The sequence below is a fragment of the Cnephaeus nilssonii genome (assembly GCF_951640355.1).
Source record: "Cnephaeus nilssonii genome assembly, chromosome: 2".
NCBI classification, from domain to species: Eukaryota; Metazoa; Chordata; class Mammalia; order Chiroptera; family Vespertilionidae; genus Cnephaeus; species Cnephaeus nilssonii.
In genome coordinates this window covers 28,609,249-28,720,162 of record NC_137073.1, presented here as the reverse complement: position 1 = coordinate 28,720,162, position 110,914 = coordinate 28,609,249, and the positions used below count along the sequence as shown (strand labels likewise).

The 110,914-nt window shown below is 41.3% G+C and overlaps 2 protein-coding genes and 2 pseudogenes across 6 annotated transcripts; 1 reads left to right on the top strand and 3 right to left on the bottom strand.

The window, feature by feature from the left end:
- Positions 1-10,720: 10,720 nt before the first annotated feature.
- On the bottom strand, positions 10,721-33,084 carry TMEM248 (transmembrane protein 248). Of its 2 annotated transcripts, none has more exons than XM_079788468.1 (7): positions 32,951-33,084; positions 22,799-22,973; positions 19,527-19,812; positions 17,191-17,341; positions 15,982-16,165; positions 14,452-14,595; positions 10,721-13,701 (listed from the first exon to the last, which is right to left on the bottom strand). In XM_079788468.1, the coding sequence occupies exons 2-7, from the start codon at positions 22,955-22,957 to the stop codon at positions 13,681-13,683; spliced, it is 945 nt and encodes a 314-aa protein (XP_079644594.1). In that variant the 5' UTR covers positions 22,958-22,973; positions 32,951-33,084; the 3' UTR covers positions 10,721-13,680. The 2 variants fall into 2 exon arrangements, with proteins under 2 accessions (XP_079644594.1, XP_079644593.1); XM_079788467.1 differs by lacking the exon at positions 32,951-33,084 and adding an exon at positions 23,397-23,414.
- On the bottom strand, positions 23,692-24,574 carry LOC307110478 (large ribosomal subunit protein uL6-like; annotated as a pseudogene). Its single transcript has 2 exons — positions 24,523-24,574; positions 23,692-24,305 (listed from the first exon to the last, which is right to left on the bottom strand). The product of its transcript is annotated as a large ribosomal subunit protein uL6-like (transcript).
- Positions 28,260-28,848, top strand: LOC307106870 (large ribosomal subunit protein eL42-like; annotated as a pseudogene). Its single transcript has one exon. The product of its transcript is annotated as a large ribosomal subunit protein eL42-like (transcript).
- A 10,020-nt stretch (positions 33,085-43,104) lies between the features above and the next one.
- RABGEF1 (RAB guanine nucleotide exchange factor 1) lies at positions 43,105-108,684 on the bottom strand. 2 transcript variants are annotated; one of them, XM_079799761.1, is made up of 9 exons: positions 108,567-108,684; positions 80,343-80,528; positions 77,088-77,254; positions 69,864-70,033; positions 59,233-59,314; positions 58,222-58,354; positions 55,472-55,563; positions 49,847-50,103; positions 43,105-45,800 (listed from the first exon to the last, which is right to left on the bottom strand). In XM_079799761.1, exons 2-9 carry the CDS (start codon positions 80,519-80,521, stop codon positions 45,402-45,404), a joined length of 1,479 nt encoding a protein of 492 aa, XP_079655887.1. In that variant the 5' UTR covers positions 80,522-80,528; positions 108,567-108,684; the 3' UTR covers positions 43,105-45,401. The 2 variants fall into 2 exon arrangements, with proteins under 2 accessions (XP_079655887.1, XP_079655888.1); XM_079799762.1 differs by having other exon boundaries at positions 69,864-70,030.
- Positions 108,685-110,914: the final 2,230 nt, after the last annotated feature.

Here is a 110,914-nt window from a genome sequence, read left to right as displayed (position 1 = left end):
CAATGTGCATTTTTAAATCTACTTGTCCTCAAAAGAGATATTCTAGAATGTAAATTTATGTTTCACTCAAAATAAACATACAGATGTGTTTTGTGGACAGAAATTTTCAACTGAAAAAGAGTTCTTGACTTGAACATGACGCGGAAGCATGTAGAATCACTGCTAATCCAAATTCCCAGAAATGTCCCATCCTATATAATAAAAGGCTAATATGCAAATTGTCCCTTCAGGAGTTCAACCAACTGGGAGTTCGACCGCTCGCTTTGACGTGTGCTGACCACCAGAGGGTGGTGCAGAATGGAGGAAGGCCCCAGCCGGCAGCCGGAAGGCCCCGATCAGCCCTGATCACCGGCCAGGCCTAGGGACCCTACCCGTGCACAAATTTCCAAATTTCGTGCACCAGGCCTCTAGTTTCAAAATAACTGCCCAGTCCCCTCCCTGCACCCTCTCCATGGTAACCATCACTTTGTATCTAAGAGTTTGTTTCTGTTTCATTTTGTTTTCATATATAAATGAAATCATATGGTATTTGTCTTTGACTTATTTCACTTAACATAATACTTACTCTAGGTCCATTCAAGTTGTCACTAATTGCAAGATTTCATTTTTTATGGCCAAGTAATATTTCATTGTATATATGTACCACATCATCTTTACCCATTCATCTTTCAAAGGACATCTAAGTTGCCTCCATATCTTGGCTATTATAAACAATGCTGCAATGAATATAAGAGTGCATAAATCTTTTTGAATTACTGTGTCAGTTTTCTTCAAATAAATAACCAGAAGTGGAACTGTTGGGTCATACTTCTATTTATTTTTTTAGTTTTCCATAGTGGCTACACTAATTTGCAATCCCAGCAGTACACAAGGGTTCCCTTTTCTCCATATTCTTGCTAACAATTGTTATTTTTTGTCTTATTGATAATAGCCATTCTGACAGGTGTGAGCTGACATTTTGTTGCAGTTTTGAATTGCATTTCCCTGGTTGAAAATACTAATTTTAAATTGTGTCTTGAATACTAGTGTACTCAAGTTTTAAGTAAATTAAATAATCAAAAATTTCAACTCATAAAATGCAAATAAATTGGGGGTGGATAACTTCACAGAATAAAATGATTCACCACAAGACATTTTTTAAAGCTCTTTGGTAAACTTAAAGCGACATTCAATCCTTTTTCTCAAGGTTCATTTTCAAGGATCTCTTCTGCCTTGCCCTTAGGAAATTGTGAGAAACTTCCCTGGTTCTGGGAACTTGAACTGCCCCATAGCAGGTGGCCCTGGCCCTAAGAAGGTGTGAGAGCAGGAAGCCCAGCAAGGAGCTGTAGATGAGCTGTTTCAAGTTGAGGTCGGTCTTGCACTGGACCATGGGAGCTGCACCTTTTACACCCTTTTTAGGGATACCTTTTTGTGCATGGCTAAGCTATAAAGAGGTTTATTGGTTTAAAGCCATATTTGGAATTGGAATAGGTATACATTTGAAGGTCCTCTGGGAAAAACAAAGACTTGAATACAGCCAGAAGAATTTGCTGTTTGTCTTGGCCTGGTGTCTGATAAGACATTTGCAAGGGTTTTTTTTAAAGGGCTCTCACCCTAAAACAAATGCCCCATTGGTACCTATGTGAAGATCAAATTAAAAGACAAAGTAGTATCATGGCTAGCCTAGGATACAGTCTCTTAACAAAACTAAAAACAGAAATCAGACTTGGAACAAAAATTAAAATCTATTTACACTATCAACCCACCTACTATATTACACTGCAGTCATGCAATCTTCCAGACAGGCCCACAGGGGAAAATCCTCACCATCACAAATGGCCAGACCCTTTGCCAGGTCCTTCTGCTAATGGTCGGAACTCGGCTCCGTTGGAGGCTGATATTCAGGACCTGATAAGAGCTATTTTAAGGCCTCTTCTAAGACTAACTGGACCAAAATGAAACTAAGTACTGCAAGGGAAAGAAAACATGTATAAACATTTGTGGGAGGATCCCACATTCCACATCCAAAGGTACACAGCTCTAAATCCAGGCATAGGAACGTTTTCATTTCCACTTTAGTTGTAATTCTCCTTGATAGAAAGAAACAAATTCAAGATGATGTAGTTGGATGGGCAGGTGAGATCTTGATGTTATCAGAGGATGAGATGCAATTCTTTCAAGAACTAAAAATAACCATTCTTGTTTTACTAATTAATTCACCTGATAAGTGCAATTAACACTCCATCCAACAAATTCCCAATGTCCTTTTCCTTTTTTAATTTTGAAGTATTTTTATTTTATTATTTTTATTTCATTCATCACCTCCTCCCCATTGGCAACCATCATCAGTTTCTCTACATCTCTGAGTCAGTTTCTGTTTTGTTTTGTTTATTCATTTGTTACGTGTTTTTCTGTACTTTGTAGAATGAGTTTGGAAGCATTTCTTCCTCTTCAGTTTTTTGAGACCGTTTAAGGATAGGAATTCATTCTTGGAATGTTTGGTAAGAATTCACCTGTGAAGTCGTCTGATCCTTTTATTTGTTGAAATCTTTTTGATTGCTGTTTTTATTTCATTTCTAGTAATTGGTCTCTTCAGATATTCTATTTCTTCCTGGTTCAGTCTTGAAAGGTTATATTCTTCTAAAAAGTTATCCTTTTCTTCTAGAAGGTTGAATATGTTGGCATGTAATTGTTTGTAGTATTCTTTAATGATTCTTGTATTTCTGTTGTGTTGACTATAACTTTACGATCTTATTTAAACTCTTTTTTTTTATGTGTTTAGCTAAAGTTTTTGTCAGTTTTGTTTCTTTTCAGAGAACCAGCTGTTAGTTTAGTTGATCTTTTCTATTTTTAAATTTCTATTTTATTTATTTCCACTCTGGTCTTAATTCCTTTTTTTTCTGTTTATTTTGCATTTTGTTTGTTCTTTTTCTTGTTCCTTTAGGTATAGAGTTAGACTGTTTGACATTTTTCATGTTTCTTGTGTGCTGGTTCTAGGGCCATGAGAGGGACAGGCCTGGGGCCACCTGGTATGAGCTACAAAGTGATCTGCAGATTGCGCTGGGCTAGGAGGTGCCTGGGCTACGCTGTGAATTGAGTCTGACTGCCATTAGTGCCAAGCTTGTGGCCACTTAGCAACAGGTATGGGGCATGCCAGATATGCTTGTTAGGAGTTGGTGAAGCAATGCAAACTCTCAAGCTTTGTTAACTGGGAATGTCTTTATTTCAGTTTCACTTTTAAAGGATAATCTTTCTGCATATAGGATTCTTAGTTGGCAAGCAGGGTTTGTGTTTAGGATTTTGACGATGCCACTCCACTGTATTCTTCCTCCATTGCTCTGAGAAGTTAATTGCATTGTTGTTTCCCTGAATCATTTTTCTCTTGCTGCTTTCAAGATTTTTCTCTTTATCAGTCAGTTTTACTATAATGTGTTTAGGTGTGACCTCTTTGAATTTATCCTACTTGGGATTCATTGAGATTCTTGGATCTGTGGATTAATGATATCAAATTTGTGAAAGTTTGGGGCCATTATTTCTTCAAATATTCCTTTGGTCCCTTTCTTTCCCTCCTCTTCTTCTATGACAACCATTTATTTTCCTATGTTAGTTAGTATGCTTGATGTTGCACACAGATCCTACAGCTCTATATTGATTTTTCTTCATTTGGTTTTTTCTCTCTAATAGTCAGGATTGGGTAATTTTTATGACATACATTCAAGTTCGCTCATTCTTCCTTCTATCTCAAATCTACTGGTAAGACCATCTAGTAAATATTTTATTCAACTTATTGCAGTTTTCAACGTGAGAATTTCCATTTGGTTCTTTTTTTTTTTTCATGGTTTTCATTGAGATTCCCTTCTTTTTTAGTTATAATTATATTTTGCTTCCATCTTCAATCATAATTTGCTTTAATTCTCTGAGGATATCTGCTTTGAAACCTCTGTCTGCTAAATCTAACATCTGAATTCATTTAGAGACAGCTTCTACTGACTGTTTTTCCCTAAATATAAATTATATTTTCTTGTTTGTATATACGCCTCATACTTTTTTGTTTTAAAAAATGGACATTTTAGATAATATATTGTAGCAACTTTGTATTCTGATTTCTCCCCAGAATTGCTATTGTTTTATTTTTAGTAACTTGCCTAAACTCCATAGTGTGAGGAAAATTGATTTCTGCTTAGTTTTTCAATTGATATTTTTAGATAACTTTTTAGATAATTGTAGACTCACGTGCCATTTTAAGAAATAATACAGAGAGGTGCCACAAACTTTACCCAGTTTTCCTCAATGGTAACATCTTGTAAAACTGTACTACAGTATCACAACCTGGATATTGACATTGATAGTCAAAACACAGAGCGGTTCAATCACCAAACTGATCCCTCCTGTTGTTTTTTAATAGCCACACCTACCCCTACCCCCATCTCCAACTCCTGGAGACTATTAAGAACTGTTCTCCAATTCTATAACTGTCATTTCCAAACAGTTAAATGATGAACATAGACTGATGAACAAGAACAGACCCGGAGACAAGGAAGCATAGATCAGACTGTCGGACCTCAGGGGGAAGGTAGGGGAGGGTGGGGATAAGGGGGAGAGATCAACCAAAGGACTTGTGTGCATCCATATGAGCCTAACCAGTAGTTATGGACAACAGGGGGGTGGGAGCATGTGTGGGGAGGGGTTTGGGATGGGAATGGGGGGATGAGGACAAATATGTGATACCTTAATAAAGAAATTTTTTTAAAAAAAAGTTTAAAAAGTGGAATTATCTAGTATGTGACCATTTAATTCTGGCTTCTTTTACTTAGCACAATGCCTCTGAGATTCATCCTGGTCATTGTATATATAATAGTTCATTTATTTTTATTATTGAGTAGTGTTTCATGGTATGCACTTACCACAATGCCATAGACTGAATTTTTCTGCTGCCTCAAAATATATATGCTAAGCCCAGCCGGTGTGACTCAGTGGTTCAATTCCCAGTTGGGGCACATGCCTGGGTTGCTCGATCCCAATTAGGGAGCATGCAGGAGGCAGCCGATCAATGTTTCTCTCTCCTTGATGTTTCGTTCTCTCTACCCCTCTCCTTTCCTCTCTCTAAAATCCATTAAAAATATATTAAAATGTGTGTGTGTGTGTGTGTGTGTGTGTGTGTGTGTGTGTGTGTGTTAAAACCTAATCCTCAATATGACGGTATTCAGAGGTGGGGTCTTTGGGAAGTGATTTGGTTTTGAGGGTGGGACCCTTATAAAGGAGACTCCAAAAGCTCCTTTGTCCTTTCTGCCATGTGAGGTCACAGCAAGATGACCATCTATGAACAGAAACCAGGCCCTCACCAGACAGTGAATCTGTTAGAATGTATATCTTGGACTTCCCAGTCTCCAAAACTGTGAGAAATAAATCTCTGTGGTTTATAAGTTACTCAGTCTATGGTACTTTGTTAGAGCAACCCAAAATGACTAAGACACACAATTTGTTTAACCATTCACCAACTGAAGAACATCTAGGGTTATTTCCAGTTTTTTGTTTTTATGAATAAAGCTATGAGCATTCATGCGGAGCTTTGTTTTTTTTAATATTTTTTAAACTGATTTCAGAGAGGAAGGGAAAGGGAGAGATAGAAACATCAATGATGAGAGAGAATTATATAGTAGGTATGCCTCCCGCACACCCCACACTGGGGATCAAGCCCATAACCCAGGCATATGCCCTTGACCGAAATTGAACCTGGGACCCTTCAGTCTGCAGGCCGACGTTCTATCCACTAAGCCAAACCAGCTAGGGCAGGTTTTTTTATTTTATAAAAATACATTTTTATTTCTCTGGGATAAATGCCCAGAAGTACAAATCTGGGTAGTATGGTAGTTACATGTTTAGTTTTATAAGAAACTTCAGTTTTCCAGAGTGGGTTTGCTACTTTACATTCCCATCAGCAAAGTATGAATAATTCAGTTTCTCTGTGTTCGCACCAGCATTTGATGTTACCACTACTTTTTATTTTAGCAACTCTGATGTGTAGTAATAACTTACTGTGGTTTTAATCTGCATTACTCTAAAAAACCACCCACATCCACACATGTGCATATTACTTCTATTTGTTGCCTATACTTTCAGATTCTGGGCAGAGCACCTCGAGGTATTTTTGATTTGTTTTGTTTTGTTTTGTTTTGTTTTGTTTTGCTTGCCTTGCTTAAGCTTTTAACATCTCTCATTTATTCCGAGTCCAATCCAGGCCAAAATCTCTAACATCACTATTGCCAACAGTTGCATAGCCCACATTCTTCAAATACTGCACACTTCTGGCCAAACTCTTGGTTTTCCACTGTGTGTTTTTGGCTTCTTTCCAGTTCATACTACTTCTACCCCATGAATCATCCAACACAAGCCACCCACCCAGTCCAACTCACAGCATGTTTCTATAATAGCTACAGGCTATTATTATTTTTGTATCTGGGTATGGTGAAAATGTACAGGACTGTGGGTAAGATCAGTTACTCCCTTTTCTAGCTCCCATGGCATTCTGTGCATTGGGGTGGAAGGTGGACAGAAAATGCACCACTTGTATCCCTATCCCAATGCCTGCCTAGTGGTACCTGGGCTTCCATGAATACCAAATGGACATCTTTGGGACAGTAGGCTAATCAAGGACTGTCCTCTGGGACCAACCCCTCTTCCTCCTGCAGTGCTAGGGGCAAGGCCCCCACATCAGCTTGAAGTTGGGCCATAGTCAGGCAAACCGGAGAGGAAGAGGCATAGATCACAGGCTGGTGGACTTGCCCTGTAGGGGCTGGGGGATGACAGCTGCTCTAAGCACCCAGAGTTGCTTAAAAGCCAAAAGCTGAGGCATCGGGAATCTTTCAGTCTAGGGTGAATATGCTGGAGCCTGGGTTTTCAACAAGGTGATACCACCCCTAGGGGACACTTTGGAAATTTAGGGAATGCTTTTGGTCATCATAATAACAGGGGAACACTCCCTGGATGCGGAGGCCAAACAGCCATAGACTTGTCACATTGCACATGGCTTCCAGTGTCTTATCCAACATTCATGTAGAGGTGGGAAATCTTCATTATCACTTGGGCCTGGAACCTTATGTTATTTTGCACAAATATTTATTTCACATACACAGTATTCTCTAGAAATGCAACTCAACTGAGGGAAGAGTGCACTTTGTTTTGTTGGGAAACAACAAAAATCAGTCTCCAGCAGCCCCATCGCAGGACTCTGAGCGGCCCATTCAACACCTCGCCTGTCACACTGCATGTAGAGCTGTTCCATTCACAGCAATGCCCTAGCAGGTACAAGCACCTAATCCAGTCGTCATCACTTCCAAGAGCAGTCGTGCCCAGGCCATTACTTCCTGAAATACATGAGTTCATTAGGTACCTTTCCTTTTATTCTTTATTTTTCAGTTAGTCCTGTATTTTTCTTAAATTACATGTTGGTAGATGATGTTATCTCTTTCCAGGATAGTAAAATTTATAAAAGGAGGGTGAGACTGATAAGGTTGAGCTCAAGGAGCTAAAAAAGGCCAAAGGGTCCCTGATGCCCTAAGTGTGACTTTGAGTCTGCTCTTCTTTATGCTCACTGGTGGCCTGCAGCTGCCCAGCACTAGTGGCCCTTGGCAGTCCTAGAGCAGGAAAGCAGCCAGAGGAAAAAGGAGGACCCCATTCCAGGTAACAGACCACTGCAGTGCCATCACAGGTGCCCAAGTGTGAACCCCCGGGCCGAGGAGAGGTGGATTACCCAGCTTCTCCACAGATGTGGCATGTGAACCAGTCACATGGTCATGGATTTGGTATGAGGTAGACGCCAAGATTTGGTTGAAGGATAAGGACAAAAGGATCAAGAGTCAGACACCTCTGAGAGGGATTTCCAGATCCAGGCTGATGATGAAGGGGCAGGAGAGTAATGAACTGTTGAATGGAGAAAGCATTTAAAGACACAGAGGTTTTAATTAGGAGTATCCTTTGTTTGTTTTTGATTAATGGCTTCTTCATCTTTAAAATGAAGGTCTGGTCAATGTGATTTCAAGATGTCAGGCTCCAAAATTCTGAGACTAGAGAGATTGTAACTTGCTCAAAATGACAAAATTAGTTCTTGATAACTAGCATCTTGGAGTTTAGACTCAGAAATCTCTCAGCTGTAAGAGCTCTCATAAATCATCTATATCAGTGTTTTTAAAATCACAGGCTGCCTGCCAGTAGTTGGCCGAGCAATCAATTTAGAGGTCCAGGCCAGTTTTTTAATTAAATAGAAAAGACTAAAATTAGAGTATCAGTGTGTATCACATGCAGGGCAATGATCATTTTATAAACTTTATATAAACATCCTTTCAGGCATCAATTCTCATGCACTCAATGAACGCTATGAATCCATGGCATAGGCAGCACCACTGTTAACGGAAGACTAAAGCCGGGGGAGATTATCTTTGCTTTCTTAGTTCTCATCTACCAAAAGGTGACCACAGGTGACCCACCAGCCTCACTTGTGGACACCTCCCCTCACTCATTATAATGTTCTATTATAATAAACACTAGGGGCCCAGTGCACGAATTCGTGCACCTTGAAAGAAACTGTGGGCCACGAGGCTGTGGTGGGCACAGGGGTGGGTCTCGGCCCATCCTCCAAGGGCCCCCCTTCCCCGTGGCCCTGGTCCCATCTGCCACCAGCCCTGCTCACACCCGCTGACTGCGCAGAGCAATTGGGGCCAGTGCCAGTGACGGCTGCTGCCCCGATCACCCCTCAGGAGCAGAAGGAGGTGGAGAAGCCCTCAGGGGCGATCAGGACCAGGCATCGGCAGTGGGTGTGAGAGGTGGCTGCTGGCCCTGATCATCCCAGCGGGCCTAAACCAGCAGTCGGACATCCCTCTCACAATCCGGGATCACTGGCTCCTAACCACTCACCTGCCTGCCTGCCTGCCTGATGACCCCCAACCCCTTCTGCCTGCCAGCCTGATTGCCCCCTAACCACTCCCCTGCCAGCCTGATTGATGCCTAGCTGCTCCCCTGCCAACCTGATCGCCACCAACTGCCCTCCCCTGCTGGCCTGATCACCCACAACTGCCTTCCCCTGCCGCGACCCGCCTCCTCTGCCGGGACCCACCTCCTCCATATATGGCAGCAGGGATGCCAGGACCGGCCTCCTCTGCACCACGCAGAGCTGTGGGACCCCCAGGCCTCACCTCGCAGAGTGGCCACTGGGCCCCACCTCCACTGTGTGTGCGGCCATCTTGTGACAGTCATCTTGTGATGGCCATCTTGTGACAACGTGAGGGTGTGACACCACCTAGGCTATTATTAGTATAGATTACAGAGTGCCAGACACTGTTCCATACACTCTGTGGTAACTGACCTGCTGAATCCTCATCACATTCAAGTAGGTACTATTATCCTTTTTTCTATAGATGAGGAAACTGGGGCACAGAGAGGTTCAGCCACTCGGCCAAAGTTACATGGCCTGCAGGAGTTGGAGCAGGGCTTGTACCTGCCATGCTGAACTTCAGTTCAGAGAACTCCCTTCCTGGACCAGATGGTGGCAGAGCATCTCCCTGCACAGCCCCCTGCAGGCCACCCCAAATGGGGCCACTCTGCCAGCAACCTGGGGCATCTTGTCCTCAGGTGGGGAATCAAGTTCTTACATAACTCCTATTCTCCACCTAGCACTAAGCCAAGGCCCCTAGAGTTTAGCCGCTGCACCAGGGCCAAGCCATGTCCTCTGCATGGAATGCCCAGTCCAAAATCCCTTCTTTTGCATGTGCCTTCATATTGTACCTCTTCCAAGCCTTCTGCAATCACCCCAACAAAAGCATCATAGCCATCATCCTCTATCTTTACCTCGTCACTATCTGCCAACAGATTATATACTGAGTGAGCAAGAGGAAAGGGGCAAAATAATATCAAAGGCAAAACTCAATCCCTTTTCTCCCCTTAGACGTAATAATTGACCAGCCATCTATCCTTGCAATGGTCAAACAACTCTATTTCCCCATCAACAACTAAGTGTAGAGGATGCAATGCCCTGGCAAAGAAAGTCTAGCAGATGCAGGAGCTCTGTAACAGAAGGCAGAGCCAGCGAGGAGTCTGCTTCTGGTAACTAAGGCCAGACACACACGAAGGGTTTATGTAACTGAGAAGGATGTCTTTGCACTCCCACACCTATTCCATGTTCCCTACTGGCCTGTATCACTTCTTTTGGAGAGGATCTGGGTCAGGTCTGCAAACACTAGCTGGTCCAACACTACAAGAGGTTTTGTGCTCTTAGGAAGACCTGTGTGCTTGATGAGACCAGCTTAGTAATAAACACTGCCCACTCCTCATTCTGATGATAGGTGACACTTTGAAAGAACTACTTCAAAAACCCTCAATTAATTATCACATACTAGAGGCCTGATATACAAAATTCGTGCAAGAGTAGCCTTCCTTCCCCTGGCTGCCGGCACCAGCTTCCCTCCAGCACTTGGGAGCCGCCGGCAGGCACGCGGGACCCAGGCTGCTTCCCTCCTCCGGCCGCCATCAGGCACCAGGGACCTGGGCTGCTTCTATCCTCCGGCTGCCCACAGGCACCCGGGACCCGGGCTGGCTTTCCTCCAGCCCCAGCTTCGTTAGGAAGGAAGTCCAAAATGACGTCGGGTCTAATTAGCATATTACCCTTTTATTATTACAGATGTTCTTGCCTTAGAAAATACCATCAGACAGGAGGAAACAGAGACACAGCAAATAAATTCAGAAACAGGGACACAGCAAATAAATTCTTTTATTCGGTAAAGCACATATGCACACATTTCAAACATGGAAAATTAATCTGGGAGTGAATGCCATAACATCAGCTACTGACCATCATGCAACAAGAGAAGTGAAATGGATCCGCTGGCCCTTGTGACCCCACAGTGCCTGCAGGAGGGTTGAAAAACCAGGATGCTGAATCCCTACAGACTGCCAAAGAAAACGCAACAGAAATGGCAGGTTCCTAATGATGAGAAAAACTTACAAATAGAATCAAAACTGATTCAAGTCATACAGTGAAAGGACAAAAGGAAAAAGAAAAGAGATCAATATGATCTGAAACAACCACTTTAATAGTAAGTTGCTGACCTTTCATTGGACCTCCAGTCCAAGATGCCTGAGGACGAGCCAGTGCTCCTGGGTGAGGTCACCCTGAATGGCAAACGGGCCCTGCCTGTGACACTCTTGTAATCCTGGAGCCCCCAACAAGACACTGCAGAGGCCTTGTCTGCAAGTGCCCCACAGCAACAGGTCCCCTGGACTTCCTAGATCCAGTGGAAGTCTCTTCAGTTACGAGGCCTCTTCACCCAGCAGGTACACAGTCTCCCTCCTCCACCCCAGCCTTTCTTTATATAACTGACTGACTCTGGGTTTCCACAAGATCTTTGAGATGTGCCTTCTAGGGTAAAGGCCGGATTTTAAAGTGTGTGTCCAAGCCTCACGACAAATCATACTGTCCAGGCATTTTTGGCACTTCCTTTCCTCACACCTAACAGTGTTTTTCCTCCCCTGGCTACAGATTCCAGCCATTCCCTGTAATTAAAATAAGGGCAATTAATATTAGCAACAAGTTGTATTGAATAAACCAGTGAAATTGACTTTTTCCACCTGTCTGTCTCCTTTTATATTACTCTGCCAGTTATAAATCTATCCTTAGAACTCCATTCACTGGGATTTTATTAATTCAGTAGCAGCTTAACCTAAAATCTGTTGGTCTTAAAGATAGTGATGTTTCTAAAGGCCAAGCCCAAAGGCTTTCACAATCTTATTTCTTAAGATCCTCAAAGTCTCCAAACAGAAAACTAAACTAACAAGTTAGCCATGCATCATGGAAGCAACTCATGTCATACAAATAACTGGATAGGCAAGTCTGATTATTGTGCTTAAAATGTACTAAAAGGAAAAAATATATATTAACATATTTTAATAATTATTTTAACAATCTTTAGTAAAAGCCCACAATTGTTTTCCATTCAAGAATGCCTGGTTTAAAATGTTCCAGGCCAATCTATATTCCAGACTGCAGGGCTGAGTCTAACTGAGAACAGACTATGCGAGCCTGGAATTAAGGGAAGAAGTACTGACAGTCATGCCCAAGGTTTTACTTGCCCTTCTGCTACAGCACTGCTTGCAAGAACACAGAAGTCATTAATGACAATGAGGCAAAGAGCTATAAAAAAAAACACAACAAACAGAATACAAGTAACAAAAGAGGACTAGAAAAGATAACACATAATTTTTTTAATGAAGATGGATTAGAAGGAAAAAGGGGTAAAGGAACCAGATCATCAAAATATTATAGCAAAGAAAAATGCTTTGGGTTTTCCTGATAAATGGCAAATCAAAATTGCTTTCATTCAAATTTCACAGGCATCATTTTTGTAATGTTAGTAATCTAATAGTTGCCATTTTCCTTCTGAAGATATGTTAACTGCATAGAAATAAATGTAAAAAATAAATAAATAAATAAATAAATGAAGAAAGAAAAACCACTCCCTTTTCAAAGAAAACAAGAAATCCTTTCAATACTATTAGACCAAATCATCATTCTCTTTCCATAGTATCATCTGCATTCCAGAAAATAGAACAGCTAATTTTTACTCTACTCTAGCAACATTTACTTAATTTTTACGCCCTTTTTTTAAAAAATCCTCACCCAAGGTTATTTTTTTCCATTGATTTCCAAAGAGAGTGGAAGAAAGGATGAGAGAGGGAGGGAGAGAGGGAGTGAGAGAAACATAGATGTGAGAGAGACAAATCGTTTGGTTGCCTCCTGCACATGCCCCAACCAGGGCCAGGGATCAAACCTGCAATCCAGGTATGTGCCCTTAACTGGAAATTGAAGCTGCAACCCTTCTGTGGGCGGATCAATGCTCTAACCACTGAGAAACCCGGCCAGGGTTTTTTAAGCCCTTTTGAGTGAGGAAGCTGCTTTAACTTTTATAATGAAGGAAAGGGACAACAGAGGAGAAAAAGACAGTGGAACTTTCTGTGCCAACTAAACTCCACAAGACCAGGTTCCTCACAACTCCTGTGGGAAATGAAACTTAGATCTTTACCATGTTAGGTGACTTTTAAATATTGAACCTTTTACTCAAGATTTTGAAAGAAACAAGTCTGTCTTACCTCGAGTAGTATTAAAATGTGACTATTTTTTTAAAAAAAAGAAAAAAAGAAAATTTAGAAAGATATGTGTTTCCTTGCAAGCAAAACAGAGAAAAGGGTATTATTGTTGGTACTATGATTATTAAGCCACAGACACATAAAATCCACAAAATGGATTGGTGGCTTGGGAAATGCAGTATCATGTCAAAGGTGCAGACTGTTTCAAATCAAAGCAAACCTCAACCCCTCCAGCAATGAACTGCCCCTGAGATCTTGGTAAAGACAGCATGGCCTGCTCTGAGGCAGGGAGATCGCTGCTGGCGCTACGTGGATCATCCCACCAAGTCCACAGGGGAGGCTGCGGGGTTCGGACTGCACCAAGTGTGAAGCACGTGCATCATTGGACCAATTTCTGAATAGATTTTTATAAATATATACAAATCAGTTACAGGCACTTGAAATGTCTTTGGCTGGAATAACCCAACATTGCAAGAGAATGTATTCACAGAGTGTCCAGGCCCAGGCTGACGTCAGCAGGCAATGCTTACAGTTTGCTCAGTCTCTCTCAGAAAACGGGCAGTTGTGGGATTAGGCATCAGCCAAAGCAACCTAGAAGAGAGCAAGACAAGCAACCCAGTCACACAACAGAGTCCAGGGAGCCGCACCACATGCATCTGTCCAGGAGGGGAACTATTAAAGCCCTAAGGGGGGAAAAAAAAAAACTCATCTAGGTGGGAGTGAATAGAAATTTAAGTCTCCTGCCAGAAGCAGCTGATCTAGTGGAACCACTGTGCTGAGCCCAAGGGTTAACTGTTTCCAAACCTTGATCAGCACTGTGTGAGATGATTTATCAAGCCGATGAAGTGGAGGGGGGCAGCTGCTCTCCAGTGGGGATTTGAGAGCAATTCACATAGACCAGTGATGGTGAACCTATGACACGCGTGTCAGCACTGACACGCGTAGCCATTTCTGATGACATGCGGCCGCTGAGGTTTATTAAATACAATTATATATAACAATTATACATTTATGTTATTTAAACTATAAATATCGCGAAATAATGTTTTTTCCTCAAAGTGACACACTACCCGAGTTATGCTCAGTTTTTTGGCGAAGTTTGACACACCAAGCTCAAAAGGTTGCCCATCACTGGCATAGACAGTACTTTTTACAGCTAAGGTTTGGGTTGAAAACCCAATACCATAATTTAGACTGAGGGTAGACTACTTCTGATAAAAAGACAGAAGCTAATTTCTCTGCAGGAAAACTGCCACTCACAATCAGCACAATAAGGACTGAGAAATTCTGTCCACAGACACCTCTAGCCAAATGCTGGGCCAGACCCCATCCGATGCTCACCTTCTCAGGACAAAATTCAGGACTGCTCTGACGCAATTTGCTAGGTCTGCCCTTGATAACCGCATAGCAAAACATTGTTATCACCATCACGAAGAGGAAGTAACTGGTGTGCATGAGATGCAAATTTATTAATGAACGGTCATCCTAGAGGGAATAAACCAGAAACATCAGCACTGAGTTACTGAAAGTTTTATGCTGGATTTCTGGAGATATGCTTCATCACCTCCAGATATGCTTTAAGTTTAATTCTTAAACTGGAACAGAAGTTTCTCCTTCTAAACTATTAGAGCTGGCTCTCATTCAGTGAAGACGTAATGTTCCTGAGACCACCTCACCTCCCTTCCTAAAGCAGTCCTCTGCCCTGGCTTCTGCACCCCACACTGCCTGAGCACCCTCCCCTTTCCCCCACTTGGTCTCCTCCCCTGAGAAGGCTCCTGCACCTGTAATCCCCACTCTTTCTTATGTCCTCTTCCTCTGACTACCTTCAGGGTGCATGGCTGACATCCCAAGCCTGTGTTCCTAACCCCTCATAACTACCCCACTGTATCCTAACCCCTCATAACTACCCCAGGAAGGCCTCTGTATCACTTCTCCCCAGAGGCAGCTTCCTTCCTTCTGCCTTTTCCCCACTTTTACAAGTCTCTGCCTGAAAACATCTTTTGACCTCCCACATACAATCAATCACCCTGCCAGCTGTTGCGAGATCCTGGCCATGCTTCCGTTCCTTTTCCTTCCCAAATCTCTAGGCCCCATGACATTTACACTAATCAGGTGGGCAGACCAGTCTTGCTAACACACTGCTTTACAAATCCCCCTACAGCCCAACACAGGTGGGGATTGCCTCCTCTGAGGGAAAAGTCTAAATGCCTCAAGTGAGGCACAAAGGACTTTCTGGAACCTGACCTCCACTGATCACTCCGGCAGGCTCCTGGCCTATCAACTTCTACAACTTGATAAAAGTGCCAGGCAAAAAGGCAAGAAATCCATCTAACATATACTGACAGGAAGAGGGCATTTATAAAAATAATCAGTGTAGTCTGTAAAAGCAGGCTCAAGTGTACTAGTAAGCCAGAAGCTAAACTAGCATGTTAACCACTAGTCTAGATTACAGTGTTTTCCTCCCTTTTTCTCCTCCTTAACATCCTATTCAGCTCTATCTATCCAAAGATTTACTTTTACCCTTAGGAATTCTGAACCACTCCCTGCTCATACTAACACTAACCAAATATTCTCCTGAGTGGCTGTATGCATAAGACTACAAGCATTTCTTGTAACCCCCATGGGTTAGGCACACAACAGCTGCTCAATAAGCAACTGCTGCTGAGCAAAGCAGAAAATGAAGATCAGAAACAGTTTTCTTAACCAAAAAAGTGGCATGTTTTTCCAAGTGTCCACCACTCCTCCTAGCCTTTTATTAACTCAGCTGGGAATCTGGAATGGCAGGGGCTAAGCTAACCCAAGCATGTAAACACCACCTACTCTAACAGTTCCTGGACGCACACGCATACACACATAATTTTTCTCACTTACATCTGGAACAATAACTGTAAGCTTGGGATTTAAAGTGTGATAGACTTTTCCAATGGCCCCCTTATAACACCAGAAAGGATTGTAATCTTGAGCATATTTTGTGTTGGCATCTCTAGCAGTCATGAAGATCTTGTACCAGAGCGTGGCATTGCTGTATGTGTCCGGAACACAGTGCGGTGGCTGTCTGCAGGGGGAGACGGGGAAAGACATGCTCAGTGGCCTGAGACATTTACTGTGTCTTCCCCACAGCCCCTAGCCCAACACTGACCACAGCCTAACATGTGGAAGAAATAGAAGACATAAATATTTCAGATAAATACCTTGTTTTTCATTCAGGGACCTTTTATTATTTATTTAATAAGCATATAAGAAATAGGCATTTGGCATTTGAGAGTTTACATGTTAGATTTTTGCCTTTGTAGTCCTCTCGCATATGATGTGGCCAAAGAAGAACCTGCTCCTTTTAAGCCCATTTTCCCAAACTGTCCCAATTCTCAATTACAACAGGAAGTTTGACATACAAACTTCTCCAGCAGATGTACAACCAACAGCAAATAATGTTTAACTTATCTGATATTGTCCTACAAACCTCCAAATGTCTAAATTAGACAAATACTGACTAATTATTCTTACTGAAAAAGGATTCACCATAGGATTTTTAAAATAGGCTACATCTTGCGTATTTCATGTATTTATAGATCATTATCTCCTTCGCAGAAAAAGGAGGCAAAAAAAATGTAAAGGCAAAACAGTAATACTGACAGTTTTACAACTGCTCAAAATATAGGAAGCAAAAGTTCCAGAAATAGTAACCGTTTCATAGAAAATAAGATTTTATTTATGCTCTCAATTTTAAAAATAACTCTTTCTGGATAATGGACATGAACAAAACCTTTATCTTTTGGGAGCCTTAACTCTGGGTCATTCTAGTCATGGGATCCATTCTTCCTATCTTTTCTGTGACGTGCTTCTTCTACCAGCAGGAGAGGCAGCCTTAGAACAAGCGACAACCAACCTTGCTGAGGAACTAACTCTGCTATTTACTCGAGAAGTTCTACCTCAGAATTCCAAACTAAACTGAAAGAACTCGTTAGGTCCAGGGAAAGGGATGCAGTGTGAGCCCCCTGACAACTTGCTGCCAAAGCACCCCAGTCACATTCATGGTCAGCGGAGCTTCTCATACACCTGTGGGCGCAGGAAACCACTTACACTGTGACGGGGAACACACCAGGGTTGGCTGTGAGCGTCATGCAGGCTGTGAACACCACCTGCTCACAGTGACTGTGAAGGGCACAGTCATCCGAGCTCCAAGCTGCTGGCAGGGTAAAGGTAATGTTTATCTCTTCATGGGCTTCCCTGCCTATGGAAGAGAAATCAGGGTGGATTTATTTTTCTTTTGATAAAGGCAAGAATCCATATTTATTATTCTCTTGGATTTGAATGAATCCTGACATCAAACCCACCCAGGAATCACCTTTCAACCCACCAAAGCAGGACTCCTGCCTCTGTGGGATTTCAGAAACAACACCAGTTCTGAGCTGGACTCTGAAGCCTGCTCACCTGGCAGAGCTACCAAAAGGCAAGCAGAGAGGGGCCACTTTCAGCCAGGCCTAGGGGTGCTAAGCAAGAACCAAGGCAGTGCCCCAGCTGGAAAGCTGGGGGCTGGGTGGGTTATTATCACCACTGTGTTAGCATTTGCACAGCACCTTTCCATTTTCAAACCGCTTTTATATTTATTACTTCACTTAAAATGTACCACTACCCTATGACATGACCAAGGAAGTGTTACTGCTCCGCTTTTACATATGAGCAAACTGAGGATCGGAGGATCTAATAGACTTAAGTAAGGTCATGGACCAGTAAGTGATGAAGCTTAAATGAAAACCAAGGTATACAACACCACAGCAAAGAGAAAGGGCTACTTGTAACATAGAAAACCCAGAAGTTGCCCTTACCTTATTTCCACGGGAACAGCTCTCACCTATAACAACCAATAGGAGGCTGGCAGGCACTCCCAAGTCTTCCGGGACTTGAAAAGGCTCTTGGTAACCCAAGATTATTCTTTCAAGGCCCAGCATGCAGCCTTTCCTGATTAGTCCCTCTTCCACTACTCTCTCACCTTGTCCTGAATCACTTACAGTCGATCATGGGTTTGGTTCTGGTGAAAGGGTAGTGCTCAATGTTTTATAGGTGTTTCTTTTTATTATTATTTAACAAGCACTTACAGTCAAACCTCAGTTCTCCAACGTCTCCCATCTCAAACAATTCGGTTCTTGACCAAGTTGTTCACGGAAAAATGTCAGTTGTCGAACCAAACTTCGGTTTTTAACCTGACAACCCTTTCATGCTGACACCTCAGCATGACAGAAAGTGTCTCTCGGGCAACAAAGAAAGGAGAGAATGCTTTTGCTGCTGGAGAAATCTATGGTTAGCACAATTTTAAAACATAAAGAGGCCATCAAGAGTATTAATGTTGCCGAAACTGGTTTGGCTCAGTGGATAGAGCGTCAGCCTGCGGACTGAAGGGTCCCGGGTTCGGTTCCGGTCAAGGGCATGTACCTTGGTTGCGGGCACATCCCCAGTGGGGGGTGTGCAGGAAGCAGCTGATCGATGTTTCTCTCTCATCGATGTTTCCAACTCTCTCTCTCCCTTCCTCTCTGTAAAAAATCAATAAAATATATTTTTTTAAAAAAGAGTATTAATGTTGCTAAGGGTGTGAAAGAAACAATGATCACAGGCAAATGAAGAGGTAGAAGAATTGTTGTTGATTTGGGTAAATGAATTAGTCAGTGACAGCATTTCGGAGGCAGCCATATATAAAAAAGCAAAGATGCCACATGCTTCCTGAAAGATATCCCTAGAACATGTGCTAAAAGTGATTCGTCTAAGGCTAGTAAGGAGGGTGGCTCGATACATTTAAGAAAAGAAGTGTTTGTTTATAGATTGAACAGTACATTAGACATATACTGTATATAAGAAAGGTTAAAACAGGGAATCAATCTGTGGGTTGGGAACAGATTAATTCAATTTACATTATTTCTAATGGGAAAAATGATTCTGTTTTCGAACAAATAGCTTCTCCGACAGCCTTCCAGAACCAATTAAGTTCAAGAACCAAGGTTCCACTGTATATAGAGCATTTGCTTTGTGCCAAGAACTACTGTAAGCACTTGATAAATATTAATTCATGTTATCCTTGTCTCTTCCATAATCCCAAAATGCCAACGGGAAGAGACCAGATCTTAGGCTTATGCTAGTTCATTCTATAAGCTGAGCTAATGGTGGACGTTCAAGTTTGTAAACTAACAGCAATATTTCTAGTATGTATTGCCATCTCCAACATGATAGCATTGTGTTTGTAAACCAGAAATAGACCTTATAGTTTCTTCCCAGTTTCTCATTTTCATAGGCTTTTTACTGAGAGCCTACTGCGTGCCGAGCACTTTATTAAGGGCAGACACATGCAAAAATCAAAAACAGTCTAAAACCATGTGACAGTTGTTGCTTGAGAAAGTCTGAAAGGAAACTGGTGAACACACACATACCTGAAAGTCCAATCTGATGCCCTAAGATGGTCGAGTACAGATGGGTGACATTGCGAGAGTACCCTCCAAAGGGTTTGAGCGGGTCCAGGGTGAGGGTGATTGCAACTGAGATATTAACCGGGCCTGAATCCTCCAGTGCCTGTGGGGACTGGGTGGACACTCTGGCCTGCCCACTGGTCATTGTGCTTTCTGGAGTTGTAGTGTCATTTGTGAGATGCTTTAATGTTTCATTCTCTGATACACACAAGTCCAAATCATTAAACCGCAGCAGAAAAGTATTCCAATCCTTCCGTAAAATGAAACAGAGAGAAAAAAAGTGTGAGGAGTCTGAAAGTGCTGCCATGGCCCTCGAGGTCACATCACAAGGTGGGGACAGCAGCTTCAGAGTCAATCATTTATAATAACAGAGACAATAAAGCCATCAGCCTCTTGCATTGCCATAATAGTGTGGTTTTCCAAACCACTCTCATATTCATAACCAAAAATATGAACTCTTCATTGGTATGAGATATTAAATAAGCTGTGGGATTAAATAAACTTACACAAGAAAATATGTAAGAAAACAAAACAGTGTATTATACTTACAGAAAATGATTTAGCCTCAAAAACATGAAAAGAAAGCTTGAACAAAAGTAGTAAAACATTAAAAGCATTAATCTAAATTCATTTAGCAGTTGCAATTAGGTTTTTTTTTTTGGTTTTTTTTTTAAATAAGGCTGCCTCAAAATAATTCCTCAAAAGGTCAATTCTAGCCTCAGCTGGTTTGGCTCAGTGGATAGAGCCTTGGCCCACAGACTGAAAGGTTATCGGGCTTGATTCCGGTCACGGGCATATACCTTGGTTGCAGGTTGAGGCAACCAATCTAAGTTTCTCTCTGTCTCTCCCCTCCATTCTCTCTAAAAATCAAGGGAAAAATAAAAATTATTTTTTTTTAAAAAAAGGTCAATTCTATACACCTTGCCTTCTCTCTCGAGAATGTGAAACCAAGTAAATATCAATATGTGGGATTTTTCCTCCGTCGTCATGGACTTTGGATGCTACTTTAGAACAGAAACAATTTCCAAAGGGAGAAAAAAAGAAAAAGATGTTTTCAGGCTTCTCTTAATATCTACACCCTGTATTAGTGGCTTACATCATAAGTAGTTTTAAAAACACAGACAGCTTATTATGTCATGGTTAAACTGATATCAACATAGTAAAGTACCCATCAGGATTTATTTTAATTTTAGCAGAAACAGCAATAACAAACCTAACCTAGGTTGCAACATTCTCCCAGGCAACATTGGTCTACAAAAAGTTGCCAAATGTGAAGACAAACGAAGTGACACTTCCAATTACACTTATACTAGCATGAATTAAATGCCATTTGAGCAATCCCCAAGCAGTCAAGCGAGTCTACCTCTATAGCATCAGTAAATCAGTATATGGCATTTAGTAAGATTATACAAGTTATATAACTGGATGTATCAAATTACATTTTCCCTAACACCTACAAACATTCTAGTGTCATCCCTTCATACTCCAGACATGAGGAAACTGAAGTCCAGTGCAAATTACGGACTCTCTAATTCCATAGTTGAAGGCAGAATCAGAATTAAGTTTCCTAACTCACAGACCCAAACTCTTCCCATATACACCTAGGATCCTCACTTGAAAATAAAATCACTAAATTAATCATAGCCAAAGTTCTGTAGCACCTGGCAATGCTTTCCTGTAGAGCTCCATTCCATTTTGAACAGTCTACCAAAGCCAATGTCAGGCCCCACTTTGATTTAAGGGCTAATTTTCCAGGCGACATCTTAACCACTGGCCTTGGCTGAGTGTTCAACATACACTCCAGCTCTGAGGAGAAGCAATGCCAGTATACAGCAGAGCTGGGGTTATGACTAGAATGTTCATTTCAGCACAGTCGGTGTAGCTCCATGGTTGAGCGTCGACCTATGAACCAGGAGATCACAGTTTGATTCCTGGTCAGGGCACGTGCCTGGGTTGTGAGCTCAATCCCCAGTGTGGGGCATGCAGGAGGCAGCCAATCAATGATTCTCTCTCATCTCTGATGTTTCTATCTCTCTCTCCCTCTCCCTTCCTCTCTGAAATCAATAAAAATATATATTTTTTAAAAGAGAATGTTCGTTTCATAGGTATTGTGGATATATCCTGTTTGCACAACCTTTAAAAATTCAGGCAGGGTCAGAGAAGAGGGAAAATTAGCCAGTGAGTATGTCTCTTGTAAGAAACTCTTTGAAAGGAATTCATGGTGGAAATAGTTTAAACATGTTACTTTAACTGTTAGGGAGCTCACATGTGAAGGTGGTCCTTCCACCTGAAAGGAATTAATCACTATGATCTAGAATGCCACAGAGCACAAGACAAAACAATGACTCCTGTACACTGAGTAGAACTCTCCTCTCCTTCACAAGGCACACCCAGTACAGCAACAACGCAATTCCAGTGTCTACTCCCATCCCACTCCCAACAACAAACATACACAAGGAAGTGTAAGAGGAGGCACTCAGGGAATCTACTAAGAGAAGAACAATTCTATCCTAAAAGAAAACTTATCCACCAATAAATTCACCTTTTCATTAATTGAACATAATTTCTAACATGTAAACAAATTTACTGATAGGTAATATTGCCATTCACCTCTATTAAACAAGAATTATTAACTTTTTGTTTTTTGATATGCAAAAATACACATCATTGTAAATCTGTGTTATGAGTGTTCACACCATTATGTGCTTAGATTAAGGATTAAAAGGCACAGTCCTAATAATTTAAATTGCCCAAAATGTAAAATCTAGAAGGCAAGTTTGTAGACAACAGAAGTTTTCCTGGATAAAAAAAGACAAATGTATTTGAAAATAAGATGCCACTTTCTAATTTCTTGAAGATCCCTTCTTATCTATATACTCCATGGTGATGATGTGGGCTTTAAAATAACAAATGTTTACAGTTGTTAAAAACTGCAATGAGCTAATTTCATAGGAATGTAAGAAGCTATTCTCGAGCTTCTTTACATAAACATTTTGCAAATATACTTTCCACATCTGAATCAGTAACTATCTGAAAGGGAGAGAAAGACAAAAATTCTGTATACTGACCTTTCTCACTGGGATAAAAAGTCACAACCAAAGAAAAGGGTGTGAAGAGCCCAAAGGGGTTATTCCCTTGTATAAGGTCCAGCCAGCCTGAAAGAACTTAGAATGTACCATACCTCCATATGTAATACTTTCAACAATAAAGATTAAAAAAAAAAAAAAAGAATATACCTCTGCCATTCCCGGTGACTTAATCTCCTTGATTTTGAAGAAATAGCCCAAGGTCAGGAAAGCTATTGCCATGGCGCTTACACTGATCATAAAGACCACCAGGGGAGGCCGACTGCTGATGTACAGCTTCAGGTTCTCCAGGGGGTTGATGTTGAACATTATTCTGATCGTCCACCTGAAAGGAATTAATCAGGAGATACTGACTTGTCAAAAGAAAACCCAGGATTCTCACTTTTTCCTTTCATGATGTTGGAGGGCAGTGAGGGGGGGTCACTGATTACTGAACTTGAGAAATATTTGATCAGAAATCTTCAAAAGACTAGCAAGAAAAAACACATTAACTGTCATCATTTCCAAATGGTAATCTCTTGAAAGATAGGCATTCCCTTTCAGTTTAATCTTCTAATTATTCTATAAAGAATATTTGTTACTTCCATGTTACTTAAGGAAATATTTAAGTAGGTTAGTAACATGACACAAATACATGCCAACACATTACAAAACTAAATTGAGGCCCTAACCGGTTTGGCTCAGTAGATAAGAGCGTCGGCCTGCGGACTGAGGGGTCCCAGATTTGATTCCAGTCAAGGGCATGTACCTTGATTGTGGGCACATCCCCAGTGGGAGGTGTGCAGGAGGCAGCTGATCGATGTTTCTATCTTATCGATGTTTCTAACTCTCTATCCTTCTCCCTTCCTCTCTGTAAAAAATCAATAAAATATATATTTTAAAAAAACACAACAAAAACTAAATTGAGGATGCTCTCATTTCCTACCACCGAAAGCTGAATACCATCTACTCCATCTACTCAACACTGCCCTGTTCACTGCCATACTCTTGTCCATTCCAGCACCAGGCATAGAGAGGCACCCAATAAATATTTCACCCTTATTTTAAATTGCATCTACTTGAAACCAAACTTTAATACGCCCCCCCCCCCCGATATATGAAACTTTTATTCCATCTGTAAAATATTGCAAATAAGTATGACAATTCATTTGGTGTCTTGCTGTTTCTATAGCTGGACAACTTAGATATTCATCAGCCTGTTGAACTGTTCCTTTTTCAGAAACATAGATACCATCCAAAAATTTTCTGATATCCTGTTGTGACTTGCTGAATCAAAGCAGGTGATTTTGATACAAGTTCAATGTCATTTCCTTCAAGAATTAACTCATCTTTCTGAGCTTGATACTGAACAAGCAATGCCTTACCTCATCCAAATTCTGCGGATATATTTTTTCACCCAAGAAATTTCTGATTTCAACAAGAGAATCATTCTCCTGAATAATGACACTGATGGGAAAGTGAGCGTACACAGACCTTATCTTGTAACGGAAGCCCAGTGGAACACCCTTGATCATGTTCTGTACATGGCTGCAGATAGTGCAAACTGTGGCCAGCTCCTTTCTATTTCCCCACCATTTGTCAACCTAGAGCCTCTTCTTTTTCTTTCCCAGGAGACAGAGTTCTACATTGATGTGATTGAAGTCCCTCTGAAGGGTGCCTGTGGAGCATTCAGAGTGATGTCCAAATATTCTGGGATGTTAACAGTCTGCTGAGAATGGTCTTCATCCTCGCAGTATATAAGAGCAAACCAAACTTCTTTATCACCATTTAGATGTCTTTCTAGGTGAACTGCCTGAATCTTTACTATAAGATATCTGTCAATTTCTTGTTAATGTTTAGGAGTTCCTTTTATATTCTGGAAACTGAGTCTTTACGAACTTTATATGTTATACTACTCATCTGTGGATTTTCTTTAAAATGATTCATGGTATCTTTTGCCATATGAAAGGGTCTTGATTTTTTTAAACAGCTTATAAGATCTAATTCACCTACCATACAATTCACACATTTAAAGTATACAATTTAATTAACAGAATTGAGCAAACCATCACTATAATAAATTTTTACACATTTTCATCATTTCATAAAAAAAAACCATACCTTATAGCAAATAACACCTTATTTCTCTTAGCTCTCAAGCAACCACTAATGTACTTTCTGTCTCTATAGATTTGCCTATTCTGAATGTTTCAAGTAAATGAAATCATATAATGTGATCTTTTGTGTCTGACCTCTTTCACTTAGCATTATGTTTTCAAGATTCATCCATGTAGCATATATCAGTACTTCATTCTTATCTATTGCCAAAACTATTTCATGGTATGAAGTATTTTATTTATTCATACACATTTTATTTATCCATATCAAAAGTTGGGGGATACAAGTAGCAAAAGTAGTAATAAGAGGGGAGCTTAAAGCATTACAGGCCTATCTCAAGAAACAAAAACAACAAATAAATAACTTAGCATTTCACCTTAAAGAACTAGAAAAAGAACAAATGAAGCCCAATGTCAGTAGAAAAAAAAATTACAGCAGAATTAAACTACATAGAGCACAAGACAATAGAAAAATTACTGCAACGAAGAGCTAGTTCTTTAAAAGGGTTAGTAAAATTAACAAACCTCCTCTGACTAGACTCACTAAAGAAAAAAAAAAGACACAAAATCAGAAATGAAAGAGAACTTACAACAGACTCCACAGAAATAAAAAGGACTACACAAGATACTATGAAGGCTATGCACCACCAAATTTGATAACCTAGAAGAAATGGACAAGTTCTTGGAAATATATAACCTTCCTAGACTGAACCATGAAGAACTGGAAAATCTAAATAGACCAATCAACAATAAAGAAATTGAAACATTCACTAAAGCATGTCAAAAAGTAAAAGTCCAGGACCATGTGGCTTCACTAGTGAATCCCACCAAGCATTCAAAGAAAATTTAATACCTATCCTTCTAAAACTCTTCCAAATAATTGAAGAAGAGGCAATACTTCCTAACCCATTTTATGAGGCCAGTATTACCCTGATACCAAAACCTGGCAAGGATCACACACACATATACACACACACAAACACACACACACTACAGACCCATACCTCTGATGAATGTAGATGCAAAGTCCTAAATAAAACACTATCAAATGGAATACAACAATACATTAAATAGATAGCACATCATGATCAACCACATTAACAAAACAAAGGATAAAAATCACATGATCATTGCCCTAACCCAGTGGTCGGCAAACTCATTAGTCAACAGAGCCAAATATCAACAGTACAACAATTGAAATTTCTTTTGAGAGCCAAATTTTTTAAACTTAAACTTCTTCTAACGCCACTTCTTCAAAATAGACTCGCCCAGGCCGTGGTATTTTGTGGAAGAGCCACACTCAAGGGGCCAAAGAGCAGCATGTGGCTCGCAAGCCGCAGTTTGCCGACCACGGCCCTAACCGGTTTGGCTCAGTTGATAGAGCGTCAGCCTGCGGACTGAAAGGTCCCAGGTTCAATTCCAGTCAAGGGCATGTATCTTGGTTGCAGGCACATCCCCAGTAGGGAGTGTGCAGGAGGCAGCTGATCGATGTTTCTAACTCTCTATCCTTCTTCCCTCCTCTCTGTAAAAAATCAATAAAATACATTAAAAAAAAATAACATGATCATATCAAAAGATGCAGAAAAAGCATCTGACAAGATATAACATCCATTTATAATTAAAACACTCAATAAACTGGGTATAGGAGGAAGGTACCTAACATAATAAAAGCCACATATCATATTCAATGACAAAAAAAAATATGAAAGCTTTTCCTCTAAGATCAGGAACAAAATGAGATTGCATACTCTCATCACTGTTATTCAACATACAGTACTGAAAGTCCTAGCCAAAGTAATCAAGCAAGAGAAAGAAATTTTTTAAAAGGCATCTAAATTGGGAATGAATAAGTAAAACTGTCACTTTTTGCAGCTGACATGATTCTTTATATAGAAAACCCCAAAATCTTCACCAAAAAAACTACTAGAAACAATAAACAAATACAGTAAACTTGCAAGATACAAAATCAATGTACAAAAACCCATTGCTTTCCTATAGACTAGACTCACAATAAAATTTCAGAAAAATAAATGAAAAAATAATTCTATTTACAACTGCAACAACAACAACAAAAGAATAAAATACCTAGGAATAAACAAAGGATGTAAAGGACCGATACATTGAAAACTACAAAACATTGTTGAGAGAAACTGTTGAAACATTGTTGAAGAAGACACAAAGAAATGGAAAGATACTAGGTGTACCAGTTAATAATGTGGATTTTTTTCAATAGATGGAGTTACACATATGTTGATATATATGCGATTTGATATGTATGCTATTTTGTTGTATTGACAACAAGCTTCAAAACTTCACATGCCATATTTGCTGAAGGTGTTACCATCATAGATATTTTTATGCTTAAAAATGTCGAATTTCATGCCAAAAAAAGAGCATTTGCGGGAAGTTTTAATTCATTATTTTGAAGAAAAAGTTATCGTATACTTCAGGAAGCTTATGGTGAACATGCTCCATCTCAAGATACTTGTGAACATTGGTTTAAATGCTTTAACAGTGATTTCGATGTGAAAGACAAAGAATGTCCAGGTCAACGGAAAAAGTTTGAAGACCAACAATTACAAGCATTATTGGATGAAGATGCATGTCAAACTCAAAAACAATTTATAGAAAGATTAAACGTTGCTCAGCAAACACTATTTGACACCATACACAAAAATTAACTCAAAATGGATCAAAGTCATAAACATAAGATCTGAAACAATAACAGTCATATAAAAAATCACTAAACTTATGAATCTTTGTCTCAGAGGATTTTAAGAATTTGACACCAAAGGCAAGGAAAGTAAAAGCAAAAATAAATGGCTGGAGCTATAACAAACTAAAAAGCTTCTATACAGCAAAATAAACTAGCAACAAAACAAAAAGGAAACTAACTGAACAGAAGAAGGTATTTGCAAACATTACTTCTAATAAGCGCCTACTATCCAAAATCTATATATAGAAAAGGCTAAGCAACCAGCCAACTGGCCGACCAGCCGGTAGGTATAATGCATACTGACCACCAGGGGGCAGACGCTCAATGCAGGAGTTGCTGAGCTGCGGTGACTTGGCAGTGGCGGTTCTCAGGTGACACATCCCGGAACCAGAGAGGAGGGAGCCCGATTCCAGAGTGCGTCACCTGAGAACCGCCCTCTCGCAATCCAGTACCCCTCGGAGGATGTCGGAGAGCCAGTTTTGGCCCAATCCCCACAGGCCAGATCGAGGGACCCCACCTGCTGGAGGGACCCCGCTCACTTCACAGAAGCCCTTAGAGCCACGGCACTGCCCCAGGTGCAAGTGGCCGGGGAGGGACCACAAGAGGTTGGTTCCAGGGCGTATCCGGCCTGTCTCGCCTAGTCCCACCCCGCCAGCCACCTTCTAATTAATTTTTTCAATGTGCATGAATCCATGCACTGGGGCACTAGTATATAAATAATATCCATAAAGAACTCATACAACTAAACAATAAAACAAACAATCCAATTTGAAAGTGGGCAGAGGGCTTTTCTGTTCCAATAAGGCTCTTGCAAACATGGTGAACATTCCTAAAACACACTAGACTTTCTGTAAGAGGTGTGGCAAGCATCAAGCTTACAAAGTAACACAGTACAAGAAGGGCAAGGATTCTCTGTATGCTCAGAGAAAACAGAGTTATGACAGGAAGCAGAGTGGCTCTGGTGGGCAGACTAAGCCAATTTTCAGCAACAGGCTAAAACTGCTGAGGGTTGAACGCATTAAGCCCAACTGCAGATTTAAGAGAATGCTGGCTATTAAGAGTAGCAAACATTTTGAACTGGGAGGAGATAGGAAGAGAAAGTATCAAGTGGTCTAGTTCTAAGCTTCATATTTTGTTTTATTATATGACAACAAAATCTTGAGGATATGTGCACTTAAAAAAAAGGGGGGGGGGGGGCTGAGGACCTAGAAGACATACAACAGATATATGAAAGGTTGCTCAACTTCACTTGCTATAAGGGAAATCCAAATTTTTAAAAAATGAGATATCACCTCACAACTGTTAGAATGCCTACTATCAATAAGACAAGAAATAACAAGTGTTGGAAAGGCTATGGAGAAAAAAGAAACCCTCTTACACTGTTGTTCCTAAAAAATGAGGACTAGAGTTACCATATCCCCCAACAATCCCTCTTCTGGGTCTCTACCTGAAAATTTTGAAAACACTTATTTGTAAAGATGTATGTACTCCACGTTCACTGTAGCATTATTCATGGTAACTAAAACATGAAAAAACCTAAGTATTCTTTGATGGATAATAGCATAAAGATGTGATACATATATACAATGGAATACTACTCAGCCATTAGAAAGGATGAAATAATGCCATTTGCGACAATATGGCTGGGTCTTGAGAGTATCATGCTAAGCAATGTAAGACAGAAAAGAACAAGAACCATATAATTTCATTTATATGTGGGATATAAAACAGAAAGCAACAAATTCATAGTCACAGACAACTAACAGTATGGTGGTTACAAGAGGAGAGGAGTGTGGGAAGATTGAAGAGGGTAAAAGGGGTTAAATATATGGTGATGGAAGGAGACTAGGCTTGAAGTGGTAAGCATACAATGCAATAAACAGATGATTTATTACAGAATTGTATACTTGAAACTTATATAATGTTATTAACCAATAAACTTTTTAAAAGAAAAATAATTATAACTACATGTGATGATGGATGTTAATTAGACTCCCTGTGATGATCATTTTTCAATATATACAAATATCAAATCATTATTTGTACACCTGAAATTAGATTTGTCAATTATAGCTCAATTAAAAGATATTTAAGAAAACAATCACAAAAAAGGAAAACAAATCATGAGCAATGACAAGATTAAGTGAACACTAAAAGTTCATTATGAAATCATATTATAACAAACTCAGTTTAAAGACTGAGAGATGTTTCAAAAAACAGGACCTCTAACCAAATAGCAAAGTTCAACTGGCAAATGACAGCACTTTGCACACTATCATCACCAAAGGTTGTAATGTAGTCCCCAGGACTACAGTGAGGTATGTAATTATACACAGTGAATGAGCTACAGACTTCTTGTCAAATTTATTCAATATGTATCTGGGAAAGAACATTTAAGGATTTCTATGTTTATCAAAATAAATCCTTAGTGGAAATTCAATTTGCTAAAAACTCTATCTTTCCTCCATTTTCTTTTTTTTTTTTTTTTCATTTTAATTGGAATGTCATAGTAAAAAATAAATAAATAAAAAATTAAAAACCCTCTGACATGGCAATGGAATTCTGTGGCATGTGAACATTGACAAAAACATCCCAAAGATCTAGCATCCCTGGATTGTCATGCTGTCAGGAGATAAAGAAGTGGGTTAGGAGTAAACAGTCAAAAAGAAGCATTAACAAGTTAAGATGGGCCCTAACCCATCTTAACTTGTTAAAGCGTCGGCCTGTGGACTCAAGGATCCCAGGTTCAATTCCAGTCAAGGGCATATACTTTGGTTGTGAGCACATCCCCAGTAGGGGGTATGCAGGAGGCAGCTGATTGATGTTTCTCTCTCATCGATGTTTCTAACTATCTATCCCTCTCCCTTCCTTTCTATAAAAAATCAATAAAATATATATTTTAAAAATAAAAATAAAAAATAAAAGTTAAGATGGTGCAGTGTGGAACTTGTTTAAAGAAAGGCTAAGGTGTATATATACACAATTCAGCCATAAAAAAGAATGAAATCTTGTAATTTGCAACAACAAAAATGGCCCTTGATGGGATTATTCCAATAGAAAAAAAGCCAGACAATGACAAATACCATATCTAACTTATATGTGGAATCTAAAACAAAATTCCTCCCCCAAAGCAAAACAAGCTCTTAGATACAGAAAATATATTGGTGGTAGCCAGAGGTAGGGGGCAGGGGTGCCAAAATGGGTGAAAGGAATTAAAAGGTACCAACTTCCAGTTATAAAATAAGTCATAGGGACATAATGTACAGCATGATGAATATAGTTGATAATATTATACTGCATATTTGAAAGTTGCTAAGCGAGTTTGCTTTACCAGAAAAAATTCTGTAACTATGTATGGTGACAGTTGTTAATTGTGGTGATCATTGTGCAATATATAAAATATTGAGCCATTATGATGTACCCCTGAAACTAATATAATGTTGTATGTCAATTCTATCTCATGAAAACAAACGGCTAAGGTTGAAGCCAGTGAGGTCCTGAGACAAGTCATGATGTTCCAGAGCAATTGCAAGGCATCCTGTTTCAATGGCTTCAAAGGTTTCTTCAACAATGTTGGTAAGAGAAACAAATAGCAACTCTGTGAATTAGATGGCATTAAAAACACTCAGAAAATGGCTAAAGAGCTTGTCATATTGCACTTGGCTGTAGCCACAGTGGCAGAGCTGTGCTCCTTAAAACTAAACACTGGCACTGAAATACCCCACAGACAGCAAATTTAATTTCCTGATTGTTAATACCAAACAGCAATTACAATCAACATCTTTTTTATTGTCCTTAAAATAAGTTAGGCAGTGATTTATGTAACTGGCTGGCTAAAAGAACAAGAGAAACTCATCAAATGAAAACAATTCCTTAGAACCCAGAAATCTACCAAAAGCCAGACTGCGTAGCCCATGCTTTTCCATCTTAGAAAAGCATTTAACCCTTAAACGGTTGCCTCTGTCAGTATTTCCAGACACCTACTGCCCCGCTAACTAATCTGAGTGCTGTTGCACCAACTAGCCCTACCGTTTTCATTTTCCAGCTAATTCTGAATGAACCAAATCCACTGATCCTTTAAGGTCCACCTCAAAAGTCACTTCCTTTATGAGGCCTTTTCGGATCATAATCATAACAAAATCCCTAATAGGTGGTAACTCCATATGCAATTAATTCCTGCCACATTCTGTAGTCTAATTCTTTCTCTAAGTTCTTTGCCGGCAGAAGCTACACTTGTACTTAGGTCTGTTTCTCTCCCCTGCAGCTGCAGGTAGAGCCCACATAGAGAAGGTGTGCTCAGTGGGCAGTTGGTGATCTCAGTACCCAGAAGTGGGTGGCAGCAGCCCTGATTCCAGTCCACCTCAATTGGGCCACAGAAATTCTTCCCATACCTTTACTAGGAAATCAACACACTGCCTCCTTACTCCTAGACAGTCAATAGGCTTGGAGTCATGACGTATAACTTAGTTGCACAACAGGTCTATTTCCTTTCAAAACCCTGAGATGAGATGAGGAAGCAGGAAGGTGCTCTTATCCTTCAAGCACTGAGGGAGCATTCATCTACAGATGGGATACAAATGCACAGACCCCCAAGCCGACCAAAGAAAGTGCTACAGGGACAACTAATTGATCAAATATTCATCACCAACCTTGTAGTTTTTCCTCCACTGCCTCCCATAGCGGCTCACCTCTGAGTCAGGAAAGTAGCAGTTCAGGAAGAGCCACAATCTTTCCAGCCAAAGCAGGCTGCAAAGAAGCCCATCATTCACCACCCAAGTGAGGGCTGTAATCGCTAGTTGAGAGCTAAACTACAGACATCTGATTCTTCAGCAAAAGCCTCCTCACCAGCTGTCCACCGGTTATGGTTATTCACACGATTCAAAACAGCACAACAGGCCTCGTCTTATTCCTGATGGTGCCTATCCAGGGAACTGGGTCTAAATGCCTCTAGATTACCTTGAAGCCGTTCCGTAATTTACTTTATGAAAATATAAGTGAAGGTAATAATCCACCCATCTCTGAACAGTTACCAAGCTTGACACATAAAATGCCACGATTTCACTTTAAGTTTCTGCGTGTGCCTGGATCTCTACCTCCCATCTTCTGTCTGACATGTGTATATAATGTGCAAACGTAGAATAACGGAAACACGACCCAAAGTCAAAACATGGCAAACCACCAAAATGCTCCCTAGGCCAAATCCAAATCATCCCAGCCTCAGCTCCGTACGTGGGAAATCCAGCCATCTCGAGGGCAGGGAGGGAACTGTGCTCCCGGGATGCGGTGGGCAAACCCTGGTGCCGGTGCCCAGGCCAAGGCCACCAGCGCCGGCTAAGGCGGGACGACCCCCGCCGGCAGCTGGGGCGGGAGCTGCACCCCGACAGGCGAGGAACAAACCCGACCCGAAGCGCCGCCCCAACCAGCGCGGCCTCTCCCGGGCCCGCGGTCAGCCCCGCCGAACCCAGACCCGGGCCGCGCGCCCCGGCTCACCTCGCGCCGGCGGAGAGCGGCGCGCCCCGGGCCCAGCCCGGCCAGCTGCTCGGCGGACGCTCCAACCTCACTCGCGGCGGCGAGCGGCGGGCCTGGGGCCGCTCGGCACCATCCTCCCCGCCGCTCCGGGAGCAGTGTCCGGCTCCGCGGGGCCCACGCGAGGACCAGAGGCCGGCCCGGCGCACGCAACCACCACACGGGTTACTCGGGTCCGGCAGCCGTGCTTTCCGGTAGGAAAAAAAAAAAAATGCCACCGCCAACGATGCCGTGACCTCTGACCCCTGGCGTCCGACGGCAGCGCGACCGGGACAAGATTCCTCCGTTGCGGGCGGCGGAGACCGCGCCTCCTGATTGGATCCTCTGAGGGGCTGCGTGGGCTCTGCGCATGCACGCGTGGAGTGTGACGTACGTTTGTGTAGCTGAGTGTGTGTGTGTGGTGTCGTGCTGTTGTACGTGTGTGGTGCACGGACGTGGATCTTTTTATGGGTCTGTGCACGTGTTTAGTGTGTTGCGCGCGAAGGGTGGGAGTATAGGGCTGTGTGTCTGTGCTCGTGTACTAATCACTGCTGATGATAGTATAATTGGGCACTATCACTTTGTAGAATAATTTGAAGTGGAAGATACACACCCTCCCTGAAGAATATATTACCATGGAGAAACACTTGTATCTGGCCTCTAGTCTATAATAATCTATAATAATAAAAGCATAGTATGCTAATTAGACTGGACGACCTTCCTGACGAAGCTGCGCAGGCGGGGGCAGAGGCTGTCACCACAGCAGGGGGGCTGAGCCCCTTGCACAAATTTCTTTCTTCGAGTCTCTAGTTTATTTATAATCACTAAGAATTGAGGGGGCAAATGCCTATACAGTAAAATGTAAAAATAAATTTTGGTATATTCATATGTAATCGAATACCAAAGAGCAGTGAAAATGATTGAAAACAGCTGACACAACAGTGGGGCTCAACCTCAGGATGGAATATGCTGGGGAAGCAAATCACAAAAAGATATACTGCAGCATAATCCCATCACACAAAAATCCCAAAACATGCTAATCTAATCATACTCTTGGAGATACATACATAAGTGGTAGGGCTGTAACAAAATAAAAATAAAAAAAAGCACAAACTTCACGTCACAGCTTAGAATTAATATGCATTTAAAGGAAGAACATTTGGTCCTGACAAGTAGCTCAGTTGGTTGGAGCATTGTCCTTATAGAACCCGGATAGGGCACATTCAAGAATCAACCACTGAATGCATAAATAAGTGGAACAACAAATTGATGTGTTTCTCTCTCTCTCTCAAATCAATAAATAAAAAAATGTAAAAGAAAGAACATTCAACAGACCACCTACCCCAGCTCCCACTTGATTGGTTGATCCAAACACATAGACTGGGCTTTCAGAATGAGACCCTACTATTGACAAAGTGATAAGAGAAATATTCCACTTCAAATAGTAATCCCGTCCACCCACCCGTCTTACTTTTCAAACCAGGAGAAAATGATCAGACACCTCCCACATCCCACCTGTTAACCCCAAAGTAGGTGCCCCCAGAACTTCAGGTTAAATCTTAATGCTTAGGTGAAATTCCTTCAGATTTAGGAATGCTTACCAGTCTTCTGGCTGCCACCCAGATCCAAAAAAATTAGATACCTTTCAGCTTCATTGACTTTTTATTAAGAGGGCACATGTTCAGCAGGCGTGTACTTCTGTAGAGGAAATTTAAACCAGACACCCAGCCCTGCAGACAACTCATTATTTTTTTAAAGAGAAGCAGGCCTCAGAACTTTCCAAGGGGGCGACCCTATCCCTAAGGTCACATTCTGCATTGGCAAGCAGAGAGGTTGCCCAGGAAATTCTGCTCAGAGACAGCTGTGTCACTTTTCTTAATTTAGCAATTATTTATATATTTTAATTTTTATTAAAGTATATTAGTTTCAGCCAAAACCGGTTTGGCTCAGTGGATAGAGCGTCGGCCTGCAGACTCAAGGGTCCCAGGTTCGATTCCGGTCAAGGGCATGTACCTTGGTTGCGGGCACATCCCCAGTGGGGGGTGTGCAGGAGGCAGCTGATCGATGTTTCTCTCTCATCGATGTTTCTAACTCTCTATCCCTCTCTCTTCCTCTTTGTAAAAAATCAATAAAATATATTTTTTAAAAAAAGTATATTAGTTTCAGGAGTACAACATAGTGATTCAACACTTACATACCTTACAAGGTGATCACCACACTAAGTCTAGTAACCATCTGTCACCATGCAAAGTTATCAAACTATTATTGACTGTATTCCCCTTCTCCTTTTTACCCATTCTTCCACCCTCTGCCCTCTGGTAGCCATCAGTTTGTTCTTTGTTTCTAGGGCTCTGTTTTAGTTTTCTTTGGTTTGTTCATTTGTTTTATTTTTAAAATTTCACATGTTAAGTGAAACCATACCGTATTGTCTTTCTCTGACTTATTTCACCTAGCATAATGCCCTCTAGGTCCATCCACATTGTCACAAATGGCAAGATTTCATTATTTTTTATTGCTGAGTAATATTCTAATTCTGTGTTGTACAGTAATTTGGATAGCTTTCGTTTTATCGTCTTAAAATATTTTTTCTGATTTTCTAGTTATAAAACAACCATAATATTAGATTAAGTTTAAAATTTTAGAAAATATTGAAAAGGAAAATTAAAACCACCTGCAATTCTCAAATCCAATGGTAACTACTGGTAAGATTTTGCTACATTTATTTCTCTCTCTCTTTTTTTTTTTTTTTTTTTTTGCTGCATTTATTTCCCTCTCCCCCGCCCCCCGGCTTTTTTTCCCCTAAGCATTGAATGGGATTTTAAAACAAATTTGGAACTATGCTTAATATTATCCTAGGATAGTTTTTTGCATAATTATCCTTCAATTTAAACATTCCCCTCTACAACAATTTACACTGAAAATTTTCAACTTTGGTAGTCAATATTTTTACATAAAATTTTATTGCGTTTACTACTTTTCTTAGCATTGCTTTCTAGAAATGAGATTACTGTGCCAAAAAGTAAAAAACATTTGTTGTTGTTGTTGTTCCTCACTCAAGAATATTTTTCCACTGATTTTTAGGGAGAGTGGAAGAGAGAGGGAAAGAGAAACATCAATGTGAGAGAGACCCATCGATTGGTTGCCTCCTGCATAAGCCCTGACCAGGGCCTGGGCCAGGGAGGAGCCTGCAACCAAGATACATGCCCCTTGCCAGGGGGTAGGGGAAGCTGGGGGATCATCAATGGGGAAAAAAAGGAGACATATGTACTACTATTTGTAATACTTTAAACAATAAAATAAAAATAAAGAAAAAGAAAAAGAAAGAATATTTCCCCACTTAAAAAACAAAAAATACATGCCCTTCATCAGAATCGAACCTAGAACCCTTTGATCCGCAGGCCTACCCTCTAACCACTGAGTAGCCAGCTAGGGCCTTTAAATTTTATGCATTTTTAAACGATTAAAATGTTTTCTAATTTTTTATTTGAAAAAGTACTTTTATATTTGTACCCTGATAACATTTTTTTTTTTGGTAAATGTTTATTCCTACAAATATCTTAGCAAAATCACCTGGGGAACTTTTAAGAAAACAAAAGGAAAGCTGCTAAAATCATGTACAGTGTATTGTCCTTAAAGCACATCTACTTTACATAATAGTAACCTTAAGAAAAGACCAGTCTTAGAGTCAATGCCATAATTCAGCCTGGAGAAGTGGTTTGAAAAATTTTACATGCGACCAATGAGCTATTTTGATATTTTATTGCTTTATAGAGATATAACTCATCATAAAATTCATTCTTTTTTTTTTTTCTTTATTGATTTCAGAGAGGAAGGGAGAGGAAAAGAGAGATAGAAACATCAGTGATGGAAGAGAATCATTGATTGGTTGCCTCCTGCACAAAACCCAGGCATGTGCCCTTGACCGGAATTGAACCTGGGACCCTTCAGGCCGACGCTCTATCCACTGAGCCAAACCAGTTAGGGCAAAATTCATTCTTTAAAGTGTGCAATTCAGGGACTCTTTCTCCCTCCCCACGTGAGAGTCTGTTCTGTGGGACTTTTTCCGCATCCCCATGTGCGAGTCTGTGCTGTGAGATTCTTTGCCCTTCCCCACGTGGGAGTCTGTACTTGTTCTTCAGTAAAATTTCCACCTTTGCTATACCAAAAAATAATAATAAAAATAAAGTGTACAATTCAGCGTTTTGTGTATATTCGCAATGTTGTAAAACCATTATCACTATTTAATTCCAGAACATTTTTATCATCCTGTACTCACTAGCAGTCACTCCCCTTGCTCTCCTCCACCCAGTCCCTGGCACACTAATCTACTTTCTGTCTCTATAGATTTGCCTATTTTGTACATTTATATATATAAAAAGCCAGCGACCGTAACAGCCATAATGACCGTAACGACCTGTTGCTATGACACCAACTGTGGCCAGCAAACTAGCCGATCAGGGGGTGGGGCCGGCCAGCCTACCTTGCAGCCCCTCACCCCTGCTAGCCTGCCCCTGATCGGACTCTCCCACCCCCATCAAGAGCTCCCTCCGCCCCCCTGGCCAGCCCCGCCCCTGATCAGCCTGCCCCATTACAATAGGCTCGCAGCCTCTCCCCCTGGCCACCCACCCCTGATTGCAGCCCCCACCCCAATAGGGGGCAGGGCTGGCCCACCAACCTCCTGAAGCCTCACCCCCAACCCGGCCCCACCCCAGATCAGCCGCCCCAACCCCAATCGGGGGCAGGGCCTGCCAGCCAATCACCCACAGCTCCTTCCCCCAGCTAGCCTAGCCCTGATCGGGCCCCATTCGGGGTGGGCCGGTGGGCTGGCTGGCCGGCCAACCTCCCACCATCTTCTCCTCCTGACAGGCCCAGCCCCAATCCACCCCAATTGGGGCTGGGCCAGCCGGACCCCACCCATGCACGAATTCATGCACTGGGCCTCTAGTTTTATATAAATGGAATCATACATTACATGATTCTATTTATATAAGTGGTATTTTGTTTTACTTCTTTATCACTTAGTGTAATGTCATCCTTGTTATAGAGCAGGGGTCCTCAAACTTTTTAAACAGGGGGCCAGTTCACTGTCCCTCAGACGGTTGGAGGGCCGGACTATAGTTTAAAAAAAACCACTATGAACAAATTCCTATGCACACTGCTAAGTTGGCTGCTAAGCAGGACAGGCAGCAGCGGTGGCAAAAACACCCAGTGGGCCGGATAAATGTCCTCGGCGGGCCGCATGTGGCCCGTGGGCCGTAGTTTGAGGACCCCTGTTATAGAGTATATCAGTATTTCCTTCTTTGTATGGCTGATTAATTTTCCATTGTTTGAGGGAATACCACTCAGCCATAAGAAAAGATGAAATACTGCCATTTGCAACAACATGGATGGACCTTGAGAATATTATGCTAAGTGACATAAGCCAGGCAGAAAAATCTAAGAACCATATGACTTCATCATATGTGGGATATAACACTGAAACTCGTGGACACAAACAGTAGTGTGTTGGTTGCCAGAGGGAAGGGGGTAGGGAGGGTGAAGGGGGTTCAATATATGGTGATGGAAGGTGATTTGACTTTGGGTGGTAGGCACAGTGCAATACACAGATCTTGTATCATAGAAATCCGTATCTGAAACCTATATGATTTTATTAACCAATGTTACTCCAATAAATTTAATAAAGATTTGGACATCACCCATATGATCATGGGCAATCTTTTTCTTCAATCTAATGATAATAAGGTATGGGGGAGAGATCAACCAAAGGACTTATATGCATGCACATAAGCCTAACCAATGGACACAGACACCAGGGGGGTGAGGGCATGAGGGAGGGGGTGAAGGGGCAATGGGGCGATAAGGACACATATGTAATACCTTAATCAATAAAGAAAAAAATTTTTTTAAAGAGCAAAAAAATAAATAAATAAGGTTAATTCACACCCCAAAATTTCATTTTTTGTTTTTCTATTCATTCATTACTTGACGGGCTCGGGGTTGTTTCCATATGATTTAATAGATTTTAAAAATCCAACTTTTTATTTCAAGATAAACGCCAATTCACATGCAGGAGTAAGAAATAATAGGTAGAGATCCATGTACTTTTCTCCCAGGTCCCCCCAATGGTAACATCTTACATTGTACAATACCACAACCAGGAAATTTACACTGATTTTATACAGATTTCACCAGTTTTACATAATGTCATTTATGGTTTAACATTTGTGGTTTACATGTGTAAACTTGTATAATCACCATGATAGTCAAGATGCAGAACAATTTCACATGAGTAGGAACCGTTGTGCTGCCCTTTTATAACAACATTCAGCTCCCTCCTCAACCCTTTCTGAATCCCTGTAAGCCACTAATTTGTTCTCCATCTCTATAACTGTTTTATATAGATATCTACACTAATAAAAGAGAAACATGCAAATTGACTGTACCTTCATGATGCCCACCAGCCAATCAGGAGTGCGTATGCAAATTAACCCAACAAAGATGGTGGGTTGATTTGCATACATAGTTGCCGAGCAGCTGGGGGCAGGGCAGGACACTTGTGTCGTCGCCATGGTGATGACGCAGGCCTTCCATACCGCCCCAGCAGCTCCAGGCCACTGGGCAGTGTGGGAAGGCAGAAAGGCAGCTCTGGGCTGGAGTGAAGGTGGTGCCAGCAGCCAGGGGAAGGAAGGCCCATTCTTGCAAGAATCTTTGTGCATCGGGCCTCTAAAATATATATATATATATGGTCATACAATATGTAACCTTTTGGGATTGAAGATTTTTACTTAGTGCTTATCCTTTAAGATACATCCAAGACATTGTACCAATAGCTTATTCCTTCTTATTGAGTAGTATTCTGTTGTATAACTGTCCCACAGTTTAACTATTCACCTGCTGCAGGATATCTGGATTGTTTCCACTGTGGGGCTATCATAAATAAAGGTGCTGTGAACATTTGTATACATGCTTTTGTGTAAAACATACATTTTTAATTTCTCTGTGATAAATGAAATAAATGTTCAACAATGCAATTGGTGGGATTTGTATGATAATTACATGTTTAGTTTTATAAGAAGTAGCCAAACTATTTCCCAGAGTAGCTATACCACATTAGATTCCCATCAGGACTGTACGAGTGATCTACTTTCTCCACATCCTTGTCAGCATTTCCTTCTGGCCTCCATGGTTTCTAATTAGAAATCCAATGTCATTTAAATCATTGCTCTAGGCAACGTGTCCTTGCTTACTACTTTCAAGATTTTTTGTTTGTCTTTAATTTTGAGAAATTTGTGACATGTCTTTGAATAGTTTTATTGGGTTCCTTCTGTTTGGGGTTCATGCAGCTTTTTGAATCTATAGATTTATGCTGTTGGCCAAATTTGGTCAACTTTCAGCCACTATTTATTTAAAATTTTTTTTAGCCATAGTACTTTCCTTCTCTTTCTGGGACTCCAATGACAAGAATGCTAGAACTTTCATTATTGTTCCAGCGATCCCTCCTAAGGCTACATTCAGTTTTTAATTTCAGTCTATTTTCTCCCTGCTGATCAGATTTATTTCTATCTTTAGTTCACAAATTCATTCCTTTGTCATTTCCATTCTGATATGGAGCCCAATAGTGAGGTGTTTTTTTAAAAAAAATTCAGTTATTATAATTTTCAGTTCTAACATTCCCTTTTGGTTCTTTTTTTAAAAGTATATATTTTATTGATTTTTTACAGAGAGGGAGAGGGATAGAGTTAGAAACATCGATGAGAGAGAAACATTGATCAGCTGCCTCCTGCACACCCCCTTACTGGGGATGTGCCCGCAACCAAGGTACATGCCCTTTACCGGAATCGAACCTGGGACCCTTCCATCTGCAGGCCATAGCTCTATCCACCGAGCCAAACCAACTAGGGCTTGCTTCTTTTTTATATCTTTGATTATTTTGCTGGGGGTTTCTGCTTTTTTTTCAAGCACATTCATCTTTCTCCTTAATGTTTTTTGTTTTTTTTTAATGATAGTGTCTTTAAAATTCTTGCCAGATAATCCCAACTTGTGTCATCTTGAATAGAAGTGGTGAAAACAGGCAACCTTGTCTTCTTCCTAGTCTTAGAGGAAAAGTTTTGTCTTTCACCATGTAGTGTTAGCTTTGGGATTTTTTTTATATACACTTTACCCTTTAATATGTTGTGGTAGTTTCCTTCAATTTTGTTATTTAACAAAATGTCCTATATCAATTGAGAATCATATTGTTTCCCTTTCATTCTGTTAATGTGATATTGCATTATCAAATGTTGAATTTCTTGCATTCCAGGAATATAATCCTTTTAGTGTGTGGTTGAATTATATTTGCTAATACTTTGTTGAGAATTTTTTTGCATCTATATTCATCAGGGAAATTGGTCTCTAGTTTTCTTTTCTTGGTGTCCCTATATAGGTTTAGTGTCAGGGCAATTCAGGCCTCATAAGAATTAGGAAATTTTTTTCTCTTCAGCTGTTTAGAAAAGTTTGAGAAGGACTGATGTTAATTCTTCACCAATAAAGTTATCCTGACCTGGCTAAAGCAATGATTTTTTAAATTCTATTATTTTTTCTACATTTACTAAGCATTTTTCTGTGAAGAAGGCTTTTCCTCCATCAATTAGGTGTCAACTATAGTCCTTCCCAAATGGGTTGGTATAAAGGTAACCTCCAATATGTGAAGGTTGTTTTGTGTGTGTTTTTTCATTAAGAAAAAACCCCAACAGTATTTACTTAATGTTTTTCACAATTAAATGCTGTTTATTTTGTTCAAACTGTCCCAGATTTGGCCAGTGGGAACCCTTTCAAGCTGATTCAGGTCCTATTGAGATATTCCTATTAGTCTTAAATTACTTTCTTACTTCCTGACCATAAAAAATATTTCTCACACCATTTTTCCCCCATCCCCAGCCCTAGGTTCAGCCTTTTCTCCAAAGAGCACACGAGATCAAGGGTGAGCAGGAGATGTGTCCCTGCCCCCCACTGACCAAGATGCAGCTCCCAGCCAGCTATCCACATGTGCCATCAAGCTTTGCCCCAAGACACCACAGGTATGCACGCTCAGCCCCAACTAAATCTGAGTGTCCAGGCCCTGGTTAGACTGGCCACAGGGTGGGAGTGGGGAGACCAAGAAGCCATCCTGTGGGGTGATAGGAGGAGGTTTCCAGCCCTTATCCCATCACCCTGCCACCATGCTTCATTGTCCCATCACACTTCACTTAAAAGCACAAATTCAAGTATAAAATAAAGAATTTCAAGATGGCAGACAAAACATAAAGCCCTAGCACAGGGAACTTCTGAGCACAGGACCCTATGCAACCACAGAGGCCCTGTGTATTTCTCTCTATTCTTTTGTTTCTTACTCAATTTTGTAATTTCTTTTCATATAAATCCCAAAAGCTCTTGTTACTTCCAGGTGATTTATATGTGTATCTATTATGAATAAATTTTTCCCATTATATTTGCTAAGTGACTAGTAAGGAGATAAGAAAAGTCATTTTGTACAGTTACTTTTAATGGCTATTTTAACATTTCATGTCTCATAACTTCAGTGAAATTTAATAATAGTTTCAATATCAATTAATTCTCTTAGGTTTTCTACATAGAAAAATCACCTACAAATAATAGCTATCACTTGAGCACTTAGCATTGCTATGTAGTGTTCTGAGTCATTTAATCCTTACAATAACCCCTTGAAGCTTGTACTATTATTATACCACTTCACAGATGAAGTGTATGAAACACAAGAGACTTGCCCAAGGTCAAAGAGCTGTAAGGTAAGTGGCAGAGTCAAAATTCAAAACCAAATTCAAGCCTTCTAGCTCAAGTTCATGTCCTCAACCACCAGGTTATAACAGCTCTATATTAGACTAACTCCTTTCCCCTCTATCTTTATTTCTGCTTGAAGACTGAGTATCTTGGATGAAACTTTCAGAACAGCATTAAATGTAGTGATAACAAACATCCTTCTCTTGCTATTTTCCCCCCCACTGGATGTCTCTAATTTTTCAAAGTATGACAATGATGTCTGTGGCTTAAAAGGAAAACCTTTTTAATGTGAAAAACATTAATAGTGTATATTTTCCTAAGATGAAGAACCAAAAATCAGTTTGGAAAAGGAATGGATCATGAAATTTTATTGATAAGGACTTCTGTTCCCAAGGTTTATTCCAATCACATTTGTAGTACATGAAATAGCAATACTTTCTGGTTGAGAAAACAGAAACTCTGGCCATAGTATTGATGCTTAAGAGAAATATAAGCCTCTACCTAAGGCAAGAGTCCACATCTGAAGAATTCAACCAATATGATATATACAAACAAGTCAATTCAACACATTGCTTTAAGATACGTAAGAAATCAAAAGACTGCTTTAGTGGGAGGCTGATATACACATTTCATTTAACAGACATAATGTACAATGACTAAAAGAACTATATATTCCCAGGAGAATTAAGAGTGTGCATATCTGGGTTAGCACCTAGAAAGTACATAGAAAATAAAACAGTAAAACAGAGAAAAGCTTTGTGTGAAAATCGTTTGGACCCACGTTTCTAAGAGCAAGTTCTCATTCATATTTGACAGCAACTCATTTCATTCCATAGGAACTTGGTGATCAGCTGACTCATGTCTTCAATGCTTTATGACAATAGACTTGTCAACTTGACGGATTTTATATGTAAATTTAAGGGTAAAATGTTTTATACGCACCCTAGTTTTATTTCAAAATTTGTAATTGACTACAAATTTGTGGTACATTATTAGCAAGATATTGGGAAAACAAAGGACATTTTCTTTACTGCTTGTGTGATGTGATCTTGTTCAAGAATGGTGCCCTGGGATTTACTCACAATTTCACAGGTACACTGATAATTTGTAGAAATGACTGCTGACTGTAAAGCCTCCCTGGGAGAGAGGTCAGTTAACAGTATGGTGTGCACTCATGCAATATTCTTTGGTTACAGCATATTAACCACCAGGAGAACTAACTTGCTTACAATATAGACCAGTGGTTCTTAATTGGGGGCAATTTTGCTCCCCGCCCCCGGTAACATTTGGCAATGTCTACGATGATTTTTCACAACTTTGGAGGCGGGGGGGGGGGGGGGCGGGACGGGGAGAGGGGTGCTACTAGCAACTAGTGGGTATAGAGGCTAGGGATGTTGCAGCCTCACAACAAAAACTCCTCAGGCCCCAAATGTCAATAGTGCTGAAGTTGAGAACCCCAAAAAGAGGTTTACATGACATGTGCCTGGGTTGTCCACAAAGTCAAAAGTACACTATGAAGGCAAAAGGTACCACCTGCACTTTATAGCTCTAAGAGCTCCCCGTCAGCTCTCATCAGCAGAGTCCTGGACCCTGCTGTCCTTTGACGCAGAGCAAGGTCTCCTTTACATCAATAAACTCGATAAATATTTGCTGAATGGATAGAGGAAAGAGGTGAGAGAAGCATGGCTCAAAGCCTTCAACTGAGTATACTGAACAGTGAATTTATAAACTTAAAATTATCCTGAACCTCAGTGGTGTCATAGTCTCTGACTATACAGGATCTTAAAATCAGGGTTACCATGCCCTAACTGGTTTGGCTCGGTGGACAGAGCGTCGGCCTGCAGACTCAAGGGTCCCAGGTTCGATTTCGGTCAAGGGCATGTACCTTGGTTGCAGTAGGGGGTGTGCAGGAGGCAGCTGATTGATGTTTCTCTCTCATCGATGTTTCTAACTCTCTCTCCCTCTCCCTTCCTCTCTGTGAAAAATCAATAAAATATATTTTAAAAAAATCAAGGTTACCATAGTGTCAAAAATTGAGCCAACATTTTAAGAGAAGTATGTCTAAAAACTTTTACATTCAGTTTAGTGGCACAAACCAAGTAAAATGGTGTTAAAGGCAAACATTCAATACAACACTTTAAACCCAAAAAATGAACATATGAAATGCCATGCACAGCACACACCATTCCTTTTTTTTACATATTTACAATTTTATATACTTACTTATCAATATATCTTCTATCTTTACAATTATAAAATTATTTTAAATTATAGAATAGTGGTACCATTGAATTCCCTTAAACATACATTTTGTAGCATTCATTTGTTTTACCCTTTACGAGGCAATTATTTACCCAAATCTAAACCACATTGAATACCACGTGGAAGCACATAGGAAAATCGTGGAGAAAAAATAGATTTAGACAAAAATTTCACACAAGCCTTAAATGAATCTATTTCAGTAACTCAAATAAATAGTACTTTATTATTTACTAAACTTCCCCTGTCAGGAAAACAAAACAAAAACAATCCCCACAAACTGTACCTTGAAAAATGTTCTGACACTTAGAAGCAATTAAGTTATATTCTAATCTCAGTCAGTGGACTGTAGTAAGGACTAGCTACAATTTAGGCTCAAATAAATACTATCTGTACATTTTCATCATCCTGCATAAACTTGAGGTTGCAATGGTGGAGGAAGTTTATCATTTTCAACATTTTCAGAGTCAATAGCTGCTAAAGACTGATTTGGGGGCTTAATTTCAAGTGGACATTTCTCAACAATGTCTTGAACCTTTTTTGCAATTCCATCTGTCCAATCTATTAGGTCTTTTTCAAGTTTCTTGGCTTCATTCATAATCCTTTCCTGTCGTTCATTCAATTGAGACAGGAGATCCAAGTTCTTATACATTTGCTTAACACCTAAACAAGCATCAGGAGACCAATTCTCAGATTCTTGCTTTCTGGGAGAAGTCTGGCCAGACATGTATCGATCAAAGTCTTCCTGACTTAAATTCAAAGACTGAGCGTCTAACTTCTCAATGAAAGTCACAGCACAGCACTACGAAAAGAAGAGAATGTTATTATAATCATATGAGCAAAGCCACAGATATTAAAATAAATTTTTAAAAATCCTTTCATTATGGAGAATTTAAAACTGAAGCAAAAGTAGACAAAACAGTCTAATGAACCTCCATGGACTTCAGCTTCAAAAACTATCAACACATAGCCGATCATGTTTCCTTTATGCTCTCATCTGAAACAATACATTACTTCTTTAAAAAAGCAAAAAACAATTAAATCGAATTGCCAACTCCCATTGAGCCTGTCAGAAATTCAGTTCTCTATTTAGGTTTTTCAAAGGTGCTAAAGTCTTGAACAGAGTGAAGTACTGAGGAGGCACCTGCAATGTTGGTTCCACCGTGGCTGCTACAGAGCTTCCTACACACAAACACTGAATGATTCCTTGGAGTCGGGGGCTTTCTGCTTCTCTGCCGTTGCAGGGCAGAGGAATCCTTGTTGAGGACGGGAGCTCCAGGGCCAAGTACCTGGGGGGCACACCCCATAAAACCATTTTGTTTTAGGGTCTTGCCAGCCCCACAAGGCCTACTTGGACATGGCCAGACATTGGGAGTGTCCTCAGGGACCCCTGTGGCACACAGACCACCAGTTCCCAAAGAGGTATTTTAAATCACATGGTTAAAAAGACAAGTTTTTTGTTTTGTTTTTTGGTTAATCCTCACCAGAGGATATTTTTCTATTGATTTTTAGAGAGAGTGGGAGGGGGAGAGACAGAGAAAGAAACATTGACCGGTTGCCTCCCGCACACTTGCGGAGGGGTCTAGGGGGAGCAAACCCACAACTTAGGTATATGTCCTTGACCAGAATCGAACCCAAGGCCCTTCAATGTGTGGGCTGACGCTCTATCCACTGAGCCAAACCGGCCAGGTCAAAAGTACAAGTTTTAAAACCAGACAACCTGAGTTGTCACCTCTGTTACCTGACAGTCAAGAGTTGTGTGATCCTAGGAAAATTACCTAGGCTCTGTGAGGTTTCCACATGAGTAAAATGGGGGAAATATCAGATTTACTGTGAGAATTAAACACCATAACACATGTAATGTGCTTAGCTCATAGATCTGTAGTAAGCAATGAATAAATGGCAACAATTATTAGTATAGAAATGCTAGGACAAACACTCAGTGAAACAGACTTCTATCAGTTACACATTCTTATATTGATTAAATTTTTCTACAATGAGCACGCACCGTTTTTGCATTTTAAAAAAGCTATTTTTACAAAAATCCTCATCCGAATCTGTAAAAAAAAATAAAATTCTCACCCAAGGATATATTTTTACTTATTTTTAGAGAGAGAGGAAGGGGGAGAGATATATATATTGGTCGGCTGCCTTTTGTATACTCCTCAAGCAGGGATTGAACCCAATATAACTTTTGACTCTCCCAAAAGTTAACTACTAATAGCCTACTGTTGACTGGATGCCTTACTCATAATATAAACAGTTGATTGATAAATATTTTTTATGTTATATGTACTGAATACTGTATTATTATAATACAGTAAATCACAGAAAAATATTATTAAGAAAATAATAAGAAAGCCCAGCTGGTGAGGCTCAGTGGTTGAGCATTGACGTATGCACCAAGAAGTGACTGGATCTATTCCCAGTCAGGGCACATGCCTGGGTTGTAGGCTTGATCCCCAGTAGGAGACATGCAGAGGTAGCCGACCAATGATGCTTCTCTTTCAACGCTGTTTCTATCTTTCTATTCCTCTCCCTTCCTCTCTTTCTAAAAAAGAATCAATGAAAACACAATTAAAAAAAAATTTAAAAAACAAAATCAGCCCTAGCTGGTTTGGCTTAGTGGATAGAGCATTGACCTGCAGACTGAAGGGCCCTAGGTTCGATTCTGGTCAAGGGCACGTGCCCGGTTGCGGGCTTGATCCCCAGTATGAGGTGGGCAGGAGGCAGCCAATTAATGGTTCTCTCTCATCATTGATGTTTCTATCTCTTTCTTCCTCGCCCTTCCTCTCTGAAATCAATTAAAAAATATATATTTTTTTTTTAAAAAGAAAACTATCAGGAAAAGAAAATACAGTTACAGTATTTATTGAAAAAATCTGCATATAAGTGGACCTGTGCAGTTCAAACCCATATTGTTTAAGGATCAACTGTATACAGAAAAGAGAAAAGACATCTGATTGGGAAGCAGTTTCGGTTTTGAACAAATTATATCTGAGGAACAACAAATAGCTGGAAGTGGAGTTCAGCATGAGGTCAAAACAGGTGACACAAACCTGTAGGTCATCGCTGTACAGGTGACCAGCAGAGCTGTGACCAGAGGAGACAGCCTAGGGAGAGAGATGCACAGAGGAAAGAACCCAGGGAGTGACACAAATCAAGAGGAAGTAGAGGACACAAAGCCTACAGAGAGACAAGAAGGGGTGGAATTGTAGAAGCCAAGAGATATAAGTTCCAGAACAAAGGATCTATCAAGAATGTTAAAGAAGTAAGATGAAGACTGAGAGTTCCCCATGGGATTTGCCAACTGGCAGATTTTTGACTTTTGCCAGAGCATTTTTATTGGAAAAGTGAGCATAGAAGCTGACTCTGAGTCCAGCAAGAACATGATGAAGAAAGAAGGTGCAAACATAGTTAAGGTTGTAGGTCAAGGCACCGGGAAGCTGCAGAGTATAGGTGAACCAGCAGCCTCCAGTTTCAACAATGAAGGCCCCTCAAATACTTCCTGGTCTTGCTTCATTTCTCCTACTACCATATCTCTCCATCTCTAGTCTTCTCAGGATTTTCAGATCATCTAATCCTCTCTAGATAACAACTGACTCCAAAAGGCTCTTTCTTCTCTAGTAGTTAAGTGCATGCTTCCTTTATGTTAAGAAATAGTGCTCCAAATAAGGGAGCAAGCATCATTTTGAAAAAGTAGACCCAAATCCCTCCACTTGCAAACCACACTTCCCAGATGCTGGCACTACAGTGACAGGTGGGGGAACACAGTGGCTGAGGGTGATGTGTAACAAGGGCAATCCAGGTTTTGAGGGACCTGAAGCTTATACGCTTTTGGGAACTCATTTAAAGGAAAATAAATAAAAGACGAACATAAAATTAGGTACAAAAGTGAATGCATATCTATATATCTAAAAGCCTAATGTGCAAATTGTCCATGCAGGAGTTCAATAGGGAGACTGATCGCTTGCTATGACGTGCGCTGACCACCAGGTGGTAGCGCCGGAAAGAAGGAATGCCCCGGTTGCCAGCCGGAAGGCCCTGATCAGCCCTGATCTGCCGGCCAGGCCTAGGGACCCTACCCTTGCACGAATTTCGTGCACCGGGCCTCTAGTGTAAAAATAAATCTCATCAAATTTTGGGAGGCTTGGAGATTCCTTACCCTGGCTTCTTCTCCCTACCTATTACCCTGTACAACTTCCAAAACAGGAAACAAAGCACTTAAGGTGCTGAGGTTCAAATTCATTGTTTGACAGTATATCTTGTCTAAGCAAACAAGCAGAAGTTTAGTGGTCAGTAAAAGGAATTATTATGCCTTATAACTTAGATATATATACTTCAATCTTGTCCTGCCTAGAATTAATTAGCACTGTAGCAAAACAATAGTTGAAAATCATTTCACATTCTCTAAACTGACCCTTTCTTAAAATATCTTAGTATTCAGTTCTAAGCGGTAACTTGTAGAAATACAACAAAAAATAAATCTTTTAATAAAGGAATCAAAGTCTAGGATCTGACTTATTCATGGTTGAAACAAGCCACCTAAGTGAATGGCTCTTATATCCAGGGCCCTGGCGAGTGATGGCCAAAAGCAGCAGACTCCTCAATGTGGTTATCATGTTTCCCATACAAGCACTATAATCTCTGGTCAAGTATTGGGAGGTGGGGTATTTGCATGGCCTGGTCACCTGTGCTCTGTGGCACCAAGCAAACATCTGCAGTTAAGTTGACTCCTCAACTCAGGAGCAATTAACATGTCACAGGCCTATGAGTGACTGGTCATAGCCCTAAACTCAACACCTTCATGGTTCTTCTCCATAACACCAAGAAATGACAAATACTCACCAGATTGGTGAAATAGTAGCCATCCTCTCCAGACATTAATCGGCTTGGGTTGCAGAAGCGGGTGATATACTGAATATTAGACTGAAGGCGTGGGGGATTACCCTTCAAAACAATGTAGATGAGAGTGGGTAAGAAGTCATCAGCTGAAGCTGGCTCATCCTTGGTGACCTTGATGGCATTGAAGATATGCTTGCTGCACTTGGTGATGCAAGCCAACTTATCTCTAGGTACACGCTTTGAATCCATTTCAATAATATCTGTAAAACAGAAAACACAGTGCTTCCAATGAGAAAATAATTACATAAAAGAAGCATTAGGATAGTCACTTTATCCTATTAAGTTGGCGAGGTAACCTCGCTAACCCCATCTCCACCAGTTACCTTAGTGTATATTGTTTTGTTTTGTTTTTAAATATATTTTATTGATTTTTTACAGAGAGGAAGGGAGAGGGATAGAGAGTTAGAAACATGAAGAGTTAGAAACATCGATGAGAGAGAAACATCAATCAGCTGCCTCCTGCACACCCCCTACCGGGGATGTGCCCGCAACCATGGTACATACCCTTGACTGGAATCGAACCTGGGACCCTTCAGTCCGCAGGCCGACGCTCTATCCACTGAGCCAAACCAGTCAGGGCACCTTAGTGTATATTGTTATGGGGCGACCCGCAAGAGACGACCACCAGAGACAGAGATCAAAATTTATGAGCCTTTATTAAACTGGCCAGTGACTGCAGCTGCAGCACTCTACTGCAGTAAAGACCACAGGCGTTATAGCAAATTTATACTCAGAAACCACAAGAGGGAGTTAGGACAGTTACAATGACAACCCAAAGGTTACAAAAGTTATTTCAGCCAAGAAACTCAGGGCACAGGTGCAACGCCTGGGCACGCTTGGCCGGAGCTTGAACCTCCACCTCCCTCTAAACTCCAACCAACCCATTGTTCAGTGACCTACTCTACCTCCCTCTGTCCCAAGGCATCCTGACTCCAGGCAACGGGGGAGCTGTGCAATGTTTGCAGTCCAGAACATATATAAAACTTAAATCAGGGTGTGGGGAGAAGGGGGTGATAAACAAATAAAACTTAAACCGGTTGTAGCTGGTTTGGCTCAGTGGTTAGAGTGTTTGCCCGAGGACTGAAAGGTCTTGAATTTGATTCTGGTCAAGGGCACGTACCTTGGTTGCAGGCTGGATCCCTGGCCCTGGTTGGGGCGTTGTAGGAGGCAACCAATTGATGTGTCTGTCTCACATTGACATTTCTCTCTCTCTGTCTTTCCCCCTCCCTTTTACTCTCCTTAAAAATCAATGGGAAAAATATTATTGGGCAAGGATTAACAAAAATAAATAAATAAAAACTTAGATTGCACAAACAGTAAATACCAGCTCATACTTACTAGTATAGAACACGTGACCATGACCTAGCACTACACATAATGCTCTACAAATTTCTTTTCATCCTCAGATGATGCAAGTGATACTTTTTAAAAAATATTTTTAATTGATTTTGAGAGAGAAGAAGGAGGAAGAGGGAGACAGAGATATAAACACCGATGTGAGAGCAACATCGATCAGCTGCCTCCTGCATGCCCCCTACTGGGAATCAAGCCCAAAACCTGGTCATGTGCCCTGACCAGGAATCGAACTGGTAACCTTTCAGTGCATGGGTTGACGCTCAACCAACTGAGTCACACTGGCTAGGGCAGGGATAATATTATTATTAAGAGAATTGAGGTTCAGAGAAGTTTAATGACCTGCCCAAGATCATACACATTGCAAGTAACAGAGGGGATTTGAAACCAAGTCTGACTCTAATGCCCAGTCTTTTAATCCTGATGTAAAACTACTTATGAGTTCCATGGAGAAATAAGTCTCTTAACTGCTTCTTAATGTATTGTAAAACTCAATTTAGAAATCCTCAATTTGCATACTGCTTTTTAGCAATGTGGCTATTATACAAAGCATATTTCTCAGAAAAAAATTGCTTCACTGCCCTTCACTACCACCAAGTCCAACTGGTGGGCTCTTTTTAAAAAAAATATATTTTTATTGATTTCAGAGAGGAAGGAAAAGGGAAAGAGAGAGAGAGAAAAACATCAATGATGAGAGAGAATCATTGATTGGCTGCCTCCTGCACGCCCCACATTGGGGATCGAGCCCACAACCTAGGCAAGTGCCCTTGACTGGAATCAAACCTGGGACCCTTCAGTCCACAGGAGGTCGGCACTCTATCCACTGAGCCAAACCAGCTAGGGCCAACTGGTGGACTCTTATATGCACACACCCATTTGTCAGAGGACTAGGAGATGGTGAGGGAAAGTTGGGTACAAACTCAGTGCCAGAACAATGCAAGCCAGGGGAGGAAGTGTGCCTTTGGATGCACATACATGCTTGCCATCTGGAATATCATCAAAGTAAACAGCTGAGGCAGCTGAATTTGATACCAGTTCTTGCCACGAGCAGGAATAAAAGTTTCAGATTTAGGTGACATGGTGGTACGGGCCAGAGAGTCCTTTTTGCTCAACTCCTATCCGTGAAGTAAGGTACTTGAGGGACCCTCACAGGACCATTAACCATGTGTCGGAGACAGAAACACTGGACAGTGCAGAGGCCTTATTTTAACTTACTAATGCTTTTATTCTCTTTACTTATGCACCTATATTGTGAAGTATATAATCTTCACTTTTTTTATAATTAGTTCCTTTACTTTTTTATTTCTGGATTATAATATATGTGTCAGTCTATTTTTCTTTTCGTATTTAAATAGAACTTATTACAAAAGACACTGGGGAAGATTTTTTTATACTTTCAAAGCCTTTTATTGTTGATTTTTATTCTCTATTTTAAACATTTAACCATTTTCTTATTAATTTTTATTGTTTATGTTTTAAAGTAAATAAAAAATGAATTATTTTTTTATCTGGATGCATGTGTAACTGCCACTGCCAAGGGACAGGGCCAAGAGTGTAAAGAAGAGAATATAATGGGGGGGATTTCTCCCACTCTCTTCATCCTGGGGGATTCCAAGTGATTTTTCCCACTCTCTCCATCCTGCAGCAACCCCTCCATCTCTTCCCTGAGTATCATCAGCTTAAAAGAAGTTTCTCTGTTGGACTCTTTTGGACCCCCACACCCCAACATGCAGTTCCATGATTTACACTGTCCTGAAGTTTAAACTAGGAGATGCAGGAGGAAAACAAACAAAACAGGAAACTCGCCATTGTATTAGCTGTTCTTCTAGTAATGATTTCCCTCCCCAATCTGCCTGCTATTTACTTTTCAGAGTTCTTGCTTGGGTCTCCTGTCCCCGGCTTTTACTTCTAATCAGTAGGAAAGGTAGGGTTGAGTGTGCCTACCCTATCTTAGCAGATGTCTAGACTTATCTTTAACGGAGTTTTGAAACAAAGTAGTCTGTACTTCTAGGTTATGTTTGACATTTGGGCTGGAAAATTCCATGTTGCAGGATTGTCCCGTGCACTGCAGGATGTTTAGTAGCATCCCTGGCCTCCACCCACTAGATGCCAGATGTCAACTAAAATGGAAAAGGCCCCATGCAGTGTAGTTATAAACAAAAATGATAGTGCTGATTAGTAGCACATGGGATGACTTGGAGAAACTGAACTGATATCTCTATATTTAAGAACTGTATTATTTTAAAAAAGGATGAGTATTATAGACTGTCCTATAAATACTCCTGTACTTACACTGACAATTTTAAAGATTAGGAAGAAAGTGATTATATAATCTTTGGTTCTCAAAGAGGCAGAATATTGCACTTGGATTGGCAAGATATCAGGGCTAAATGAGAAAGAGTAAGAAGGTGTTTACAATTTTGTGGCTGAATTTTTACTATCAAAAGACCTCTTGAAACATCATCTTAGGTGCCTTGAAAGAAAATTTTTACCTCTCAAATTCTATTAACAAATGGTTGATGTATTGAAATCCTCTTTCTTAGTTCTATTTTTAAGTAAACAACAGTTGGGTACTTGCAGTTTCTGGTTTTGCAAGGTCTGTCCTGTGACTTTTCAGAAAAGAGTTCTCAACATAAATTCCTACGGAGTACTTTAAACATAAACCAGTTGGTCTTGAACTTGGTAAAAGTCTAAAAGGTGCACATTCAGGCTTTTGAGAGGCTGTCACCTTCAATCTCTTATAATGTTCCCTGAGCAAAAAGTAGGCCTTGACCCAAAGAACTCAATTCACTGGACCTATGACATAGCCTAGCAGAAAGGCTTTGAACAAAGATAACAGCATTTAGCTACGTCATTTAGACTCTTAATGGGGAATTAAAAACAACAATTCATGTAACAACAGGAATTGAAATGCAAAGATAAGCAGAACCTGAGAAAGTGGGAAAGAATCATGTTAACAGGAGATAACCCAGTCTCTAGAGCGGCCTTGGAGCTGTTTCTAACTCCTGCCTCCCTTCCAACCCTCATAATATCTTAAGCAAACCCCCATTTCTTCTTGTTACTCCTTGAGGAAGTCTCTGGTTCTTATAACCAAAGGAGCCAGCCTACTTCATAGCCTGCCTCCAACACCGCTACCGGCAACTGGCCTACTTTCCTTCCCGGCAGAATTTCATTAACAATCTCTAAATGAGCAAATTTTTCCAACTCTTCTTAATTAAGGAGAAGTTGTCCAAGGTTGGATGTCTTTTCCTTTAGAAGTTTTTTTGTTTCTTGTTTGTTTTTTAAATGTTTGTGTTGCACTTCTACTCGGTTATTCCTATGACTAAGAAACAGAAACCTATTAGGTGCCTATACCTGTCCAGAAATGGCAGAACCACATCAATATGGGGCACTTCATAGACTTTCTGAACAAACCAGAAAAGTAATTCAAAGCACATCTCTGATTAACAACCAATTAGAAGCATCATTTTAATATGTAACTCTAGTTTGGGTATGACCTTGCCTCACCAATTCCCTCCCTCTCTCCAAACTTACTTTGAGTATACAAATGCAAATGAGCCCAGCTCAGTGGTTGAGCGTTGACCTCTGAACCAGGAGGTCTTGGTTCAATTCCTGGTCAGGGCACATGCCCCGGTTGCAGGCTCAATCCCCAGTAGGGGGCATGCAGGAGGCAGCCGATCAGTGATTCTCATCATTAATGTTTCTCTCTCTCTCTCTCTCTCTCTCTCTCTCTCTCTCTCTCTCTCTATCCTTCTCCCTTCTTCTCTGAAATCAATAAAAATATTTTAAAAAAGAATTAATGCAACTGAGTTTTAGGAAATTTATTCTATCTGTATTTGATCTTAGTTTAGTTCAATACCCAAGAAATAAGAATCCTGGGTCCTGGAAAGTGAAGGGGAAAAGTAGTTTACCTGCTAATCAGAATGCTTTCAATTCATAAAACTAACACTCCTGAAAATCATTTTTACCACATTCCAATATATCTTTGCAGTCTGAATTTTAGAAATACTTTACTATCTTTTTGCTCACCAAAATAAGTATGGGTTTCTAAAACATAGTGTTAACTTCAAGGGAAAAATATCCAAATATAAAATACACACACACACACACACACACACACACACACACACACACACACACATATATATATATATATATATATATATATATATATATATATATATATATAAATAAATAAATAAAAGTTTCACTGACCTGTAATTGCTTTCACCACCATATCAGACACTTCGGGAATTTCTTCATTAACAGGGACACAAAGCATCTGAGGTGTAACCCAGTGCAGGGCTCTACAAGAAAGAAAGACAGTAAAAAACGTTTAAAGAATAGACTTTTTAGCCTGGCCTGTTGGTTAGAGCATTGACCCAAGGACTGAAGGGTCTCACGTTCGATTCCAGTCTACATACCTTGGTTGTAGACTTGATCCCTGACCCTGGTCGGGATGTGTGCAGGAGGCAACCAATCGATGTGTCTTTCTCACATCAATGTTTCTCTCTCTTGCACCAATGTTTCTCTCTCTTGCTCTGTCTCTCCCCTCCCTTCCAATCACTCTATAAAAATCAATGGAAAAATATCCTTGGGTGAGGATTAACAAAAAACAAACAGATAAAAAAAGAATGAACTGTAGCCATTTATCTTATCATTTCCATCAGTTATCCTATATAATAAAAGGCTGATATGCAAATTGACTGAACGGCAGAATGACTGGTCACTATGACACGCACTGACCACCAGGGGGCAGTCGCTCAATGTAGGAGCTGCCTCCTGGTGGTCAGTATGCTCCCACAGGGGTAGCACCACTCAGCCAGAAGCCCTGATCTGGGCTCATGGCTGGCGAGTGCAGTGGCGGTGGAGAGAGCCTCTCCTGCCTCTATGGCAGCTCTAAGGATGTCCAACTGTTGGCTTAGGCATGTGGGGAGTGGGCCTAAGCTGACAGTTAGACATCCCCCAAGGGCTCCTGGACTGCGAGAGGGCACAGGCTGGGCTGAGGGAACCTTCCGAGTGCATGAATTTCATGCACCAGGCCTCTAGTAAGAAAATAAGGGACAACACTGATTAATCGGGCAATTCTAGGCCTAACCACATCATCACCCCTGCACAGATCAGAAGCTCAGCTGATGTGACAAAATAACTAGAATCCTAAAATGAGGCTTCTCTTCTGCACTTATCACAAGAAAAGCAAAAGACAATTTTACTGGTTGTAATGAGATTATACTAAGTCTGAAAGCACTAGATATCTGAGAATAAATACTTGAGAAGAACCTGCTGCTCTCTGTCCTGTCCACCACCATTAACCTTTTGCACTCGGATGTCGAGTGTGACTCGACACAGTTAGCATCAGTAGCAGGAATCAAGAAAAAGCAAGCGAGTGCAAAGGGTTAATGTCCTTGTAGGCTCTGCCCTCAACTTCTGGAGCATACCTGAGCTTGTGTAAGAGGTCAACAAGCACGTGTTACCTCAGCCTGAATCACTGAGTTCTCCGATCACATTGCAGCTTCACTCCAGAGATTCTGTTGCCTACCCCCACCATTTACTGGAATCTCAGTCAAAAGCCCATTTAGGTCTATCTTCTATCTTCCCAAGATCAACTTCTCATGTCTAGTGTGACACCAGCAAGCACTGATCCATCAATCATCAGCCTCGCTGTCTAGGAACTCCATTTGAAATTCCTTGGCCCCTCTCCTCCAGAAACACCTCGTATGCTCAGTCTTTGTGTGGTCCCCAAATTTGATAGCCTATTCTCTGTGTTTCACTGCCATTGGAATGCAGAACACTGAGGCTCACTCTACTGGCCATGAAAGACCGGATGTGCTGCAAAGTATTATCTATCCAGTGCTAGCAGAAAGATGTGCTTGGAGGAATGGCTGAATAATGAGCACTACTGGTAGAGATGAGAAAAAAATGATACCCATCACCTTGATATGGATATTTACAGCTTCCTACCTAACAAGATAGTTAGTACAATGAAATGAGAAAATAATGACATTTCCTTCTTAGAAAATTTGGATATTTTAAAAAATCAGAAACATCAAAAATGGTTCTTACCTAAAACTGCTGGCAGTCAGATGGATAAGCAAAATGGTGCCTTGAGCTCTTTCCTCCTATCGATGTACCATATTCCTTTTCTTTCCGACCCCACAAAGAAGCTCATATGCTTATATGCTAAGGATGGCAGGTACCTTAGCTTGCTCTCAAGGTCTGAAATTCAAATGCCCTGTTTTCCTACAATGTGTTCTCCCAATAGTTGGTAGTAAATACAGTGGCAAATTAAATCCCTTCTTGTTCACAGTTTCGCTTTCCTCAGTTTCAGTTACCCATAGTAACTGTGCTCCGAAAACACTAAGTGGAAAACTCCAGAAATAAATAATTCATAAGTTTTAAATTGCTGTTCTGTGTGATGAAACCTTGCACGGTCCCGCTCGAGATGTGAATCATCCCTTTGTCCAGCATATCTACACTGTATACTTTACCTGTCCATTGGTCACTTAGTATAGTCACTCAGTAACTGTCTCAGCTATGAGATTGATTGTCACAGTATCGCAGTGCTTGTGTTCAAGTGAAACTTATTTTACTTAATAATGGCCCCATAGTACAAGAGTAGTGATGCTGGTAATTCAAATATGCCAAAGAGAAGCCATAAAGTTCTTCCTTTAAGTGAAAAGGTGGAAGTTCTCAACTTAGTAAGATATATTGGGAGAGAGAAAGACCAAATAACTTTTACTATAGTACATTGTAATTCTTCTACTTTATTCATTATTGTTGTTAATCTCTTATGTGCCTAATTTATAAATTAAACTTTATCATAGGTATATGTGTATAGGAGGGAAAAATATATATAGGGTTCAGCACTACCTGCAGTTTCAGGTTTCCAATTGGGGTCTTAGAACAAATCCCCTGCAGATAAGGGGGACTACTATACAACAAGACAAAGCAAAACAATCAACTACCTGATCCTCTTTTGAACAGCAAGATCTTTCTTCTCATCATCAGTAGTTTCTGGACAAAACACATACTTATAGAGACGAGTCATGATATACTTTTCAATCTGATCCATTATCTTCTCAACTCTTTCAGGAGGCACTGAAATATCCAAATGGAAATAAAAGCCCAAGATGAGGATGGACATTTAAAATTAAGAATTATTTTCATAGTACTTTTTACATAGCAGAAAACTAACTTGCTAAAAATACATTAAACACACCCAAAAAGAAAAGTATGAGATGTTACATTGAAAAATACCTTTAAAAAATTTACCTGACTTTTGGGACTGCCTTTTACATAATCCCCACTTCTAACTTAAGCTGTTTTGGCAAAACCTAACAGGTGTTAGGTCTTCCTCACACCCAAGTGGGAAGATTCAGCATGGGTCCCTCTCTATTGCTACATTAGAAAAGCACTTGAAATTCCCAGACTGATGGGAATTTCACTTTTCTGAGGTTTATTATAAAACCTTAGAGATCTCTCCCAAGTATTTACATGGGGTAGATTTCTCAAATGTACATGTATGCTAAGTACATCCTAAAATATAACATCAATGGAAGTTAAATTCAAGAAGAATCCCTATAAACCTAAAGTAAATCAGTGATTCTCAATTTTTCTCCTGCCTTAACCTATAAGAAATGTATAATCATGACCAAATAACTCACCAAGATGGTAATTCCAAAATGGGGGTTTCCATTTAGAAGCCTCCCAAAGAGTTTTTAATCAGCTCTGCCCCAACCCCTAATGAAGTTATTAAACCTTGCTCATAAATTACCCTATTGCTTTGATTATCTTGGAACAGTACACATGGTGGTATTCAATGGCACTGCTAAGTGTAAGACCAGCTACCAAAATGCTGGAGTTGGGCACACCAGCCAGGCCTTCAGAGAAAGAGGGAAACTGCTAAGAGATCCATCAGTCTGGCCCTGTGCAACTACCAGCAATCCCTCCATTTGGGCTGGCTAACGAAGTATTACCTTTCCCACGAGTCTGCATTCTTTCAGCCACATTCTGGTAAAAATCCTGAGTGCACTCTGACTGTTCCTCAATGCTTAAATCCTAAAACAAAGGGACAAAGAGGCTGCTTGGTAGCTGAAGAAAGATCAGGAGTAAAACTTTAAATTTTATATAGTCTCCAAACCCACTCCTTTAACTGGTACCAATCTCAAAAGTACTCACAAATTATATTAACTGTGCAGGGGAGAAACGCCTATTCCTAAATATTAATTATAACACTCTATGACCTCTCATTTCCTTTTACTATATATATATATTAAATGAGTATAATGCATATTTTGATAATTTACATGTTTATGTACATTTCTATTTATCTAACCTACTTAACAATTTTTGATGGCTTTATTATAGTAACCAATATTTTAGACCATCCTCTACTACTGTGCATTTGGGTTCCTTCCCCCTTTACACTCCTATGTACTATAGCTATAAACAATTATGTGAAAGCTGTTTCTTTTGGGTTATTTCTTTGCGATACATTTTCAAAAGTGTCACTAATAGTTTCTAAGATAGCTTTGAGTATCTATCACTAGATACAATCCTCAGAAACTGCAATGTACAGTCATCAGCCATATATGTGTGCTTATTCCTCCATGACCTCTACAACATTGCAATTCATTAATTTTTATTTGGTTTTACTGATTTTTAGGTGTAAATACATATATGTATGTCCCACTTTCTTCCAAAGAATATTTGAAGGGTACATAAAAGATAAACATAGTTCACCACCATAAACTGGAAGGCGATAAAAAAAGAAAAACAAAAACAAAACATGGAGAGAAACAGAAAGTGAGCCAGGAATGACAACACAAAAATGTATTCCTTGAAGATACAAAACTTAATTTAACAGTCAATCCATAAATTTGTCTTTCAACTTTCTAGCAATCACTAAGATGAAAATAGTCACATAATTAAGAGTCCAACGTATAGAAACAAACTAATTTTTTAGGTGAAATTCTGACACCAAAATTAGAAACTTCTCTCAAGGGTTCTCATAAAGATCTCACTGTAGAAAGGCAAACTCCATAGGACTCTTTCTCACAGACTGCCTCTGCAGAGGCCCAGGATGATATACACCAAGGGCTAACAAAGCCCTGGTAAAGTATGTGGACCCTGATGCTCTGGCTTAATTCAGAAAGGATGTTCTGGTGTCAGGGAAAGTAAGCAAACCTGACTTATCTGCCTTTACAATGTCTCTCCCTTTCATTCTTTCCTGGTTTGGGCCTTCATTACCGCTCACCTGTTTAGCTGCTCTCCCCACCTTTCATCTCTCTCACATTTCAACCCATCTTTAACATACCACAGTCCAACTGATCATGCTAGAATGTGCCTCAAATCTCCAACAGTTGTCCATCAGATGCTGCCTTCAAAAGCTGCCCAAGAAAGTCCCCAATAGTTATTGCCTTTAAGGCTCAGTTCATACCGTATCTCCTCTAAAATACTCTCATTCCTTTAGTAAAAAAAAAACAACAACAAAAAAAACCCCACCTTGTAGGTCTCACAGCATTTGCAGCACTCTGTGACCACCTTGACGACAGTTCTTTACTGTCTTTTTTTTTTTTTAATTTCTTTATTGATTAAGGTGTCACATATTTGTCCTCATCCCCCCATTCCCATCCCACACCCCTCCCCATGGATGCCCCAACCCTCTGTTGAACTTAAGCATTGGTTAGGCTCATATGCATGCACACAAGACCTTTGGTTGATCTCTCCCCCCTCCCCCCACCCTCCCCTATCCTCCCTCTGAGGCCCGATAGTCCGATCGATGCCTCCTTGTTTCTGGTTCTGTTCTTGTTCATCAGTCTATGTTGTTCATCATTTCCCCTAAATGAGCGAAATCATGTGTCACTAGAGATATACTTATAAGAATTGAATGTGCGACGAGCAATAATAGTTATGCTGACAGGCAAATGAATCAGTCTGTAGTGAGTTTCTTTCTGGTCCAACAGTTCTTTTGAGACCCAATATCAATGTCCACCAGTTCCTTATGAGTACATGTCGGCACTGACCCCTCAGCTCTGGATGGTGGACAAATGGTGGTAATGCAGGTCCGACTCCCTCTGGTTTGGTCTCGGCCGGATCCAGGGGCACGGCTTCACCCGGATCCAGGGGCCCACGGCCTCACCCGGACCCGGGATCCAGCCTCACCCGGATCTAGGGGCACACGGCCTCGCCCAGACCCAGGATTCAGCTTCATCCGGACCCAGGGGCGCATGGCCTCAACCGGACCCAGGGGCGCGTGGCCTCTCCCAGACCCAGGGTCGCGTGGCCTCACCCGGATCCAGGGGCCCACGGCCTCACCCGGACCCGGGACCCAGGCTCACCCGGATCCAGGGGCCCACGGCCTCACCCGGACCCGGGACCCAGGCTCACCCGGATCCAGGGGCCCACGGCCTCACCCGGACCCGGGACCCAAGCTCACCCGGATCCAGGGGCCCACGGCCTCACCCGGACCCGGGACCCAGGCTCACCCTGATCTAGGGGCCCACGGCCTCACCCAGACCCGGGACCCAGGCTCACCCGGATCCAGGGGCCCACGGCCTCACCCGGACCCGGGACCCAGGCTCACCCGGATCCAGGGGCCCACGGCCTCACCCGGACCCGGGACCCAGCCTCACCCGGATCCAGGGGCCCACGGCCTCGCCCAGACCCGGGATTCAGCCTCACCCGGACCCAGGGGCGCACGGCCTCGCCCGGACCCGGGATTCAGCCTCACCCGGACCCAGGGGCGCATGGCCTTGCCCGGACCCAGGGGCACGTGGCCTCACCCTGACCCAGTTCCCATCCTCACCCGGACCCAGGGGCACGCGGCTTCACCCGGATCCGGGACCCAGCGGGGTTTCATCTTCTTGATCCCAATTCCTGTTGGTCAATTCCCTCTCAGCAATTCCTTCGGCCATTTTCTCAGAGTTCCAGGGCAGCCACCGCAGAACTCGTTGGGCGGCGGGCTCGGCAAAGCTCCGGTGTGCCGGGTGCGCGGCGGCGGGCTGGTCCGGGGTGGCTGCGTCGGCCCTTGGGTCTGCAGCGGTGGCCGGTCGCCGGGCGTGCGCACCTGGCCGCTTCCGGGGCGTTGAGATTCTTGAAGGACTCGGAGGTCAGCAAGCGCGTAGTCTCCCACCCCATGTCTCTCAGGGGCTCGTCTGTCCGTGCTCGGCAGCGAGTGAAGCCTTCCCCTCAGCCGGAGACCGCTGGGGGAACTGCGCCGAGCACGATCCAGGCCGCCATTGTGTCGCCTGAGCCGTAGTTTTTAAAGTGTGGTCTTTGGGTCACCGGCATCAGCTTCATCCCGCGTACCCCTCTCTTTTATTCTAGTTGTAGAGCATCTGCTCAGTCAGCCCTCCGGTGGTTCTGGATGGTGTCTGCTCTGCTCTCCCGTCGTAGTCTCAAAATTGTTGTGGTAGGCAGCAATCAGGCTTCTGCCCTATGCCTCCATCTTGGTCCTTGTTTGTATAGTTAAGTCTTGATTGTTGTTGGTGTCACTGGGATCTTTACTGTCTTGATTTGTTATTTATATGAGTCATTTGGTTGAATTAGAATTGTCTAGTAAGGACTAGGTACAACCTTAGTAAATTTTATACATTTTGTAATGTTAAGCTTTTATTTATATTCACCACAATTTCCCACTGTTTCCTTCCACTTTACCTAATTTTTCATTGCACAGATGTTTAAAAGTTAATAGCATTCTTCATTTCACCTGGTTATTAAGAACAATTCTTCAACAGTTCAATTTTAGCTAAGTTGTTTCATATTGAGCTCTTTTATTTGGCTAGAATGTAAGGTGAATAGTATGAGACACAAGACCTTAAATAATCTGTAAACAAGCTTCCTGTCTTTTTTAGCAGCAATTAGTGAAAAGCAACTCTGTTCTCCTTTGTTTTCCAGTTGTCACATAATTTGCTCCTGAGAAACTGAATCCACTTCTGGAATCCTGGTTTATTTCACTGCTTTATATAGTATACTAGAGGCCCGGCACACAAAAATTCGTGCACTCAGGGGGGTCCCTCAGCCTGGCCTGTGACCTCTCACAGCCTGGCCTCCCTCTGCGGGAGGCAACCAGCGGGCTGATCAGGGAACAGCGGTGGCCAGCCCCACCCCCCTTCACCCTACTGCCACCGCCGCCAGTGGCCTACCTCTGCAGGAGGCGACCGGCGGGGCAATTGGGGGATGGCGCCAGTAAGCGGCTGGCCCCACCCCCCCGATCACCCCTCCGCCGACGCAGGTCACCACTGCCCCCCGATCACTGTCCCTTCCCTCTGCCCGCTGGTACCCACCTTGGCTGGCCTGGCGCCACCTGCTTACCAGCCCCATCCCCCACCAAATGGTCATTCTGCCACTAGGTCGATTTGCATATTAGGCTTTTACTATATAGGATACTAGAGGCCCGGTGCACGAATTCGTGCGTGGGTTGGAGGGAGAACTGCGGGAGGTTGGCCACTGGCCCCAAGGAGGGAGCCGGCTCTCGACCCCCTTGGGAAAGGGGCCATGTCCACCGCTATCCACCCCTGGTTCCCCATCCCAGCCCAGGCCCTAAGGCCCTGGCGGGGTCAGGAGAAGAGGCGATTGTTGCCCTGCTGGGTGTGGAAGGAACAGACACCGAATGCCACCACCGCCATTGGCACCCCATCACCGCGCAGTTCCCTGCCTCCCCCCCTCCTCCTTCCCTCATGGCTAAGCTGCCACCTCGGCGGGTGGGCGGCCCCTGGGGAAGGGAGAGGACGGGAGTGAGATAAACCCTTGTGTCAAGGGCTGATTGCAGCAAGGGAGCTGCTCTGCTATGTACGAAACCCGGACCCAGAAGCAGGTCTCTAGGAATGGTGTAGCACCAGGGGCCGATGGGGGACACCCGGCCGGGGGAGGGGCTGTGGGAGATTGGTTGTGGGAGCACACTGACCACCAGAGGGCAGCTCCTGCATCGAGTGTCTGCCCCCTGGTGGTCAGTGCGAGTCATAGCAACTAGTCGACTGGTCATTCCGGTCGTTCCGTCATAATGGTGGCTTAGGCTTTTATATATATAGATAGATATTTTTTAACATCAAAATCACATATAGTTGTGGAGGCTCAAACTAGTGAAGGTTAATTAAACACCCTAATTTTCCAAATTCTTCTACATTTTGATTCTGAAAAGAAAGCTGGCTTTTGCCCATTTCTTATTTAAAAAACACTTGAAAATCATATAAAGTTCATTTTAGAATATATTTTGAAAATTGCAAACTTTAGAAACCTCCTCTCTGAAATCCTTGCATTCCACCCCCCAAAGATTACATGGTATACTTGCTCCCTTATTTTTCTAGAATAAACAATATAACACTGTAATTTAAATGATATCTTAAGTGTTCATATTAACCTGAAAAATATTTGTAAATTTATTTTTCTCGGCTAGAGCCCAGTTACAATCCTTAATCTTTTAATTCGTTGAATAAACCTCTAACTTTCTATATTAGATTAAGTTATTAATATTTAATTTTATTTATTGCTATTGTCTTTAAAATTGCTAGTTTTAAAGAATGTGCTAGGGTTGTTTTTTTTATCACTGGAATGTTGTATTGTAACTGAATTTTGTGGACTTTTATATTGCCATATTGCCAAATTTATACCTCTATTAGTTTTCTGTTTTCCCTTGGATTTTCCTGACAAATTTTCCTGAATATCCTGAAAATTATATTTCTATCTATTCTAAAAACATTTATTACATTAGAATTCCCACAACTGCTAATACTGTATAAGCAATAACATGAAACATTAATAAAATGCTCAGAGAGCATTCAGTTTAAATGGGGGACAATGTAAATAATTATCTTCTATGATAAATATAAGCCTGAAGGATAAAATGTCATAGGACATATAGTAAATCTCTCACTTCTTTTTCTTATTCTATCTCCACTGATCATCTCGAAACAGATAGGGTGGTTGCAGCAGCAAATATTTTTGTTTTATACTAATACCCGTATGAGATGGTAGTGATGGTCATGAGGAAGGTTGTTTCCTTCATGCTCCGTTGTGTGAACTCAAGTAGACCCATCTTCTCACAAAACCTGATCTCCAGAAAAATATATCCGTGGACAAAACAAGTTTAGGTCCACTGAAAACATTTCTTCAAAGAACTAGTTTTAATATTATGCTTGGACTTCCAGGTGGATAGTCATAGTAGCAGCTACATGAAGAGCATGTCCATAAGAACATATTTACAAATTCTAAATATAAATCCTAAACTCATGCCCATTATAAAAGACTAGAGGCCCAGTGCATGATTTAATCATGCACCTGGTGCACCAGCGGGCTGTCCGCCGGTGCCCCAGGCCTTCCGAAAGCCTCCGGCGCTGCGGAGGCTTTCGAAAGGCCTTGCGCCGGAGCAGACAGGCGGCCAGGTCCCCCGCTTTGGCCTTTGATCGCGGGGGACCTGTCCGGCTGGCTGTCCGCCGGCGCCCCAGGCCTTCCGAAAGCCTCCGGCGCTGCGGAGGCTTTCGAAAGGCCTTGCGCCGGAGCAGACAGGCGGCCAGGTCCCCCGCTTTGTCCTTTGATCGCGGGGGACCTGTCCGGCTGGCTGTCCGCCGGCGCCCCAGGCCTTCCGAAAGCCTCCGGCGCTGCGGAGGCTTTCGAAAGGCCTTGCGCCGGAGCAGACAGGCGGCCAGGTCCCCCGCTTTGTCCTTTGATCGCGGGGGACCTGTCCGGCTGGCTGTCCGCCGGCGCCCCAGGCCTTCCGAAAGCCTCCGGCGCTGCGGAGGCTTTCGAAAGGCCTTGCGCCGGAGCAGACAGGCGGCCAGGTCCCCCGCTTTGGCCTTTGATCGCGGGGGACCTGTCCGGCTGGCTGTCCGCAGGCACCCCAGGCCTTCCGAAAGCCTCCGGCAGCCATGGTACAGACGCTGAGCTCGCGGCGCCAGAGGCGCCGCGAGCTCAGCGTCCTTCTGGCCCAATCAGCTACCCCGGCCACCCTGAGTCCCGCCCCCTGCGCCTCCTGCTGGCCCAATCGTGGGCGTAGCGGAGTGATGGTAATTTACATATTACCATTTTATTATGTAGGATTTTTTTCTCTAACATAAAACACTGCATTCACAGGCATTGCCCTGTGGGAAGTGATACTCAAGGAATTGGTGCAAATGCTGATTCACTCTGGCTTACTACTGTTATAAACTGGCCTTTATTTCTGACCCAAGAGACTTAGTCTTCTGCCAGTATCCATGAAACTATGGCAGGCTAATTTGTTAACTTGCAAGTAAGGTAAATCTCAGATCCTTCATAGTTCTTGTCAAAAGGCTAAATGATAGTAGATTTGTGTTGGTTAATTCTTTCAGGTTCTATAAAATTCCAAATGTGTTGTTTTTTTTCATATTTTCCTAAGAAAAAACACTTACAGTGTAAAGCCTTAAGTATTCTCTAAACATGGCCTGGGATCATCTTTTCTATAAAGTCTGTATAAAGTCATTTTACTTTTTTCCCCTAAAACTATTTTTTCTTTGTAGTTTAAGTTTTGACAAGTGGCCCTGGCCAGGTGGCTCAGTTGGCTGGAGCATCATTCTGTACACCAAAATGTTGTAAGTTTGATTCCTGGTTGGGGGGAGTACGGGAGGCAACTGATTGATGTTTCCTAATCGCAATGATGCTTCTCTCTCTCCTCCCTCCTTTCCTCTCTCTTAAAAAAATTTTTTTTTCAATAAAAACATATCCTTGGGTGAGGATTTTTTAAAAATTGGAAAAAAAATGTTTGACAAGTGGATATATTCCTTTGAATATTAATACTGAGAGGTTCTCTGTATACATTTCCTAGTTGTCTAGTTAAAGTCTTTTTTTATTCACCTCCAGTTTTGAAAATCTGACTATTTCTGTAATTATGTTTTCTGTATATTTTATCTGGAACTCCCCATCTACAGAAATTGGATCTCCATGATCATTTTCTGAATTCATTAACTGTTGTACTACAGTTAACTGTTTTAATGAATTTAGGTTTTTAGTTTTGATGTCCATATTTTCTGTATGGCTGGTTTCTGCTGCCTCCAATAATGTGTGATCTTACACGTCCTTGGATCGTGCCACACTTGGACCTAATTGAAGCTTGGTTCTTACAGTGAGATTCTTATAATTATTTTGTAATAATAAGAAGTTTAAAAAACTAAACCTTGTAAATTCTTCTTAGCTTTTTCTTCATACACCATCTCCTCCGCCCCCAATCCTCTGGCCATTTCTACAATTTAAAATCTTGCTATGATGATTTTTAAGAAGAGAAAAATAGCTGATTATAACTGTATGTTCAACCTGAATGGATTGTATATTAATGATGTAGCTGCCTGTCTCATTTACAATAGAAATATATCTTATTTTAAAGAATATGAAAAGGGATTACAAGACAATACATACCTTAATATTAAGTATCTAATAAGATTAAGCAAAAAGAAAAAAAGGGGAAAATAAACCAGTCTTAGCAAATAATAGTATCTGTTGAACAGAAAAGCATTACATTTCAATAATGCAGTGTTGTGTAAATAAAATTTTAGCCAAATTTCCCTTTTGGAATGAGAAAAATTCTTTTTTAAGTTTAAGTGCAGATAAAGTACTTCCTTATTGATAAAGATAAAATGGCTGAAAAATTTTAACATAATTATGAAAACATGTATTTCATTTTCTAGACTTGACCCATATGCAGAAAAGGCTGCTCACCACTGGCATATACTAGGGTTGGAGAAAACAGGAATAAAGTTAAAAAAAAAAAAAAAGATGTAGGCAAGAATGGTTCAGTGTTCTGAAACTCACAAATTTGAAGAATAATATTGTGTGGGTACAGTAGGAAGAATTATCAATGAATGGCAATGAGGCAGTTTCAAACAGATAAGACTGTATTTTTATAATGAGTAGATCATAAGAATAAGAAGCCTAGAAAGTTTAGTTGGTGAGAATAACATTAACTTCAGATTTTTAAGCAGTTTTGATAAATTGAGTACCTCTCAGAGGGCACTTGCACTGTGATATATTTCATTATATCACAGGAACTATCCCAGGTTGTACTCAACCAAATTCTCTCAAGAAATTTATATAATTAAATGATTTGAAACTAGTTAGATAAGGTTGCTTAATTCAGGTGTAAAAACTGTTTTATTTATTTGAAACAACATTAACTTGCAGCTAAAGACTAGAAGGGCTTCCCCAGAGACATTCAGTTTAACAAACCTCTGTTCAGTATCAGGTATGTGCCAGGTATCGTGCTAGATGCAGAGCATACATGCATAGGACTTAGCCACTTAAACATAAAACAGTGCTGGTGTAGAAATAGAAACTAGGTTGCACAGTGGTTCTTCAACAAGGAGGGCTCTGAGGCTGTATTGAGGTCTCTAATATCAATTAGTGGTGCCTTGAAAACAATTAAGTATGGCAGTATCTGGACCTGTTAATTACCTCTTTACTTTAGTATATTGAGTCAAAAGTCAAATTATTACAGAAAAAGGGAACAATACACTTCTGAGCAAAATAAAAATAAACAAATTTGAGCTCAGCAGTTTTTAAAAATATAGTGCTATGTGCTATGGGTACTATATAGTATATATGCCAATACAGTATATATAGCACGTAAATATTTCATATGGGCTGAAGAATAAATAACTACAAAACTTTAGTTTTTACTTCTTATAAAAGTGAAAGTTGTATATCACATGATATCTGAATTTTTCATATTAAAGAAGTCTATCATTACTTCTAACTCAAAATGTAAATGATATCTTGCTTGCTTTATTTAACTTTCACTATTTGCTTGCAAACACTTTCAGGGGGGAAACAGAAGCCTGTTTATTTATTTTCAGTGTAAGTGCACACCAAAAAAACAAGAAAGAAAGCTTAATTTCTCCTCTACTAACTGAATTCAATATTTAAAAATATTTTGACAAAAGCTAATTCTAAGTTTAATGGATGAGGTATGTTACAAACAAATTAATCACTATTTACAAAATGAGCCCCTTTATAGGTGGTCTTATGAATTATTATAACTGAAATTATCGGTTAGAAATTACAGGTTAAAGACACAAATGTGAAACACACAAGTACTAGTTCTGACATTGGCAGAAGCTAGCTGTTAACCTTGGACAAGTGACTTTCCTCTCTGGCTCTCAACTTTCCCATCTATAAAATAAAAGGACTAAAGTCAGATCATTGCTAAGGTCCCTTTCAACATCTAAATTCTAGCTTTCCCTTCTTTACCTTAGCAAGGAGTGGAAAATTTAAAATCAAAATACAAAACAAAACAAAAACAAAAATACCCTAAAATGGTTGCAACTGGTCTAACAATTGTTAAGAGTTCAAGGTCTACTCACTGTGGTAGTTTATACTGTTTACAAGGTACAAGTTAGGAAGGCTTAGTACTAAAGTATACTATAAAAGTGTCTTGGGTGTCACACTTTCCACATAAAGATGATTTAAATGCCACTGAGTTGTGCAATGGAAAAGTACTAGCCTGGGAGTCAGGTTTTAACTTTGTTCAGAGGCATTTCTTAGGTAACTTAATATCTCTGGGTCTTGATTTTCTCTGGTATAAAATGACAAAGTTGTGCTAAATTATCTTGAAGACCCTTCCTCAAACCAAAACTCTGTTTCTAAGTAATCATTCTCAACCTACCCTTTTGTAATGCATTGCTTCCAAAAACATCTTGGTCTGCTTATAGATTTCTTGGCCTGTCTTGTGGAAGGTCTTGAGAAATTCTATGAACTCTTTAGACACTCTATCCGTTTCAATGCTGGTTTGCCGGTTTATGGAAGGACTGGGAGCTTTTGCTTCCTGAATTTCTGCTGGGAAAATTAAAAATAAGTTTCATTACACAGAAGAGCCATGCATGGAATTACTTTAAGTATCTAATTTAAGATTATTTAAATGATGCTTTCTCAAAGTTAAACTTGACCTTAAATTATTTTATGTTTAAATATTTGGGCAACTTTCCTTAAAGTAAGCTAAATTTATTTTATGAGCAAAAATACAAATAGAAAAAAACCTGCATGATGTAAAAGATATCCCTATTCAAACAAAAGTTGCTTTATTTGTATTTTCTTGGCCAAAATATATCATGCTTTGATCTATATATTTAATCATTAATACTAAAATGGCACCACTGTCTTGAACAACTTTCTCAAAGGTTTGCATGAGTTTTAAAAACTAATTAGTGAAATAATCAGAAGTACAAAAATTTAGATGACTTATAAAATGTTAGACAATCTTTCCAAATCCATTTTACTTGCCAGAAATGGCAAAAGGCTAATTTGTTTATGTGGAAATTAATAATTATTTATCCACCATTCGGTTTTCAAGTCAGACTGCTCAAAGTAAAAGAATGCATTAAAAGTAGCATAATGATCATGACAGAGCATACAGCTAAGAGGCAAGGGAAGCAAATAAAAGACTGTCCAATGAGTTGGCCACATACTCTTTTTCTCTTCAATAAATACACTAAAGCCCTAACCAGTTTGGCTCAGTGGATAGAGCGTCGGCCTGTGAACTAAAAGGTCCCAGGTTCAATTCCGGTCAAGGGCACATGCCCAGGTTGTGGGCATGATCCCCAGTGGGGGACTTGCAGGAGGCAGCCGATCAGTGATTCTCATCATGGATGTTTCTATCTCTCTTTCCCTCTTCCTTCCTCTCTGAAATCAATAAAAATATATTTTAAAAAAAATACCACAAATGTATAAAATAAATAAGTAAATAAGTAAGTAAATACACTAAAAGGAAAATGAAACAGTCATGCAACAGAGGTAAGGGAGATGTAAGAGTAAGCACTCTCAGAAAGTATGAACTATCACTTGTTCTCCTATCACATTCTAAACCTCCTACTTTTGAACTGTGCTCTCTAATTCAATACCTATAAGGAATTAGGTACCTTATACACCCATATTTCCCTTTAACACACAAAAAAAAGATAATTAAGAAGAAAAATAATCTTTTTAAGGTATGAAAAATCAACCTATTACATGTTTTATTAGAGTAATTTCTTATAATCTTACTAGAGGCCCGTTGCACGAAGATTCGTGCAATAGGCCTTCCTTCACCTGGCTGCCTGCACCGGTTTTCCACTGGCACCCAGGACCCAGGCCTTCGCTCTGGCTACCACCTTCCGTCTTCGCTCTGGCCGGAGCCTTCAGTCTTCACTTTGGCCAAGTGCCACTCCTGTAGCTCCCTCCGCCCCCTGTCCTCCCCCACATAGCAGGCGTCCTGCCCCGCCTGGCCGCTTCGCGCCTGCATGTGTGCTGCCCAGAGGCCCGCAGCGGCTGGGGGGCAAGGCCGCCGCCATCTTTGTCGGGTTTATTTGCATACTCACTCCTGATTGGTTGGTGAGTGCCATGAGACAGCAATTTGCATATTTATCTTTTATTAGTGTAGATTTTTTGAACTTTAGTACTTTAATATACATTTTAATGATTAAGTTAAAATAAAGTTTTTAAATATATATATTTTTTTATTGATTTGAGAGAAAAAGGGAGAGGGAGAGACATAGAAACATCAATGATGAAAGCAAATCATTGATAGGCTGCCTCCTACATGCCCCCTACTGTGGATTGAGCCTGCAACCTGGGCATGTGCCCTTGACCGGAATCAAACCTGGGACCTTTCAGTCTGCAGGCTGACACTCTATCCACTAAGCCAAAGTGGTTAGGACAAAATAAAGTTTTAATAAAGGCATCATTCCTATTAGATTGCCTGGTTTATTCAAGTGAAAATAAACACATATAGATTACCTAAAAATATACACTATTAACTGTAACAAATTAAAGACTCCACATCTCACTTATTACATAACTAGTTATTAAATGTGTTACTTAATTACTTGACTTATGCTCAAACTAGAGGCCCAGTGCATGAAATTTGTGAATGGGGAGGGGGGTGTCCCTCAGCCCAGCCTGCACCCTTTCCAATCTGGGACCCCTCAGGAGATGTCCAACTGCCGGCAATCAGACATCCCTCTCACAATCCGGGACTGCTGGCTCCCAACCACTCGCCTGCCTGCCTGCCTGATTGCCCCTAACCACTTCTGCCTGCCAGTCTGATCACCCCCTAACCACTCCCCTGCCAGCCTGATGGACGCCTAACTGCTCCTCTGCCGGCCCGATTGCCCCCAACTGCCCTCTCCTCCCAGCCTGATCTCGCCTGCAACAGCCCTCCCATTCCAGCCTGATCTCGCCCCCAATGGCCCTCCCCTGCCAGCCTGATTGATGCCTAACTGCTCCTCTGCCGGCCCGATTGCCCCCAACTGCCCTCCCCTGCTGGCCTGATCTCGCCCCCAACGGCCCTCCCCTGCCGGCCTGATCTCGCCCCCCAACTGCCCTCCCCTTGCTGGCCTGGTTGCTCCCAACTGCCCTCCCCTGCCGGCCTGATCTCACCCCCAACTGCCCTCCCCTGCAGGCCTGATCGCCCCTAACTGCCTCTGCCTTGGCCCCTACCACCATGGCTTTGTCCAGAAGGAAGTCAGACGTCCAGAAGATGGCCAGTGGACCTGGTCTAATTAGCATATTACCCTTTTATTAGTATAGATAGGTTATATAGGATAGGATTCCTTAAATGGCAGGGGGGAAAGCCTTTTTCAACAGGAGGAGATGCTCTTGGGAGACAAAAATACATAATCCCTATATCTGGACTGACAGCCAGCCATATGCACTATATTGACAAACTGGTCATTAAAAAATTGAACCGCTTTCTTACACCTTACACCAAACAGCCATTGCCCTTAAAACCCCTCCTTAGCCCCCACCATAGGTTCTGCCTTCGCAGTTCACCCAGATTAGGTTCTGATTGGTTGGTTTCTATGCCAGTCAACGTCAAAAGCTCTGCCTCCTAGGCAGCCATTGGCTCCTCGCAGTTCACCCAGATTTGGTTCTGACTGGTCGGTTTCTATGCCAGTCAGCATCTCTGGGCCTGATCAGAGAGGCGGGGCTGATGGCAAGGCCTGGAGAAAAAGAGAGGCAAGGGCTGATCAACAGCTGCCATGGAGGCTGCAGATCAGACCCTGCTTCTCTTTCCAGGCCTCTCTCTGGGACTGATCCACAGCCCCCTCAGCAGTCAGTGCTGGGTCACTGCGTCGCCTGCAGTGTGGCAGTAAGTGCTGGCTCACCGCGGCAACCCAGCACTGACTACAGGACTGACTTCCAGTGTTCAGTTGTCCGTTTGGTAGTTTTGGATGTTACGGACCCTGACTCTTTATATATATATATATATATATATATATATATATATATATATATATATATATATATTTATCTATTTTATTAGTTGGCTGGATAATGGATTATTATTTTAATCAATCAGTTACACTACATTGATTGTCCTTATTTATTTTGATACTCCAGTTTGGCCAGTGGGAACCCATTTAAACTCACTTCTGGGTCTTTGACATGTCACCAATATTTTTGGGGGTCCTCTTTCCCTGTTCCAGCCCTGGAATCAGTCATTTCTCCAAGGAACCATAGTTCAGTTTAGTGAAGAACAGTATTAGAATCTAATAACTAGGTGGAAGACTAGTATTTTAATTCTAGGATCATAAGCTTTAGATTAATTTGTAAACTATTTACAAGTTTTTACTTAGGGTGACAACATCTATTTGAGCTATTAAAAAGTAGGAATTTTTAAATGTATGAGCAAGTATTTCCCCTTGGCCAATCCACTGTAATTTACTCTGTAAGCTTTAGCTCACTCAACCTTACTTTGGAGATTAGAAAACTATATGTAAACTCTCTAAGTTTTTACAGTCAACCATATCATGCTTATTAAAATAGTCTTCAAATCTTTAGAAGGTTATTTGTGTTCTGTTTATTACCAAGCTGCCCTGGCTTAACAGCTTTCTTTTGTGCTACCAAAGAAGTAAAATATCAAGAGCAAGGGCATCATATATTAATGAAGTAAAATAAATAACACGAAACACAAAAGGTCTATTTTAGTTTAGACCCAATAAATCAAAACACATTTAGAATAGGCTGACCTCACCTACATACAAAGGCCAAACAATCAGTCTAAAATGCTAAGTCTATCTAGCAAAGTTACATAAGCTTGTGAAAAAAAAGATCCAATAGCATCCTCCTTACAGACATTAATTTTTTCAATACTTTGAGGTCTTTTTCCCTGTATGCTTTCTATAAACAAACAATAAAAATAACTAAAGATAAAAAAATCAAAGTAAAAACCTATCATTCTAAAAGAAAAGATAATAAGAAATATTCTGTATAAAGGTTTTTTATTTTTAATTTATTTTTTGTTAATCCTCACCTGAGAATATTTTTCCATTGATTTTTAGAGAGAGTGGAAGGGAGCAGGAGAGATAGAGAGAAACATCAATGTGAGAGAGAGACATTGATTGGTTGCTTCCTGCATGCACCCTGACTAGGGCAGGGGATTGAACCTGCAACTGAGTCACATGCCCTTGACCAGAATCAAATCCGGGACCCTTCAGTCCAAGGGCCGACACTCTACCCTTTGAGCCAAACCAGCTAGGGCCATGTAAAGGTTTTTAAAATAAAAATAACTTGGAATTGTTTCTTTTAAAGTACCAATCTTCTTTCTATACTATGATGCACATTGTCAGAAGCTCTTAGAACATTTTCCTAAAACTGTCAAGGATGGTCAGTGAATGCACATGATTATTATGCACTTCAGTAATAGAAAACTCATCAAATGACTATACATACAGGTAAATATATGGGTAAACACACACACACACACACACACACACACACACACACACACACACACGAATTCAAGGAAAAACACTAAGCCAGGAGTTAGGAGACCTGAGCTCTAACACATCAACTCATATAACTTTGGGTAAATTAGATAACTTTTGAGCTTTCATGTCATTTGTAAAATGGGGCAGTTAGAGCTGATGGTTTTATAATTTCAGTACTATTTCATCTGCTGTCATATGCCAACTCATTATCTATCATTCTATATAATAAAAGGGTAATATGCAAATTGACCCAAACGGCAGAATGACCAGAATGACCACTCAACCAGTCACTATGAGGCGTGCTGACCACCTCTCGGTCCCTTTCCCTGGCCAGCAGTCTCGGATCGCCCAATGGCAAATGGGGAACCAGGGGTGGGTAGCAGGGGGCGTGGGTGGCGCCAGGCCAAGGCCCCCGCCCCACTAGTCCCTCCACACACACAGGGCAACCTTTGGCGGGGGCGGGGCCAGCAAGCGGGCAGAACAGCTGACCTCTCAGTTCCTCCCTTGGCCGGTAGGCTCCAATCACCCAATGGAGAATGGGGAACCGGGGGTGGGTGGCGGCAGGGGGCAGGGCCAGCTGCGGGCAGCTGGGGAAGATGGCCCTGATCGCAGGCCAGGCCTAGGGACTGTACCCACGCACGAATTTCGTGTGCCGGACCTCTAGTAAATTCATAAGATTAGTGAGACTTTTCCCAAAGCAGGAAACAGAATTTAAGCTAAATAGGAAAGAATGGCTTTGATCAATGCCCTTGAGCTCTCTACTAGCAGAGACTACTCTCTCAGAAAAACAGCATGTTTTAAAATAATTAACACTTCCTGTAGACTTACAATGTGTGTCAGGTACTGTGCTAAACTCTTTACACACATCAACTCATTTAACCTAAAGACATGCCTATGGTAAGTATTACTGTCCTTCAGAACAGACAGGCTTAAAGAGATTAGCTTGCTCTGAGTCACACAGCCAGTAAATCGCAAAGCTGAGACTCAAACCAGGCTGACTCTGAAGCTTATGTTCTTAACCACTTTACTATACTACCTCCTAATAAATAAATCATGAGCAAATATATTCTTAATCTCCAGCAGGTATTGACTATTCTCCAAATTAATCATGTGAACTAAAAGATTATTTAAAGATTTGCATTTATAAGAGAAATGCTGTGTTTCTGGTTATAAGCAACCTTTCCTCTAATAAAACTAAACAAGAGTCATTAAATTCAAGACCAGCAAAGATCTTAAGGAGTGATGTTATTCATTCCGCTGCCTTTAGGCAGGCCAAAAAACCTCATCTCAACTACTCCAAGTTGAGGGGCTGGGAGTGAGACAGGGCTCCCAAGAAAAGAGCTCTTCTGATAGCATCAGTGTTAGTTCCCATGACCCCTCACTATTCCAAATTTACTGCACAGCGGTTACCAACATAAATGTTCAGAGACCAGGTCCTAACAGCAGACATTCTCTCTTGCTTACTGCTAGACTGCTCACTGGTAGAACAAGTGTGACTTTAGTGATAATCCTGTTGCTGGTTTAGATAGCGATAATCCTGTCGCTGGTTTTATTTTAAGAAGTAGGATGAATAAGGTCAAGTACATAGACATCCATGCACTAGAAAATGCATACTATGGGTTATGTTCACCAATCTAAAAGCCCAAAGTGAGTCCTTTTGCATATGTTCTCCATATATTTCCTCAAATACTGTCTCTCAGATAAGCTCTCAGAAAACTTCCTTTTTAGATGACTTCAAGCCTAGAAACAGCCACTTCTGATAAGACATGAATGGTAGGGACAACACATAAAGGAGAATAAACCAGGATCCAAAAATTAAAGGCACAAAAAAATAGAACATCCAAAAAGACAGCCATTTAGATGGGAATGAATTTTATTTAAAAAAAAACTATATATTTCATTTCTCTTTATTTCTCCTAGAGTAAATAAACAAGTTTCTCTAAAAAAAACAACCAAAGAGATTTTTTGTTTCATATATTGCCTGACCCTCAAACCCAATTTCATATATCACCTGACCCTCAAATCTGAGTTCACAGTCTCTAAAAGCTTTTCCAGAAATTAAAAGGCTGAGCCTATTACATGTATGTGGATCTACTCTGTACTTCATTTGGGCACAGAAGAAAAAAAGAGAATCAGAAAATTACCCTTCTTTGATCCAACCCTGGATGAAGCACTGAAGAACTTCTTCACTGTGGTAACCTTGCGAGTCTTCTCATTGGTTTTCTTTTCTTCAAACTTGGAAAATGTGAGGGACTGAGCCCCTTGGCTGGTCTGACTACTGGCAAAGGCCTCTTCCTCCTCCCGCTGTAATCTGTAATTCAAGAGAGGATTAATGACCCAGATATTCTCCAAGTTTTCCTTGTACCTAAAGGTTATTACTCAACGAATTGAGGAGGATCTAAAATTTTTAGAACTAGAGGCTAAATACACCAAATAATAGATCTGGAGTTTCTGACATGAAACTATCCTACATGCTACTATAGACTTTAAAAGAGACTTTCTCCACAGATCATGTACATTCAGCACTGTACAAGGGTTATATAAAAGAAAGTCCAGTCCTTTTCCTAATAAGCTCAAGGTCAAAAAGAAGAAAAAGGTAAGTAAATAATTAAAATATAATGTAACAGCTCCTATAGTAGAGAGTAAAACACAAGTGCTATGAGAACACAGGAAAGAACAACTAAATGTTGTTCTTGGAGGAGTCCAAGACGGTTTCACAATGGTAACATTTAGGTATGTCTTAAAGGATGAATAAGATTCCACCAAGTCAAAAGGCATCCTAGGAAGAAGGAGCTACAAATGTGAAGGCATAAGGTTCTTGTTACAGATCAAGTCCAGTGTAGTCAGAGCACCGATGGTGTGATGAATATGAGACTTATTTGTGTATTGGAACCAGGTGGTAAGAAACCTTGGCTGCGGACCCACTATCATCCTGGATTTCACTATGTGGTGGGAAACCAAAAAGACTGTAAATCCAGTAAGTTACCATGATCAGATCTATACTTAGAAAGATAATACAGGCAGTTATGTGACAATGGGAGGGGCAGAGAGACTAGAGACAGGGACAATAATTTAGAATATATTACAAATATTTAAGTGAGAGAAAATAGGACCTAGAAAACAGGAGGGGAAATTAAAAAGACGTCTCTAAGCTCAAAAAAGTAGAACTTGCACAATTAGTTGTAGATAGTGTGAGAAGTGAAGGAGAAATTAAGAATATGCCAATGTTTTTTAGCCAACTGAATTAATGGTGATGTCGTTAACTGATTCAGAAAGAGGTTAGGAGAAAATGTTGAAAATGAGGATTAGAGTAAATAAAAGCACTAATTTTGGCCTTAGACCTGCTGAATTTGAGGTATCTACACTAATAAAAGAGAAAAATGCTAATTGACCATACCTTCGCTACGCCCACAGCCAATCAGAGCAAGTATGCAAATTAACCCAACAAAGACGGTGGTTAATTTGAATACACTGAGGGAGGGAGGAGTGAAGACTGAAGACAGCATAGAAGGAAGAGGGAGGGAAAGCAGAAAGCAAGGCGGCTGCGGGAGGGAGAGCACGGGTGGGGCAGGCGGCGGAAAAGTGCGGGGCAGCAGCGGAAGGGAAAGCACACGTCAGCGGTGGCAGGAGGGAAAGTGCAGGGGGGGGCGGCGGCTGCAGGAGGGAAAGTGTGGGGTTGGGGGCAGAGATGGCAGGAGGGAAGGGAAAGCACTGGGCGGAGGCAGGAGGGAAAGTGCAGAGGGTCGGGGGGAGGAAAAGCGTGGGATGGGTGGTGGGGGGCAGAGGCAGTAGGGAAAATGCAGGGGGGCGGCAGGAGAGGTGGCGGTGGCGGGAGGGAAGCCGCCGGAAGCCCTGTTCTTGCAGGAATCTTCCTGCAATGGGCCTCTAGTTTATAATAAATCTCAAAATCTATCTATAGAACAATGGTTCTCAAAGTGTGATTCCCCAGACAGTAGCATCAGCATCACTTAGGAACTTGTCATAATGCAAATTTTCAGGCCTCACTCCCAACCTAATAAAGTCAGAGACTCTGGGAATGAGGTCCAGCAATCATTGTTTTTACAAGATTTCCATCCAGGTGATTCTCATGCCTGTAGGAAACCTCAAGTGAGATTACAATTGGAAGGAGTAAGAAATAGCAACAAAATCACAGGGAGAGGTGGTTAGTCTGAGAATGGAATAGAGATACAGCTTTCTCTGAAACAAAATAAAAGGTGCCGAAACCGGTTTGGCTCAGTGGATAGAGCGTCGGCCTGCGGACTGAAAGGTCCCGGGTTCGATTCTGGTCAAGGCATGTACCTTGGTTGCGGGCACATCCCCAGTGGGGGGGGGGGGGTGCAGGAGGCAACTGAATCGACGTTTCTCTCTCATTGATGTTTCTAACTCTTTATCCCTCTCTCTTCTTCTCTGTAAAAAATCAATAAAATATTTTTTTTAAAAATAGAAGGTAATATAGGTATTAGTACATTTGGCAGTGAAGAGGGGAGAAAGCTAAGAGCTTTCTTTCATGTTTAGTATCCTCTACTTCTTCAGGAAATAGATCAGGTACTGAGAATATCAGGAGTGCAGTGAGAAACCTGAAGGAATAGTTAATGTTCTATATATATTTTTTCTCTTTTTGATTGACCATGGAGTCAACGAAAGGAGTGAGTGTACTTTATAATTCTGTAAGTTCACCACAGATGTTAGAAAAGTGGGCACTCAAATATGGCTAATTAGATATGAAACTAGCAAAAGTGGTCAGAGTTCAGCTTGACTTTCTTTTACTGAGAAGTTTCCGTTTCAAGTATGCTCTGGCAAAGGATTAACATTATTTGTGGCATTTTATTAGTTCCTATGTTCACCAGCTATGCCATCTTTTAATTTTTATCAATCATATTTCTGGATAATACAAACTTCTCAAATAATACTTCTGACCTACAAAACCCATTTTGGAAAAGTTAAATTTTCATAATTCAAGAACTACAAATTTGTTGAGTTGTAATACTAAGTGTTTGTGATGTGCCAGATGCCATGCTGGTTATAACAAAAAATGGGGAAAAACAATGCCTGACGAGTGCCAAGTCCCTGCTAAGGACATCATAAATATTACTTCATTTAGCCTCCACCATGAAGTATGTTTACCTCCATTCTTCTACTCCCAAATGTTATGGTCTGTATTAGGAAACTCACACACCTCAAACACAAAATACTTAAATGGTAAGACAAAAGAGAAAATGAAGGCACTGAAGCTATTCATTAAATGCTGACTGAGAAGAAGAGGGGAAATTTTTTCTCTCTTAATATTAGTCTGCCTTGCTGATAGCTCAAGACAGAAGAGAAAAAATGTATTCTGACAATAACAGTACTATGTATCCAGTTATATCCCTGTAAAACCACCCCTAGTTAAGTCTTTTTACCGCTCTGCCAGTTCCCAATCCTCCTGAATCTGCTTCTGCCTGGCTTTGTGGTACTCCTCCCTCCAGCATTTGGAACAGAAACCCTGCCAAGCAGGGTTGCCGTAGTAACCACATCCTTTCTTGCACAGGAGCTCTGATTGATCCACATGAATTCCTCTGCGTTCAGACTTAAGGCTCATTTTCTTCCTGTTAATCAAATAACAAACAAGGAAGTGTTGTTGAAAATGAATTATTCTATCAGCACAGCAATTAATACCCCAAAAACGATTCCATATCTTCAAGTTATAGGGGAAGGAAGAAGAGAAGGAAGAAAAGGGAGAGGAGGAGGAGGTAGGGAAGGAGAAAGGGAGGGAAGAAAGACAGTTTAAATAAAGCAAATTCTTGACATAGCCACACCCCCCCCCCCCACTGGGAATGTGCCCGCAACCAAGGCACATGCCCTTGACCGGAATCGAACCTGGGACCCCCCAGTCCGCAGGTCGACACTCCATCCACTGAGCCAAACCGGTCAGGGCAAAGAAAAGACTTCTTATTCCCTGCCCAGTTACATAATGAACACTTTAAGAAAGGACTAATGTTATATTAAAGACCTAACAGTAAAACACAAAATTATAAAACTCCTAGAAAAAAACATAGGGAGAAAACTTCATGACACTGAATTTGGCAATGATTTCTTGGATATTACACTCAAAACACAAGTAACAAAATAGACAAATGGGACTACAGCAAACTTAAAAACATCTGCACAGAAAAAAATCAATAGAGTGATATAAAAGTGAATATTTTGTCTCAAATAAAATAATTCAACATTTACCAAGAAAATGAATATAATTAAAGCATCAGAACAATCTAAACTCTTCAAGAAGGCATTCAGGGACCTCAGCAATCTAGGACAAATTAACATGAGCCCACTAGTTGTCACCACTCACTACATACACAATATTGACAGATATTTAATATAATTATTTATGGAATAAAAAACAAACAAACCCCAAGGTAGACATTATCTCCATTTTATTAAATGTGAAATCTGAGGTTCCGAGAAATTTTCAAAAGTACGTAAACTCTACTGAAAACAAACAAAAGAGAAGGAATTCAAAACCAGGTGAGCTTCCAAAATCCTTGTACCACATTGTCCCCAATTTACTTGTCCAAACTCAACTCACATCCCTGAGCACAGTAATGTTCACATGACCATCTCCTAAACAAACCATGCATGTTTGTGCCTCAGTTTAGAATTCTTTCCTATACTTTTCTTCTGCTTTTTCAAAGATGATTCACTGCTGAAAGCTCATTTTAAGGTCATCCCTTCAATGAAACTTCCCACGAGCTTCCTTCCACTCAGAATTAACTTTGAACCTCCATTCTTGTAACATTACTTATTTAGGAACCAGTTAAGTCCATTCTACTTCATCATAAAGGATCATTTCCGCCCTGCCCGGATGACTTGGTTGGCGCATCATCCCATAAACAAAAAAAGTTGGGGGTTTGATCTCTGGTCAGGGAACAAATGGGAAGCAACTGATTGATCCTTCTCTCTCACATCGCTGTTTCTCTCTCTCCCTAAAAAAAATAAAATAAAAAATTCAAGAAAAACATATCTTTGGGTAAGGATTAGAAAAAAAATCGCCCTAACTGGTTTGGCTCAGTGGATAGAGCGTCGGCCTGTGGACTGAAAGGTCCCAGGTTCGATTCCAGTCAAGGGCATGTACCTTGGTTGCGGGCACATCCCCAGTAAGAGGTGTGCAGGAGGCAGCTGATCGATGTTTCTCTCCCATCGATGTTTCTAACTCTCTATCCCTCTCCCTTCCTCTCTGTAAAAAATCAATAAAATATATATATATTTTTAAATCGCATGTTTGACTTCCTCTCACTTAGTCTAGAAGCATCTTGAGGAGCTGCTTTATATTCCCAACAGAACACAGCATGGTACTAAGGTGCTCAATATGTGTTTTGAATTGCATATGAAGATAGGGCTACTCTCTATTCAGCCTTCATTTGGACAGTGAATACGTTTTCCTCTAAGATTTGATGCAAATTATTTTTCTTTAATATATCTTTATTGATTTCAGAGTGGAAGGGAGAGATGGAAACATCAATGATGAGAGAGAATCATTGATCGGGTGCATCCTGCACCACCCCCACCCCCACCAATGTGGATGGAGCCCACAACCTGGGCATGTGCCCTGATTGGGAAATGAACCATGACCTACTCGCTCATAGTTCGACAACCACTGAGCCACACCAACTGGGCAAGATATGATACAAATTTGAGGACTTATGTGAGATATAAAGTCAGAAGGAGAAACCAATTTAAATATGTGTCATAAGTTGATTAGGAAACCAGAAAAAAATTTTAGCTATGACTTTCCTTTATAGACTATCAGCAAAATAATTTGAATTTTCTGCAAAGCTATTATCTAACAAGATTCCTTATTTGGTAAGGTAGTCTTCATCTCTGGCAATCAACTAGATCTTACTAATCCTGTTAGGTTGATTCATTTACCAATCCCTATTTTATTTTTGCTGCTACCATGTTATAGTTGTTAAGGGAGTGAGGAAGAACCACCTGAGAGCTCTGAAAAGGGGGTTGGGGTGGTCCTGTCTAATGTCACACATGTTAGAGTTAAAATTTGAAATAATACCTTAACAAGTCCCTACGTCTGTTTTCTTCTATTATACCATGTCTTATTTGCTCATAGCACCAGGATAGTATTATAAATTGCTACTCACCAATTTCCATTTAAATTCACAGAATAAAATGGTCTTCATTCTTCTGCCCATAAACTAACTGCCAAATAAGCACATGATTTCCCCTTTTCTGGAGCTTTCAGGGAAAAGTGGCACTCCACAGCATGTATTCAAGAAGCTCACATGTCTAGAAAAAAGTAAGTCCTGTATCTTGTGGATCCTACCATAATTTACTAAGTGCCAACTGTGTGCACAGAACAGGCTAGATACCATTGTTAATACAACTGATAGAACATGTCCTTTCCCTCAGGAAGTTCATAACAAAAAAACAAAACAGAACAAAAAAAAACCCACAAAAGGCATACTGAGCAATGCAGAAAGATATAGTGCTATAAAACTATGGGAAAGAAAAAGACAAGGTAATTCTGACTTAAGGAGCATGAAGAGAACACTTAGGCCAGGGGATGGAGGTGTAGGCCTTAAAGAGTTTTGAGTTGAACCTTAGAGGGTCTTGGAGGAATGATACAAAAGTGGAAGAACATTCTATACAGGAAGAACATCTTTTACAAAAAGCTTGGAAATAGGAAAGAAAATGATGTAGTAGAAATAGGAGGTTAACCGAAGAAGGTAAGTGTGAAGTCAAATATGACGGCTTTTAAAAACTTCAGACTATACAGTCTGATTGAACCACCACTGAAAGCTCCAGAAAAGGGGAAATCATGATGAGATCTCTATTTTAAGACATTAAAACTTGAGAGGTGAAGTTCTCTTTTATAAAGTGAGGTGGACAATAAATTCTCCTCCCCCAAAATCAACTATAAAAACGGACAAAACTTCCTTTATGCTGATGAGTCAATGTGTTAGCCAAGGAGTACATTTACACTGCAGGCCACCAGCTCTTTCTGCTGGCCTCTCTCTGTTTCCTGTGTGTATGCACAGGCTCTGTTGGCCAGAGTGGAAGGAAGCCTTACTGGCTAGCAGTGTTTGCGACAAATTCTTTGTCTGAACAAACAACAATCTTGGACTGAGCATTAAGGTATGCAAGCACAGGGGTGACCCTTAGAAGGAAGTCAAGCATAAAAATAACAAGAAAAAGCAACAGACATCAAGGGCCATGTGAAGTCTTTGTCCAGCTATAAAATATGTATGATATACATTGAGCACTACTTTGGGGATTCTCAACAGCAAAAGGGAGGAGGAGAATTGGGGAAGAAGACCAGAATTCAATATATCACCAAACCCTGGGTAAGTTTATCATTTTTCCCTCCAGTATCACTGAGCCAACCCAGAAACGCACACCAAGGCACAGAGATAGATCCTCTAGTTCGGACTCAAGGAAGGAGAAAGGGAACTTCTAACACAGAGGAAATATGAAAATCTCTCTATTTTATTGTTTTTAATCTCTTCTCCTGAGACACAGCACCCAAGCAACCACATACAGCAATGCCTGAAAAGACAGATTGCAGAAATCAAACTCTGAGGAAGGGGAATTATCAATTTTCCCCACTCTCTATCCTCCCATTTCTTGGCCCCAAATGTGAGACAGTCATGGAAGTACAGTGTATATGACAGAGTAGGATAACTAACTCCACTGTTTTCTGGCCAGAAAAGATGAGAACCTAGGAAACAAAAAACGTATAGGAGAACACACTGACAAGAACTCAAGAAAGCAACCTGAAAATGTTGTTTGTGAACTCCTGGGCTCACCCACTCCTAGCTGTGTATAATGGATCTGATGCTATTCAGGACAAAAGACTAAAATTCAAACTAACAGAGACACTGCACAAGTTTCAAACTGGCACATACATGAAACAGATCAAAATAGTACTGTAAAGGCTTTGAAAAATGAACCGACATTGGAAACACAGAGGGTGGGTTAGAACTTGCAGCCCGAACTGGACAACAAAACTAAAAAATTTTGCTCTGCAAATGACACTATTAAGAAAAGGAAAAGCCGAAGCCCGTTTGGCTCAGTGGATAGAGCGTTGGCCTGCGGACTGAAAGGTCCTGGTTTGATTCCGGTCAAGGGAGTGTACCTTGGTTGTGAGCACATCCCCGGTGGGGGGTGTGCAGGAGGCGGCTGATCGATGTTTCTCTCTCATCGATGTTTCTGACTATCTCTCTCCCTTCCTCTCTGTAAAAAATCAATAAAATATATTTTAAAAAAAAAAGAAAAAGAAAAGGAAAAGACAAACTACACACTGGGAGAAAATACATGCAATCACAAATTTAACAAAGGACTTGTATCTAGATTATATTTAAAAATGCTCAAAAATCAACAGTAAGAAAAACCAACCAATTACAAAATGGGCAAAAGACTTGAAGAGAGTGATCTAAAGAAAACATACATGCTGGAAGACAATTCTCACAGTTTCGTCCAAGAGGTCTTTGTAAGCATCCTTGAATATCTTAACATTCTTCAAAGAAACACATAATTATCTCCCCCACTCCCACCCCAGCAAAGGACAAGCTTGTATACCGTCCAGTAAAATAGATACAATGTTTCCCTCCAGGTCAAAGGTCAGGCAGGTCTGTTTGCTGCCTGTCGTAAAAGATTTGGGTTAAGTTTGGATTCCTCAGCTGTGACATCGCCCCTAAGCGACTTGGGAGTAAAGGTAGCCCATATGAAGATGAAGCTTGTTTTATAAATGCCCTTTGAACAGTAAAGTACTTTGTCTCTGACTCAGGATCTCAAGTCTTCTGCCAGCATGCATGAAACTGTGGCAGGCTCACTTGTTACCTATACGCAGAGTAAAAACTCAGGTCCTTCACAGTTCTTAACAACATGGCAAATAAGCACATGTTGTTCAACATCATCATCCATTAGAGAAAAAAGTTGTTCAACGTCATCATCTATTAGAGAAATGTAAATTAAAACCACCACGAGATATCACTACACATTTATTAGAATGGCTGAAATTAAAAATACCAACAATACCTGCGGTAGCAAGGATGCAGAGCAACTCAACACTCATACATTCCTAGTGGAATGCAAATAATATAGCCACCATGAAAAGCAGCCTGATAGTTAAAAAAAAAAAAAAGTTAAACATATTCTTACCATACAACCCAGCAATCCCACTTCTGGTTATTTCCTCCAGAGAAATAAAATTGATGTTCACTCAAAAATCCATACACAAATATTTCTAGTAGCATTACTCAGGACCATTAAAAAAAGGAGACAACCAAAATATCCTTCAATCAGTGAATGGATAAACTGTGGTACATCCATGTAATGGATGCTTCTCAGCAAAAAAAAAAAAAAGAGGAGGGGGGGCGAGAGGAGCAGTACTGACAAAGCCAAAAATTGTATGAATCTCAAAGGCTTAATGATGAGTGAATGAAGCCAGTTTTAAAAGTTTACATATTGTATGATCAGTGTTTGTTAGGAATTAGAATTAGGGGAAGGGTATCTATCAAAAAAAAAAATAGCACAACCCAGCAATCCCACTTCTGGGACTATATCCTAAAAAAACTAAATACCAATAAGAAAGAATATATGCACCCCTATGTTCATAGCACCATTATTTACAATTAGAGGCCCAGTGCACAAAATTCATGCACTGGGGGGGGGGGGAGTGAGGGGGGTTCCTTAGCCAGGCCTGCGCCCTCTCACAGTCCAGGATCCCTCATGCCTTACCACCCGCCTGCTCGCTGCTCCTTACCACTCGGCTTGCTGCTCCTTAATGCTGTCACAAAGGCGGGAGAGGCTCCCGCCACCGCTGCTGCATTCGCCAGCCGTGAGCCTGGCTTCTGGCTGAGCGGCACTTCCTCTGTGGGAGCTCACTGACCACGTGGGGACAGCTCCTGTGTTGAGCGTTTGCCCCCTGGTGGTCAGTGTGTATCATAGTGACTGGTCGAACAGTCGGACACTTAGCATATTAGGCTTTTATTATACAGGATATGCATAATCCATGGACACAGACAATAGAATAGAAAAGGTCTGAGGTAGGGTAGGGGTTGATGAAGGGGGGCAAAAAGGGAGAAAATTGGAGACATCTGTAATACTGTCAACAATAAAAACTATACACTCCCCAAAAATTCAATTTTACTGTATGATTAAAAATAAAAACTTGAGCCCCACCCTGTTTGCTCAATGATTAAAACATCAGCCTGCGAAGTGAAGGGTCTCGAGTTTAATTCCAGTCAAGAGCACACACTTTGGTTTCGGGCACAATCCTGGGCCCTGGTTGGGGGACATACAGGAGGCAACCAATCAATGTCTCTCTTTTATGCTGATGTTTCTCTCTCTCTCTCTCTCTCCCCCACCCCTTCCACCATCTCTGAAAATCAATGGAAAAAATGTCCTCGGGTGAGGATTAACAAAAAAATAAAATAAAATAAAATTTGAGAGGCAATTTCTAGGTTGGATTGGGGGAAAAGAACAGGAGACGGATAGTGTTCAACAGTCAACTACAATAAGAAGGCAATGCAGTGGGAATGGAAAGGGGAGTAGTGGCACACTTTGCAGGTGGGATCTGTAAAAATTGACTAATGAGACATGGCAGAGAGACTTGCAAGTTTATAAAAACTCTTTACTGTCTCTACAAAATTAAAGCCCTCCAAGGACAGCATTTAGATTTAACATACTTATTTAGTAGATGAGGTTGAGGTAGAGAGGAAGAACTAAATCTACCCAGAATCTAGAATGTTAAATAAAAGAAACTTTAAAGACTTTTTGTTCCCTAGGTTCTTTCCTTTTACAATAAAGATGAAGACACCAAGACTGTGAAGTTTATGATCTACTCAATCAAAAAGGTAGTGCCTGGCCGGTGTAGCTCAGTGGTTGAGCATCGACCTATGGACCAGAAGGCTATGATTTGATTCTGGTCAGGGCACATGCCTGGGTTGTGGACTCGATCCCCAGTGTGGGGCATGCAGGAGGTAACCAATCAATGACTCCCTCATCATTGGTGTTTCTGTCTCTCTCTTCCTCTCTGAAATCAATAAAGAAATATATATATTTTTAAAAAGGTATTAAGTGGCAGGGACATCACTAGAGCCTATACGTATACTAATCCCAAATTCCATCAAACTATTTTGAGAGCCTAAGCTAATCTTTCACCATTATCATCCTGTGGTCCCTTTCTTCAACTCCAAGAGGAATGGACAAAATGAAATATCCATTTTTCCTTATATCAATTCAGTAAGTTTTTTAATTTTTATACTACAAATACTATATCACAGGTCTGTGTTACAAAAAAAAATAAAAATAAAAAAATAAGTGTTTTTTTTTAATCCTCACCAGAGGATATTTTCCCACTGATTTTTAGAGAGAATGGAAGGGAGAGGGAGAGACAGAGAGAAACACCGATATGAGAGAGACACATCAATTGGTTGCCTCCTGCATGCACCCAACCAGGGCCAGGGAACCTGCAGCCAAGGTATGTGCCCTTGACCAGAATCGAACCTGGGACCCTTCAGTCCGCGGGCAATGCTAAAATTAACACATGTGCCATCGACCTTCCTTTTCTTGAGGAACTGTTACCCCAATCCACAAGGGTAGGCTGCCAGCAGCCATGTTTGTATACCTGCCACTTCAGGGCCACAGTTGACTGAATCAGAGATGGACATGTGACCCAAACAGAAGTTTTGGAAATGAGACTAATCTGGGCTGTTCTCTTGAATGATTGAGTAAGTGTGGTATGACCATTTCTATCAGGTGACTTGAGTAACAGGATAACAGGTCTGCAGAGTTAAATAGATACACACCAAGAAGCAGAGAAAAGTAGCAGAAGAAAAATACTCTCTAGGTCCTGAAAGGTTTCCATTTCTCAGTTTCAGTCCATTCTTAAGGTTCAGCTGCCTGCCTACCCTCAGATTCTGAGACACAATCCTGATCCCCCACTGTTCTTTTCTTTTTTCTTACACTTGTTCCAATACAGTCTATTTATCTGTACCCAAAGACTTGTCCAGGTACTATTCTAGAGCTAGAAAAATATAACATGATTTCTATGAAGTCTGCTTAGCATATACTAAGAGCTCAATAGGTATTAAGATAAAACAATAATAGTTGCTATGAGTCTATAAAGACCAATTTGGTTTGGTCATAAGATCATAACGATTAGTCATATCTGCATTCAAATCTCAGTTCTGCCACTTATTAGAAATGTGACTTCAGACAAATTAATATTTCTACAACTTTCATTTATATCTCTCTGTCCAACTTCTGCTCCTACTATTCTCAACCTTTTCACAAATCTCAGTCCCACAGGCTTTGTGCCCCAGGACCTTTGCTCTCTGATATTTCACCTGTGATTATGTTACCTTACATGGCAAAAAAAAAAAGGACTGCAGATAATTATGTTTACTAATCAGCTGACTTTAAAATAGGGAGATTAGCCCTGGCTCGTTTGGCTCCTTGATAGAGCATCGGCCTGCAGACTAAGGGGTCCCGGGTTTGACCTCCAGTCGGGGAAGTGCGGGAGGCAGCCAATAGATGATTCTCTCTCATCATTGATGTTTCTATCTTTCTCTCCCTCTACCTTCCTCTCTGAAATCAATAAAAAATATTTTTAAAAAACAGAAAGGTTACCTTGGATTATCCATGTGGGCACAATATAAGCACATGAACTCTAAATGCAAAAGAGAACAGGAACCAAGAATAAGCAAAAGAATCTTGAAAAAGAATGTAGAAGGACTTATACTTCCCCAACTTCAAAACTTACCACAAAGCCATGATAATCAAAGCAGTGTGGTATTAGTGTAAGAAGAGACATATGAATCAATAAAATAGAATTATGAGAGAAGAAATAAACCCACCTATTTATGGTCACCACTAGGGTGCCAAGACTATTCAATGAAAAAGAAACAATCTTTTCAACAAATGGCACTGGGATAATTGAATAGCCACATGCAAAAGAATTAAGTCAGACCCTAACCTCACACACTAAACAAAAATTAGCTCAAAATGGATCAAAGGCCTAAATGCAAAAGCTAAAACTATAAAAACTCCCAGAAGAGGATACTTAGATATGACACCAAAAACAAGAGCAACAAAAGTCAAATAAATTGTACTTCATCAGAACTAAAACTTCTGTGCTTCCAAGGACCGCATCAAGAAAGTGAAGACAGGTAACAGTTTGGTGATTACCAGAGCAAAAGGGGAGTGGGGGGAGTTAGAAGAGGGTAAAGGGAAGATAACGGGTGATGGAAGGAGACTTGAGTTGGGGTGGTGAACACACAATACAATATACTGATGGTGTATTATAGAATTGTACAACTGAAATACCTATATAATTTTATTAATGTCTCTCCAATAAATTAAATTTAAAAAGTTTTTTTAAAAATATATTTTATTGGTTTTTTTTACAAAGAGGAAGGGAGAGGGCCAGAGAGCCAGAAACATTGATGAGAGAGAAACATCAATCAGCTGCCTCCTGCACACCCCCGACCGGGATGTGCCCGCAACCAAGGTACATGCCCTTGACCGGAATCGAACCCGGGACCCCTGAGTCCGCAGGCCGACGCTCTATCCACTGAGCCAAACCGGCCAGGGCTAAAAAATTTTTTAAAAAGTAAAAAGATAACCCACAGAATAGGAAAAAATATTTGCAAGTCATATATCTGATAAAGAACTTATGCACAGAAATATAATATAAAGAACTGTTATAACTCAATTTTAAAAGATAAATAACCTTATTTAAAAAATATATATATTTTATTGATTTTTTTTTTACAAAGAGGAAGGGAGGGGGATAGAGAGTTAGAAACATCGATGAGAGAGAAACACCGATCAGCTGCCTCCTGCACACCCCATACTGGGGATGTGCCCGCAACCAAGGTACATGCCCTTGACCGGAATCGAACCTAGGACCCTTCAGTCTGCAGGCCAACGTTCTATCCACTGAGCCAAACCAGTTAGGGCAATAACCTGATTTTTTAATGGGTAAAAGATCTGAATAGACACTTCCTCAAGGAAGATATACAAATGGTCAATAAGCACACAAGAAAGCATGTTTCACTTCACTGATCATCAGGGAAATGTAAGTCAAAACCATGAGCTACCACTTCACATCCAGTAGGATAACAAAGTCAGATAATAATAAGTGTTAACAAGGATGTGAAAAAATGAGAACCCCATTCACTGCTGGTGGGAATGTAAAATGGTGCAGCCATTTTTGGAAACCATCTGATAGTTCCTCAAACCATTGAACAGAGTTACCATATGACCCAGCAATTCCACTTCAAGGTATTTACCCAAGTGAAGCAAAAACTTGTATCTACACAGAAAGTTGTACATGAATGTTTATAGCAGCATTATCCATAATAGCCAAAAGGTGGAAACAACCCAAATGTCCATCAGCTGATGAATGGAAAAACAAAATGCAGTATATCACACAATGTAGTTATTACTCAGTCATAAAGAGGAATTAAGAACCGATACATGCCACAATTAACCTTGAAAACGTGATGTTAAGTGAAAGAAGCCAGTCATAAAAGACTATATGTCATATGATCCCATTCATATGAAAGTCCAGAACAGGAAATCTACAAAGACAGAAAGTAGATTAATGGTTGCTTAGGACTGAAGGGGAGAGGATGGGAGTAAAGGAAATAGTTAAAGTGTCTGGAAATCTTTTTGAGGTGATGAAAATGTTCTACAGTTGGTCATAGTGATGACTGCTATTGAATTGTGTCGTTTAAATGGGTGAATTATACCCCAATAAAATTGTTTTTAAAATAAAAATCAGAAGAGGAGGGCACAATGGGATGCCAGAGAACTACTGTTGGCTTTGAAGGTGGAGAAACCATAAGCCCAGGCATGTGGGTGGCTTCTAGAAGCTGAGAATGACCTCTAGCTGACAGCCAGCAAAGAAATTAAGAATTCTGTCCTGTAATCACTTGGAATTCAATTCTGCCAACATGAGTATGTCTGGAAGCAGATTCTCCCCATAGCCTCCAGATAAAAGTCCAGGCTGGCTTACACCTTAATTTTGACCTCCGGAGATCCTTAACAGAGGATCTAACTGAGCTGGCCAGGATTTCTGATTCACAGAACTTTGAGATAGCAAGTGGGTGTTGTTTTAAGCTGCTAATAAGTTTGTGGTAATTTGTTAGGACAACAACAGAAAACTGTTATAGGCCTCCTTTACATTGCTGTCACCTTTGCACAGGTGTTTTAATGCATAGAATGCTGTGCTATTAGCTGTTCATATGGTGATTCTCTCTCATCATTTAGGTCTCAGCTTTCACGTCACACTTTCAGAAAGGCCTTCCCTGGCCACTCTATCTAAAGTAGTAGCTACCCCAACCTACTCAACTCTCACCTCCACCTTAGGCCCAGCACAATTTCTCCATATCCTATCTGTTTCTAACAAGGTAGGGTAAGGAAAGGTGTGCATGAAAGAAGTAGCTAAGCAGGCCTGAGTTGCTCAAATCATGTACATTCTCAGAAGGGCATGCTTGTGTGATTGGCCCTTGGCCGGATCCTAGACACTGAGGTATTAAGAGTGTCCTTATGTAACTGGTAAGGGTGTTTTATGCTTTGAGCCTTGAACCACACTGTGCCAACTTGTCTAGACCAGTTTATGCAAACAGTGTAATGTATGGAGAATACCTGCTTTCCTTCTGGGGCCCAAAGTTATAGCAACTGTAGTCAATCATGAAGGCACTTATGCCTATGTGACCAGCCTCCAATAAAAAACCTGGAATCCTAGTTTAAGTCAGGTTCCCTAACAGAAACACATCACACGTGTTGCTACAGTTTGTTGCTGGAGAATTAATGTACCCTGTACAGCTCCACTGAGAGAAGACTCCTCCTAGAAGTTCATACCTGGTATCCTCCAAACTCTGCTAATTCTACCATTTTCCTGTATTGATCATTTTTTTGGTATCATTTCACTGTAATAAAAATAGCCAGGAGTACTTCTAGCAAATTAACAAACCTGAGAAAGTCTTGGAGACTACTGACAAAGGTTGTGATTATAAAGGTGTGGCATGAGGGAGGCCTTACTGGTAATAGAATGGTTCTGGATCTTGACTATGGTGGTGGTTACAGGAATCTAGACATGTGATAAAATGACAAAACTATACACACACATTGTATAGATGTCAATTTCTTGGTTTTGATATTGCACAATAGTTATGTGTGATGTAACCATTGAGGGGAAACTGGATAAAGAGTACACAGTACCTCTCTGCACTTCCTTTGCAACTTCCTGTTAATCTGTAATTTCAAATTAAAGTTTTTGTTTGTTTGTTTGTTTTTTAAATATTTTTTATTGATTTCAGAGAGGAAGGGAGAGGGACAGATAGAAACATCAATGATGAGAGGGAATCATTCATGGGCTGCCTCCTGCACGCTCCACACTGAGGATAGAGCCCTCAACCCAGGCATGTGCCCTGACTGGAATTGAACCTGTGACCTCCTGGTTCATAGGTTGATGCTCAACCGCTGAGCCATGCCAGCCAGGCTCAAATTAAAGTTTTTAAAAATTCCAATAAAATTTTAAAAATAAACACCTATGATTGAACCAATGTGTATCGACAGTTAAATATATCATAAGATCATTTCTGTTTCTCAGTATGGAAAACAAAGCAAGCAAGTGAACCACCAAAAGTGCAAGTTATGATTTGAAAGGCTATGTAGTGGTAATGACAGCTCTGTTTCAGTGGGGCAAAGCAGGCACAGTCCACATATAGAGTAGGCACCAGAGCTACATAGTGCTTACTTTTCAGTTAGGGAGATCAATGTTGAGACTCAATTCTGTTTTTCCTAGGCCAGTGGTCGGCAAACTCATTAGTCAACAGAGCCAAATATCAACAGTACAACGATTGAAATTTCTTTTGAGAGCCGAAAACCGACTTCTGCGCATGGGCCACGAAGTTTCAATCACACTGTACGTGTGCGCCCGCACGTGGTATTTTGTGGAAGAGCCACACTCAAGGGGCCAAAAAGCCGCACGTGGCTCGAGAGCCGCAGTTTGCCGACCACTGTCCTAGGCAGAAAAGACCTTTCAGAGGCAAGATACTGTCACCACTGCAGCCAGGAGAAAAAGTAGAACAGACACACCCAGTTCCCGTTTGAGCACTACACTCCAAGGCTTTTATTGAGCAACCTGGGCATTAAGAATGCATCATTCAATTGGCCCACTCACATTAAGGAGGACAGAGTAAAAAACTATTTGAGATAGTTGAAATTCCTGTAAATTCTGCGCCAGGGCTAGGATTTAATGTGGGCTGAAGTACACTAAAAAGAGTCAGAGGAATACAAAGCCTAGAGCTGTGTGTGTTCTTCTTTACGGCTCTGCATGCAAACCAGATTCTTCACCTCATTAAAAAAAAAAAAAGGGAGGGCGGGGGAAGATACCATCATGTGGATTTGAGTAGCTTCTCACTATCTTCCTTGTGAGAGTCCTGCTTTCCTCCTATTCTTGGGTTCAATGTCATGTTGTCACAGATCACTCCTCTAAGCAACTCACCTGGGATTTATAGGAAACATCAAATCAACTCTACCAAAATGATAACTATCCTTTGACCTCAGTTAAGAAATAAAACTTTTTTTCCTTAAATTTGCTTCTTTCCAATTATAATAAAAAACTAGAGTCCTGGTGCACAGATTTGTGCATATTGAAAGGAAATAATTAGAAGGTGGCCGGTGGGGCGGGACTGGGTGAGATGGGCCAGACACTCCCGGGAGCCAAACTCCCACGGTCACTCCCCAGCCAGCCGCACCTGGGGTGATGCTGGGGCTCAAATGGCGTCTGTGGAGTGAGTGGGGTCCCTCTGGTAGGTGGGGTCCCTCGGCCTGGCCTGCGGGGATCGGGGCGAAACCAGTAGTCCGACAACCCCCAAGGGGTCCCAGAGTGCAAGAGGGCACTCTGCAAAGTTGCTGTCACTTGGCAGCTCCTGCATTGAGCTTCTGCCCCCTGGTGGTCAGTGTGCATCATACCTACTGGCCGGATGGCCGGTCACTTATATATACATATAGATGTTTATCCTTTGAAAAACCAGAGCTAGCCATAGATGGTTTGGCTCAGTGGATAAAGCGTCGGCCTGCAGACTGTAGGGTACCGGGTTTGATTCCAGTCAAGGGCACATGCTTGGGTTGCGGGCTCAATCCCCAGTAGGAGGCGTGCAGGAGAGGTAGCCCATCAATGATTCTCTCTCATCATTGATGTTTCTATCTCTCTCTCCCTCTCGCTTCCTCTCTGAAGTCAATAAAAATATATTTAAAAAAAGAAAAAAGAAAAACCAGAGCTATATGGACAAGTAGATAATAAAGTAGAAAGAAAATAAAAACATCACCCAGAGACAGTCATTATAATTCTTGTAGTACTTTCCCTAACTGTCACTCATCTATTCAACAAATATTTATATACTAATGTACACTATGAGAGGCACTTGGAATCAAATTCTAGTATAAGTAAAGCAGTTTAAACCTCCATGGTGCTTACTGTCTAGTATGAAAGACATAAGAGAACTCATAAACAAAAGGAAGATAAATAATCCAATCAAAAAATGGGCAAAGGACCTAAATAGACACTTTTCAAAAGTGGACATACAGAAGGCCAAGAGATATATGAAAAAACTAGAGGTCCGATGCACAAAATTCATGCAAGAGAAGGCCTTCCTTCCCCTGGCTGCTAGCACCAGCTTCCCTCTGGCACCTGAGACCTGGGCTTCCCTCTGGCCACTGGCAGGTACCTGGGACCCAGGCTTCCCTCACAACCCTGGCTTCATCCAGAAGGTTGTCCGGAAGGAGGTCTGGTCTAATTAGCATATTACACTTTTATTATTATAGATGCTCAAAGTCACTAATCATCCGAGAGATGCAAATCAAAATGACAATGAGATACCATCTCACACCTGTCAGAATGGCTATCATCAACAATTCAACAAATGACAAGTGCTGGCAAGGATGTGGAGAAAAAGGAACCTCATACACTGCTGGTAGGAATGCAGACTGGTACAGCCACTGTGGAGAACAGTATGGAGTTTCTTCAAAAAACTAAAAATGGAACTCCCATTTGACCCAGTAATCCCACTTCTAAGAATACTAGAGGCCCGGTGTACCCTCTCCAATCTGGGACTCCTCGGGGAATGTCTGACTGCCGGTTTGTGCCGGCCCTTTTAACAGATGACAGCTCCATTGTTGTTTCTTTCTTTTCATGCTTACACCCATTGGAATTAGTAGGTATTCAAAGTGTGTATACATTTTGGGGGCACATCCTGTATATCTCTAGTCAGCGGTGAAAGGAACCAATGGCGGATTTGGAATCCCCAGACAGGGAATCTCGCTCACTCCCCGCATGTCTCCCCATTGCACTTTCCACCTTCACGGGCAGCGGGAAAATCAATGTTTTCTCTCATTAACTCGGAAAAGCTCGTCCTGTCACCCGCTGCCCAGCAGGAGTGCGCTAGGCCCCAAGAAAGTGAGGCTCAGTCAGGGCAGCCTTCGCTCATGGGTGCCGGCACCCAAAGTGCTCATTCCTCCTCTGCAGTTGCCCCGACTATCCCACCGTTTCACTGAGAGGACGGAACTCTTCACCTCCACTGGGTTCCCGATCTTGAACGCTGACCAAAGGCACCTCAGCGAGGGCCGCCCGCGCCCACCAGGTGTGTCTGTCCACACCTGCTCCCGCCTCAGCACCTGCATTAGCCCCGCGGAGGTGATCTTGTCGCTGCACTGGCCTCCGCAGGAACAGGGCGTCACCACTCCGCCCTCTCACTGTCATCTCACAGGCACCCACCCCCAGCACCCAGAACACCCAGACACTCTCCAAAGGACGTGAGTGTGCCAGAGGGGATGTGCGCACGTCTTGTGGGGATCATAGGCATGCTGGGTTTGATGGAAGTGTGGTGGAGGAGCGGGGGGTTGGGGGGGCTTGCGTGCACCATGGTCTGGGACTGTTGCAGGCGCACGTGGGTGACAGCACGCTGGGGGACGTTCGTACGCCTGGGGGGAGGGGAGGAAGGGGAAAGGATGCATGCACCGGAGGCCTGCGGCTGCTCAGATCCGCAAACCCCTGTGGCGCAGCCAGGAGGACGTCAATCTGGCCCAGCACGGTGGCTGTCCCTGCGACCAAGGAAGCCAAGCCCCCAGCACGTGCGCGCTCCAGCCGGCTTGGCTTCCTCGGTCGCTGGGGTGACGGAGGAAGCCAAGGCCCCCCTCGCCCACTCTGCTCCGGCCGCCACCATCTTTGTCGTGTCAATTTGCACATTCCCTCCTTATTGGTTGTGGGTGCTGCCATCTTTATTGTGAAGTGACGGTCAATTTGCATATTCTTCTTTTATTAGATACCCCAAGAAATCAGAAACACCCATCAGAAAGAATATATGCACCCCTATGTTCATAGATGCACAATTTACAATAGCTAAGATTTGGAAACAGCCTAAGTGCTCATCAGCAGATGAGTGGATTAGAAAACTGTGGTACATCTACACAATGGAATACTACATGGCTGAAAAAAAGAAAGAACTCTTACCATTTGCAACAGCATGGATGGACCTGGAGAGCACTATGCTAAGCAAAATAAGCCAGTTGGAGAAAGATAAATATCACATGATCTCACTCATTTGTGGAATATCATAAACAACATAAACTAATGAACGAAAATAGATCCATCGAACAGAATGTCAAACCTCAGAGGGAAGGCGGGGGTGGATGGGGAGGTTAAGAGATCAACCAGAGGACGTGTATGCATGCATATAAGCTTAACCAATGGACACAGACAGTAGGTGAGCGAGGGCATATGCTGGGGGGCAGGAGCAGTCAGGGAGAGGTCAATGGGGGAAAAAGGAGACATAGGTAATATTTTCAACAATAAAGAATTTTAATTTAAAAAAAAGACACATGGAAAATGTAAAGATAAACAAAAAGATCTCCATGGCGCTTACTGTCTAGTATGAAAGACATAACTCTGTATCTATGCCTGAAGAAATTAAAACACTATGAACACTGAAGAATTAATTCATTTTAAAGTTTCACAAAAGAATTTGTTTATGTGAAACAAGCTAAATATGTGTACATGAAATTTACAGAACTCATAATAGCCTACCAAATTAGGAAAATATAAAAAGAGGTCTCATTCACAATAGTATCAAAATGTAAAAACAACCAGGAAATATTTTAATAAAAAAAATTATGTGAGCTACACAAAAATACTGAGATATAAAAAAGGTTTAAGTAGTTGGTAAGGCATACACTAAGATACAGAATGAGAAAATTAAATATTATAAAAATGACACATGCTTCAAAATTTCTAAGTTTATTGCAAATGACAACAAAAATCCAAGACTTTTTTGAACTTGACAAAATTATTCCACATCTCATCAGCAAGATTTTTTCTAAATTAATTTAACTTATTGATTTGAATTTTCTTCAAACTATTGTAGTTAAAATGCTGTGAACTCAGCCTGGCCAATGTGGCTCCACGGTTGAATGTAGACCTATGAACCAGGAGGTAAAGATTTACTACCCTGTCAGGGCACTTGCCTGGATTGCGGGCTCGATCCCCAGTAGGGGGCGTGCAGGAGGCAGCCCATCAATGATTCTCTCTCATCATTGATGTTTCTGTCTCCCCCTCTCCTCCTCTCTGAAATCAATAAAAATATTTTTTAAAAAGTACTGCAAGCCCTAGCCGGATTGGTTCAGTGAATAGAGTGTCAGCCTCGGACTGAAGGGTCCCGGGTTAGATTCCGGTCAAGGGCATGTACCTTGATTGCAGGCTCAATCCCCAGTAGGGTTGTGCTGGAGGCAGCTGATCGATGTTTTTCTCTCATCAATGTTTCTAATTCTCTAGCCCTCTCCCTTCCCCTGTGTAAAAATTAATAAAACATATATAAAAAAAATACTGCGAACTTAGCAACAAAACTGGCAAATCACTATACAACAAACTGACCCAAATGCTAACATAATATACAAAATACAAATGCTAACATAATATACAAAATAATTTAATATTAGAGAAAGGAGGAGAAGGGGAGAATTTTCAATAAACCGTGTTGGAATAACCTGGCCAGTAATCTGGTAGCCCCCAAATTAATTACAGGTATCTTAAAGAGTTAAAATTTTTAAAGACAAATGAAAAAATTAAAAAAAAACTAAAATCAAGTATTTATGCAACTTTTTAAATTGATTTCAGAGAGGAAAGGAGAGGAAGAGAGAGATAGAAACGTCAATGATGAGAGAGAATCATTGATTGGCCGCCTCCTGCAAGCCCCACACTGGGATCGAGCCTGAAACCCGAGCCTGCAACCGGAGCATGTGCCCTGACAGGAATCAAACCATGACCTCCTGGTTCATAGGTCGACACTCAACCACTGAGCCATGCCAGTTGGGCCATGCAACTTCTAAAGAGAAGAGGTCTATCTAAGCTTACATGCTACAGTAGAAATCAGAAAGAAAACAGATTTGAACAGATAAATTGAAATTTCTATCTAATTTTTAAAAGGCCCCACTTAGAACCAAAATAGAAAAGCAAGCTCAGCCATGTGGCTAAGTGGATTGAGTGCCATCCCATGTACCAAGAGGTCACCAGTTTGATTCTAGGTCAGGGCACATGCCCAGGCTGTGGGCTGGGTCCCCAGTAGGGGGTTGTGCAGGAGACAGCGGATTGATGATGTTTCTCTCATTGATATTTCTATCTCTCTCTCTCCCTCTTCCTTCCCCCCTCTCTCTAAGATCAATAAAAACATAATTTTTTTAAAAAGCAAGTAAGAGACTAAAAAAATATTTTAATAGGACAATGAAGAATTTGATCATACTTAGAAATTATGTTAATAATGATGATTTATAAATCTCTGAATACAGGATAAAGATAGGAACAGACCATTCACAAAATGAAAATAGCTTCCTAGAAACAGAAATGAAATGTCAAAGAGTTTGTGCATTATATTTTACTTTATTTTTTAAATTGATTTTAGAGAGAGAGGAATGGAGAGAGAGAAACATCAATGTGCGTGAGAAGCATGGACTGGTTGCCTCCTGCATGCAACCTGACTGGGAATTGAACTGGCAACCTGGGACCAGGAATCAAACCAGGGACCTTTCATGGCATGGGGTGATGTTCAACCAACAGAGCCACACTGGCCAGGGTGGTTTGTGCATTTTAAATTTTGATATATACTACCAAACTGGCCTCACAAAAAGATTATATCTATTTACATTCCCACCCTACAGTGTATGAAAGAATCTACTTTTCCACAAAGTCATAAACACTGGATTATTAACCTTTAATTTTTGCCAATCTGAAAAGCAAAAAAAAAATCATTTATTGTTTTAATATGCATTTCCTTAAGAAGGCTAACCATCTTTATAGATATTTATCGGCCATTAGTATATTTTCCTTGAAGAATAACACTCTTCATGTTCTTTGCTCATTTTTCTATGTCGTCCTTTTTCCTTTTTATAGGTGCTCTTTTAGTCCTTGACTTTATGTTATGAAGACACCATAGCTTGAATCAAAGACTAAGTGTTTCAGCAGTGGCCAGTGTAGCTTGGTTGGACCATAGTCTTATAAACTGAAAGGTCTCGGGTTTGATCCCTAGTCAGGGCACATACCTAGGTTGCAGGTTTGACCCCCGGTCGGTTGGGGTTCGTATCAGAGGCAACCAATCGATGTTTCTCTCTCACATCTATGTTTCTCTCTCTCAGGTGAGGATAAAAAATAAAAATAAATAAAAAATTAAAAAAGACAGTGTTTCAAATCTGTACCCAAGTTTCACCAACTTTCATATCATTTAATACATTGCAAATGAATGTGAACCTCATGCAGAATATCAATGGCAAAGTTCCAATTTTAAATATAACAAAACAAAGTATCCAAACACTAGCCTGTCCAAATAATTCCAAATGATAATGAAACCCTGGAATAGAATGTAGAGTTTATTAACTGCTGGAATGAGCTGAACCAGCAGAGCAGCATTCTTAAGGAATGAGTTCTAGACAACAACTTTCTATTGTTCTAAATCAAACCCTTGTCTTCAAATTAAGTAAAATTATAACTCTAATCTGAGCATGCCATATTTCAGGCTAATAACTCAAAATTACATGCAAAATAACCTGGCTGCATTAGTCTACGTCAACCATGTGCTACCCTTTCTTCCACAGAAGCACTGCCAATCCCCCAACTGGTCTATTTATTCAATAATTTTATGACCAAACATTATCTTCTGACTCCACTTAAAGGAACAACAAACTGCAATATATAAAGTGGTTTCAACATAATTTTTTTTAAGTTACATCTTAGTTTTAGCTTTGCTACAGCCATTTCATCCTTAGCCGATTGCTGTGGCTGGACAAAGTGACACACATCTCTCTGAGATAGGAAAAACAAAAAGCAATAGCCTGGATTGAACATATATTTATTCAGATTTGTTAGATAGCTCAAATAAATATTTGCATTATGTTTTAGGTTTTTGAGAGGTGCCCTGTGTTTAACAAAATTTTAATCCAATTAAACTGCAGAAACTTTCAAAGGCTGCTAACACCATCTCATGTTGTCGGTTGAATTGTCTCTCCCCGAAAAAATAGATTGAACCTGAACACTGTGAATGTGGCCTGATTTGGAAATAGGATCTTTGCAGATGTAATTAGTTAAAATGAGGTTATACTGGATTAGGGTGGGCCCTAATCAAACTGTGACCTCCTGGTTCATAGGTCGACACTCAACCACTGAGCCATGCTGGCTGAGTGAGAAACATTGGTATGAGAGACACATCGATTGGTTGCCATCCACATGCCCCTCCCCCACACCAGGGCCAGGGATTGAGTCTGCAACCAAGGGACATACCCTTGACCAGAATCGAACCCGGGACCCTTCATTCCACGGGCCAACAATCCATTCACTGAGCCAAACCAGCTAGGACATGTTTTCATATTTTTTAATTTGCATCTTCTTATAATATCCTATTCAAAACTTTGGTCACTAGCCCATTTTTTTTTTTCAGGAACACATTTAAGAAACAATGTCAAAAGCTCTATGGAAATGCAATTAAGGAATTGCTATGTTACATAACTATATTTAGGCAAGGAAAGTTCCACACATTGTTTACTGATTAAGGATGAATACGGGTGTTCTCTGTAGGAACTGTAATACCTCAAAATAAAATGATCTGGAATTACCTGGAATAGTCTCATATAAAAACTCACAATAAATAACGGTTTACTTATCTGTACAACTCTAATGCAATAGAATTCCTAATAAAACACAGAATGATATTTAAGAACACAGCCCAGCTGGCGTGGCTCAGTGGTTGAGCTTCAACCTATGAACCAGGTGGTCCCAGTTCGATTCCTGTCAGAGCACATACTCGGGTTGCGGGCTCCATCCCCAGTAGGGGGCGTACAGGAGGCAGGCTATCAATGATTCTCTCTCTTCATTGATGTTTCTCCCTCTCCCTTCCTCTCTGACATCAAAGAATATATATTTAAAACAAACACATACACCTAGCAATGTCACTACAAAAAGATAACCTAAATTCATACCAAATCATAGCAGTGAGGTCACCAGCTAAAATTTTTCTCTAATATATAAATACAAACTTCTTTTTCTAGAATGGCACACTATCATTGTGGTTTTCCTAATCTCATGGATGCCTGGAAGGTACATTTTTTTCTTTATCTTTACAAACCTTGGCCAAATGCCCTGAACTTGTAGCTCCCAGCCCATTTTCTGGATGGGAAGATCCAGAACCGTTCAAGGCCCTTTTGTAATGGTCGGTTCTGACACTTGCCAATGTGTTTACTTCTATTTACCATATGGGTCAGCCCCATCTAGGAGGCCCAGGCTAGTCCATCTCAGGTTAGTAAAGTCATAGATAGGCGCAGACCATTGAGTCAGCCCGACTGCCTGAGTTTAAGTATCATCTCTTGCATGACCTTGAACAAATTACTGCTATGAGTCACATTTGTTTATATTTTCTTTTAGGAAGGAAGGAGGGGAAAGGAGCAAGATAGTGCGCATAAAGAGTTTATTATTAACACGGTGCTGGGCTCATGCTAGCACGGGATAAATCTGAACTATTATTATTGAAAAGAGCAACTTTTTAGCTGATGTAAAATACAGATATATTAATCTACTGAACACTCCATCTACGATGAATGGATCTGTTTCCTTCTTAGAAATAAATTATATGCCAGGACTTTTCAAGTCAATGCTGTCTGTGCCAGAGCTAACACCCCAAACCTACTTCCAGAAATGAATCTTGGGTCTGTTGTATGGAATTCCCCTCAGCCCATCTCTGTGTGGAGGTTAAGTGATTTTCATTTCAATATTTGTCCTTGCCAGACTCCTCCATTTTCATACCGCCCTCACCCCCATGATAAAGCATGCCTGCTAAAAATATGGCTCTGTGATTAACCAACAGCATAAAACATTGATGTATTCAAAAAACTTGTCAGGAAGCACAAATCTAACCCCACTGCTGATAAATTCTTAACAAAAGCTCCACTGAGAAACAAGATATTTATGGAAGGTAACCTGAGGAATGTTTGATCCCCATCTACTTATCTAGATAATCTAAAATAGGTTCTTAAATTAAATCAGTCTAGAGATAAAAGTACTCAGATCACATTATTTTGCCAGCACTGAAACTGCTTTTACTGAATTGTGTTTTGAGGTTATATCATCAACCTACACAAGGAGACATGAGGAATTTTACTAGAAAACAAAGTAATAAAAAAAATTTTAATTAAAAAATAGAAAACAAAGTAATACACAGCACAGTCCTTTGAGATGCATGTTGTATTTAGCTAAGAATGTAGTTGAAATTCTCAATAGGAGCCTTTGGGAATGCTAAGGAAGAAATTGTTTTTTGTTTTTTTTTTCTCTTATGGTCACTGAACCATAACTGATTACGCAGGGTCAAGCAAAAGTAGGTTTACAGTTGTTCGTACGAAAAATAATACGTAGCTATACACAAATAAACTGTGTTTTGCATACTCACAATTGTAAACCTACTTTTGTTCCACCCTGTATTTCTCTCTGAACTGGCTACTAAAAAGCAGAATTAAATTTCTGATCCTCTAACTGTTAATACAAATACTTACAAGTTCAGGCCATATCGTTTGTGTTCAGATCTTATTCCTGTTTCCATCTTAAGTTTTCTCCCTTAGTCCTGAATTCATCACCCCTGATTTTTGTATGTTACCAACAATATGTTGTATGTATCTTTATAAGTCATTATGAGTCCATTCTGGAACAAGATGGGAGATAAGTAAATATGCTCCTCTTAAAAAACAATAAAATATTCTCTTCCATTAACAAACATTGTATAAATTCAACTTCTAAAGGCATTACCTTTTTTGTGCTCCAAAAGAAAAAAAATATGTTTTAGCAAATATTATATTAGGAAATTCTAACAACGGAGGAAATACAGAAATAAAACACTTTCATTATGTATTTTTAACTTTGGGGCACACAGAAAATTATAAATATATCCCTGTGTAAAAATCCCCCAAAGTCATTTTTTTTTAACTTTAAAATACAGACCAAATCGCCCAGCCAGCGTGGCTCAGGGGTTGAGCATCGACCTATGAACTAGGACAGTGGTCAGCAAACTCATTAGGCAACAGAGCCAAATATCAACAGTACAACGATTGAAATTTCTTTTGAAAGCCAAATTTTTTAAACTTAAACTTCTTCTAACGCCACTTCTTCAAAATAGACTTGCCCAGGCCGTGGTATTTTATGGAAGAGCCACACTCAAGGGGCCAAAGAGCTGCAGTTTGCCGACCACGGAACTAGGAGGTCACAGTTCAATTCCTAGTCAAGGCACATGCCCGGGTTCCATGCTCAACCATTGGTGTTTCTCTCTCTCTCTCTCTCTCTCTCTCTCTCTCTCTCTCTCTCTCTCTCTTCCTCTCTGAAATCAGTAATATATATATATATATATATATATATATATATATATATATATATATATTTTAAATATATATATCAGTAATACTTTTTTTTTTTAAAAAAAGCAAGCAAATACAGACCAAATCCTCATAAATGTAATTACAACTGAGTATTTATTCTGAATGGGAACTGACCAGACTTGCTTCAGAAATGATTCACAAAATTTTTTTATAACTCTTAAGTTGCCCTGTGCCTAGCATAGAGGATCCTGCCAACCATTCCTTAACGTGAGACAGCACAGAATTTAGAGGCCTAAAGGCTCTGGCTAAGTGCCTGCTTCAGAGATGTCAGCAATCTCCTTGCTGTCATTTAAAGAAAATAAAAAGCTTAAGACTCTCTTAATGTGGCCCTGGCTGGTGTGGCTCAGTGGTAAAGCATTGGCCTCAAAGAATAGTGGGTTCAAATTCCTGGTCAAGGGCACATACCTGGGTTGCAGGTTCCTTCCCTGTTCCCAGTCAGGGCATGAGGGAGGCAATCAATTGAATTATCTCTCTCACATGGATGTTTCTCTCTCCCTCGCCCCTCTCTTTTTCTTCCCCTTCCTCTCTTCCACTCTCTCTAAAAATCAATAGGAAATATAAGCTCAGGTGAGAATCAAGAACAAAAATACTCTCTTAGTGTGTAAAAATTTACCCATTCATGAACTCATACTTGTCATTCTGATAACTTCTGACTCACATATGTATCTAATTAATTAATTATAATTACAATTCTTCGGCTATCAGAAAAATGAAAAAAATGTTCTATACAATAAATATTACAGAGTATTTATTCTGAATGGGAACTGACTAGACTTGCTAGTCAGCAACTTTCTAACCCAACAGCAACTTTCATCAAAAACAGGAATCTCACTGAGTAATTTGAAAGCAGCACCATAAATGCAGCCTTTTCTGAAAGCATTTTAGCCTTTCCCAAATATCAAATAGATAAAATATGAGTTACATAATATTAAGTAGGATAAAAATAAAGCAATTGTTGTTTATCCTGTTTTTTCAACAATAGTCTAGCTTATATCAAGATATTTCAGTCATATGAAACAACATAATGTCTCTATAATGCTTTATGAAAAAAATGAGCATTTAATAAGACTTCCAAAATGTTTGACCTCTATTGTGAAACTTATTTTTAGTGTGATGACTTTATTTATGGGTTAAGAAGCCACTTAATAGCATTTCTATTCTGAGTCACAGAATAGACAGGTGTTATTATTACACAGGTATTGCCTACATTTTAGGAATGGGTAATCTCTGCCAGAGATGCTTCCTTTGCAACCAATAAAAACACACATGCCAAAAATTAAACTCACACTGTCAAGACTGAAATGCGATGTCTCTAGCCAAAGACTATAACAGTAAATCAAATAGGATCTTAGTTCTTCTGTATGTAGATATTAAAGTAAGTTAAGTACTAGAAAAAACATTTTTATTTTTATTTATTTATTTATTTAATATATATTTTATTGATTTTTTACAGAGAGGAAGGGAGAGGGATAGAGAGTCAGAAACATCGATGAGAGAAGAAACATCGATCAGCTGCCTCCTGCACACTCCCCACTGGGGATGTGCCTGCAACCAAGGTACATGCCCTTGACTGGAATCGAACCTGGGACCCTCGAGTCCGCAGGTCGATGCTCTATCCACTGAGCCAAACCCGTCAGGGCTAGAAAAAAACATTTAAAAAAAAATAAAGTACTGACTGAATTTTTTTTTCCACTGAAAAATATCAGAAAGCAATGAATTCTCATCAAGTTAGCAGGTAGTCAAGTAGCATTTGTGAATGCCCAACTTGGATTAGAATGGTAAGAGGTAAAAGCAGAATTCCTGTTTATAGAAGTTTAAAAATTAGCAGGGATCAGTCACTCATACACAAAGAAACAATTAGTAAATAAATATACAATGCAAACATTTAATGAGCAGAAAAGATGGCACATAAGCAAACACTATTGGGCACAATCCTCATCAACCATATAGCAGCCTGTGTGTTAAGATCTACATAAAACTCCTTTTTAACCTCACTATAATCCTCCCTAAATCCCTCCCCTGGTTCTGTCATCATCAGCTAAAAGACCCGGTTCCAGCATCTCTGTCCCTATCTGCCCTGCACTTTTTTACTTTTCAAAGACCACCTCCAAGTAGTTATTGGCCTCTTCTCCATTAGTTGCTCCACCCCCACATTCCCACCTACCCCTAAAATTCCCACAACACTTTGTCAGTCTGAATGTTACTCATTCTTCATGATACTCCGGAAAAGGTATTCCCTGATACCGTTCTCCACCCTCCACATCTGCAGTCACTCGGGATGAGGGGAGCCACTTAGGGTGCTCTATCTTAACTCCCGCTACTTACCACCTTGTATTCAAAGTGTCTTTTCTCTCTCTCTCTTTCTTTCCTCTCTTCCCCTTCCTCCCTCCCTCCTAAACTGGCTAAGTTCTAGAGAGAAGAAACATAATTGTTTCCAAGGTCAGTAAAAATCCTGAACACTTCTCATTATTCGATATATAAGAACCAGTAACTTAAGTTAACGTTATACAATCAGATCTTGTACCTCTGCAAGCTTTCTTGATACAACTATTTTACTTAATAGACTTCAAGCAGTTTTAGGTTTACAGAAAGCAGCACAATTATTTTTTTATCTCAAAATCCGAAACAACTCTTCAGCTCCGAAGGAAGGAAGGAAGGAAGGAAGGAAGGAAGGAAGGAAGGAAGGAAGGAAGGAAGGAAGGAAGGAAGGAAGGAAGGAAGGAAAAAAGGAAAAAAGGAAGGAAGGAAGGAAGGAAGGAAAAAAGGAAGGAAAAAAGAAAGGAAAAAAGGAAGGAAAGGAAAGAAAAAAGAAGAGACAAGACTACTTCCCAGGTGATGCTGTAAGCTCGTACTGGCAAATTTCCACATTTACTCTCTAGGAGCCCACCACCGCCCACGGACACATTCCCAGCCGCCGGCCCGCCCGGTCCCGGCGCTGAGACACCACCCCGCGGTCGGTGACCTACGCTCTAAAGCGGCCGGGTCCCTCCCTCCCTCTCTACTCAACTTCCGTAATGGGCATCACCTCTGCTCTCCTCCTAGACGGCTGGGCAGCAGGGACTTCTGCTCCTAGCTCCGGGTCCTCAGCCACCGGGCCAAAGTTTGGACCCGTCTTCAAGTCTCCGCACCACGACAGACAGCACCCTCCCAGCTCCGGGACGTGTCCCTCCCCGAGAACGACGCGGGCTCGGGAAGCCCGGCTCCCTGCCAAGGCCAGCCTGCGAGGTGGGGCCGAGCTTTTCATCCAGCAAAGTGCCCGAGGGTCCCAGGGCAGGACCCGGCGGGCCGCCACGACAGGTGTCCCTTTGGACTCCGCGGACTGGACAGTGAGGAGGGCGCCGGCCAGAGGGAAGCCATCCCGCCGGGGGATGGCCGGTGGCAGGAGGCGGCCAGGAAATAAGCGTCTGCCCGTCGGAGCTGGGTTGGGCCGTGGAGAACTTGGCGACCAGAGCCTGACACGGGTAGACTGAGCACCGAGAGGGTTATTAAGGGGGACGGCCAGGGCCCCGGGTTGGGACGGAGGAGGACAGGAGGCTCCGAACCGGCCCCGGCCGAGTGGACCGCACGGACCAACGACCCAGCGGCTCCAGCCCGGACGGCGCGCCGCCCCACTGCCCGGAGCGGAGAGCAGCGCTGTCCTCGGCCCCCTTCCGTCAGCTCCGTACCTCGTTTGCGGATCCACCGGCGTCGAGACCGCCGCTCTCCCCGCGTCGATCGAGTGGGTCCCGGCCCCGCCAGTCCACAACCCGCCCTCACACCGGCCCACCCTCTCTCAGGCCCCGCCCCCGGCGCCGCGAGCGCGCGTCACGCACGCACGCACAGACGTCACTTCCGGGGCCCAGGACTTGAGGTGGGAGGATGCCCCTGCTAGTTCCCCTGGGATCTGCGCTGGGTGGAGCGAGTCCCAGGCCCGGCGTCAGTGACATCCTGGCAGTACCAACCGAGCCGGAGGGCATCAGGGGGGCGGCGGCCTGGAGCGCTCGCTCTGGAGCGCCGACCTGGAGCGCTCGGGAGCCGGCGGAGAAGGCGGCCTTACTCTGTCTTTTCCTCTGTCCTTGCTTTTGGGATCCGACTCGCAATAGCGTGAGGGCGACTGCCCCTTAGGTGCTGTCCGGCCCTGGGCGTGGGATAGGAGGCGGGAGAGGAGTCATCGGATCAGAAGACTGTTGCCAACCCATAGGATATGAGGGATATGAGGCCGCCTGAAAAACGAAGGAATCCCATCCCTTCACGGACCTTAGGATTTTAAAAGTGTTCTTAAAGAGATTGGTTGATCCAGAAGCCGTTTTTTAATACCTGAGCATAAGTGAAATCAAAAGTTAAATAAGTTATCCAGTATCACACAGTAGTAATGGTCGAGTCATAGATGGATTCCAGTTCTGGTGATTCCCATTTCAGGAATGTTGTGTTAGCCTAAAAGGCCAGAAGCGATAGGAATGTTAAAAATAAATAAATAAAACTCAAGCCCTGACAGGGTGGCTCAGTTGATTGGAGCATCCTCCCTTTCACCAAAAGATGACAAGTTCGATTCATGGTCAGGGTACGTACCTAGGTTGTGGGTTTGATACTCAGTCAGGGAGCACATGGGAGGCAATAGATGGATGTTGCTCTCGCTCTCCCTAGAAATCAATGAAGGCATACCCTCGGGTGAGGGTTAAAAAAATTTTCTGGAGGTCTAATTGGCTTTATTAAGTCATTCATGAATAGGGCAGCATCCCATCTAGTAACTAGAAGGGCGCTTTGAGGGGTTGTACAAAATGAAAGGATTTTATAAGAAGGGTGGAGCAAGGGAGCTATTAACAAAAAAAAAAAAAGGATTGTTTTTGGACCTGGACATCTTTTCTTTGGGGGAAGAGAATGGGAAGGGTTTTTGTTTGTTTTGTTTTTAAATATATTTTATTGATATCAGAGAGGGAGAGATAGAAACATCAATGATGGGAGAGAATCATTGATTGGCTGCCTCCTGCACACTCCCTACTGGGGATTGAGCCCTCAACCCCGGCATGTGCCCTTGTCCAGAACCGAATCCGGGACCCTTCAGTCTGCAGGCCAACGCTCTATCCACTGAGCCAAACCAGCTAGGGCAGGAAGAGTTTTTATCTTTAAGATTGCTTCTTCTCTCTATGAGGGATGGAGAGGTTCCATGTGACAGATTACCTTACTGGTGCTTGACCAGAAAATTCCAGACTGGTTATTAAGATTATGTTCCTGGGAGAGGTTGAAACTGCAATTACATCATAGGCTTTCAGCACAAGTGACATTATATTGGGTCTGGTTTTCTCTAACAGTTGGAAACAGCAGCTGCCTCTATCCTGTGTCAAACGAACTCAGAATCTGGAGGCTTTGCCTAGAAAGAAATATTTATTCAAGGGTCTTAGGGTTTGCAAACAGAAAACACAGGAAGGCAATACCCAGTGTTTTTGCAGAGGAAAGAAAAACTAAGAGTTCTTGTAACAAAAAGTTCATTATTGAGAAGTGTTGGAGGCAGTTAGACAGACATAAGCAGAGCAAGCATGAGGGGCCGGGTACAGAGGTCACCAGGTGGAAAGTCCCAGGTGCCCAACAAAGTACAATCGTAGGGTGGGCCCTGGTCCCCAGGGTGACTTTTCCTCCCCTAGCATATTGCAGGTCACGAGGTTTGGACCCCTTGACCTTTCCTCCCTAGAGATAACATCTAGACCTCAAGTTGTATTTTAGCTCCAGGCCCAGATAAGCAACAAAACCAGCCATGGCTGACTTCAGGACCAGCTGCAAGGAATAATGACCTCCTGCCATGGTGCCTACCAATCAATCTGTGGAGACCACAACCCTGAAAGGACATACCGTACCTGGAAAACTGCTGAATATTTTATTGAGATCTTCCCCTGGAACCGCCCCTAAAATCTCCACTCAAAAAAACCCTTAGGACTGAAGACCCAGTGCACTCTCTCTCCCTCCCGGGATCACGCTCATGCCTTCCCCTTTCTCATCCACTTCCTCCTCTCTCCCCCTCTCCCCCTCCAGGCCTCAGGCA

What these genes read in the sequence shown, in the direction of transcription:
- TMEM248 (XM_079788467.1), bottom strand. An exon ending in AGTCACCGGGAATGGCAGAG is followed by an intron (nt 19,813 to 22,798) that starts GTATATTCTTTT and finishes ATTTTACGGAAG; the next exon opens with GATTGGAATACTTTTCTGCT. An exon ending in CTGAATTTTGTCCTGAGAAG is followed by an intron (nt 13,702 to 14,451) that starts GTGAGCATCGGA and finishes GCTCTCTTCTAG; the next exon opens with GTTGCTTTGGCTGATGCCTA.
- RABGEF1 (XM_079799761.1), bottom strand. Translation starts at nt 80,521, where the DNA reads ATGAGCCTTAAGTCTGAACGCAGAGGAATTCATGTGGATCAATCAGAG. An exon ending in AATGCAGACTCGTGGGAAAG is followed by an intron (nt 58,355 to 59,232) that starts GTAATACTTCGT and finishes TGGATATTTCAG; the next exon opens with TGCCTCCTGAAAGAGTTGAG. An exon ending in GCTACTATTTCACCAATCTG is followed by an intron (nt 45,801 to 49,846) that starts GTGAGTATTTGT and finishes TTCTTTTCGTAG; the next exon opens with TGCTGTGCTGTGACTTTCAT.